Below are 106,080 nucleotides of genomic sequence, written 5' to 3' on the forward strand. Positions count from 1 at the left end.
TCTCATGAATTCTTTTTATTCAGGACACCTGCAAGCAGGTAAGTCTTCCTGATGTAGAACATTACCTCTGGCGACGCTCTCTCTTCCTGGCACAGGCCCCGATCTGGGTTCTGTCAGGCAGTCAAACGAGAGGAGCGAAGGATCTGCGTTCCGTTCGGTCGCACCAGCCGCGTGCTCCTTCGCTGTCCTTCTCGGGGTGTAAGAGGGGCCGCGACAGGCGGCAGAGAGGCTCCGGAGCCGCACTTGGGTCCTCCTATCCCCCCCCCCCCCATTCTGGGTAAAGCCAGCCAGCCCTTCGAGCGCCCAGGGAAGAGAGCGGGCCTCTCTCAGCCCTGTGGGTCCTGACGGGGCGGCGTCCCCGCCCCGGGCCCGATGCCGCCTCTCCCCGATTCGGACAATCCACTGCCCGCGGTCCCTCCTCAGCGTCTGGGAGCCCAGGAGTCCTCGTCTGGATCTAGTTCTGCTGGCGTCTAAGCAGCAGGCTTCCGGCTGGAAATCCGAAGGACTCTGCCCGGGTGGGGCGGTGTGACCGCAGGGCTGGCCCTTCGTGACCCACAGGAGACAGAGAGAGGAGCGGCCGAGGCTGTGTGGGGTTCCAGCCCAGTGTTCGGACCCGGCTCCCGGGGCCACGAGCGTTCGTCGGTCAGGATTCCCTTCGTGAGATTTTTCCAGAACAGGGGAGCAGCATATCCAGAGCCCGCCCTATCGAGCAGAGTGGGGCCTGCGTCCTACTTGGTAATGCGCGTGGGTACTGAGCTAGATGCTCCTTGTCACTGATCCAAAAACTGAGTTTTTCCACGAACACCAGAGACGGCGTTCTGAGCAATGTTCTCTCCTGCTCTCGGAGCTGGAGCGCGGCCCCTGAAGGTCAAAGTGCACCCTTTCACGTCCTTATCAGCTGCCTGGTTCCGCCGTTCAGTGCTCTGCTTGGCTTGGCACACGTGGGAAAGAAGAAATGCGCAATAGAGTTCGGTTAAGTCAAGAAATGCCAAACGGAGAAGGAATCCAGCTGGGTGCCTCTGGGCTCCGGGACCCACCAATGGGGGCCTCACCCCACAGGGTCCCGCATTTCCAAGATGTTTGGCCCTCCCCCCACACACTCCCCATCGCTCAAACCTCCCCTCAGATAGCCTGACAAATGTCAGTTTACACTTTGAATGCTTCCGGCGATGGGGAGCTCATTACTCCATAAGCAGCCTTGCCTCACTTTGGGAAGCTTGTACAGAGAAGGTCACAAATGCCTTGCCTCCTCTGTAAGGCCTGCTCGCCTCTGCCTACCTGCTGAGTAGCCACGGCGGGTCCAGAGGCCACGGGGCCTTCTGGGGCCACGGCGGGTCCAGAGGGCCGTTCCCGGGCCGGCCCCAGGTGAAGACTGAAATCCAGTGAGAGGGACGAAGCCTTGTCATGGCCAAGGGGCAAGCCTGGAAGATCACACATCAGACTTTTTTTCTCCAATTATTGTGTGTGTGTGTAGTAAAATACACATAAAATTTAGCGTTTTAACCATTTCTAAGTCTGCAGCTCAGTAGTGTTAAATACATTCCCCTTGTTGTGGGACCATCACTGCCAACATCTCCAGGACTCTATTTTGTGAAACACTAACTCGGACCCCTCCCCAGCCCCATCTCCCCCCCCCCCCCCCATTCTTTGTCTCTGAATCTGACAGCTCCCGACGGCTCGCATGTGCGGAATCACACGGGATTTGTCCTTCGGTGAGTGCCTCACGTCACCGAGCATGATGTGAACGCTCATCTATGTTGCAGATTTTCTCCCCTTTTTTTAAAGTTTATGTATGTATTTGGGCGGGGAGGGGCAGAGAGGGGGAGGGAGAATCCCAAGCAGCGTGAGCCTGACCCGGGGCTCGATCCCACGAACCGTGAGATCGTGACCTGAGCCGAAATCGAGAGTCGGACGCTCAACCAACGGAGCCGCCCAGGCGTCCCGGATTTTCTTCCCTTTTAGGGCCGAATCGTATTCCATGGCATGTAGGGACCACGTTCTGCTTGTCCGTTTATCTGTCAGCGGACACGCGGGTCCCTTCCCCGTCTTGGCTGCCGCGAACCACGCCCCGTGAACGTGGGTGTGCACGTGGCTCCTCGAGAGCCTGTTTTCCATTCTTCTGGGCACACGCCCGGAAGTGCGATTGCTGGGACACATGGTAATTCTAGTTTTAGTTTTTTGAGGAATGAGAATACTGCTTTCCGGGGCGGCTACCCCCGAGTTTCCATCCCCACCAGCAGGGCACAAGGACGCCAGCCTCTCTCCCCACATCCTCGCCAGAACTCACTTCCTGCTTTTTCCATAGTAGCTGTCTCAGTGGGTGTGAGGCGGTAAACAACGCGGATTTTCGTCCCGGAGGGAGACTTCTCAGTCTCGGCTTTGTCTTCTCATTTCTTCATAAAAGTGTTTCATTTCAATGAAGTCCAAAAAATCGATCCATTTTTCCTTTTGTGACAAATGCTTTCAGTATCCCGCATGGACAATCTCTGTTGATGGAAGTCTCAAAGATTTTCACGTGTGTCCTCTTCGATTAGCTTTAGTTTTAAATTTTAAAAAATGTTTTATTTTTGAGAGACAGGGAGAAAGAAATGAAGAGAGAGAACGCACAGGGGAGGGGCATAGAGAGGGAGACACAGAATCCGAAGCAGGTTCCAGGCTCCGAGCTGTCATCACAGAGCCCGATGCGGGGCTCGAACCCGTGAACCGTGAGATCACGACCTGAGCTGAAGTCGGACGCTCAACTGACTGAGCCACCCAGGCACCCCTAGAAGTTTTAGCTTTAAATTGGTATTTGGGTCTCTGAGGCACTCTGGAACTCTGGGATTCCTTAGTCAGCGGCTACCTACGGAGCACCTGCTGAGAACATCACTGTGGCTGCAAACAGTGTGTGGGTCACTGGCTTAGCAAGGTGAACACAGTGATGAAACAGCTTATGGCATTTTCACCACTTAAATTACTCGATGCTTAGTTCGGTGATGTGACTGTCATGGGGCTGGGCAGCCACTTAGGGATCAAAGGAAAGCCACTGGAACGAATAAGAACCTACAGAGAAGTTTTAGCAGCGTGCCGTTCTTTTGTTTCTAGATACTGGGCTGTGTGGTTTCTTTCTGTATCCATTTTGTAGAAACGCTGACTATATGGAACCCATTTGTGAAGTAATCGCTTACTGTTATGCTTGTTTAATATCGATTCGTGTCTAGGGATGAGCGGGTCTTCTGAGCCAGGAGCAGAACCCCCAGGGAGGCGTCTGCGACCCCGTGCCCCCTGGTCATCAGGTGCAGAGGTGATGTTGCAGGGTCTGAGCGTGGGAGTGGGGTGATGGGTTTGTGGGAAGCTAGTCCTTTGCATGTTTCACATGCAAATTTTCTGCTCATTTAATGATGAGAGAAGTGTGACTTACCCTGCGAAGAATGTCATGAGTCAGAAGCTGCACGCACAGATCAGTCAAAGCCCGGCTTGACCCACTTCCAAGGTCAAGTGGATGCAACTTTGTTACCTGCATCAGAAGTACAGAACCACCCACCGCTAACGCTTGGTGAGCGTGGCCACGGGAGTGACAGGTCACAAGGGGGTCACGTGGGGGCTCCTCTCTCCCTGGGCCTGTTTATGCTACACGTGGGTACAGTCTCCCTGCATCCGATTCGAACAGGTGTCTGGACCCAGATGTTCGAATCTGCCTTCACATCTCCACCCGTGTTTACTCTGCTTCCCAGGGACGGCCCTCCAGTCGTCTCCTCCTCCCGTGTCCTCCCCCCTTCCCCGCCTCACAATGCCCCGCACCTTCTTTGAAAAATATTGGGGCGCCTGGGTGGCTCAGTCGGTTGAGCGTCCAACTTCGGCTCAGGTCATGATCTCACAGCTCGTGGGTTCGAGCCCCGTGTCAGGCTCTGTGCCGACAGCTCGGAGCCTGGAGCCTGCTTCTGCTTCTGTGTCTCCCTCTCTCTCTGCCCCTAACCCACTTGCATTCTGTCCTGTCTCTCAAAAAATAAATAAACATTAAAAAAAAATTAAAAAAAAGAAAAATATCAAAGTTGCAGAATAGTAGAATGACTCTTTTATATCCTTCACTTAGATCCATTAATTATTAACGTTTCGCCACATGTTCTCTCCCTGTATATTCATACACGTATTATGTCTGAGGCGTCCTTTAATGTTTTTTTTTTTTTTATATTTTTTTTAACGTTTATTTATTTTTGAGACAGAGAGAGACAGAGCATGAACGGGGGAGGGTCAGAGAGAGAGGGAGACACAGAATCTGAAACAGGCTCCAGGCTCTGAGCTGTCAGCACAGAGCCTGACGCGGGGCTCGAACTCACGGACCGCGAGATCATGACCTGAGCCAAAGTCGGCCGCTTAACCGACTGAGCCACCCAGGCGCCCCCTGAGGCGTCCTTTAAATGACTCAGCAGATGTGTGTGTATTTGCTAGATGCGTGTGGTGTGTGTCATTTATTTTTTTTATTATTTTTTAACGTTTATTTTTGAGGGAGAGAGAGAGAGAGAGAGGGAGAGAGAGAAACAGAAGGTGAGTGGGGGAGGGGCAGAGAGAGAGGGAGACACAGAATCCGAAGCAGGGTCCAGGCTCCGAGCTGTCAGCACAGAGCCCGATGCAGGGTTCGAACTCACGAATTGAGAGCGGAAGTCGGACGCTCACCCGACTGAACCACCCAGGCGCCCCGTAAGCGGCCACTTCCGATATAAATTGTGCACAATGTGTTTTGAAGGCAGGAAATCTAAAACTTAACACTTATATATGTTGGATTCTTTGAGAGTGATGGAGTGTTGTGTACCTTTGGGATTTTTGAGAGACATATTTTCCCTTGAGGCTTCGAAGGCAGTGTTTCCATTAAAGAGACACATTAAATATGTATGTGAAATAGCCCATTGTCTACAATACCTTGTGCTTTCGTTGTACCTTTCATCTGGGGATCTCAAAGAACTAATTCTCTCCAACGCCCATATAAGGTATAGTGGCTGCCGTGATTCCTAGTTTATAGACTGTGGCTCCCGGCATGGTTAAAGTCACGGCATCATGGATGGGCGTTAAGGGGACACAGGCACAAAAGTGAATTCAGCGTCCCAGAGTGGTGGCTACCTAAAAGCGGCTGGTTCTCCCTCTCGGGGCTCTGGGTCAGGACTCTGTCCCTTCCTGCTTGGCTAAAGAACCCCACTGTCCCAGAGACCTGGCAGTGTGAGAGCTTTACGATTTACTGTGTTCCTCTGTAAATTTACTGAGCGCCTTTTTCCTTTGAGAAGGTGAGGGGACTTCTCTGCTGCCTGACTCTCACGCTGCCCCCAGCGTCCCCCACAATCGCCCCAGAGGATCTGCGATCGCCAGGCCGCCTCCTTCGCTGGGGCTGGGCTGTGGGTCAGCGGTCAGCAGTCCCACCCGTCTCCGCTTTTTTTCTCCCTGTTTTGAAGGAACAGATGTAAATCCCTCTTTTTCAAAGTCAATTCTTCCGCATTTGTGCTTCGTCCGGGAGCTCCAGACCTTCGAGAAGGAACTCCATTACCGACCGCTTTTCTCACCAGTGTCTCCAGTCCCTTTTCTGCCCACCGGCTCTGGAAATGTGCCTTTGGGGCACAACCAGAAACAAATCAGAGACACTCAAGCCTTCCCTTCCCTTGTCTCTCCCACCATCTTCCTTCTAGGACAAATCCCCCCGACTTTGCCTCGGTCCCCGGAAGGCAATCCCGTGCGATCCTGGGCCGGGACCAGACTCCTGCCATCAAAAGGCCACTGACACTTTGATCAGGAACCTTCTGACCCTCCTTTGTTTTGAACTTGATGATAGGAACCAAGAGTTTTTTTTGGAAATCCATTCCCTGAGGGCAGTGATGCCCCATTTCCTGGGGTCTCCCACCGCCTCCTGGCCCCTCTTTCCTTCTCCTCCTCTTCCCAGGGGAGGAGGCTCTCAGACCTCAGTTTCAGCTTTGATGGGGCTTTGACGCCCCAGGTAACAAGGTAACAACCGGTGACAAGGTCTTCCAGTTAGACCTTCCCTCCCCCCGCCCCCCACTGCTTCCTCCTCATGGTCAAGGTCTCGACTCTCTCCTTCCATCCAAACAGGCTCTTTCCCCTGCCGACGTGGTAACTCCTCCTGGTTCTGTGACTCCCCTCCTTCGGGGGACCCCCAGGCGGGCCCCTTGCTCATTCCTCAAGACCCTTGCCTCTCGCGCGGGGAACCCTGGTCTGTAGAGGTTATCCTGTTCTGGGACGCGGATGCCACAGAGGGAATGACAGAGTCTGGTAACGACACGTTCCGGCCCGATGCCTTTCCTGCCAGGCCTGTGCCATCAGCCCCGGTCCCGGCTGCCCACGTCGTCACGGAAACTCGTGAACTTCTGCACCGATGTGCTTCTCCTCAAGGAAGCCTCTTACCCGAAACGTAGCCGGGGCGCAGGGGTGCCCGTCGGCCTCCGTCGTTTCCCTCTGGGCCTTGCTGACGGTGAACCACTTACGGGCAGAAAGTTGAACGAAAGGGAAGACGGCTGAGTACTGCTTCAGCAAAGCTCGATTTCAAAGTACGCTCTTCCTCTCCTCCTCATTCCTCCTCTCTTCCCTTCTTAGCTTGTCGTTTCAGGAGCCCAGGACCACCCTGAAAATAACCGAGGAGGCTGGTGGCGCACACACACCTCCTGTGGACACCGGCCCGATCCTGTGTTTCCCTAGGAAACCCCCAGACCCTTCCTCTGCCCGGCAAAGCAGTAAGCTATCATTTCTCTTTATCCCGAACTCTGTCTTCAGGGAACATTGCGGCTTGCAGCACGGAGGTCGGTTTCCAATGACAGTAGCACTGCCTTTTTGTAAGCAAAAAAGATTTTCCTTCCGAAACAAGAATCATGTTGTCATTCTTAGAACATACAACAGTTTGTTTGAAAATCGGTACCTTTTAGAGGAGCCTGGGTGGCTCAGTTGGTTGAGCGTCCGACTTCGGCTCAGGTCATGATCTCGTGGTTTGTGAGTTCGAGCCCTGCGTCGGACTCTGTGCTGACAGCTCGGAGCTTGGAGCTGCTTCGGATTCTGTGTCTCCCTCTCTCTCTGCCCCTCCCCTGCTCATGCTCTGTCTCTCTCTCTCAAGAATGAATGTTAAAAAAATGAAATTGGGGGGCGCCTGGGTGGCGCAGTCGGTTAAGCGTCCGACTTCAGCCAGGTCACGATCTCGCGGTCCGTGAGTTCGAGCCCCGCGTCAGGCTCTGGGCTGATGGCTCGGAGCCTGGAGCCTGTTTCCGATTCTGTGTCTCCCTGTCTCTCTACCCCTCCCCCGTTCATGCTCTGTCTCTCTCTGTCCCAAAAATAAAAAAAAAAAATTAAAAAAAAATGAAATTGGTACCTTTTATTGTTTTCTTAAAGATTTCATTTTTAAGTAAGCTCTACACCCAATGTGGGCTCAAACTCACAACCCTGAGATCAAGACTGAGCCAGCCAGGAGCCTCTGTTTTTGTTTTCAGTCCTGGCCACCCTTGGAATGTTTTCCTGAGTCTGGAATTCTCTCTAACCCCACAGGGACTCAACTTTTAACTCGAACATCCTTCAGGACTCACTCTTCCGGGAAGCTTTCCTTGCCTCCTGGCCCCACCTGATCTGGACACCCCTGCTCTGGGCCTGGAGCTGATGAGGGAGCAGGGGGCAGGCTGAGGGCAGAGCGCAAGCCAGCACCCCTCCCCCCCCATGGGATGTGTGTGACATTCCTCAGGTAAGCCTGGCGCTGAGGACAAAGGAAAGGGAAAGAAAGCAATGGTTAACTGATAGAGGTCACAGTGATGCGAGATGCGGGATGCGAGTTGCATCAGTTTACAAATGTCTTAGTGAATGAACTACCAGAAAAGGCCGTCCCATCCGTAGCCTAATCTCCAGGACCCTCCTGTCTTAATGCTTCCGCTAGAGGGGGAAGCACCTTGCGACCACCGCCCGCCAGGCCTGCAGGAGCCTGTGAGTCCTCAGTAGCATATGCAAATCTCCCTGGAAACTTCCCCCGGACTTTCCCTCCCCGGCTCCAGAGTAATAACCACTCACTCTTCACAACCCCAGGGCAGCTCTTTCTGCCCACGGGTCCCACCCCCGTGCTTTAATGATCAACTTTTTGCACCAAAGACGTCTTCAGGAATCCGCTCTTGGCCATGGCTCTGGACCCCATCACTCCAAAACCCCACCAGAGCCTCGCGGCGCTCCCACAGCACCAGGCTCACGGGGCTGTCGTCTCACTGGACCCTACGCTCTTCGAGGGAGCGAGGCTGTCTCCTCTGACCTGCGTCTCGGGCCCGGCATTATGCTGGTATACAGTAGGTGCTCAATACGTGGGTAAATGCGAATGCACTCCTCATGCCTTTGCACTGCTTTGCTTCAGCCTCTTCCCGCCTCACCCCACACCACAGGGTCCCGCAGGGACTCTGCCACTCCGTGGCTTCTGCTGCGTGAATCGTGTCTTATGGGTAATACAGAAGTTCATACAACGAGAAAGAAGAAAGTAAGAACTAAGTGAAATCTGACTGAGAAGCAGCTCTAACAATTGGCTGAACATTCCTCTGGTTTTCTGAGCGTATACATTGGAGAAGTGAAGTACGCTGCCCCCGAACACATACACCTCTTTGCCTTAAGGGTTATGTCAACGCTTGCCCTCTGGTAAGGGGAAGTTGCTTGTACAAGGGGGTCTCCACGTGGAAGGGCGTCTCCCTCTCAGCAGTGGGAGAGGATTCTAAACAACGAGAAACTTCTATCGCTGGAGACGGCAGGGGACGGAGATCTGCACACCAACCCAACCTTGTTTCCGCTGCTTTGCCTGATAACCTCCCTAGACTGGCCTCCCCCCCACTCCACCACTTTCTTTTGCCTTTAGTTGAAGATGCCAAGGTGGCTTGGGCAGCTCCTGAGTATCTCCCACGTATACCTGAGGCATACACGTTAATACGCCTGTATTTGCTTTCCTCCTTTATCTCTCCTTCATTATTAGCCAACAGCTCAGGTGGGAAGAGGGAAAATAATTTTCCTCCCATATTGTGTGTATTTCATGTACACATGCATACGTGCACACGTGTGTTGGGGAAGAAGAAATTTACTTTGAACTTCAAGGTCCTTCTAGCTGGACTAAGGATCAAATGGACAGGAGACATATTAACAGGAGGAAATCAGACTTAATTTTGCACATACCAGGAATCCGCACCCACTGGAGATTTTAAAGACAGTCTGGAGGCTTACGTGACACCCCATGCTAAGGAGAAGGGTGGGGCCTGGGGAAACAAAGGAAGGAAGGCCTTCAGCAGGAAGGGGACAGGAGATACTTGGACCACAAGGCTGCATTGTCATGCAGGTAGGTTTCTCTAGAAGGGGACCTTTGTTGGTAGCTCTCTTCCGGGGGCAGTCTCTTCTTTCCAATGTAAATGTGGGCAGTTGGGGAGGTAAAGAGCTTTTCCTGAAGCTGCTGGGCTTAGATTGCTTTTCACCCAAAATAAACTTCAGGTCTTAGCACACTACCTCCGAAAGACCTGCCCTTGGCCCCTAGGTAGCCGGGGGGTGCAGGGCTGCAGGGGCGTCCGGCTCCGGGTCCCAAACAGACCAGGCCTGGCCACTCGCCGCGGACAGAATCCAGAGGCAGAGAAATGAGCGATGGGGACCCGAGAAAAGGACTTGTTTCAGCGAGGCCAACACCAGGAAGACAGCACAGTAGTGACTCAGAGACGGTCACCAGAGTGCTGGACCGAGTTCCGGGCTCATAGGAGGAAAATGTGGGCAGAGGGGGATGGGGCCTGGCTGGCGGGCAGTGAAGGTCACATCCATCTTATCCTGGGGCCCATCGCGGGGGTATCTGGTCCTCGGGCTCCAGGGGGTGGTTTCAGTTCCCGGTGGGGCAAGCTTTGCCCCCAAGCCTTGTGCCGGAACCGGGAGACCAGCTGGCAAGTGTGAGTGAGAAAGGAGGCGGCTCAAAGCCCACTTGCATCTACGTGCGCACACACACGCACACATACACGAAGACAATTTTATAAAAGTGGTATCACATTATACCCACTATCATAAGGTACCTTGGGTTTATTTGATGTCAGGAACTAGAACTCCATTGTTATTTTTACGGCTGGCATGAGATTTCCTGGTAAGAAGGAGCTGCCTTCTTCAAAGTTGTCATCAGTCACCTTATAGGTGCCTTTTTCCCCCTCTCTTTCCTTCACTTACTGCCTTTGGGAGATTTGCTACAAATGTTGTTCTTGGATCAAGCATCAATTTTACAGTTTGATAGCGCTGAGCTGTCATTCTGGACTGTCACCTGTCATTCTGGACCTTCACCTGGCACTCTGGACCTTCACGGGTCATTCTGGACCTTCGCCTGTCATTCTGGACCTTCCTGGACTCGTGGACGGGCTTGGAGGGTTTGTGTGTGTGTCAGGGTGTGCAAGGTCTGCAGATGCCCTCCTATCGCTTGCACATTTTTCTGGGATGAAGTTTGTGACCTTTACCAGTTTCTCAAAGAGGCCGTGACACGGGAGAGCTATCACTTACTGAATATCACTGAACGCCAGGCATTGGGACGAACACACGCAACCCTCACAACAAGCCTATTATCCCCACTTTACAGGCGAGGCAACAAAGTCAGAGCCTCCCTACTCTTCCAGCCACGCTGCAGACCACAGGTTTGTCATCGAGTAGCTTTCTTTCCCACCAGATAAGGAGTCAAGTCCTTGCCTCCACACAGGGAATTCCTTCCCATTCTCACGGTGTAAAGCCTTTGTGTCTCCTACACCACCTGCTCACCCTCCGCAGGCGGACTCTGCACTTCTGCTTTGCCTCCTCCTTCCCCTGCAAAGGTGCCTTCCTCCCGTGGGAATCCTTGCTGTTCCTTCTCGAGATAATTGTCCTGTGGACTGGAGTTTCCAGTAGCACCACTATCTGGGCTAACATTAATTTTGGAATAAATCCTGAATCTTATCTTGGAAGATCTCTGTTGTTTACTTAAGAGAGTTACTTTTTTTTTTTAAGTCTATTTATTCATTTATGGGGGGGAGGGGAGAGAATGGAGGGGGAGGGGCAGAGACTGGGACAGAGAGAGAATTCCAAGCAGACTCTGCCCTGGCAGCACAGAGCTGGGGCTGGAACTCACCTGAGCGGAAACCAAGAGCTGAACTCTCAACCTACTGGGCCACCCAGGTGGCCCATCTTCTTCTTTTTTAAAAAGAGTTACTTAGGCATTGCCATTTAGGGCCTTTATTTAATGTTCATCCAGAACACCACGTGGACCCCGTCGGGGCTGGAGACTTGTTTTGTCCTCGTTGGTTTTTCTGGTGATGCGGTTCACTGCATTGACAGATGTTTTAACAAACATTTATTTATTTATTTATTTATTTATTTATTTATTTATTTTTGGAGGGAGAATGAAGAAGTTATTTGTGGTGAGCCTACCACTTACTATTTAAAATTCAAGTCTCTGTGCTGTCTGCATTTCAAGATTAGCTCACACTTGCTGTAGGGACTTGTTTAAATGTGAAATGTCACATGATAGCACTGTCAACACTGGAAGGGAAATAAAACTCCCTCAGCGGGCTGGTATATACGGTTACACGGGACTGTGCCAAATTGTGCGTATATCTGAATGAAGTGTTCGTCTCTGCTGAGCCTATCTTAAGTGTACCATCAAGTGTTGTGTTAAAGGAAACATTGTAGGAAATTGACTCAAAGAAACTTTTTTGTTTCCTTTTGCTGACTGGTTACTTACTAAAATCTACCTTGTGATACAATGAGGGTTTAAGAAACAAAAGAATACACACAATGTAAAAGAATGTTTCCTTCTGAAGCAGCCTCGGGTGGCAAGAGTGTCCTGTCTCCTTACAGGGAAGCCAGAATTCCTGTCTTCCAAGTCCTTCTAACTGGATTAAGGATCAAATCAATGTGAGATAGACGAGCAGGAGAAATATCCAATTTAATAGCTTACACATGGGGAACCCACACAGCCATGGAAATTCTAAAGTCAGGCCAAGTGAGGGATACGTGTCCTCCTGAATTGAGAAGAAGGCAGGGGTCTGGGACTTCAAAGAGAAGGACTGTAACTTCCATGTTATCAAGGGAGGGGTTCTCTTGAGCTCACAGGGGCTCCACCGCCTTCACCTCAAAATCACCTTCATGCCAGAGTGGCCCGTCTTGGGTCTCGGGGCGGCCCGCCCTCAGCCCCTAGAGCAGTTAAAACTAGAGCCACGGCTGCTTAAACCTTCCAGATGCCTACAGTGAAGGTTAGTGATCGGCTGTTACAAATAAAAAGTGTGGACGGTGTGCTCTACCAGAGGATCCGGAGGACTCGGATCGGCCCCATGGGGGCACGGTTCTCCCCTCTTCCCTTGCGGGTTCTTCAGCTGGGCTAGGCAGACTGGCGGCAGAGCAAGCAGAAGGGTAACACCGTGCGTACGTCCCGGGCGCGCGGGAGACACGCAGGAAGACCGAGCAGCTCCCTGAAGCGGCTCGGGCGGCCGCCGGGAACGCCACCTTCGGCGGCAGCCAGAAAGAAGGGCGCTGGGCTTGGGGAGTGGGCTCCGGGAGGGGAGCAGGGAGCGCGCAGCACGCAGCTCCCCGGGCTCGGTCCCCCACCGGGGCCGGCACTGCGGGGCGACAGGCTCACACGCGGACGTCGCGCGTGCACACAGGCGTCCGCTCACAAAGGGGCCGCTTCCGCTCGGAGCTCCCCCTGCGCCTGCCGCGTCTTATTCGTTACCCTGAACGTGGCCTAAACTAGCGGAGGTCACGGAGGCGGGTCCCCGGGCGGCCGAGGCCGGCCGGCCCCGGGGAGACGAAGACCGGCGCGGGCCAGGCGTCCCAGACCCGCCGCCGCCGCCAAGCTCGGTGGGCGCGGGACGGGACGCGCGGGGGGCTCCGGAGCACGGCGCCCGGCTCCGCAGCACGGCGCCCGGCTCCGCAGCACGGCGCCCGGCTCCGCTCCCCGCCACCCCCGCCTCTCGCCAGCGCCCGGCCTCCGCGAACCTTCGGGAAGGCGGGCGGGGCGGGGCGCATGCGCGGCGTCAGGGTCGGGCGGAAGTGCACGTCGCCGCGCCGCCGCCGCCGCGTGACGCACTTCCTGTTTGTTGTCGGAGAAAGGAGAGAAAGGAAAGCGCGAGGAGCCGTCGCCGCCACCGCCGCCAGCGCCGCCGTGCCGGAGCTGAGGGGACCCGGGCCGCCGCCCCGCCGCGCCTCCTGCCCGCTGCCGGCTCCCTGTCCTCGGTGAGGGCCGTCCGCGGGCGGGGGTCGGGCCTCGGGGCCGGCGTGGGGCCGGCGTCGGGGGGTCGGGGACCAGGGGCCTGCCGTGGGGCCGGGGTTTCGGGGGGTGGGCGTCGGGCTGGGGCGGCGGTGGCGGCCAGGGGCCCGCTGTGGAGTCCGGGCGGCCGTGAGGCGGGGGGGTGCGGGCCGCGCGGGTGGGCGTCCGGCCTCGGGCGGGCGGTCCGGCGGGGTGGGGGGGAGGTCAGGCCGGGGGGGGGGGGGGCGGTCGGGGGTGGGCGTCGGGCCGCGGAGCACGGGGACCCGGTGCGAGGCCGCGGGCCCCCGCAGTCGGGGGGTGGCACTCGTCCTGGGCCGGCCCGCGCCGGCGGTTGGGCCGGGGCCCGTGCGGAGGGCGGGCGGCGCGGGGCCGGGGTCACCCCGCGTCCCTCCAGTTCAGCAGCGGCGGGGGGCCGGCGGCGTGAAAGGCAGGTTTGTTCTTTCTTTCAAGCTCCGCGTGGAGGAAGGAGCCCACAGCCGGAGACCAGGCGGGTCTGCAGAGAGAGTGGAAGCCTCGTGGGGGGCGGCGCTGCGGGGCGCGGGGACCAGGAAGCGGCTCCGGGAGACGCGAAGCCGCGTTCCCGGAACTTCCCCCTGGGATTTTCTAAAGTTTGACGACTAGCAGAATGCCCGAATTTCAACCGAAATGACCAGTGTGCGTTGGGGGGGGGGGGGGGCGCTCCGGCTGTACCGGAGCTTGCGGTTTATAGCCGCTTCTGCCCAAGCAGGGATGGAGTTGGCGAGAAGAGCAAATCGCAAACTTCGTGCGGCCCAGACCTGTTTTGTGAGGCAGTAGTGGTTGTTAGGGGCCGGGGACGCGTTCCTTTACCACCTGAGAGCGGACGGGAAAGGGGGCAAGGTCACACCGCCACCTGGCGGGGGGGCGGGGCAGGCGGAGCGGCGCCCAGTTGAGTTGGGACCAGAATTCGCAAGACTTCGAATTGAGTTAGGGAAAACTTGAATGACCGACCAACAAAAGGAGGGAAGAAACTTGTCGCTGGAACGCGTTTCCTGATCGTTTTCTCCGCTGATTGTGTGTATCAGAAATGTTTTAATGACACGTATTTACAGCCTGCCTCTCCCCCCAGACTACCCCATTCTCAGATTTCTCTGGGAAATTTAATCTGGACTTCTCCTGTTCACAGTAAGAGACTACAGTTTCTCTGGGGTTAGTACTTGCATGTATATATTTTAATGTTTACTTATTTTTATTTTATTTATTTATTTATTTTTTTGAGAGCCAGGGCAGGAGCAGGGGCGGGGCAGAGAGAGAGGGGAACGGGATCCCCAGTGGGCTCCACACGTCAGCACAGAGCCCGACGCGGGGCTCGAACCCACACCAGAGAGGTCACGATCGGAGCCAAGGCTTAACCGACTGAGCCACCTATGTGGGGGCCCCAGTGCTTCTGTATTTGTATGCCCGGTAACAAAAGGATCCGTGCTTTTTATGCACATTATCTGGTGGGCGCTGGAATGTTTGTTACTCGCGTCTGAATTCGAGAAGTAAATGGGCTTGGCGGAGTGGTTGGTGGGTGTGGGAGCCGAGAGGCGGAATTTTGAAATGGGCCTAAGCAGCCTTGAGCTGGTGCTCTAGGAGGGGAAGATTGGAAGTTTAAAAACGAGGCTTTAAAGAGTTTCAGGAGTTCAGCACCCTCGTAGGAAAAAAAAAAAAAAAAAAAAATCAGTGTTGTTAAGTTTGTTTTCTTGACATGGTGTATTTGAGAGGTATTTTTGGTTGCCGGTCTGACTTACCTGGAGGGCTGGGTGGGGAGTATCCTTTGACTAATATTCTGAAGAGTAAATTATGGGTAGGGAATTACACTATTCCTGCAATTAAGTGGCTTACAGTAGCTTTTCTTTTTCAGCAAACTCATGATTCTTACAGGTGTAAGAATTAAGAGTAGACCCGTTTTTCCTTGTATTAACTCTGTTTTGGACAGTTTCAAACAAATACAGTTGTACTCCGCACCATCAATAGTTTTCAACCCAGCAAACTCAAAAATCAGGTTTGTGGTGGGATGATGTATGCATGTGTATTTTTTAGTTTTAAAAAGGGACTTTAAAGCTCGGTAAGTTAGTTTTTCCCATTAAAAAATTGTTTTTAATGTTTATTTTCAAGAGAGGGGAGGAGTGGGAGTGGAGGAGGGGCAGAGAGGGGGTTGGGGAGACAAAGAATCTGAAGCAGGTCCCAGGCTCTGAGCTGTCGGCACAGAGCCCGACACGGGGCTCAAACTCCCGAACCTCAAGATCATGCCTGAGCTGAAGTCGGACGCTTGCTTACCCGACTGAGCCCCCAGGCGCTCTGGTAAATTATTTTAAGTTGAGCTTTTCAGGGTTGCAGTGTAATGCTCACTGTGTCACCTTGGTGATGTTTCCTGTTACCTTCCACTGAGGTTACAGCGGTGGGACTGCCATCAGCCGCTGTGATGGTTAAGGGTGATTATGTTCCATTTCTGATGTCTCTTGGTAAGGATTAAGTTAATGGAATCAGGCTTTATATTTGTAAGTTGATGTTTTAGTAGGGTATTTAAAAAGCCTTATTTCGCCTTTTTACTATCTGGGAAATGATTGCAAAATTTAGAGTGGTGGAGGTCTATGTTGGAAATTTGGTTTGCTCTAAATTTGTTCAGGACACCACCTAGTGGGGAAATTGGCATAATTGCAGGCTTATTAGGGAATTCTCAGGACAGGGTCAGTGGCGAGATGTAACAAATGCTGTAGTGTTTTTTTGGAAAAATAAGATCTGTGAGAACTTTAAGTTCAGGAAGTAAATGAGAAGAAAAGCAAAGTTGGTGAAGATAAGAATAGTAGTAGAAGTGATTATTAGGGGCCCCTGGGTGGCTCAGTCACTGAAGTGTCGACTCTTGGTTCTGGCTCAGGTCAGGACTTCATGGTTTGGGAGTTGGAGCCCCACGTCGGGCTGTGCACTAAACAGCAGAGCCTGGTTGGGATTCTCTTCTCTGCCCCTCTCTTGCTTGGGCTCGCGCGCTCTTTCTCTCTTTCTCAAATAAGTAAATAAATAAATAAAATTTAAAAAAAGGATGATAATGTAGGAATGGAAAGACAATTTTAAAGCCTAATTGGAAAAAAGAACTTCTGGAGTTCAGCTTGGAGAATTTTGATGCTTTCGTTATAGGTTGATTATAGGTGTTTTTCAAACTTTGTAATTTTAGGGGTGCGTGCAGAAACCAGTCGAACTTTTTTTTTAAGAAGCTTATTTATTTTGAGGGAGTGTGAGCAGGGAGAGAGAGAGAGAGAGGGAGAGAGGGAGGGAGAGGGGGAGAGAAGAGAGAGAGAGAGAGAGAGAGAGAGAATGAGAATCCCAAGCAGGCTCCGTACTGTCAGCTTAGAGCCTGACTCAGGGGCTCAAACTCACAAGCCTGGAGATCCTGACCTGAGCTGAAGTGAGTTGGATGCTGAACCCACCGAGCCATCCAGGTGCACCCGTTGCTGACCTCTTTTGTTTAAATGTTCTACTTAAGAAAGTTTAAAAAATACCTTGTTATTTTTTAAAATGTCTCATTTTTCAGGTGGGGAAAATTAATTGCCGAAAAAAATTATGAAGGGTGCCTGGCTGGCTCAGTCGGTGGAGCGTGTGACTCTTGACCTCAGGGTTGTAAGTTCGTGGCCATTGTTGGGTGTAGAGATTACTTGAAAATAAAACCTTAGAGGAATTAAAAAGGTAGTTAAATTTCTAAGGGTTGCATTCTACGTCAGTGGGGGGAGGAGTCTGTTTTATTTATATCCGTAATACCTTATTTCGAGAGCTATTCCTTATTTGGACATAGTTTGGTGTTTTTAAAAATGCTTCCCCTAACATTTGTAAGGAGTTTTGGCCATTCTAGATAGACAGTAGCAACCACGGTGAACGGCTGTGAGGCAGTAGAACTTCGTGGGTTTGTTTTTGTGTGTGTGTATACTTACTTATGAAAATACTCCAGGTATTTTAGGATTCTTCACTTCAGTTGCAAGGATCAGTTGTATTTGGAGTGTGACTTCTTCAGGTGGCATGTGATCTGTGCCCTTGGAAATGCTCATCCTACTTTTCACCAGCAAAGGCTATTGCAGTTTGCCTTGTATCTGTGCTGGGGCCTTCCTGTGTGTTCCCTGGGGCAGGCCTGGAACCTTCTCTTGTGTGTTCCCTTTGTGCCCGTCGCATTGCTCCAGACCCAGGGTGCCGAGAGAATACTGGTTGAATTGGATCCTTCTTCCAGGCTTGTCTTTGTCCTGATTACCCTGCTGCGGTAAATGAAATCCAGATTTTAGGAAAGTTGGGGGCAAAAATACCCAATTTGCGTTCACAAGTGCCAGGACTGAGTGCTTGCCGTGTCTTCTCTTGTAATGAAGGGACTTTAGTCGTGCTTCTAAGTGTCTGATAGTTGTCGATGGCCGGTTTTTGCAATCGTTGGTCTGAGATCTTGAGTTACAGTGGAAGTAATTTCCTCGTTTGTGTCGGGAATACTTAAGGACATGTTAGGTCATCACAAGATAAAGACTTAGTAGATGGTCTGTGATAAGGAGTGACAGTTCATTTCTGTGTTTCCCCACCTACGTATGTGTTTGTTCTGGTAATTTGTCAGGTAATGAAATGACACAGAGGAAACTCCCAGACCTCTTTCTTGTTGAACGTCGGGCCTGCTGCTTTTCCACGAAGCAGACAACATTGCACTAAATTAGTTTGATGTCACAATTAAACATTTTAGAAAATGTTTTCTTTACAATTATGACTTTTCTGGGTTAATAGAAGTAATGAGTGTTTTGATTTTCTGGTTTTTAAAGCTGAAGAGAGGGAGTGTCTTCAGTGGGTTTTTGACCTGGAATTATGTTACTTGAAACAGTGTAGAACCGGCAGCATTCTCCCGGTGGGGGGGGGGGGGGGGGGATAGAACAGGCCTTGTGCAAGAAAGGGGGTTTCTGCCTTGAGCTCCATTTTCAATGTTGAGTCTCATGGATTGGGAAGGAACAAAGGAGGTTTTGTTTCTGTTTTGCAAGCAGAGCAAGGTTGCTTAGATGTTAGGTGGAGAGATGTTTGAGAAAGGTCTGGTGGAAAGATGGTCACTTCTGTGGGTGGCTAAGATTTGGGATACAGAGTAACAACATTTCAGAATGTAGAGGTCTTAGGTCCCAGGCTTGAGGACCTTGACTCCAAGAGTCTGTTAGAGGTCTAAAAGGGTGGTGTATTTGTAGCAGTCATGTTGGACACGTAGGTTCTTGAGTATCTTTCTCTCTTTTGTAAAATAGTGACAAAACCAAGGTTTCGTAACTGAGCTGTGTAGAAAATTTGGCTTGTTAGAGCTAACTCATCATGGAGCACCTCATGTAGGTCATCAAATACCTGCTATGTTCGTGGTCAAAGATGAGGGTAGATAAACTTCATGGACAAGAGCACTCCTCGCCTTATTCCATAGAGATCATTTCTGTTTGCACCTTGTTTCTGGGGTGGGGTGGGGGAAATGGTATTTGGAGGGAGGGGTGGTGAAGTTGTGCCGTTTAGTGGTGTCATGGGATATTTTGATACATTTAACTTCGGTCTTTGTTTTGGTGCCCCAGTGTTCTCTTTGTAGCTAGAGCTTTTCTTTCCCTACGGACTGGTTTGCATGCAGTTGATGAAGAGTATTTGACTTCAGGGGCTGGATTTTTAGAGATTATCGTATTGAATGGAAAATGAGGTGGTTCGTTGGTCATAGGAAGTCCAAAGTGAATCAGGTGAGGTTTTGAAGGTACCCAAGAGGTTTGGGAATCTGTAGCGTGCCTTTCTAGTATTTTTTCAATGATGTACAGGAAAAGAAGTTAGTGAAGGTGGTTTGATTGGGAAATCAATGCTCTTTTTTCTCTTGGTCATTGAAGTGAAATCTCACTTAGAAAAATGACCAGACTTATTTTACCCAGAATTCTACCATCAAGAACTCTCTAGGAATATAAAACTTGTTAATAATGATTTAATTTAATTTTACAGCTTTAATTCACCTGTAGAGTGGTTGTTGTAAATGTTAATAACGATGGTTTAATTCACCTGTAGAGTGGTTGTAGAAGTTGCTAGCTGACTTAACTTTGGGAACCAGAGCTTCTGTTTCGGTATTGAGGTCATGGTACAGGGGTTAAAGTGCAAGCAACGTTAGAGAACTCGGTATTTGAAGTACCAGCCTTCACTCCCAGGGACATGTTGGCAATTGTGTGTGTGTACATGCCCCGGCTCAGTTTTCGTGGTTGTGAGGTTTACTTGGAGGAAAGCAGGAGTCTCCATGGGCGGGGTTGGACCCTTCGGAGTTAGACTTGAGAAACGGTTAATCCAGAGAATCTCTGGGAAAGAGGAGGCATTTCACCCTTCGCGGACGATGTGCTGTGAGAACTAATCTCTTTACTCCAGCAGCTGTTTTCTCAGATGAACCGAAGCTTTAGACTACAGGATTTCTCTGTGTGTCGTCGAGACTACTGAAGTGTAACCTAAAAGAAGCGAGAATTTGTTTTTCCAGAGACAGCTAGTCCGTGATCGTTCAGGTACAGCGGAATGGATGGAGACTTCTTGAGAAGATGAGATTAGGGTGTACGATATGTGGCATATTGGGTATACAGGAACATATTTTCTCAAAAGTTTATTTTGAGAGAGAGCATGCCAGCTGGGGAGGGGCAGAGAGGGAGAATCCCAAGTAGGCTCCACACTGTCAGTGCAGAGCCCAACGCAGGGCTTGAACCCGTGAACCTGAACTGTGAGATCATGACCCGAGCAGGAAGCGAGAGTCAGATGCTTAACCCACTAGAGGAGCCTCCCCACACACTAAGTGGCTCGGTAGACCACCATCTCTGTAGGTCTCTGTTTGTGCTTCTTCCTCTGGAGCCTCTGTGCTGACAGGGTGCCTGTCCTGGGCTTGTCTGGACTCGCTTGAGAGTTTGAATTGCACGCCGTCTTATGTTGATAGGAGTACTCTATGGTGACCGCTTCTTCCAGCCCTAGCAAGGGAATATTTTTCAGCTCAGCTGGTGAATGGCCCCCATTGAAGGAATGGATGTTAGAAGACATAGTAAGAACTTGGTTTCCAGTGGCCTTTGTAAAATTTGGTTAAACACTCCCCCCTTCCCCTGCCAAACACAAAGGCCAACAGGTGGAAAAATGGGCCAAGGACATAGGCCAGCAGTTCAGTGGAGGCACTTACAAATAGCTCTTGAACATGAGAAGATGCTTAACTTCATGGGTGCAAAACAGATGAGGCTTCACTTAAGTGGCTGGAAAAGTCAAACAGGTTAGTGTTGTTCTTGAGGGCTAGGAGCATGAGGCTGACGATACTGGTTAGGATGGGAATTCGTGCAGCGTCTGCGGAAGGCAGGTGGGTGAGATGGTGTCTTTTTCTGTCTTATTTTTTTAAAAGACCCATTGTTTTGATGTAGAAATTTCTACAGCATACTTAGTGAGATACTTCTTTTTTTCTCCTGTCTCATGTTTATTTATTTTTGGGGGGGGGGCAGGGACAGAGAATCTAAAGCAGGCTCTCCGCTATCATGGCAGAGCGCCATCTGGGGCTTGATCTCAAGCACCCTGAGATGAAGTCAAGAGTTTGGAAGCTTAACCTACTGCGCCCCTAGGCCCCCCCCGCCCGCAGTGAGATACTTTGGCGTCTCACTTCTGTATCTGAAGAGAGCAGCTTATGCTTGGGAGGCCTGGGTCTGAGCTTGACTCCTGGTTCGCTCGTTCACCACAGTGGTGTGCAACTCTGAACCCTGGGTGGGTACCGTCTCTGGGCCTCAGGTTTTCTGGTGCAGAAACAAGGACAGCGGTCCTGCCCTCAGTGCCTGAACTGGGTGCTCAGGTATCAGCTGGGTCAGGGTGCTCCCGTGTCTGTGGTGTCTGCCACCCCACGGGATGGCTTTCATTGTTAAAGGGGTAATAGTGGCCTGTGTGTGTTTTTTCTGCAACTGCCCTGCCAGTGAGGGCCTCTGCAGCGTGAGCTGGGGTGCAGGCCTGGTGCCTGGTTTCCATCTGACCATTACTTCTGGTGGTGGTGCCGCCGTGCCCACATTGCTTTGTCCTGGTACTGCATAAATTTTTTTCTTTTGGTGATTTAGTCCTGAATTCTTTATTTCTTATATTGACATAAAGTTGGCCTGTGACCGTGTAAGTTTGGGGCGTGTGTGTCTTTATACATTTATATGTTGTAGTATAGTAATAGCTGTGTAGGTAACACCTTTATCAGGTCACATTAACATCTTTGTGTGTGTTTGTGTTTCACGTGTATTTTTTTAATTTGCCAAGTTCACCTTGCACGCCCTACCAAAAGTTTGAAAGATGCTAATTTAAATATCTCCAGTTCTGCTCTTTTCGTTGACTGAGTTTATCCTCGTAAGGCAGGAGGTGTGTTCAAGTCACATGCAGTGTCATTTGCCTGAACACAGACTGGGAAGGAATGGTTTAAGTGTTTCCAGTGTTGCTAGAACAGTTGACCATCAGGCAAGTAGGTAGTGGTGGGCTCCGTGGAGTCGTCAAAGATGGTTGCCCAACAGACGTTAAAAAGATCGCCGTCACGGACCGAGTCCTAGCCAATGAGAAGATTTGCTGATTTGCTCAAGTCTTCCTAGAGGTGAAATCTTTGGGAGATTTAATTAGGAAATGGAAACCCTTTATGCACCAACATTTACAATACTGAGTGCAGCATGCATATTGATGAATCGATGGGGCTTCAGCTGATTCACCAGTGGAATATGAGGGAACTTGAATAGTTCCCTGACATTTTGTTCCCCAGAGTAACTGTACTCAGTCTCCTCATAATTTGCTGGGGACTGGATTACTGAGATCGAAAGCTAACTTTGATGGGTCCTGCCCTCAAGGAGTTTATGATGTAAAAAGGCTGGAAAACAGTGATGGGTACGAGATGATGATGCATGCTATGATGGAGGCGTGTGTAAGATGCAGTTTCAGCGTAGAGGAAGCCAGCTGCACCGAAGTGTCCTCCGGCGAGGAGGCGTGTCCTCCGGCGAGGAGGCGTGTCCTCCTTGCAGTTGGAGGATGCAGAGGGCAGCTGGGAGGGACCAGGGCACTCACACCTCATTGTTCAAAGCCCGATGGTGAAGTCCGGTTTGCACCTGGGATGGCAGCCGGGAGGATACGAAATCAGGGGACGAGCCTTTGATTCTGTGCAGGAGTCTGAGGTCCCCCCCCCCCCCCAAGATGACACAGGTGACATGTGTGATGGGTTTTGGTAGTAAATTAATGAAACATTTCATCTTAACTGTTGCAGGAAAAATAACTAGCATCTCTAACTTGTGTTTTTTGTGACCATTACAGCGTGTCCATTAACACCAATTTTTAAGAATGTTAAAAAAACAGTAAAGGTGACAGGCACGAAAAGTAACAGGCCAGAAACCGGCAGGTGTACTGACTGAGGCCTTGCAGGTGTGCACGGGACGCGGACCTGCCTCCTGTGCATCCTTCCACTTTTCCCCGTGGGTGGTTGACCCATGGGAGAGGCTAAGCTAGGGAAGGGTAGCTGCTGGGTCGAAGGGGCCTGGCCGGCCGGGGTTCAGGGAAGGGGCCTGGGCGTCCAATTTGGTTAGCTGAGGGGGTGGGGGGAGCCCGTGGGAGTGTCCCGTGGAAGAGCGAGCTCTTCGAAGGGCCTGAGAGGAGGCTGATGGAGAAGTGGGTGGGTCAGTGTGCCACGCAGGAGAAATTCTGTTAGGTGGGTTGCAGAATGCTTTATTCAGACTGTGGGTTTTTTTGTTTTTTTTTGTTTTTAATGTTTATTTATTGTGAGAGAGTGAGTGGGGTAGGGGCTGGGAGAGAGAGAATCCCAGGCAGGCTTCACAGTGTGGGCCCGGACTCGGGGCTTAAACCCACAAACCCTGAGATCATGACCTGAGCCGAAACCAACAGTGTGGAGCCTGACTGAGCCACTCAGGTGCTCCCAGGCCATTGATGTTTAAAGTGGCTCTTGAACCATTTATGGGTTTTTACCAGTGTCCTTTGTTGCTGTTTTTGTCTTCCTTGCTTCCAACTTTTTTGCCTTTTGTAGTTTGTTTTTTTTTTAAGTTGACTTATTTATTTTGAGAGAGGGCGGGGAGAGAATTGCAAGCAGGTCCCTCACCTTCAGCACGGAACCCAGAGTGGGGCTTGAACTCACATAGCAGGAGATCACCAACTGAGCTGAAATCAACATGGGACGCTTAACCAACTGAGCCATCCAGGCGCCCCTGCCTTTTGTAGATTTAATTGAACGTTTCATGTGATTCCATTTTCTTTCCTTTTTAGAGCGTTACCCGCCCCCCCCTTTCCTTTTTACCTTTTTTCGTGGTCGCCCTAGAGTTTGCAGTGTTCCTTTATGACTGACTTCACAGCTATCGACCCTGTCATGGTCCCTGGGTAGTGCAAGCACCTTCTGATGCCAATTCTTCCCTCCTGCCTGTGGGGTTCTCGTTCATTTCACCTGCAGGAAGTCTGGGGACGCACAGAAGTGTCTGTCGTGGAATACGCTGTTGCTATTATTTGAAGGAACTGTTACCTGTTAGATTACTGAGGAAAATAAAAGCGTGTTTTATATCTACCTCTCTTTTCTCTGGTGTTCATTATGCAGATCTGAGTTTTTGTCCTACATCATATTCCTTCTCTCTGAAGGACTTCTAACATTTTTTGCAAGGTGGATCTGCTGGCAACAAATTCCCTCAGTTTTTGTTGGCCAGAGAAGGCCTTTCTTCTTCACTTTTGCAGGATAACTTTGCAGGCTACAGAATTGGAGGTGGTGTCCACCCCCCCCCTCCCCCCCCCGTCCCCCCCGCCCAGCACTTTAAAACTGTTTCGCTCCCTTCTTTCTTACATGGATGGAATTCTTTTGCTTCCTCATAGGTAGGCTGTCTTTTCCTCTGGCTTCTTTCAAGGTTTTTTTAATCTTTGATTTTCTGAAGTTTGAATGTGATACGCCCAGGTGTAATTTTTGGGTATTTGTCCCACATAGTGTTCTCCGTTCTTCTTGGAGGTGTTGTTGGGTGCCTGACGTTAATTTGGGGGAAATTCTCATTTAGTCCTTCAGAGCTGATTGATGCTTTGGAGCCCTGTTTCTGATCCTTCCTCTCCTAGCTCTGGCGCTCCGGCCGCGGGCTGCCCCTCTCCTGGCTGCCCCACGGGCACTGGGCGCTCTGCGGTCGGTCTGTTCCTCCCCTGGCTTGTCTGCCCCTTGGCTCAGCCATGCCCCACTTACTACTAAGCTCGTCAGAGACCTTGCTCTTTTCTGCCGGGGTTTCTCTCTCTAGCATTTCTTGCTGACTCTTAGGAATTTCACCTCTGCTTACGTTGTGCCTCTGTTCTAGCGTGTAGTCTGCTTTTCCATTAAAGCTCATAGCATATCAATCACAGTTTCCCCAGATTCCTGATTTGGTGATTCCTGCGCTGGTGACTTGTGCCGAGGCTTGCTTAAGCCTGCCAGACTGTGTTTTGCCCTCTGTATGCCTGGTGATGTTTTGTTGAAAGGTGCGCATGAGGTACCAGACAAAAGGAGCTGCTTGCTGTCAGTAGGCAAGCGGTGTGCAGGCCGGTGGGGGAGGTGGAGGTGTCCCCGTCCCTGAGCAGGTCTCCGCTTTCTGGTCCACTTCACCAGTGCCTCCCACTTCCCCTTGGGTGGGACAGGAGGGCAGGAAGGGACTGGAGTTGGGATTTCCCTGCCCCCAGGTGGGTTGGGCTCCAGCAATGTATTTCCCCTGAGGGCAGACTTCCTCTAGAAGAAAGTGGTGTGTGGTGTTTGGGGGGGCGGGACGGAGAGGGGGAGGGGGAGGGGGGGGAGAGAGAGAGAGAGAGAGAGAGAGAGAGAGAGAATCCCAAGCAGGCTCCTCCCCCAGCATGGAGCCCTACTGGGGGGGAGGGGCTCTGTCTCACAAACCAGCAGATTATGACCAGAGCCCAAATCAAGAGCCAGACATTCAACCCGCTGAGCCAGCCAGGTGCCCCTGTTTTGGTGTTTGTATTTATTTTGTTTTAGAGTTTATTTATTTAAAAAATTCTTAAAAAAATTTTTTTAATGTTTATTTTTGAGAGACAGAGAGATAGCACAGGTGGCAGAGGAACAGAGAGAGGGAGGCACAGAATCTGAAGGCACAGATTCAGGCACAGAGCCTGACGCGGGGCTCAATCCCACGAACCGTAAGATCACGACCTGAGCCAAAATCAAGAGTCTGATGCTCAAACAACTGAGCCACCCAGGTGCCCCAAGAAACAGCTTCTTTTTTTAGACCTGTCCCATAAGTGAGGCGTGCCTCCCGCACTGAAAACACAGGTGGGCACACAGAATGGGAACTCGCCAATGCAGAAGCCTCCAGAGAGAGAACCGATGAGCTGACAGGGAAATCCGAACTGTCACCAGACGGGGTTGCTGGCAGCTCTGTGAGGACAAGTCTGAGGTACACACTTTCGTGAGTTCTACCAGCCCTCACGGGAAACCTGGGACAAAAACGTACTGGGGCTTCGGGCAAGGGAAAAGGAACCATTTAAAAATACCAAAACATGGGGTGCCAAGCATTCAGCTCTTGGTTTTCTCTTGGGATTCTCTCTCCCTCTCTCTGCCCCTCGGCTGCTCATGCTCTCATGGGCTCTCTCTCCCTCAAAAATAAATAGGGGACGGGCGCCTGGGTGGCTCAGTCGGTTAAGCGTCCAACTTTGGGTGATGACCTCACGGTTTGTGGGTTCGAGCCCCGTGCTGGGCTCTGGGCTGACAGCTCAGGTCCTGGAGCCTGCTTGGGATCCTCTCTCTCTGTCCCTTCCCCACGTGCACTCTCTCTCTGGAAATAAACAACAAAAAAATCCCGTTTTTCAGTTCAACTTTGTTTTGCTTGTTGGTGTGGAGTGGTGACTTTACCGCTCTTTATGTGTTGGAAAGCAGAAGTCCTATCTGTAAGGAGAATCTTGGTGGATGTTTCAGGAGGAGGGAGAGTAAATGTGTCTGTTGAGTTTGCCATTTTATTTATTTAAAAAAAAATTTTTTTTAACGTTTATTTATTTTTGAGACAGAGAGAGACAGACAGAGTATGAACGGGAGAGGGTCAGAGAGAGGGAGACACAGAATCTGAAACAGGCTCCAGGCTCTGAGCCGTCAGCACAGAGCCTGACACGGGGCTCGAACTCACGGACCGCGAGATCATGACCTGAGCCGAAGTCGGCTGGTTAACCGACTGAGCCACCCAGGCGCCCCGAGTTTACCATTTTAAATATGAAACCTGTATGTTTATCTCAAAAGAAGTTGACCTTTACAGATTGATCCTGACGTCCTCAGGTACCCACTGGGATGAACTAGGTACCGACTCAGGAGTTGTCAGCCTGGCCGGGGCACAGCAGTGTGTTTCGCCGTATTTGTAGTGTGTGTGCTGGGGTGAGAACACTTTCAGAGGATCTCGCTCCGACTGTTGTGTTGGACTGACACTGGTAAAAGACCCAGGACATCTGCCCTTGACTACCACCCGTATCTGTCCTGAAGAACACTGTTCTAGAATCCTCGTGGCACTATCCTGATCACAGTGTAGCTTGAAATCGTAGCTGATTACTTTATGATTGGCAAGCACATACAAGTATTTTTAATCTTGTTACTTGTAACTTTATTTTTGGTTTTAATGTACATAGTAGTTTAGGTTTAAGTGGTATTTAAGTAAACTCTACACTCGTCTTGAGGCTCAAACTCAAGACCTTGAGATCACGAGTCCCAGGCTCTTCTGACTGAGCCAGGCAGGTACCCCTTGTTCTGTAATTTTTAATCACATCGTGATGTGTACTGGGGAGATGTACACTCAATTTTTCTACTTAGGTGGTATTCACCTGTGTATAGGTAGGTACTACGGGCCTTTAGGACACACTTCCTGAAAGTCCTGATGTTGAGGGTTTATGGGAGTTTATGGGAGGAGGTACTTTTAGTTAATGGGATTTACTTTAGTGGTTTTACTAAAGAGGTGGAGTGTTTTTTAGGAAATTTCATAGATTAACACACCAGTTGTCCTAAGAAGCAGTTGTTCTTAGCTGAAAGAATATGACGTCTTGGTTTTCTGTAGCTTTCTTAAAATACAGGAGTGGGGTCCCATCAGAAGCGAGAGAAATTTCAGAATACCATTGGCAAAGATTATGTAATGAAGTATCTCACCCAGATCGCCTGTAAACCTGAGTTGATATTGTTAGGTTGCAGACCAGCCCTGTGTGTTGTGGAGCTCTCTTTGTCCTCTGCTTGTGTTTTCCAGAATGGAGGTCAGTAGCCACATGTGGCTGTGGGGCCCTTGAAATGTGGCGGGTGTGACCAAGGGACTGGGGTTTTCAAGTTTTGTTTAATTTTAATGACCTGAGAAACAAACATCTGTCTGGCTGGCGGGCTTATACCATCAGGCCGTGGAGTTTCAGATGCTTGTTGGAGGCCGTTTCCAGCTGCCTGAAGCCTTTGTGGGCACCTGTGCTTCCAGTTGACGTGATCTGCCCCTTCGTGTAACGATTGCTTCCTTACTTGGCGCCTGGATGCAGGAGAGAAGCCACTTTTTCCTGGCAGTGTCCACAGATAGTGGGGGGCGGTGAGTAGGGAGCCGCATGCCCCCTGGTCCTGGGTATACCTGAGAAGAGAAGGCAGGAGTCCCACCCTCGAGGGCTCCTCTTTTTCTGGTGTTACCTGTTCCCTGTGACCTCAGGTGCATGTGTGAGGCCACGTGGGGAGTGTGGGACTCACAGCAAGTCCTGGATGAGGGCTGGACAGCAAGTTCTTTCCCTCCCTTAGACTCGCTTGCAGTTGGGGCTGGGGAGCAGGGACACTGGGCTGATCTCAGGAGGGTAAAGACCATTTTAGTTCATTTATTTATTAAAATTTTTTTAATGTTTATTTTTTAGAGACCTACATAGAGACAACAGAGTGCGAGTGAGGGAGGGGCAGAGAGAGAGAGAGGGAGACAGAACGCGAAGCAAGCTCCAGGCTCTGAGCTGTCAGCACAAAGCCCAACTCAGGACCTGAATTCACGAACCGCGAGCTCATGACCTGAGCCACCCGGGTGTCCCCCCCCCCCCTTTTTTTTTAAATGTGTTTTAGTTATTGGGGCACTCGGGTGGCTCAGACCTGACTTCGGCTCAGGTCACCATCTCACAGCTGGGTCTCTGGACCCTGCGTAGGTCTCTGTGCTGACAGCTCAGAGCCTGGAGCCTGCTTCGGATTCTGTGTCTCCTCCACCCCGCTCATGCTCTATCTCTCAAAAATGAATAAACGTTGAAAAGAAAATGTGTTTTAATTATTTGTTTTGAGAGAGCCTTCATGAGCTGGGAGCGGCAGAGACAGGAGAGAGAATCTCAAGCAGGCTCTGTGCAGATGCTCAGAGCCCAACTCGGGGCTCACTCTCATGACCCATGAGATCACCACCTGAGCCGAAACCAGGAGTTGGACACTTAACCGATTGAGACACCCAGGCACCCCTAAAATCTTACTTAAAGAATTATTCTCGAATTGTATCCTTTTTCTTGAGCCACCCCCCCCCCCCCCCCCCCCCCCCCGCAAGTCTTACCATACTAACTTCTTGCCTCTTACATGGGCCATGTGGTTTCATAGTTTTGTCTGTGTGTGCAGTCATTGTAGTTGAAGCTAAGGTTGTCTCTGCACAGGGAGCTTTCCGTTTGCTTTCTGTTTTCCAGTTCATCAATAAATGGCAGTGTTCTTTTAAGCTTTGTTTGTTTCATTGTCTCCATACATATTTGTGTTGTCCTTGACTAACCTGTTTACATATTTGTTTTCTAAACTTGACTTATTCTCTAAGCTAGCGTATGATTGTTATCAATAAATGTGATTACAGTCACTCAGAATTACATCATTGTTTTCACTGGGAGTAAATACGTTGACGGTAGAATTGGTGTCAAAGAGGTTTTGATTGGTTGCGACAGTGGGCCAACATAAGCAAGGTGGACTTTTTGGGGCGAGCTGTGAGGCTCATTGATCTGAAGAGCCGCCGTTGCACAGAGGCAGTAGTGGGAGGCAGCAGGGCGATCACAGACTCAAAAAGGCATAGCCGGGTTTATGTTGATAATTGAAGTCAGGTATGGTTCTTACGAGAGTTGACCTAGCACTGGTGATCCAGGTTCAGAGGAGAAATGTCTTGTTCCCTTCCGTTGGGGACATCTGGATCGTCCCTGCATCACTGATGGTGTTGGAATCCGGGTAGGAAGGGATCGCGGCCTTGGAGCTTGCTCAAGGTGGAGATTCAGGAACCCAGAGATGTAAGGCTGTATGTCTAGAGAGTGAAAAATTCACGATGGTAAACCCCTGAGTGTTTGAAGATACCTGTGTCGAAGAGAAATTCAGCCTGCCGTGGACCAGGGACCAAAGGGTGACAGCTCCCTGGAGGCCCGCTCTTCACCACAGAGAATCCAGTAACTGTCCAAGATTAAGGGCTGCTCCCTGGACTTCGTTCAAGCAAGAATGTTTGGACTAAGTGTTTTATGAGGCAAAGTTAAAAGCCGGTTACTCAAGAGGTCCTTTCACTTAGCAAGAACATGCGGGTGTTGCTCGTCGAAGTCTGTCCTTTGAGAAGCACCCCAGTTATTACTTTCAGAAGGGTAATTTTCTACTTCTAGCATTTCTTGTGCATCTGTTAGCAGGAATTCTTTAAAAAGAACGTTCGCTCATCAGCCGTTTGGTCGCAAGCGTAGCTCGTCCAGCGGCAGGCAGCACAGACCATCCGGGACTCCTGCTCGTGTGTGTGCTCGTGTGCTCGGGACGCATGGCACTCCTCTTGGTGGTCCCGTCACCGTCCCTTCCGGTCCACGAGTGCTCCATCGGTTTTGTTCTCGTGTCCTTTTGAACTGGCTCTACTCCCTTCTGACTTCAGTTTTTTTGTTTTTTAATTTGGAGTGATTTCAGATTTACAGTAGCGTTGTCAAGACGTCGACAGACATTTCTTGTCCACCTTTGACTCAGTTTTCCTCAGTCTAACCACAGCACATACCCCCGAACGGAGCGGCCGACGTTGGTACGGCGCTGTTCGCTAGACGCTTGAGTCCCGTCCGGCCGGTATCCTGCTGAATACCCTTCTCCTGCTCCACACGCCAGTCCCGGGGCCCAGGTGTCCCCATTCAGTTGCTGTTACTCTCAGTCACCTTCAAGGTGTCCCAGTGGCCGGCCTGGGACGTCGGCTGCGTCTTCGGTTTCTTGCTTGACGGCGTGTCCTCGGCTCATCTTGTGCCTCTGCCCCGGACTCCGCGTTGGTCAGCGAAGTAACGTCTCGATCCATCTGATCCTCGGCGGAGCTGACCGTGTCCTTCGTAGCTGGTTCTGTCCGGTGCTGGACACCATCTCGCATCTGTTGTGATAGCACCTGTGTATTTATAGCTCGCCTTGGCTGTGAGAGAAGACGGTGTGGTTAAGTTAAGAGACTCCTGCAGCAGGAGGGGCTGGTGCCATTGAAGACGGAGAAAGCGGAAGGGTTTTGAGACAGTTGGCAGCTAGGCCCGGTGAGACTGGATTGCCGTGTGTGGGTGTTCTGTCACGGGGTGGGTAGTGGTGTCGGTGAGGGCGAAATTTCCAGTCCGCAGCATGAGAGCACGAGGTAGAATTCAGTAGCGGAAGACCAGGAGTGGGGTGGGGACCCAGTGAAATTTGGTCCTGTTCTATTTGCGACGTCTGTCACACGGCCAGGTGGCTGTGTCAAGCACTCATCTGTCTGTTCGTGTCTGAAGTGCCAAGCAGAGACCTAGGATTGGAGCTTACGTTGGGGAATCGCTGCGGGATCCGTGGTATTTGCGGAACGGGGGTGACGATGAAGACGCGGGAGTGCAGCCTGAGAAGGGGTCCGGAACCCTGGCTTCCCCACCCTGTGCCCACGGGGCTCGTGGGGAGAGGAAACCAGAAGACGGACGGACCGGAAAGCCCAGTGTGCCGAGGGCTTGGGGCGCCCAGCTGTGAGAGCTGTTTCTGGGGGTGCCTGTGCTGGTGGGGGGCCGGGGGGGCGGGTGGCGGCTGGGCAGGACCGGGTGAAGGAGCAGAGGAAAGGGGAGGTACGGACAGCCTGCTGCTGCGGGGGCGGTGGAGGGTGAGGGGTCCGGCTCTGCAGACGGCTGGTCTGATGCACACTTCGGTTCATCTGCCTTTTCTTCGAGGGGCCGTTTCCGTCTAGGACGCGGGCCAGGTGGCCGCTGGTCGCCATCGCGCGAGTGTTGCTTGTCTCCCGGGTGCTGCTACTTGATGGTTCTCCTGCGCTCGCTCAGCCCCAGTGACTGTCCTGGGGGCGTCTCTGGTTAAGACACCGCGGCGTTCACATCTGGCAAGGCTAGGCCAGTTCCCACGCGTGCGCCGACTGCCTTGAGGGCCCTGCCACGCTGCTGTCGTCACTTGCACAGAAACAGGCACCTGAGCGCCAAGACTGGCGAAACTGGACTTGAGAATACAAGCTTTGAAGTGAGTTCAAGGATGTCTGAGCGGTGGCATCTGACTCCCCGGGTGACCTCTGGCCACGTGTGGCTCAGCCGTTAGGAAGTGGGAGCCCAGTTCTGAGACTTTTCTAACCCTCGCTCCGTTGGGCGCAGTGGGTTGCCCGGTCCTGCAGTGCTGGGAGCTCCCAGGATGCCCTGCGGGTGCAAGCGGCAGCAGCTGGAGCTCAGCAGGGACCAGAATGTCACGTAATTTTCAGCCCTTTGAGGTCGGGACGCAGGGCTTCGAGTTTTCCGCTGTTTCTGGCAGCTGTTGTGCTGTAGTTTGCCTTCGGGTTTTTTCTTTCTGAAGATGTAAGCTTGCTGTGCTTCTTGGTCTTGAGAATTGATGACCTCTTCTGTGGCTAGTCATTTTAAGACGCTTTGGCTGGTGTCGCTGACTCGGTGGTGTGCTCTGAATGTAGTAACTACCACGGAGGAAACTTTTTCTTCAGTGTTTGAGAGCGAGAAAGGGAGCGCCTGCCCTCGTGAGCGGGGGTGGGCAGAGAGCAAGGGAGAGACAATCCCGAGCAGGCTCCAGGCTCCAGGCTCCAGGCTCCAGGCTCCAGGCTCCGAGCTGTCAGCACAGACCCTGAGATCGTGACGTGCCTTGAAACGAGACTCACGCACTTAACCGACTGAGCCCCCCGGGCGCCCCGAGGAAACCTTTTAAAATTGGGTACTCACTCCCATCTTGTGTAGTGGAGTGCATTTCACACAAATACCTCAGTATTTTAAGTTGAACGTACCGAAACGGTTCAAAAAGCTATATGGTGAACGACCGTGTTCTTGGAGGTACGTCCTCCAGTTACTGTTGTGGGTGCTCGTGGCAGGGTGCCCTGCCCCCCGTCTCTTTGGCATAGAGATTGTTGCAAGTTTAAAGTAATCAAAACCCGGTGGAAGCCTGAAACGCCCTCGGCCTGGCTCCCAACCGCCTACATTTACGTTGGAAAGGAGGAAGCCTGTCCCGGAAGAGAGCTACCTCCTCCGAGACTCCCCTGTACCTAAGGAATCTGCGGGACGTCCAGACGTCTCTCGTCGTCTTGGTAATTAACAGACTCCCTCCCTTTTGTGTGCTCGGACCCTCCGTCCCTTCAGCTCGGAAGCTTCTTGATGCCTCACACTGTGGAATTTCCCGTGAGGGGTGTGGGTGCCCCTTGCACGTGCCTGTTACGGTTGAGTTTCTGCTCTTAAGTTGCTCTCATGTCACTGTGATTCTGAGGCCCTCTTCGAGGACCGGAGGGCAGACCCCAGTAATATTTTTGTTAGGGGTCTGTCACGGCTGTTTGGATTTTCATGTTAGGTTGTAGGAAGAGTAACCATATGGTTTTCTCTAATTTGTAATTTAAACAGATTCTGAAAAAAAGAAAAAATTCTGAAAGGGACGCCTGGGTGCTCAGTCTGTTGGGCATCTGACACTTGATTTTGGCCCAGGTCGTGATCTCACGGTTCAGGTTCATACGACCAGGCCCCGAAAGCTGGAAGCCTGCGTGGGATTCTCTCTCTCCCTCTCCTGTCCCTCCCCCACTTGAACCTTTTCTTTCTCTCTTAAATAAGTATTAAAAAAAAAAGATGCCTTTAAACAAATTGTGGCAGTGTATTTGAGAAAAATACATATTTTGGTATTCAGAATGACAAGTCTTGAGTTCGAAAGTCTGTTCTGAGTTCTTAACCTTTTTAAAACTTTTTTTTTTTTTTTTCTTCAACGTTTTATTTATTTTTGGGACAGAGAGAGACAGAGCATGAACGGGGGAGGGTCACAGAGAGAGGGAGACACAGAATCTGAAACAGGCTCCAGGCTCTGAGCCATCAGCCCAGAGCCCGACGCGGGGCTCGAACCCACGGACCGTGAGATCGTGACCTGGCTGAAGTCGGACGCTTAACTGACTGCACCACCCAGGCGCCCCAACCTTTTTAAAACTTTTTTAAGGTTTATTTTGAGAGAGCGAGTGGGGAGGGGCACAGAGAGAGGGAGAGAGTCCCAAGCAGGGTCTGCACTGGATCTCACAGCCTCGAGATCACAACCAGAGGAGATGGCGGGAGTGGGACACTCACCTGACTGAGCCACCCAGGCACCCCTGAGTTCTTAACCTTTTGACCTCTAGAACTGTTAGTGCTGCATTTGAGGTTTTGTACAGTCTGTTCTAAATATTTCTTTCATCGTGATCAAATTGATAATGACATTTAACCTAAATATTTCTAATTTCCTTTGACGTAAAGGCTTTCTCTCTCTCTCTCTTTTTTAAATGTTTATTTTGAGAGAAAGACATCATCGAGTGCAAGTGGGCGGGGGGTGGGGGGGGCAGAGATAGAGGGAGACACAGAATCCCAGGCAAGCTCCATCCAGGCTCCGAGCTGTGAGCACAGAGCCCGACGCGGGGCTCGAACCCATGAACCGTGAGATCGTGACCTGAGCTGAAGTCGGACACTCAATCGACTGAGCCACCCAGGAGCCCCCCCCAAGGAAATTTCTTAACACAAGAGTTTTGTTCTCACAGTTGTTCTTTTCTGGTTTTGTGATATTTGTTTTCCATTTTTGTTCCATTGTTTCTTCAAGCATTCCAAAACTTAAATGTTTAAGCTTTGTTTCGCCAAATGGGCACGTTTGAGAAGAACCTGGATTTTTTTTTTTAATATATAGATTTTACTTTTAAGCAACATCTACACTCGACGGAGGCCTCAAACTTGTAGAACTCTGAGGTCAAGAATTGGATACTCCAGTGACTGAGCCAACCAGGCGCCCCCAGAACATGGGTCTTCTAACTGTTGGCTGCTGGGCCCTAGTTTATGTTACTACAAGTTTATGCTCTGTTGCCACAGACTACAAGAAGTTTGATAAATGCCCAGATCTCAAAAGCTTAACCTTCTGTTTGGTTAACAGTAGGACCGCGGATGTGTCTTTTTAAAAAATGTTTTTAGGGGCGCCTGGGTGGCTCATTTGGTTAAGCAACCAACTCTTGATCACAGCTCAGGTCTTGATCAGGGTCACGAGATCAAGCCTTGCCTTGGGCTCTGCACTGGGCGTGAAGCCTGCTTCAACAACAAAACGACGACAACAAAAACAAAAAATTATTTTGGGCACCTGGCCGGCTCATTCCGTAGAGCATGCGACTCTTGATCTTAGGGTTGTGAGTTTGAGTCCCATGTTGGGGGTAGTAGTGTTCACTTGAAAAAAATTTATTTATAAAAACGATATGTAAATAACTTTTTAGCAACTATAAAAACTTTTATTTCTTGAAAGGGGAAGGAGGTTTTTTTATTTTTTTATTTTATTATTATTTTTGGAAAAAGAGCATGGGAGAGGGTCAGAGGAGGGAAGAGACAATCTCAAGCAGGATCTGTGCCGACAGAACCCGACGCAGGGCTTAAACTCACGAACCGTGAGATCATGAACTGAGCTGAAGTTGGATTCTTAACTTACTGAGCCACCCAGGTGCCCCCCAATCTATTTCATTTTTGAGAGAGAGAGAGAGTGAGAGAAACAGCATGAGTGGGGAGGGTCAGAGAGAGAGAGAGAGAGAGAGGGAGACACAGAATCCAAAGCAGGCTCCAGGCTCTAAGCTGTCAGCCCCCAGTGTGGTTTCCTATTCGTTATTGTGATTATTTCATGAGCCCTTTTTTTGTTTCTTTTCAAGTTCTTATTTTAGACTCTTTTTTAAAAATTTTATAAATGTTGGTTTATTTTTGAGAGCAAGCATGAGTCGAGGAGGGGCAGAGAGGGGGTGATAGAGGATCCGAAGCTGTTTCTGTACTGAGAGCAGTGAGCCTGAAGTGGGGCCCAAACTCACGACCTGTGAGTTCATGACCTGAATGGACTGAGCCACCGAGGAGCCCCCCGCTTATTTCAGATTCTTGGGGGTGTTCTAACTTACTCCTGATGCTTTCCTCGTATTTAGAATTGGTCAGCTCGTATTCAGCAGCAGGAGTTATGTTTTCAGCTGGAATCTTTGTGACTTCGGTTGTAGAGATACTTTTTTCTGCAGGGCGCCTTTGTTTGCTTCACCATCCTAGGGTAATGTTTAGTAATTTTGAAGAGTGTGGGTCATTGCGGGATAAGGAAGGTAATGAGATTCCATTCTGTACCTCTGACTGAGCCTTCAAGATTCCAGCTGCTGGGGGGACAGGGCTCTTCTCTGAAGTTCGTTGGAGGGTTTCTCTTCCCCACTCTGTTGTAATTATGGCCTTTTGAGAGCCACGGTATGGGTGGGGGGGGTTCTCCCTTGCATCCTCTGGCTTCCTGTGCCTCAAAAGCAAGACCTATCCTGAAAACAGGGCACCCCTCCGCCGTGTCAGGATCACCACTTCTGGGAGCTCAGCTTTTTTCAAATGTCTTTGCTGGACTTTAACATTTCTAGGTATTCCAAGGTGATGGGGGATCTGTTTCAGGTCACCCTGTGGTACTTTTTAAAAAGTTTTTTTAAGCTTACTTCGTGAGAGCGTGCGAGCAGGGGAGGGGGAGAGAATCCCAAGCAGGCTCTGCACTGTCAGCGCAAAGCTTTTGAGGGGCTCCAACTCTCAGATGGTGAGATTGTGACCTGAGTCCGGGTCAAGAGGCGGACGCCCGATCACTGAGCCTCCCAGGTGCCCCATCCTGGGGTATTTTTGAGCTGTTCTTTGTGTCACGCTCCTGGACTAGTAACACGTAGTTCTTACGTGCTCCTTCCTGACCCTTTATATGTAGACTTTCTTTGTAAAGGGCTTGGCATGCACACAGGTGCCGAGTCGTGATGTAACACTGGACCTTTTTACCACGGTCGCTCCCCAAATGTGGGAGACACCTGTGCAGGTGTCTTGTTTTGGGGAAATGGCGTAATTTCTCGCTGGGCATCATTTAACCCGGCCGTCGTCGTGCCCCAGCACTGTGGCCTTAAGACTGTGATGGCATGTGCTTGCTTCCAGTCCGAACGTCTCTCTCTGAAGTCTGATGGTACAGTTTCTGGCGGGGGGGGGGGGGGGGGGCGGGGGGGGGCGGGGGGGGCGGGCACAGAAAGCCCAGCTTCAGTTGTAGGCGGAGTAGCCTGAGTGAGGGCCTTGCTCCACTGGGTGAAGTTCCTGTGTACCATCCAGGGATAGGCCTGCTGTTTGTAAGTTCTTGGTCATTAGTTGAATGAAGTGCTTTTAGCCAATCAAAGTAAAAGAAGTAAATCCGTTAGATCTCGCCTCTTAATTTTTTTTAATGTTTATTTTTGAGAGAGAGGGAGAGCGCAAGCAGGGGAGAGGCAGAGAGAGAGGAGACACAGAATCCAAAGCAGGCTCCAGGCTCTGAGCTGTCCGCACAGAGCCCGACGTGGGGCTCGAACCCACAAACTGTGAGGTCATGACCTGAGCTGAAGCCGGACGGTCTACCGACTGAGCCACCCAAGCGCCCGATCTCACATACGTGTAGTCGGTCTGTGGCACCCGAGGCCAAGCCTTGTTAGCAATGATAGGAATAGGATGGATTTTCATTGTCCTGCCCTGTGAAGTGACAAAAGCCACTGAAGCAAATTGCTGCTGCTAGTTTTCCACTGAAGGTCTAATCTGTAGGGAGAGCCGGTGGGAGGATGAAGCCACAGGGTAAAGTTAACAGTAATAGCTCTGTTGTCAGAGACCTTTCCTTTTCCTTTCCCAGGGACTCTGGGGGCGTGCTTTAGCTCGTCCCCAGTGACAGCCACAAGCCGTAGGAGGTGTCATTGTGTGGTTCCCACGTTGTGTCTGCTCAGGGCGGGGACAGCGTGTTCGTCCTGGTGGCTGTGCAGTCTTGCCCAACGCCTGGCACGGGAACGCACTGGATGAAGGGGTGGCCGAAGTAACCGAAGCTCCCGGAGCAGGGCCCGTGTCAGGAAAACAAGATACTCACAGAAGGCCTGTCAGCTGGTGGTCAAGTGGGCACTGAGTGCCTGCCTCAGAGTCACCTGTTAGTTTTATTTAGTTTAGGCTATTATTAGGCTATTTCAGAGCTTTTATTCTATATTGAGAAGGGTCTCGGGCACAAATCTTGGAATCTGTTCCCGGATGAGGGCCCAGCCTGACAGGCTAGTGGTTAGTGCTCAGGTGAGGTGACCTACCCTCCCTCTCCTGCTCTGCTCCTACCCCCATGATGAACCCAACCTTGGCAGTCATGTCACTGACCGTGGATTTCTAATTGCAGGACTCACTCCAACAGCCTGTTACAACATGGTGGATTACTATGAAGTTCTAGGCGTGCAGAGACATGCCTCAGCTGAGGATATTAAAAAGGCGTAAGTAACTGTATTTATGCAGTAATGCATCTGTGCACTTGGGCAGTGTAACTTTTTGTCTCCTGAAGTGGCGTTTCATGTGGTCTAACCGTCTTAGAATGCTGCTGTTTCACTTGATCTTCAGACAAGGCAGTGAAACTAACCTTCGCCGCCTCAGACTAGGCCCAGCCTGTCACTTGGCATTGACGGATGAGAAGGTCACTTGGTTTCCTCTGTTACTTTGCCTTGGGACAGTGGATTCTGTTGCTGCTTAAAGCAGATCAGACATTTAACTGAGGATGCGAAATAATCCCAGGCAGTTTTGACATTGACTGTGGAACGGAGCTGACCTGGCACTTCGCACTCTTAGAGTGTGGTGCTGTGACCTCCTCAGGGTAGTAGCTGTTCAGGATCCCTGTCGCCGGCCCCGGCCTGTACCGTTAGAGCCAGATTGAGTGCTGCGCCCCTGCTGGCCTTCTAGGCCTCTGTGACCAGGGCTGGGCCACGGCGGGGGCAAGGTGGAGGCCACAGGTGGCACTCAAGGTGAACTGGGTCTTTAATTCGTTTGACCTTAATGTGTAGCAAAAAGTTACATTTTAGCAGAGCTAGAGAGACTAAAAACTAAGCCTGGAACTGTTTCAGTTTGTTAAGGGACTGGCGTTTTTATTCACACACAAGTCTACGCTACTAGGCTTAGTGGGTCTGCAGAAGGAAATTCAGGGTACTTGAATAAATCGTTCACGTAAAAATGTTAAACATAGAAGCTTGACTCCTGTGATGGGCCTGCCCTGTGTCAAACCGCAGCCAAGCAACTTGAGTAGGAGGGCCCAGGAAGTGCCTTTGAGCTGTGTCACCCGTGGGGCCCCTCACGTCTGCCGGCTCACAGCTCACAGACAGCAGTCGCCAGTTAATTGCACTCTTCTTGAATAAACATAATATGTAAATAGTATTTCCACTAACTGATGGAGAAACATGCCCACGTTATGCTAAACACGGTCAGGAAGGGGATTGGTTTAGTTTCTTAGGAGAACGTGGGCCGGCCGTTGTCTTCAGGGTGGCTTTGAAGTGTGAGCTTAGAAAATGCCATCGTTAAATGGAAGAAGATTTTCCCATTAAGTGCGCAGTTGAATGCTGACTTAGACTAGATGCAGCCTTACTTACTTTAAATGAGCGAAACTGCATCCATGGCTGGTGTGTGTTCGTAGTCCGTTTTGTGGACTGTAGGCTTTGATCTTGTGCAGTGACCGGAGAAACTTTTGTTTGAGGGGTGATTGTAGGTGGCTGTCCCCTCCCTGCGCATTTCTCCGGGGAGACCTACAGTCTTACCTGTGTTTGTGTCACAGGCCGTGTGTCCTTGGCGCTCGCTTACTGGTGTGCAGCCGGACGTCAGTCTCAAGGCCAACACTGAAAGACATCGGATGTTCTTTACACTTCATGTATCAGGCCTTGAGTCTAAAAACATGGCGTAGTCTTTCAAAACACACCCATGAAACACTCTGGAGTCTCTTCTCGTGTCTTTGTGTTCCCAGGACTACACCCTGTGCAAAGTGACCGTTCTCCGTCTTTCACACGGTCTGTCATTTTCTACCAAGGTTTGTAGTGCTTCAGGGCCCTTGGTCTGCTACTACATGTTTAGGTCTGCAGTGAGAAGGAGTAGAGCCCAGCATTAACTCGATCTTAGGAAGTTCAAGCCAAGATTTTTGATTAAAATGCTGCGATTAAATTGAACCGCAGCAGCCTTACGTTCACAGCTTGCCAAGCGCTAGGACTCTCTGGTTCTTAGTCTAGTTTTAGATTTTGAGGGGCACCCCCTTCCTCCCATATGTGGTGCTTATGTTTAAGAGGAGAGGAGTTTTTTTCTTTGTATTCCAAAAGCATATAGTTATTACTGTTAAGTGGAACCTTCGGGGAATCTTGAATCCAGAATGGGGTGGCTCTGTGAGCGGTGCCAGCATCTGTCACACCGACATGCGAGGCGGGGGGGCTCTTCCTGCCCTGCGAGCGAGGCTGCCTTCTTCCTCTGTTCTGTGCTTTCTCAGCTGCACGACCACGAGATCACACTGCACGTTTTGGTTCTCAAACATCTTAGCGTTAACGTCTCTCTAGAGGTTGGTTTGTATTCATGCTATCTGGATTGAGAACTTGCTTATTTCATTCTCGGGGAAAGGAAGATTTTACAGTTGAAATCGATAGCAGTTGCCCAGGTTTACACCTCTGAAGCCAGTTTCCGCCTTACTTATGTTTCCCAGCCATTGGGTTTCCGCACGTGGATGTGACCGGTGCCCTTTTTATTCTTTTCAAGGTACCGGAAACTGGCACTGAAGTGGCATCCAGATAAAAACCCTGAGAATAAAGAAGAAGCAGAGAGAAAATTCAAACAAGTGGCTGAGGCGTATGAGGTGTTATCGGACGGTGAGTGAACCTACCCAGGGTTTGGCTTCTCCCCGGGGCTAGCAGAATGTGGATCTGGGCGGCCGAGGTGTGGGCACTGAGAATGGAAGTTGCCTCCTTTTCTTGTGAAGCTTCGACTCCTGCTCCTGGCAGACACTTGATACAGTTACCCGTGAGTGCTGGGGAGCACCCTGGCTTCTAGCACTTTCTCTCAGGGTGGCTATTTTAAACAGTACTGACACCCTGGTCTGAGGACTGACAGGACAGATTGGGGCACAGGAATCCGTCTGGGTCATCGCATGGCGGTGGCCGTGACCACTCTCCGTCGGTGGCGCCGTGACCGCTCATCTCCGTTGTCCTGCTTACACATACCTGGCCAGTGGGCTCGTGTGCTGGGTTTTACTGCTTGGAAGGACTTCTTGGTGTCAGGAAGCCAGGAACTGCGCGCCCAGCTGAGTTAGACTTCAGAGCTCGGCCCGCGCCTTCCCCGCCCCAGGGCTAGAGTGGTGGAGTGTTGAGGAAGTCAGCCTTGTATCTGTCAGTACCTCTTCTATTGTAAAGGAAGTGCCCGGTGTTTTATCCCAAGCCCAGAAGTTACCTTTGCACAGAAAGTTCCCGTTCTCCCCGCCCCCCCCCCCCCCATGTTTATTTTTATTTGTTTATTTTGAGAGAGAATTGGGCGCCTGCATGAGCAGGGCAGGGGCGCAGAGAGAAAATCTCAAACAGGGATAGAGAGACTTGATCCCACGACCCTGGGATTACAACCTGAGCCAAATTCAAGAGTTGGACGCTCAACTAAGCCACCCAGATGCCCCTGGATCCCATTCTTCTTAGAACTTGGTTACCATCAACTGGCTTTAAGTGGTTTGCTTGTACACCCGTTTTCCCCATAACCTGTTTTTTTTCTTTCCAGTTTTATTTATTTGAGAGGGAGAGAGAATGCGCACACAAGTGAGTGAGGGGCAGAGAGAGAGACGGAGAGAGACTGGAACCTGGAGCGGGGCTCCAGCTCACCCGACGGGAGGCTTGAACTCACAAACCAGGAGATTATGACCTGAGCTGAAGTCGGATGCTTAACCGACTGAGCCACCCAGGCGCCCCCATAACTCCTGTTATTTTACCACACGGTTTGGTAGAACGTGATGGTTTGGGCGGAAAACCTGGTGTATCAAAAGGAAGTGACCTGTTTAAACAGGGCTGCAGTGTAGTTGTTTATTCTAGAAGGTAAATGGTGAGAGGACAAGACAGTAGAACACTCTCAGGCTTGGGCTGTTGTCCTTTCAAGGACATGAATTCGGGTCGGCTCTTTCTCTGGCTCCAGTACCTCTATTTGCTGCCCCACCAAGGCCCTGTCCTAGTTTTTCGGGAGAATGTGCACTGGTAGAGTTGGAATAGTTGCAGAACTTGTGGTGTGGTTTTGAAAAATTTATTTTATTTTTTATCTTCTAAAATTTACGTCCAGGTTAGTTAGCATACAGTGCAACAATGATTTCAGGAGTAGATTCCTTAGTGCCTCTGACCCATTTAGCCCCTCCCCCCCACCCCCTCCAGCAACCCTCTGTTTGTTCTCCGTATTTGTGAGTCTCTTCTGTTTTGCCCCCTTTAGTGTGACTTTCATGTACGCATGAACACACACTGTGCACAGTAGCGTGGAAAAAATACCACTTTTTAAACTTAAAAAGTGATTACTACTTACTTTTTACTATTTAATTTTTGGGGGCTTTTAGGGAGATGTACTTAGATTTTCCCTCTTTCCCTTTTTTTTTTTTAACGTTTATTTATTTTTGAGACAGAGAGAGACAAAGCATGAACGGGGGAGGGTCAGGAAGAGGGAGACACAGAATCCGAAGCAGGCTCCAGGCTCTGAGCTGTCAGCACAGAGCCCGACGCGGGGCTCGAACTCACGGACCGCGAGATCATGACCTGAGCCGAAGTTGGCCGCTTAACCGGCTGAGCCACCCAGGCACCCCCCCTCTTTCCCTTTTTATTGAAAGTAATGGAGGCCTAACTCCTTAAAACTAATTGCAAAACCTTGAAAACTCATTGGTTCCTTGATGTTCAACTTTGTAAAGGCTTTATTTGAACTTTGAGGGAAAAGAACTTGGTCTTTCCTGACTCTCCTTTCTAATCTGTAGCTAAAAAACGAGACATCTATGACAAATACGGCAAAGAAGGATTAAATGGCGGAGGTGGAGGTATGTAAATGTTGATTTTTGTCTTGGCTTTTCAGGGAGCGGAGGAGGCCATCTGGCAACGAAGGGTCTAGACAAGGGGTCGGGTTTGTCCGTTTTCTTGGACAGGCTGTGTTTCCGGAAACACAGATGTGGCCTGGAAAGTGGGCTGACTTGTGGAGATGGGCTGCCTGGAAACCCTTGCGTTCGGCTACAAAGTGTATGCCGATCGTGGTACTTTCTGTAGATCCGGAATCCGTATAACCTACTAGAGTATTTTGTGAGTTCTTACTCCCGGATCAGTACCTGATATTTTGTCAGAAGACCTTAAAAACTCTTACCTGACCAAGCTGATTGTACTGGCAGACCTGACTGCCTGTGGTGGGTGGGCCTCACTCGGGGGCGTGTGTGTGATGAGAGGTCCTAGCAGGGACCTGCCTGCCGTCAGCACCACGGTCGGTGGCCTCTTCGAGAATAGCACTGCCCACCAAGCACACGTCCCACTTGAGGAGCGTGAACGAGTGTGCTTCTGTGCGTGGTTTACACGATGGTCCGTCTGCACAGAAGATGAAGCCACGTTTCCTACGTACGGATGGCGGTTGCAGACATGGTGGGAAAGTGCTAGCACCCCTGCTGCCGTGACCATGACCGTGAGGGGTGGGAAGCCTCCCCTGGCTTGTCCCCGCCAGCCCCAGGTGGTCTCTGTTCAGGCACGGCTCTGGCTGCGAAGCAGAGCCCTAGGTGTAGGAGCCTTTGCCGTTTTTTCTTCGGGTCGTGGTGTAGAATCCTCTGTAGACAGAACTGTTGGCCTACTAAACGCAGGAATGTACCAACTAAATGCCGTGCTGTACCATCGTAGGTGGAGTTCACTTTGACCATCCGTTTGATTTTGGCTTCACATTCCGTAACCCAGATGACGTCTTCAGGGAATTTTTCGGTGGAAGGGACCCGTTTTCATTCGACTTCTTCGGTAAGTTCGCTGTTTGGTGGGTGTGTCTGTGACTGAGGCGGACTCACCTTTCCCGTTTCCACACGTGGCTCCCTGTTGCTCGCCTGCGTTGAAGCAGCGGAGGGGGTTCCCGAACCCCTTCCCTCCTCTCCGGAAGGTGATCTTGAATGAGTACCTTGCACACGAAAGTAATAAACGTTTTAACGTGCTCCTTTTCTTCGATACGGATAGTCCTAATTAACTTCCTTTTTCCCTCGTTCAGACGGTGGCCAGGATGTAGGTGCTGGGGTCTTGGCGGGTGGCGCTCTTTGCTGTTGAGCACTTGCTTCTGTGTGAATTTGCCCCGAGTTCTGGATGGAGACGCTGGGCATCGTAGCAGATGTTCAGAAGACCTCGGATCTCTCCACCTGTTTGTTTCTCTGATTGTGTGTGGCGCATCGTGACTGTTCAGTTCACGGTTTGTAAATAAGAAGGACATCTCCAGGGCGATGCCCTGCAGACCTCCCGCCGGGGGGAGTTTTGGCCACGGGAGACCATGCTGTCCCAGCTGCTGTTGCATTGCAGGACGGATTTTCCCTTCACCTGCACCTAGACGCGCTGAGTCCGATGCCGGCTGTTCGCATGTGGCTCAGATGCGGGCGGGGTGGGGAGCGGGCGCCGTCGGAGCTGCCCTGGGTGCTGGGGAACTTGGGTGGCCAGAGCTCCCCCGGTGCGGCCGCACCCATTTCTGTCTCGGCTTACGGTGGGGGACACGTAGCCCGTGTTTCTGCCCTTTGTTGCCTGGAGCCTGTTGGAGAGTCCCAACGCCAGCCGCGACCCTCGGGAGGGACACAGCAAGACCGGTTCTGTCTGCCGATAACGGGGGAGAAGCAGTGGACCCTTGCCCATCATAGGCCCAGAGAAGAGTAATTAATTTCCTGCCGTACCTGGTGGGTATCTGGCCTTTTAAACGGTGCGGCCCTTCAGTTTATTTCCGATGGGGATTCACAGAGAGTTGCCTTGTTTTTTACTGGGGTGTGGCCCGATTTGAAGACTGTAGCTTACGGAGGGAGGTGGGTAGGATGATACACCTCAGCACATATTCCCTTTTTTAATCCACACATGTCGTGACGAAGGCTAAGCAGTGGGTGTCCCAAGTTGGGGGTGAAAAGGTGATTGTGGTCTTTTTGAAGACTTGCTTTGACACTGCTCCCGGAAAGGTAAGCGAATTATCAGGAAGTCTCCTTATTAATGGACGAGATCTAACCTTATCTGTAGTGTCTGTTAATTGGCCTTCATGTATTTAGGAAATGTCACTGTAAGAAAAACACCGAGGGTTCAATGATCTTTCCTGCGATAAGATTACCTTTGTGTCTCGTTACAGCCTTTAGTGAACTTCGCGTGTTGTTTTGGGGGGTGCCGGGTTGTGTTGGGTGAAATCCCGTGTTTGGATGGCGTGACTCTTCTGGTGGCCGAGTGAGGATCTCCTGCCTGCCATCGAGGGTTTCGGCCCCACTGCACATCGGCAGCGGGGGCAGCAGCGCAGGCTGACCTCTCCGAGCCGGAGGCCAGGCATCTGCTACACGCGTGATACCTTCCAGGAGTTGTTTTGGCAGAAGGGTCCCTTAGGGATTGAATTGGAGCCAGATTTTGTTTTCATTAGGAAAATAGTCTGACAGGCCAGGCTTCCTCATTCAAAGTGATTTTCATCGGGCAGTTCTTTCTAGAGCAAAGAAGGTGTAGTGAGGATAATGAGATGTAAATGAGGAAGTAACATATAGCTTTTACCCACTGTAAGTTGGTTTGTGTGTGTGTGTGTTTAATTTTTTTTTATTTATTTTTTTAATTTCCGTCCAAATTAGCACATAGTGCAACAGTGATTTCAGGAGTAGATTCCTTAATGCCCCTTGCCCGTTTAGTCCATCCCCCTCCCACAACCCCTCCAGCAACCCTGTTTGTTCTCCATATTTAAGAGTCTCTTATGTATTGTCCTCTTCCTGGTTTTATATTATTTTTGCTTCCCTTATGTTCATCTGTTCTGTGTCTTAAAGTCCTCATATGAGTGAAGTCATATGATGTTTGTCTTTCTCTGACTAATTTCGCTCAGTATAATATCCTCCAGTTCCATCCATGTTATTGCAGTTGGCAAGGTTTCATTCTTTCTCGTTGCCAAGTAATATTTCATTGTATGTATAAACCACATCTTTACCTATTCATCCGTCGATGGACATTTGGGCTCTTTCCATCCTTTGGCTGTTGTCAATAGTGCTGCTATGAACATGGGGGTGCATGTGTCCCTTCGAAACACCACCTGTATCCCGTGGATAAACGTCTAGTAGTGCCATTGCTGGGTCGTAGGGAAGTTCTATTTTTAGTTTTTTGAGGAACCTCCCTACTGTTTTCCAGAGTGGCTGCACCAGCTTGCCTTCCCACCGGCTGTAAGTTGTTTATACCCGATGTTCACACCTTCTAAATTGTGAGATACGTGTATGTATAGAAAGTTTTATGTGCATGTGTATTTTCACTGAGATTGTGGACACAAAGCACATTTTGGTGGGAATTTCTTCTTTTGGACTCAGTCCTGTTTAAGAGATAACTAGTCTTACTGTGATTCTAGACTCTTGGGCCCTCTGTTTTAGACACCAAGACGTTCAAATTTAATGGTAGGCATTTCCTGTACATTTTCCACGATTCGCGTGTCAGTGATGCTTCTTCAATCTGTTCTCATAGGTGTTCTAGGTGACTTCCATTTTCAGGCGCTAAGGATTTGCACACAGGAACAGAAACTTCTCCACGGCTACTACATGTACGAAGTAACGGTACAGCCTGCTGGCGGTACGTGTAGCCTAGATCCGAATGCAGGGCTGGGGGTTTCTGCCGTAGCAGTGGTTCAGTTGATGTTAAGCGGCGGCCCCATCCCACTTACCCGGGGCTGTCGTGACGTCCGTTGGTCGTAGCACGTGATTTTTTAGTCCTGATTTTTCACCCGGTTCTTTTTCCTCTCCTGTTCTGCCTTCTGAGAAGAGTAGCTCAGAATCAGACGTGTGTGTCTCACGCGGGTATCAGTGCATCAAATTCCATGTCTGACAGGCTCCCTAAATGAAAGGGGACAAGAGCTCAAAGAACCAGAGACCCATGGAAAAGTGTGAGGTGTGAAGGGTATCGGACAGACTGCAAGCAGTCCTGTGCCGACGGACCGGCCAGTGACGGTCGTCACGTTATGGCAGAGGGCTGGGGCCTGGGCCTGGGCCTGGCTGATGAAGTCCCCGTGACAGCAGCCGCCCCCCACAGGAGCGCCCTCACCCCGACCAGCCGTACCTTCGCGGGCAGCTGAATGTGTTCACATCCTTCCCCGAGTGCTGAGCTCTGTCCGAATGTAAATTGGAAGGGATGGCCTGAATTTGAGTGAGGGGGAGCTGGTGGTTGTCTATTATTGCAGAACACCACTACTCGGCATTCTGAGGCGGACAGGTAAACGCTGTTGGTGTCGTTTAGTCCTCAGAGCCCTGGCCCGAGTGGGTTTGGAGGAAACGTCCGGGTATCACTCGACATTTTACGGGCTCGTTTTCTTACGTTGGAAAGCCAAAGCCACCTAAAACCACTTCCAGAGGGCCTTTTCCTTCACGATGGCGCCGATCTCTTAAGCCTCGTGAAAGAAAAAACGGGTGTAGCGGTGGAAGGAGGAGACAGCCCGTCGGCTCGGGGGGTGTGGGCTCGTGGAGGGGAGGGGTGGGCTCGCCCCGGGGAGGGCGAGGGCGTCGCGGAGGGGAGCGGACTCACTTGCCTCGGGGAGGGCGACAGCCGACGGTCCCGGACCGGGTCCGGACTGAGCATCGTGAGCCCTCGTCTTGCTCCCCAGGGCTCGAGGAGGTGGCGAGCGAGGAGCTGGAGCCCGGGTTTGAGGACTCGGCGGAAGACGCCCCGAGTGAAGAGGACAGCGAGGTGTCGGATGTGATCTGTAGCGAGGAGCTTGACGTCTGTAGCGACGACGAGCCCAGTGAGGGCCGTAGCTGGGGCTGGGGCGAGCTCCCGAGCGAGGAGCTCGAGTCCGCCTCCAGTGAGGATGAGGCGAGTCCGTGGGACGTGGAGGAGCTCAGCGAGGAGAGTGAGGAGCTGCTGAGCGAGGACGAAGGGCCAGAGCCGGAGGCACTGCCTGTGCAGCAGTGAGCGGGGGCCGCGCTCGCTCGCGGGGCTGGGCTCACAGGACGTGTGTCTGCAATAAAATGTGTCCGCATTACTGGTGCCTGAGCTGGTCCTCGGTCGGGGAGCGGCGGCCCCCGGGAGTAGTGAGGGAAACCAGACGAGGTGGGGCCCCGGGAGCCGTAGCGTGGCTCTCCCAGGCATCCTGTCTCTCAGAGTCGGAAGCCAGCATTCCGGCCCACTGGGCCCTGGGAGGGCCAGAGTGACTCCATAGGCCTGGGGGGTGAAGACAGGAACTGACGCCCTGGGTCCCGGAGGCCGAAGTTGAGGCCGGTCCTGGGAGGGAGCCCACCTTCCAGGCCTCCTCGCGGCTTCTGGTGGCCTCAGATGGTCCTCGCACGTAGGTGTCTTCCCCTGTGTCTTCACATCCCGCCCCCTCTGTGGGTGTGTTTCCGTCCAGATTTCCCCTCATGGGGACACTAGCGACACTGGATCTGGACCGACCTTGATGAGCTCATCCTAAGTGCCTCATCGGCAGAGACCCTGTTTGTGAATAAGGTCTCGCTCGCTCACGGGGCCTGGGGCTTAGGGATCCCACATCGTTTGGGGGGCCACAGTCCAACCTGTGGCATAATCTTCCCTAAAGAAGAGTTGTCTGTGGGTGCAGAAGCAGGAAATCTTGGAAGGGGAAAGAAGGGGAAGTCTGCAGTGAGACGTGCTAGGAGAGAGCAGAACTCAGGTGCACAGGCCGGAGAGGAGCCGGTGCTTCCGTGTTCACGTGGGATGGGATTTCACACTTGGCGTCCCTGGGCACGCATGACGGGGAAGGAATACAGGGAACGAGACTTAAAAATCCACGTAAGTGCGTCGCGTGTTAGACCGGTTTTCAGCGATACCGAGAGGCCTTTTCCAAACCCCAACCAGCCCATGGTCCTGCGTGAGCGAGGGGATCCAGGAGTGTTGCTGCCCCTTGGCCCCTCCTCGCATCTCTTGGTGGGGAGGGAGAGTGCTTTGGGCAGGTTTTCCTGGAGAATGGAACGCGAGCTGTCGGCTGTCGTTCTGTGCGCAGCGGACAACTCTCGCTCTTGGGCTGTGGAGCTGGCATTCGGAAGTAGTTGACCGATGTAAAACTCTGCCGGCAAGTGAGGGGGTGGGCGCCGGGCTAGCCGTCCTCGGCGTCTCCTTTCTTTGGTGCGCACTTAGTGGTTTCAAGACGGCTGATGCTCTGACTCCCTCCCCTCCCTCACCCATGCCCCCTAGGAGGGAGGAGGAAATGGCTTCTGGAAAAGGTCATTCTGGGACCTGTTTCCTGGGTCAGGAGCACAGCGGCGCCGGCCACCCCACAGCGGGCGTGGAGGCCTGTAATGAGATTCTGCACGCCGGGTTTGAATCGCGTGGTCAGCCAGGTCCTCTGTGTGCGGCGTCATTTTCCAAGGGAAGCCAGCGCCTGCACTCGAGTTGGTTCTTAAGCTTTTGATTTAGTTTCTGGGCCTCGCTCGGGTCAGTTTCCAGAGTCCTTGGAGGTTTTGCGTATCGTGTGTTCCGTGTGGAATGTTGGGTTCTGTGGTCAAGGGAACCACTTCCTCCTGGCAAGCTGGAGAAAGACGCTCTGGGGCCGCAGGTCCGGGCAGAGGGCAGAGGTCCGTCGTCCGCTTCCTCACGCGTGTAGGGAGGTGGGACGGGCATGGCCGTCGGAGGGAGTAAGACAGCAGAAGAGCGTCATTCCTGTAGGAGGGGGACAGAAAGGACACCTGCAGGACCAGACATGCTGCTGTCCTTCTCGTCCCTTCCTTCTAAAGCAAGGAGTCCATATTCTCACGGAGCACCAAGCCTCTGTATTGGGGTCTAAAACGAGAGGATTTCGGTCCAGGATGTGTAGTTTGGATCCCTGACTTGGATAGATCCTCGCAACTCTTAGAAAATACAGTGCTCCAGCCACACCTGGGATGTAACTAGAAATTCTATTCTGTAACAGAATAATTACGTGGAAAGTTGAAAAGTATGGCGTCCATGCGTCCGGTGAATACGTGCCACCTGTTCAGTGCCAGGCCGCCCCTCCGGGTGCTGAGCAAGCAGCGGGGAGGCGCCCCGCACCCGTTCTCCCGAGGGCCCCGTGCAGCGCGGCGTCGTGGCTTGGGTGTCCGTTTGTCCCCATTTCACTTGGTTTCAGATTCCTTAGAAATGTGTTGCTTTGTACTTCAGAATCTGTAAAAAACGACGTTTACAGGTTTTTGAGTTGTAGTAAAGGAGTGTTTTAATTTTAGCTCGTGTTGTTGGGATTGGCTGGGTGACCTCTTACAAGTCCCTTTCTGGCTCACTTGGACTTAGGATGCAACTATAGTTTAGAGTAGATGTTTTTGTTTTCTTTTTTAAATTTTGTTTATTTTTCAGGGGGAGCAAGCAGGGGAGGGGTAGAGAGAGAAGGAGACAGAATCCCAAGCAGGCTCTGTGCTGTGAACCCAGAGCCCGACTTGGGGCTTGAACCCCATGAATTGTGTGATCATGACCTGAGTCAAAATTAAGCGCCAGATGCTTAACTGACTGAGCCACCCAGGCGCCTCTAGAGCAGATAGATTTTCTTTAAAAAAGAAAAAAATTTAAGGTCATCTCTTTATTTTGAGGTGGGGGGGGGGGAGAGCATGCGTGAGCTTGCACATGCAGGGGAGGGGCAGAGAGAAGGAGAGTCGGAATCCCCAGCAGGCTCCACGCCATGAGCGCAGAGCCCGATGAAGGGCTCGAACTCAGACTGAGATCGTGACCTGAGCTGAGATCAAGAGTCGGATGCTTGACCAGCTGTGCCACCCAGGCGCCCCGAGTAGATGGTTTTCCTTGTTTGAAATGCCCATTATCTTTTTTAGGTTTTGTTTTGCTCCCCCCCCCCGTTTTTCTGTGTGCCTGGGGAATCCATAGTGTGAGGCCCCGTGGAAAGGAGCGGCTGGTACCTTAAGTCGTTAGTAGAGCAGGCCTCTTCTTGCTTGGGTTTTGTGCTGCTGGAAGCACTCGCTTCAGGATGGCGGGGCAAGAGCGGCGTGGGGGCGCCCTGGTGGCTCAGTCCGTTAAGCGTCCGGCTTCGGCTCAGGTCACGATCATGCGGTTCGTGGGTTCGGGCCCCACGTCGGGCTCTGTGCTCACAGCTCGGAGCCTGGAGCCTGTTTTGGATTCTGTGGTCTCCCTCTCTCTCTGACCCTCCTCTGTTCATGCTCTGTCTCTCTCTGTCTCAAAAATAAAATTAAAAAAAACAAACAAAAAAAAAACGGTGTTAATCATGGTGTTCTTAGTTGTTTGTTCCTGTGCTGGTGTTCGTGGCGTTAAAGGATTTATTTGATTTGTCTCTCCAGATAGGTTTTGTGGTTATCTATCAGATACTGAATCTTGGTAAAACTTAAGAAAAGTGGATGGCCTTAAATCTCTGTCACACTTGTTTCCTTAAGGCTTTTTCTCCATATCCATGCGTGTGAACATTTCCTCAGTGTTTATGTGTTTGTGCATGCGCACAGGTATTTTTCCTGCGCTTACACGTGGAAGCAGGCGTCATGTGTTTAAGAACGAACACACGTAAGCGTTCCTGTGTGCGTGCGTGTCAGCACTGGCTACGGGTTCCTGTGTGCGTGCTTGCATTTGTCACGTGTTGTATGTGTGCGTGTAAACCTTTTTCTGTACACCAGCACACAGACATTTGTTATGTGTTCACGTGTGCATGTGTGTAAACGTTTGTTATGTGTTCATGCGTGTGAACGTTTGCTTATATGTATGTGGTGCTAAATTTTTCCACAAAGCTTAAGTTCACTTAAGTGTACTTCTTGTCCTAAGTTTGACCTCGTGACTTTGTCGTTGACCGGTATCTTGCTAATACCGCTGACCTCTTCGTGGATTTGGTTTTGTATTTCTGAGGCACTGGTGAGGTCTTGTGAGGTTGAGAAGGGGTGTTTGATGCACATCCGGGGCCCCCGGCGCCTAGAGTCCTGGCGTGGCGGGGGTAGGTCACACCTCGGACCTGCACCCGCCTCACGTGGTATTTAGGTCTCACCTGCCTGAAGGTAGCTGTAGAATGATCAGAAGTACAAGTTGCATTGTCTGAAAACCCGCGTGAGAGCCGGTCGGGTCTCTGTTGATGTATTTGTTTCTGACTGTTGGTCCGTCTCTGAGGGACGGACTTGTAGCGTAAGGAGTTGGCTCACTTGATTACGGAGACTGGCGAGTTCAGGGTTTGCACGGCTGCCGTCTGAGCCAGAATCCAGAGGCCGGCAGGCTGCAAGAGCCAGCGTTCGGTTGAACCCCCCTCCGGCCGGGGGATTCTCCTGCCTGGGGGAGGGGGGCTCTTGGTTCCCTCAAGCCCTTCCACAGACGGATTGAGACCCCTACACACGGGGGAGGCCAGTACCTTTGCTCAGTCTACCGATCTAAACGTTAGTCTTAATCCAGAAGCACCCATAGAGACGCAGCCGGAATACCGCTCGACCGAACTCCTGAGCCCCCTGTGGCCCCTTCACGCCACATGTCAAGTTAACCCCACAAGCCCGCCCCCGCCCTCCGTCCCCTCGATGCCTGTGCTCGTCTTAGTAAGTCACGGCCCCTAATCTCCAAATAGAGATCGCAGCACGGTCGTGACTCTGCCCGACGGCATCCTGGCTCTCCCGAGCGTCCCTGAAGACGAGCCGCCCCCGGCCAGGGCGATGGGATCCTCAAACACGGGAACGGGAGCGGGCGTCTTCCCCAGCCTGGCGAGGGTGCGTAAGAGAGGCCAGGAAGGGGGGGGATGTTGGCTCGTGTAAGAAGATGCGGGCTCGGGCCTCCGGGACACGGTAAGGAGGTCCCGACAGTCGGCGTGCGTTCGGAGCTGGGCTCCGGGAGTCCGCCGGCCCCGGCACGGCTTGGAACTACCAGGTCCACTCGGGTAGAGGTGTTTTGATAAATGGCGGTGGTGAAAATGTATTTCCTCTTTGGGACTCGCCACGTCGGGTGCCTTCTCGCTTGCTCGACGGAGGGAAGGCAGAAGGGAACCCGGACAGCGGAGGCAGCACGTGAGTCCAGCCCACCGTGGGGCCGGTAAGGCTTCCCGTCGGCGGTCGGCTGCCGGCAGCTGGGTGGTGCGGGCCTCCCAAGTTCTGCTCGGACCCCGTGTGCGTGGCCCGGGGGCGGCGTCCCTCCCCCGCGTGTCCTCAGCGTGGGGGCTGCTGGGGCCCGTGTGCCCACGGGCAGAAGTTTCCTTGTGTTAAGTTTCCGAGTCGCGGTATGTTTCCGGAATGTGAATGTAATGTTCGTCCCTTTTAATCTCAAGGGAGGAATGAATTTGGGAAGTATCAGTGCGGCAAAAGGGGGAGGCAATCCACGTTGGTCTCACCACCGAGACGATTGAAAACCCACCGTTGACATTTCACGTGTTTAAGTTGTGACTTGTTACTTGCTGTACCTTTTCCTGAAGCCTGAACTTGATGGTCACTTAAATGTGCGTCTAAAATGCTGTTTGCTTCTTCCACCTGGGGAAAATTTGGTTGTTTTCAACTTTCAGCGTGTCATCGGTGCTTTGAGTTCTCTTCGTGCAGTGGGGTATTTCCATACTCGAGGGGAGTGATTTCCCCGAAGCGGAGTCACTGGTTTGAACAGTTTTAAAACAGCGTGTTGAGTTTGGGGGCCAAAGATTTCAAAAGGTCGCGATACAGACTCCTTCACCACTTTTTGAAAACGTACAGACCGGTCACAGCCAGTGGTGAGGAGTCTTCGTAAAGGTCTGTCCAGCCTCACAGTGGCAGCTTTTAACAACGTAAGCATGATGTTAAGACAACACCCAGAAGCGTGTGTTTTCTGGTGTCACCACGACAGTCGTAACTGAGGCTTTTCGTTTTGAGGGTGAAACTTTCGTTGTTTAATATTTGAAACCGTGTTAATAGTTCAGTGACTAGAACGACGACCCGAATTAAAGAAACGCGTTTAGGCTGAGCACGATAAGAGTTTCTAAAAACGCAAGAAAAAGGAAACTGAAGAGCCGCCGGCCTGGCTCACACTTGTAAGCCAGCTTTTGAAGTAGCTTCTGAGGAATAGGATTTTCTAATTCAGGGCTTCTATTCGCTCAGAGCGCGAGCCCGGAGCCCACGCACGTCCTCGGTGGCGGTGGAGCCTCGCCGCAGCTGGCTGCCCGGAGAACCTCAGGAGGCCGCAGCCGAGCTGGGCTTTAGGCAGCGGGGGGCTCGGGGCAGGTGCGGGCTTGGCGTGTCGGGGAGGCCAACTTGCTCAGAGCGTCGTCCGGGGGCGTCAGAGCCTCACGCGGCTCAGGTGAAAACCGTTCCTAGCGGTTACTTCTTAGGGGAGAGTGAGAATTTCCGCACCGTGAGTTGAAATTGCATTCGTGAGGTTTCTGTTTCTCCGTGTGGGGGTTGACCCCAGGGACCTCTGACAGGAGATCTGGCACCGTGGGTGTGTAGGTCGTGGGGTTAAGGGAAGGAGGGACCCGGAAATCGGTCGCTTGGGTTTTATTTGATAGGATGAACCTCCTGAGAAGTTCACAGTACGTTACTAGTTTTAGACAGAGTTCGTGATTCATTTCCATTTGTGCTTCTGATGGGCTGACTGTATGCCCAGCCCCGTTTGTAGAGTAGGTTTTAAGGGATTTCCTTAAACTTAACTTTGCAGAGGGTAGCGTTGGCCGTGCAGCGTGGGAGCGAAGTTCTGACAGGACAGTTCCGGGGGGCCTGCCAACAACAAGCACTTGGGATCTGTTACCGTGTCTCTGCACGGGGATGCACACGGGCTCTCCTTCTTCCTCTGGCACCTCCTTTCTAGATCTTTCAGGAAGGCACCGGTAACCGGTTTCTCCAGATGTTTCCTTCTGGCCCATCTTAATACATGCAGCATTAGATAAAGCAGGCCAGCCGATTCGCGCCGAGCAACTCCGGTCTCGAGGCCGAGTCTGTGCGTGTGCCGTCTCCTTGCCCCTGTTCCGAGCTGGCTTCAAGCTGCCCCGGCCGTGCCGAGCCCTTCACGATCACTCATGGCCCTGCGTCCCATCTTTTCAGACCGTGGACAGAGTTGACCTTGGCGTGCTGCGTCCCTCGGGTCACGTTTGTTTGTGAACTTGAGTTGGATTGTGGATCCCCATCTGTGCTTGGGGCCAGTGCTCATTGTGTGTCGACTTGTCATATTGACTGTCCTTTCCCTTCCAGTGTATGAATCTCCCTGCTCTGGTCACTCTTGCCCGGTTGTAAAAAAAAAAAAAAAAATATGCCATCCTGATTCTTTTTTGTTTTTGAAAAATTTTTCATGTTTATTTTTGAGAGAGATACAACGTGCAAGTGGGAGGGGCAGAGAGAGGGAGAGGGAGAGAAAGAGAACGAGTGGGGGAGGGGCAGAGAGAGAGGGAGACACAGAATCCCAAGCAGGCTCTAGGCTCTGAGCTGTCAGCCCAGACAGAGCCCGATGTGGGGCTTGAACTCTTGAACCGCGAGATCGTGACCTGAGCCGAAGTTGGACCAACTACGCCACTCAGGCGCCGCCTACACCATATGGATTCTGTAGTTGTGGGGTTGTAATGCGTTACTTTTCTTTTTCTCCGGAATGCATTTTTTTCTTTTTTCTCCTTAACGTTTATTTATTTACTTTTGAGAGAGAGCGCAAAGCAGGGGAGAGACAGAGAGAGAGGAAAGTTTGTATTCCTATGTTTTTGGTAAGTGCTCATTGACTGAACCAAAAATAAATGGACTGTTCTTATTTTCAGGAGCATTTTGGTATCTTTAAGAGCAGTTCGTTTTCTATTGTATTAGTAATTTTCTCGTAAAGTGCATTATTCAAGTTTGACTTTGACTAATCCTTTCTTAAATTTTTTTGAGACGTCAGGCTTACAGAAAAGTAAATGGAATTCTTAAACACTGTGGCCCAGAATCAGGAGCTGTTACGTTTTGCCTCACTTGGTATAACAGTCTCTCTGTGTTATGTAAATGTGAGAATAATCGATTTTTGTTTCTGTCTCTGGATTACGTTGGGGAAGGCAGCCCAGGCTGTGTGGAGTGCAGCTCCCTGCGTGCGGAACCGTCTTTCCCTTGCAGGTGGCGGCAGCGGGGACAGAGCCTCGCGGCTCTCGCTCAGAGGCTGTTAAAACCTCTCCCTGTCGGAGTTTGAAGCACACATCAGTGGTCCCGAATTTTGTATTTATACATACGGGGATTGCGTCAGCAGTCTAGTTAGTTATTTCCTAATGGATTCTAGCTTTAGTTGAATTAAATGAGTCCGTAAAACTGCTGGTTTATTAGATGAACTTTGGTTGCTCTGCAGATGAGCTGTGTTAAAACTTCTCGTGGAGATTTTTCTTCCTGAGGCGAGAATGTGTTCTAAGGCATTAAACCGTTTCCCCTCATTGCAGCTCTCCCATGGAAAAATAAAACGTGACTATGTTTGTTTTTAGAAGACCCATTTGAGGACTTTTTTGGGAGTCGAAGAGGCCCCCGTGGAAGCAGGAACCAAGGCACAGGGTCGTTTTTCTCTGCCTTCAGTGGATTTCCGTCATTTGGAGGAGGGTTTTCTTCCTTGGATACAGGTATTAAGTTTTAGATCTAATTTCTGATATCTGAACAGACATTAATGCTGATAAACCCTTTCAGTCAATGCCGTTGTGTTTTTTTTTGTTTAGTATTTAGGTTCGAGAGAGCAGGTGTGAGTGGGGGAGGGGCAGAGAGAGAGGACAGAGGAGCCAAGGCAGGCTGGCTCAAACTCAACGAGATCATGACTTGAGCTGAAGATGGTCGCTCAACTGACTGAGCCTCCCAGGTGCCCCTGAAAACCCACTTCTGATCTTATTGTTACAGATCAATGTCTATTTATTTAATTTTTTTCATGTTTGTTTATTTTGAGAGAGGAAAGAGCAGAGTGAGAGGGAGAAAGAATCCCAAGCAGGCTCTACACTGTCAGTGCAGAACCCGATGTGGGGCTCGAACCTAAGAACTGTGAGATCATGACCTGAGCCGAGATCAAGAGTCCGACACTTACCCCGCTGAGCCACCCAGGCGCCTCTAAAGGTCAACATTTAAGGAAACTCCTGGTTAAAACGAGTTACTTGATTTGAGTAGATAACTGAAAAAACCCACTAAGACAAACTGCCTGATCCTTTTTTTGTCTAACCTCCTTGGCAGCTGTAAAAACAATAGGGATGATCGTAGAAGAGTCCGGGTTGATGGGATCAGAAGGTGGGGGAGGGGAGGTGTTAACACAGCCCCTCCCCCCCCCCCCCCAAGTCTGCAAGTGACCATGGCTCAGGGGGATCCACTTAGGGGCTGCAGTTGTGGGATTGCTCTGCCACACACAGTGGCCGAGGGGCCATTTTAAGGCAGCGCATCAGGGGCGCCTGGCCGGCTCAGTCAGAGGAGCGTGAGATTCTTGATCTCCGTGGTTGTGAGTTCGAGCCCCGTGTTGGGTGTAGAGATTACTTAGAAAAATGAAATCTTAACAACAAATAAAGGCAGCCCATCAATCTGAGTAATGTGCACATGGCATGATAACAATTACACGTTTACCTGAAAAATTAGGGTCTTTTATTTATTTATGTATTTTGAAGGTCATATAGCCCTCTTACCAGAGGGGCGCTTGTGTGTTTGATTCTCTGATGTTTCTTCCAAATGCTACGTGGTTAGAGTTGGCAGTGCTTGTTATGAAGGCTCCCTGCAAAGCAGCTCAAAACGTTCCTCCCTTCAAGGCCCGTGCTGGTAACAGGGAGGTCGTTGGCTCTCTTGGACACGGATGCAGAGGGCTTCTGTCGACAGCCTCTCTCCAGCAGACCCTGCCGGTACAGGCGTGCAGTATGCTGAAGGTTCATTTGCTCAAGTTTAAGGGAGAGTCAAACAAAGCTGGTGCAAAATATCATCGAATAGGCCTTCATTTAAGGAACTGTGTCTAATGTGTGGTGAGGGGCCCGTGTGGACGGAGACCTTCCCTCAGGAGCCTTGTGCAGAGCTGCGTTTAGGGAGCGTGGGCGTTCGGTCTAATGGGGACATTCCCAAGTGGGACAGGTGGTAAGCCCCAGAGACCAGCAGACCAGTCTCAGTAGGAGACGTGGGTTCGCGTGAGTGTGACTTGTGGAAGGCGGGGGTTTTCAGCTGCGGTGTGACGGCCATGATCGAGGACGTTGTCCTCGAAACGTGTGGGTCCGTGCTTTGTCACGTAACTACGTGCAGTGTTCTTTCTAAAATTACTTGAGCTTTTTGATAACTCAGTCTCCTCTCCCGTGGTCGCATCGCAAGAAGGTGAGGAGGTCGGGGGGGCACCCCCGCTGGGGAAGCCGCACCGTCCCTGCAGCACGACCGTGCACACCGCCGTCCCGGTCCCCCGCGCGCTGCGTGGTGCTCAGCTGGGGGCCTCTGACCGGGGGGGGGGGGGGGGGGGGGATGCCCGTGCGCCCGCAGAGCGCCGTGTAAAGGAGAGGGAGAGGAGGAAGCGTAGGACTCCAGAAGGGGAGCAGGGCTCTGCCCCACGCCCCGGGGTCTGGAGGAGCACCGTGTGCCCCCCGGCTCTGCGGCCGCCCTGCTTAGGTGTGCTCACTTCGTCCGATGGGTTCCTCAGACCTGCATTAAACCCGTACTGAACATGCTGTTTTCCGGCAGGATTTACTTCCTTCGGCTCGGCAGGTCACGGGGGCCTCACTTCCTTCTCGTCCACGGCGTTTGGTGGCAGCGGGATGGGCAGCTTCAAATCTATATCCACTTCTACAAAAATGGTGAACGGCAGAAAAATCACTACAAAGAGGTATGGCGTTCGTCTCTCTTCCAAAGAAGTCGGTGTGACGTTTCACGGGTGCCACATTTCCTGTTGCCCACCTCCCCCGGTAGCTTGACATACAGGGTGTCTGTTAAATTTGGCACCTTTGGGATCTTTTAATGTCCAAATCAGAGCTTTTGCTTTTAAACCTCTGCTGAATAATACGTATCGGAAATGATGCTCACTTAGAGGCACACTTGACCCGTGTGATGACGTCACATTTCACGCGTAGTGAGTTTTGTTGGCGACATTTGCCATTTTGATGGCTAGCGTCTGTGCGTGTGTTCAGCGTTCGGCCATGTGTACCTGAGACAACTTTTACCTCAGCGTAAACGTGTCTTCTGTCTTCGGGAGGGACTGTCGTCAGTAGGTTGCCTTCCGCTGCTGTGTTTTTAACCCTCCGCGCGAGCGGTTTCACGTATGTCAGCGGGCACGATGTGTTTTCAAAATACACAGATACGTTCACATGCGTTTACATTAAAAACAGGTTCTGAGCGCGTTTTCTCTTTCAGAATTGTCGAGAATGGCGAGGAAAGAGTAGAAGTTGAAGAGAACGGCCAGTTAAAGTCCTTAACGATAAATGGTAAGGAGCAGCTGCTGCGCTTGGATAACAAGTAACACCCGACGCTCGCGCCGCGTAACAGAAAGTAACAGACACGTAACTGTAACAACCGTAACGAACCATATCGGGCGCCGGTGAGGAGTAACAGAAACATTGTTTTTGAAGATTTCACACGAACTCGACTCTCAGTATAACTGTACCTAATCTAAAGTATTTATACACAGCTCATCGGAGCCCTATTTGTCATAGACTCTTGAGTTTATTGTTGGGACCACATAATAGGACCATTGGGTTTTTGTTTCGTTTTGTTTTTTGTTTTTGTTTTTGCCTTTCTTTTTTTTTTTGTCTTTAAAATTGTTGTAAATCTCTGTATGCACTTTGCTTTCTTATTAAACGTGATCCAAGGTGGCCGTGACCCTTTTGTACACTAACACCAGCACGGACCTGCTTTTCCATCGTGTTTGAAACGTGAGCCAAGTAGAGTCAGCCTGCTGTGAAGTTAACATTGCCAGGATGAATCTTCCACAAAAAAAATAATTTCAGTCTTTTTCAGTATTTAGTAGTGAGAGATATTAATGCATTAATGGTAATACATTTCTCGTTTAATATAAATTGAGGATGTTTTTCTAGTGCATGAATGCTGGCAACTTAGTAAGTTTTGACAATTGTTTAAATATGTAATGTTAAGCTTAGGTTTAAAAAAGTAAAGCTGGTAACTGGGTCTTTGTCATTTGCTTAAAAAAAATAATAAATGCGAATGTGTTTGGTGCATTCTTTCCTGAGTGGGGCTACAGTCTTCTTGTGTCTGCGTATGATTTTGTGCCTGGGCTCGCGGGGCCGCTTCGTTACCGTTTCCTTCTGTTCGTGAAGGTGGGTGCTGATCTTCGTTCCGTGTGTTCCTTTCCCTCGGCATATTTGGAGAGTGTACGAAGAGTCTCCTGTTTACTTTCTAGAACGATCAGCAGCGTATTGACACTTCCCGTGTGGTAACGGTTTTTACAGAGAAGAAAGAAACAGCTACGCAGCTCTTCATTCCTAGTAGGTTCTAGTTTTCTAGGGTACGTTTGACGCGAGCTCACTTAAAGATGTGATATGTACGGCAGAGTCTTGCAGTGACAGAGATGCGGGCAAAAATAAAGGCCTTTTTTTGTTTCTCAAGGTGTAAAATGTGTCACAGTCACCGTTAAGAACTAGAATTCCAGCCACAGGAATGTCAAACTAGACTCGGGTTGCATCTGAATGACCCCACTCGGCTTTGTTTTGGATGAGCAGCCGGGTCCTGCCTGAAGGAGAGGAGGACCGAAGGTGCTTACTCCCTGACAGACACGTTGGCCTCTGTGCAGGCCCAGTTGGGAGGCGTCGGGAACTTTACAAAATCAAGTGTGTCTTTATTGAGAACAAGGGATATTTTAGAAAATCTCATAGAGACCGTTTAAAAAAGCAAAGCACTGCAGAATTCATTGCGAGTATGAGAAGACCGTCGAACCGAGGGAAAACCGTGAAAGATGCCGACGTGTGTTGTCCTGAGGCCTCCGTGCCTCTGGAGAAGAGCGGCGTGGAGGGAGGTCACCGGAAAGGGCTTTGCCGGATGCGCTTTCACGAGCTGCAGTTCTGACGCTGGGAAGCCTGCTTGCGTTTATGCTGTGGGGATAGACGGTTTCTCTGTCCTGGGGAACGGTGGTGAATACCTGGAACTAAACGGTCGTCAGTGACGGTGGGCGGGGTGAACCTCTTGATAGAGGAGGTCGCGGTCCCCCGAGGACACCGGGTGCTGACGGCGGTCCTGGGTCGACCAGCACGAGGTGGCGCTCGGGGAGGCGCTGCGCTAGAATAGAACTGTGGTCCTAACGCTCTTGAAGCCGGTAGGGCGGCGGGTGCTGCCGAATGCGCTTCCCGCCGTGAACCGTTTCTCCTCCTCGAATGGCACACGTGGAAGGGGTCTGACTGCCAGAGTCTTTCTGCTGAGGTTTCTTGGTGGAGGGCATCCCGGTCAAGTGGTCAAGTGTCCACTCTCAAGTTGGCATTTGAGAACATCACCTTTGTTCTGCACTTGTGCTGTTGGTGAGAGTGTGTGTTTTACGAGTCAGTTAACCGGAGGAGCTTCCTTGTTGCCGAGCGGTTTGTATGTACGTACGTGTGTATTTAAAAACAATTTTTCTTATTAGGAGTCCGAGAGCGCGAGTGGTGGGGGAGGGGCAGAGAGAGAGGGAGACCCAGAATCCGAAGCAGCTGCAGGCTACTCGCTGTTTGAACGCTTGCTATTGTGACCCAATGACCTTTTAAAAAATTACACGGATACGAGATTCTGTGACCATCTAAGGTGTCTCTGAGGGGCTTGGTACTCGTGCATCAGGTAGTTTAACGATGCAAGTCCTCCGAGAAGCATTGGCTTAACTTCTTCCTCTGTCGCCATCTCCTGTGTTCTTAACGTCGGCACAATGTTTCCACTTTGGTTTTGGGTACTTTTCCCGATCTGGTCACTTGGGCCACTTTCCGATCTTTTTCAGCTGTGAAAATGCTGCTCCTTGCACTTCTGTGAGCTCCATTAAGTAGGCGTAGACCGTGGTTCAGGCCAGATGCTTTTCTCTTGTCTAAATTAGCTGTTTGATCTTGACATCTCAGAAGGTCAAGGTAGGGAAAGTGGTGACGGCTCTCACTCCTGTCAGTGAGAAATGGGGAAATCCCAGTGACCGCCGATTTCCAGAGACCAGAACTAGCTGGGACTTGGGCAGTGTCGCTGGTTAGGGAGACGCAGGGGGAGGTGCCACGGGCCTGTCACTGGCGGTTCACTCCAGGGCAGCAGACGCTTTCTTCTTGCGTTTGTGGCCGTTGCCCTCCGACCACCCGGCTGCGTGAGCCGATTATTGGGGAGCCAATCGTTGGTCCTTTTCCTGCTGTCTGAGCATTCAGGAAACAGAGGATCTATTCTGGAGTCCACGTGCCCTGAGAACGGGGGCCCACTTGGTGGGGGCACTACTCCCCGAGCTGGTGCTCGAGGAGTGAGCCCCGCGGCTGCCAGCCCACCCTGTTCATTTCTCCTTGTTCCCTGGGAGGTCACTGTGCCCTGCTCCTCCGTGCCAAGTCCTGACCAGGCCTGGTATGGGAGGGCTTAAGGGTGCATCTTGGTTGAGGACATTTCTTTCCTGTTTGGATCACTGACCAGTAAATGGTCAGTCTCGTGGTCTAATAAACCAGTTTATCTCACACGGGATTGATGTGTCCCAGGAAGGAGCGTCTCGCTGTCATGTCCCTCTCTCCAGCCCTCCCTCCCCTTGTGCTGGCAGCTCGGGAGACTGCGTCCTCGTACTGAAAGTCCTTCCTTGCATGGCCCCCGACACTCACAGAGAACAGGCCCTTAGTAAGCGGGCCTGCCCCAGGGCCTGGGGCTGCAGACGGTATTGCGGAAGCACGGCAGTGGCTCCTTTCTCCTGCCTTGGGGAGACCCCTGTACTTGCTGACCACCTGCCGTGGGCCTCTGGCCCACGCCTCGCCCTTCCCCTCCCCTCCAGGACTGCTCGCCCTAGCTGGTACCGCAGCGGGGCGGGGGCTCACGTTCCAGTCTCTTCCGGAGGCAGCCGGACCTGCCTGTGGGAGTGGGAGCCTGAGCACAAGGGCAGCTCGTGGCACCGTCCCTCCATCCCCAGACGGGCACGCTGTCAACAGCGGTGTCGTGGAGCCCGGAGCCCGTGCGAGGCTTGTTTCTCAGGCATTTTCTCCAGTTTTGTCACTTCCACAGCAGAGTTCACGATTGAGTATCAGTACATGTACATCTCTTAACGTGCGCACCATGTCACGTAGCTGTGTTTCTTCCCTAAGCAGTTCTTCCGATGCTGTCCAGCCTACCACCTGGACACAAATTTCCCTTGCAGAGGGTATTAAGCGCCAGTATTTCCCAGTGTTGATGGATGGATCCGTCAGAAATACCGCGAATACACAATGTCCTGTCACATGCACTCTGCTTCCGCTAATAAAGAGGTAGGAAAGTCGGACTCCCAGACCAGAGACGTTCAATTGTTTTCTCCTTCTCCGGCCGCCCACTTGCCGAGCTGACCCTGGCCGGCCTCGAGGTGGCCGGGGGGCTGCCTGGCCACTCCGCCCACCCCTGAAGTTGGGGACGTTGTTGCTGATCAAGCCTGGGCCTGAGCAGACAGCCTCTTACCTGAGACTGGGGGCTCGCCAAGGCTCTGCTGTGAGGCCAAGGCTCTGATGACATCCGGTCTGGAGCCGGAACAGAATGAGCCGTGGCCTCCGTGTGCCCAGAGTCTCCCTGACCGTCCCTCGTCCGGCCTGTGCAGAGTCCGGTGAGCTGTGGTGTGAAGTGTTCAAGGGCCGTTCAGAAGGCCCGAGGAAAGTTGTGGACTGTGCCTGTCGGGCGGAGATGGGGCTCCCAGCGGGTTCTGGCGTGGCTGGTGTGTGGACCCGGCCGCCCCGCGTGGCGTGGGCCCGCCTCCGGCACCCATGGCAGCCTCGGCCTCCTTGTCCCGTGCAGCCTGGCGGGGAGGCGGGGGGCGTTGCTGTATTTTCTTCCCACACGGTGTGGAGTTCTTGCAAACTGCAGTCTGTTCTTGTGGGAGGAGGTCTGTCAAATTTGGTTCCTGGAAGTCGAATGGTTGGAAATGTACGTATGAAAGTTGACGGTCATCGCTTCCCACAGAGAACGCTTTCCCATCAACAACGGATTCCTCGCATAACTGTGAAAATCCTGGCTGGGTGGTTTGTTTTTTTTTTTTTTTTTTTTTTTTAAAGCAGGCCCCATGCCCAGCACGGAGCCCGTCATGGATTCTGAGATGAAGACCTGAGCCGAGGTCGACAGTGGACCCTTGATCTGAGCCACCCAGGCACCCCTGGTGTTTAAATTTTACATTTCCTTGGTCAGTTAGGTGGGCCATCTTTGTGTTACCTTGGCCACACATCCCTGGAGTGCCGGGACTCCCTGGGTTCCTGTCATGTTGTGGTTTCTTGGGCCTTTGCCTGCTCTGTTGAAGGTGGTCTTTGCAGTTGTCTGTTACGCTTGCCGTGGGCGGTCTTGATTTCTTCTCCAGAAAGGTGTCTCTCTTTTGGCTTTTGGTTCAATCCCCCCCATCTTGTACGACGGAATATTTTCTCATTTTCTTCACTTCCACGTGTATATTTCTCTTTAATTCACATGGTGCGTTTGTGAAATGGTCTGACTTTCTCCCATATCCCCCCTCCCGCTGGTCCCTGTCTTCTATGCTGCTGTCACTGTGTTACTGGACTGCTTTCTTTCTTGTTCTCTTGTCTCAGGCCAGGATCACACTGTGCCAGTGGGAGTGGCTGCCTCAAAGGGCAGCTCGCTTTCAAGCCTATCTTGGGTGTTCTGACACTTGGAAATGAAGGGCACGGCGACTCCAGGTACCCGCCTCTGTCTGATGCCCTTTCCTGACTGGCTGTTGTGTATAAGCAAGTGAGAAAGTAAGTTTTTATGTTGCCTTTAATCCAGTCACCTCACTGTGCTCTTGGCTTAGAAAGGTATCTACTTGTATAGCTAGAAAGCCCGGCTAGATTTCTCCTCTCTGCTTCCCGCCTCCATTTTTTCTTAACCTAATTGTTGATATCGACCGTGGGCACTTCCCTCCTTGTCCCCAGTAGGCCTGGTTTAAATATTTTATTTGTAGGATTATGTGCTTGGCTGCTGCCTTTTCTTTCTGTCGAAGAAGAAAGCTCGGTGGCGATGCTGGGCCCTCTGACGGAAGTTTCCAGGGCTCCCGAGGGTAGAGGGGGCCCCGGCCCGGCTCCCGTCTCACCCGGAAGCCGTGCGTGCGCTCTGTCCGCGAGAGGAGAGGGGACTTGCCTGGAGAGCCTTCTGGCCTGGGCGCGTTTCCAGTCACTGAATCTTTGAACTTTTCTGCTGTTCGTGCTGGTTTGTATTTTCTCCTTGTGAGTTAAGTTGTCTTTTCAGGGACCGTGTCCGTGCTGTTGAGGCTCTTGAGGTTTCGGTCAGCGTGTGGGGAGCGTTCTTTCTCCCTCCTTGGGTCTGTTCGTTACACCTGCGGCTTTCGGGTGCTGGCCTGTTCGTGTTAGTCCTTCTGGAAGCCATAGCTTCTAGTATTTTCCTATTAAATACCTAGTTTTAATCTTTTTTCTTCACCACGGTTCAGTTTTTGTTTTGTTTTAATTTTAGAGAGCGAGCCTGGGGGAGGGACAGAGGGAGAGAGGAGAGTCCTGAGCAAGCTCCACGCTTAGCACAGAGCCTGACATGGGGCTCGATCCCACGACCCTGGGATCATGACTTGAGCTGAAATCAAGACTCAGACACTCAGCCAATGGACTGATCCACCCATGTGCCCCCAGAATATTTATTTATAGCCTTTTTGTTCACAAATGGGAGTTTTTGAAATTACTGCTGAGTTTAGCCTATATAACATTCTTCATTTTTGCTCATTTCTAAGTCTGTTGTGTTTTTTATTTCCAGTCAAAAGACGGTCTATAAAATATGAGACATCTGTTTGGGATGAGTTGTTCAGTAACAAGTTTTTACCTAGTTGATTCTGTCAACTTTTTGCTGCTGGGTTGTTTCCATCTCTTAGTTTAGATATTTCTGTCCATATATATTTACCTTCTAAAAATGTTTAAAATACTTATTTAGAACTTTTGAGTGAGGTATGGAGTCTGATTTTTATTTTGCCATTTTTGTTTTTATTTAGCCATATGAATGGCTATTCTGTCCTTTTCCCCAGTGAAATGTGATTTAATTCTTTTCTTAACAGTTTATTTACTTTGAGAAAGAGGTTGTGTGAGCAGGGGAGGGGCAGAGGGAGAGAATCCCAAGCAGGCTCCACACTGTCAGCACAGAACCCGACTCGGGGCTCAAACTCAACGAACCGTGAGATCATGACCTGAGCCAAGATCAAGTCTTGGATGCTTAACTGACTGAGCCACCCAGGCGACCTGAAATGGGGTTTCTTTAATTCTTAGTAATTTGCCTTCGGAGGTTTTGTTTGTTTGTTTGTTTGTTTGTTTGTTTGTTTTTGGAGATAGCTCATTAGGATTCTCCTATAGTGAATAAATTTGTTAAGGCCTGATTTTTTTTTCACGTTATTTTTTTTTTTATCATGTCTATTTTTAATTTTATTTTTTATTTTTTAAAATTTATATCCAAGTTAGTTAGCATATACTGCAACAATGATTTCAGGAGTAGGTTCTTTAGTTCCCCTTACCCACTTAGCCCATCCCCCGTCCCACAACCCCTCCAATAACCCTCAGGTTGTTTTCCATATTTAAGTCTCTTGTGTTTTGTCCTCCTCCCTGTTTTTATATTTGTTTCCCTTCCCTTACGTTCATCTGTTCTGTGTCTTAAAGTCCTCATTGAATGAGTGAAGTCTTACGATGTTTGTCTTTCTCTGACTGATTTCACTTAGCATAACACCCTCCAGTTCCATCCACGTAGTTGCAAATGGCAAGATTTCATTCTTTTTGATTGCCGAGTAATACTCCATTGTATGTATGTACCATATCTTCTTTACCTGTTTATCCACCAATGAATATTTGGGCTCTTTCCATACTTTGGCTACTGTCGATAGTGCTGGTATAAACATTGGGGTGCATGTCCCCTTTGAAACAGCACACCTGTATCCCTTGGATAAATACCTACTAGTGCAGTTGCTGGGTCGTAGGGAAGTTCTGTTTTTAGTTTTTTGAGGAACCTCCCTCCTGTTTTCCAGAGTGGCTGCAGCAGCTTACATTCCCATAATTATGTTTATTTTTGAGAGAGACACACACACAGAGCACGGACAGGGGTGGGGCAGAGAGGGAGGGAGACACGGTCTGAAGCAGGCTCCAGGCTCCAAGCTGTCAGCACAGAGTCCGACTTGGGGCTCGAACTCATGAACCGTGAAATCGTGACCTGAGCCGAAGTCAGACACATAACTGACTGAGCCCCACAGGCGCCCCAAGGACTGACTTTTAAAGATACCCTTGACTCAGCAGCACACTGTCTACCGTTCACCCGGACGGTGTGGAGGTACTGTCACCCAGCAGGTGTGGGTCAGCCATGTGCCTTCCCTCTGCTCACTCCAGGGCCGGGGATGGAATCTGAGCACCCGAGCTTTGTAAGTGGCACCTCCTGGGGCACCTTTTACCTGAGAGAAGGGCGTGGTGGGAGGTGTACAGCAGCCCTAGGTGCAAAGGCTCCAACCTACGGTCGTGATGTTGTGTCACCAACTTTTAGAATTACTGTGCCCTCCACTTTTGCTCTACACTTCTTATTTTTCATTCTCGAGAGATCCAGCCTGTGAGTGAGGGGAGGGGCAGCGGGGGAGAGAGGGAGAATCCCCAGCTGGCTCTGGCACAGAGCGTGATGCGGGGCTCGATCCCACGACCCCGGGATCATGACCTGAGCCGAAGTCAATCAAGACTCTGGTGCTTGACTGACTGAGCCACCAGGCGCCCTTCTGGTTTTGCTTTAAATTTTCCTTTGAAGAGAATTTCATAGCGTTACTAGTGCGTGGTTCTGACCGCTGGGCTCAGTGGACTGGGGTGCTGCGCTTCGGGCCCCCAGGCCCCATGGGGACGGTTGGAGCAGGGGGCTGGCCACTCTGGCATCTGGGGCGCTGCCTGCCTTTTCCTTGCGGGGAGGGCTCGGCTGCCCAGGGGCTTGCTCTTGGGGTGTTATTGTGATGAAAACAACTCCTGGAGTTCCTTGGCATATACCCTCATCTAATAGGTTTTGGAGAGACTTAACAGGTGTATTTCACAGAAGACTGAGTAACTTTGAGCAGAAACGACAACTTTTTATGTGGATTGAAGTGTGTGTCTTCAGAAAAATCAGTTTTATGAACATACAGAAATGGATGCTTATTCCGTTCTATGACGTGTCTGTTCAAGATTTGTTTTAATAATTATGCCAGTGGTTCTTCATCTCGACAACCAAGTCATGCTTCAGACATAAGTTTCCAAAGACCGGACCCCCACGCAGGGCAGGCAGTCCTGCTCCAGAAAGAAGGGTCCTTTGGATTTTAGGGCGCACGGGACTCCATTCACGGCTCCTTTGACACACATCACAGGTCAGGTGTTTGGGAAGGAGGGTGTGGAATTTTCCTCTCCACACACCCTCTCACCCCACACAGATCTCTTCCTCTTGAGGCCCTGTGGCTGCTAGAGTTAGGGTTGTGTGGCCCCGAGACCTCCCTCAGGGTGGCTGTAGGAACCCCCGGGGCTGTGAGGCCGTGCGTGGGTGGGCTTCTGCTTCCCCCCAGCATTTTCTTCCCGCGCACCCCTCTCCGTCCTCTGCGGCATTTGGTTTGTATGCTGGCTGTCGGCAGTCTCCAGCAGGGCGTTCGAACATGACCCCCAGTCACGTAACGGGGCCGGCTCCCGGAAGGGGGGCCGAGCGACCGCAGGCAGGTGGATCCGGATAGACGATCCACAGATGAGATCATGAAGCCTCCACATCCCTTGCTTTCCAGCTTCATTGTCCTCAAACCGAGCAGACGCCACAGGAGACGATGATACGATAAAAGCAGCTGATAGACCCGAGTTGCAGGCACCAGCAGCTTCACTCCCACGACGGCCCCGTGGCCTGGATCTGTGGCCTTGCCCGCTTTGCAGACGAGGCTTGGGACACTGAGCCGGTCAGTGGGGTCCGGCCCATCCGCCCTGGCCCGCACGTGCTGTTCGTCCAGGGATACCGTGCGGTGTCAACTTGCCCTGCGAGGCCTGTGCCTGAGCCCGGCCTGGCCGGTGAGCAGAGAATCTGGAGCAGTAACCGTAGCCCCGTGTTTATCAGGCGGCTGCTAAGGTGCCTCTGGTAACTGACACCCGGCTGGCCTGTGCCACTGAGGACCTCCGGCGACGCGCGGCCCGTGGTCCCGGCCGAGGGAGGTGTGGTCGGGGACGGCAGCCACCGTGGAGGCCTGCGTGCGGTGCCTCCGGACGGTTAAGAGGCTGTGTCCTCGGTTTTTAACAAGATAATACTTGTTTTAAGCTGCGGTCCTGGTGGGGAAGGCGGCAGCACTGGGGCTTCCGGGATCTTTGGTCCTTTGTCAGTGGCTCTGTTGTGGCCCTTAGCGTGGGTTCACGCGTGCTCTGTCTTTCGTGGAGAGGGGCTGGGCAGGAGTTCCTTCCGTGTTCTCCCTCCTGTGTTCCACGGCCCTCCCTGCTGGAGCCCGGGCGCCATGGTGACTCGGTTTCCCCTCACGTGACGTGACGGGCACTGTGCTTAGACTCTGGCCAGCTGTTTCGGGAACTAGTCCTTCAGTCCCTCAGCGAGTAGCCTCATCTGTCTGCCTTCTCTGTCTTGCACACGTCACTGTGCCCACCGCCTGCCGGCTGGAACTCAGGTGTCCCCTTGTCGAAAAGCGCTCAGGGGCTCCGTTGGCTCAGGAGACGTTTTAGGATTTGTCTCGTGCCTGCGCTTCCGGTTCCTGTCCCACGCTTCTCCGCGCCCGCTCCGTTCTACGTCCAAGTCCCATCACGGCGTGTGCCGCCTCCTGTGGTTTTCCCATGTCCCTCTGTGTCCCCGTTGCAGGGACTGCGCCCTTGGCTCTTCTCGGCTCTGCTCACTTTTGTCCTCCGGATGCTGGCCGTCTGTGCTGTGTATAGGCAGAGCACGGGGTGGGTGGCCCTGACCTCATCGTGGGGCCGGAGTGTTTACGCGCGTCCTGTCCTGAGCTTTGTAAGAACGGGGGCCTTGTCCCACGCTGGTCTCCGGGGCCTGGCACGCTCCGGGCCCTGGTGCCTGAGAGAATCTTCTGATGGGCCGGTGGCGCATTTCTGGATGTGTGTGTCATCTCACGTTGCATGTGTGGTATTCATGATTTGAGTGAGTATGGGATTAACGCTCTCCCATCCCCCCAAAAAGCAGCTGCAGCCAAGGCCTCTTGGATTGTACATATTTGGGAAAAGTGGTTCTGTTTTTATCTATGGAAGTTTGTTTTCATTTGCATCTTATCAACCCAGAGCACACTCACTGTATCTGGACTCCATTTGGGGAGAGTGCCGGGCGTTAGCCGGGCCGGCTGTGTGCTCGGGGCAGCTGCCCAGCGTGCCTTCCATAGCTTCCTGCTGAGTTCATGTGCTTTGGCCCCGGAGACCGGCAGACCGTGTTTTTGTTTTTAAATTTGTTAACTTGGTGCTACGGGGGCAGGATGTGTTCTGATATATTTAGTTGTCCACAAGAAAAGGGTGCTTGGAGTGTTGTCACTAACACTCCCAAGTTTAGCTGATTCATGTGCGAGAAGACAGGCTTGCAGCAGAAATTATACCAAAATAGTAAATTTGGTATGGGTCGTAGAATTGGATGGGACTTGTTTTTTCCAGCTAATTTGTAGCGCCTTCGTAAGGTACAGAGTCAAGTCAGATTGTTTAAAGGATTCACGGTAAATTCCACAGAAGAGGTAGTACAGAACAGGAAGAAGTGAAAAATGTGGCCGGCCGTTAGAAGTGACGTGGGGTGTGGGGGAGGAGACGGGAGGCCCAGTGCTCACTGTTTGGTTTGCATTCCTAGTTTTAAGTTACGCCGGACAACCGTGTGGCTTTGTGAGATGTTTGTCGGTGCTGGGTTCCTTCTTCTAGGGCGATCGTGCCCAACGGTGTCCCTGAGTTTGGAGCAGGGAATCGGGGGCCGTGGGAGACCCCTGCCCGCCCCGCCCCCGCCCCCCTCCCCCCCCAGCCCCGGCCCAGCACTTGGGCCTCGCTGGGCTGTGGTTGGACGCGATGTCAGAACAGAGGCTTTGGGGGTGGCGGGGAGGCAGGGACGCTGGCCCAGGCTCCGGCTTCAGTGGGAGGGGTTGTGTTCGGTTTTGAAGAAGGTAAACGAGGCCGCTTTAAAACCGAGGGGAGGTGAGGCGGGTTCCGATCCTGTGGGACTAGCCCTCCCTCAGAAGCTCCCTGTCATGTCCCCATGCGGTGGGGGCAGGTGACATCCCGATGACGGGTTGAGTTCCTTGCACAGCACGTTAAGTGTGTGGTCGGGACCTGCCACTCTGTCATGGCGGCTCGTCCCGACACCGGGCGCGGGCATCCCTCATTCCAGATGCTCTCGGACTCCCTCTCCACGTCCCCCTGTCTCTGAAGCAGCAGGCCGGGGGGCGGGGCGGGGGGGGGGGGACAGGTCGCGGCCGGTGTGGAGTCTGCCGCACAGCTCCCAGCCCAGGAGGAGGAGCGGGCTTCCCGCCCCGGCGTGAGGGTGGCGGTGCCCTGGGTCTCGGGTCGATTGTGCCCTTCGTTCTGATCAAAACCAGCCCTCGAATCCCCTTTCACCAGCAGGTGGGGGACAGTGGCCTCCTGTCAGTGCCGCCAGCCCACTGTGCACATAGTGGGTTCAGTGAGTCCCTGCAGAAAGGATCCAGTGAGACCTTTGGGGTGAGACCGTGATTTAATCTCTGCTTCTCGTTCCCTTTCTTTATCTCCTTTCCCCAAATCATCTTTCCTGGTGCCCGAGACACCGTAAAGTTTGTGGGAACTTTGTGAGGTCAGTGACTTGATTGTCCCTGCTGCAGACCCGAGGACCTTGGGAGCTCACGGTGGCGTGACAAGCCCAGTCACCGTGTCCCCTTTAAGGGTCGACCGTGTGGACCAGAAGGACAGGTGCCAGCTGCGTGTCCTACCACTGTTTCTGGAACGGTCCCTGTGGACCTGACAGCCTGACTCTCCACCCTGGCCACCCGCCCTTATGGCGCCGCCGTAAGTCCCGATGCCCGGACCGTGCCGCGGGACTCTAGGGAAGAAGCTTCATGAAGGCGAGGCCTGAGCAGGAGTGGCGCTAGGATTTGCCCGGGAGGATGGGCTCGGGAAGTCCGGAGCTGGTGGGCAGGCCAGGGTGCTTGGGCAGAGGCCCCCTCCGAGGGACGTCCTGCAGGGAGCGCGCCTGATTGCCCCGGCTTCCCGGCAGCGCTGGATGCGGTGCCCTCTTGCGTCCGTGATTTGCTTGCCTTCTGAGCCCTGAGCGTGTCAGGATCCGAGAGGCCTGGGAGACGCGGGCCAGTCTGCAGGGGACAGACGCCTTCACGATCTCTGTTTCCCGTATCTGTACATGGGCACTCAGAACGTCCTCAAGTTGAGCACCTTAGGGACTTCTGTCTTCCGGCCACACGACAAACGCAGGGCACAAAGCGTCCCTGGAAGCCAGTGTGTGTGCACGTCCTGGGCCTGGGGAAGTAAAGACAACGGGGAACAGCACAGCGTCGTAGGCCCGGCGCTTCTTCCCCCGGCCTGTGCGGCCCTCGACCGGCCAGCAGGACCGCACCCTGCCCGTGGTGGCCTTCCAGCTCCCGAGGACCCGTCTCCCAAGAGCCGGTGTGCACTTTGTCTGCAGTGTGAGTGCCGGAAATGAGGCCAGCCGTCCGCGCCCGGATGCGTTCCCTGCACTTCCCGGGGGAGGTCGCGTCTGAAGGCACAGAGCTGTGGACGCCAAACGGTTGTGGAGATCGTGGGGGAAACGCCACCTCTTGTCGCCGGTGTGGAAGACTCGGTTCCCAGGGTTCCCGGGGTGCGGTTAGCAGGGTGGGAGCGCTGCAGCTCCCCCCGCCACGAGCCTGGCCCCTGCCCTGCCGGGCCCAGATGGAGGGATGCCGATGTTTTGCATAAGAGCTGACGTTGACATGTTCTCAGATGTTACGCTGTTGTTCGCAAGGTGTGATATTTACGGATCGTAGGGAGCGTGGGAGGTGGGACTGTGTGGGGCAGGGAAGGGATAACTGGTCCCCCACAGCGGTGTCTCCCTGCTGCCCCAGGGGCTCCAGCAGCTTCTTCCTTCCAGGTGGACAGAGCTGAGCACGTGCTTGGGCGACATTCTGTGCGCACGGAGCTGTTCCTGGGGTCGGGCGTCCCCCCATTTGCCAGTATTCAGGTGTTGGGGTCACAGGCCCCTCCCCGAGTGCTCCGCGAGGCCTACGCACCTGAAGAAACCGAGGCCCTGGCTCCCCTTTCTCCACTTCCCACTTCAAACGCGGGTTTTGCAGTAGAGTCTCCACGTAACTGGTTCCTTCAAACAGCCGCATGGCTCCTCCTCCCGTATCGGAGAGTTTTTACTTCTGTTTGTTTGCCGAAGAGCATGATGTCAGCCGAGACTCTCAGACTCCGCAGAGGTGGGCTCCCCCCAAGGGTTCCCCTGGCCTTGACCTTGGCCCTGTTCACCGACGCCCCGCTGGCCACCTTCCTGCTGAGGCACGGGGTGGCCCTCGGGTGAGGCGCCCGTCCGGGGGGATGTGGCCGCCCGGCCCAGGGCATCCGTGCGCTGTCAGCCTAGTCATCGGATTGGACTCAGGAACCTGCAGTGGGTCAGAGGGCCTCACCGGAAACGTGTCTCCCGGCTGTGTACCCGGGACCAGCGGGCATCCCCTCCCAGCCTGGAGGTCTGCTTGGTTACCCGGCTCCACGAGCAGCGTTTCCGTTGGGGCCTGCAGGTGGGACCCCGGGGCGGCAGACTCCGAGCTGTAGGCCGGCACGGAGCCAGGCTGGGCTGCGGTGCCGGGGCGTCCGGCCGCCGGAAAATGTTGAGCACGTGTGGTGGGCACCCACAGCGTCCAGAGCCGTGGGGGATTCGGAGGCCCCGCGAGGAACCAGGGACTGGCTTTGGCAAACCTCTAAAGCTCAAGCCCCACGATGCAGGCCGCCCGAAGACTTGGGATTTCTCAGCAGTGATTCCTGTGCTCGGCGGGGGCGGGGAGACCGTTGGATGTGGCCCCTCACACCAGCGTGGCCCTGCTTCCAGTGGCCAGGGCTCCTGCGTGAGGGCAAAGTTCGCGCCAGGATTTGGGGGCCGGTCCCCGCGGCTCAGGAGTTCGGTCCACGAGATGTGCTTTAGCGAGCTGCGGAGCCATTTAGGCAGGTTGCCCAGGACAGGCGCGTGTCTGTTCCCAGCGCTGAGCCGGGCATCGGGTCCGGAGGAGCCCGTGTGAACGGCTGTGATCGGCACAACTCCGTCCGCGACCGTCCTCTTGCCGCATGCTGCGTCTCGGGTGTTGCCCCAGCTGGTGCTCCTCCGCTGGGGGGCTGTGGGCACGGAAGGGGAAAGCTGGCGGGTTTGAGTGCGCGTGCAGGGCTCACGCTCGCACGGGGCTCCTTGTGGCTCGGGATTGTACGTACCGGACAGAGGGTGTTCGGTGAGAGTTGCTCGCTGGCTGGTGGACGCCCCCACCTCCCTGGACGGGAGGGTTGGTAAGAGGCTCCAGGAATGCCCCCACGTGGTCCACCCTCCCCATCAGGCGGACAGTTTCACAGCTTCGTTCCCCATGTCAAGCATATCTCTCGCATGCGTGCCCGGTGGTCCAAAGCCTTCGGTGAATGAAGCCCGAGATCATCCCTTGAACCTGACCGCTTGTCCTGACGGTATCCCTGGTGTTCACCTGTTGTGCAGAATTACTTCTTGCTGTTTAAAAGACCGGTAGAAACACACCTTTGAGAGCAGTGAGGGCTGTTCCATCTTGGCTGAGTCTCTGGGGCGACAGATGGCCAGCGCACGGGGCCTCGGCTCTGAGCTGGCAGGAAACGTGTTGCCGCGGCCTCCTCAGTGTCGTGTGTGCACAGGCTCCACAAGTAAGGCCGCCCGGGAAGGAGGTTCCCCGGGCAGGAGGTGCCCGGGAAGGAGGTGCCCGGGAAGGAGGCGGGAGGCTGCCACCGCCGGGTTGGTTCTGATGGAATGAATTGTCCTGGGGGGCCCGGCCCCCGGGCAGGGAATGCCGTGGGACACACTCCCTCCTGGGAAGGTCGGGCGTGCATCCGGGAGTCGCTGGTGTGCGTGAAGGGGCGGGCGCGGAGCCTGAGGTCAGGCCCCCACCGTGCAGAGGCTGTGGTAAGACCCTTTCTCCCCCTCCCTGCCCCGGAAGCCAGATGCCCTGGGACAGGAGGAGGGGAGCGGTCCGTGTGAGCTCACGCCTGCCCGTCCTGTGCTTTCAGGTGTGGCGGACGAGGCCGCCCTCCAGGAAGAGCGCCTTCGCAGAGGCCAGAGCGCGCTGCCCTCCCAGCCGGCCAGCACCAGCGGCCCCTCACCGAGGTCACACGGGCCGGCCGCTCTGCCCAAACACCAGTCTCCGCCCGTCTGCGAAGAGGAGGACGAGTCGGGCAGACAGCGGGCCGCCGGCAGCCCCTGGAACCCCTTCGTGCTCTCTGCAGGTGTGCAAAGGGGCACCGGTGTGGCGCGTCCCCACGGGGACGCCCCCCTTCCCTCCCAGGACCAGAGAGGACAGAGATCGTTGCTGTGCTGTTGTGTCCTGACCTGAGCGGGCGGGGGCCGGGCGGGGGTGGGCACCCGGTGGCGGCAGTGGGGAGGCACCCGACTCTCGACTCCCCTCCTGGGAGCTCCCCCCCGATTAAAACGGGACGCCGGTGTTCCACGACGGTATGACGCGTGTTGTCTTGGGCAGAGGATGACACATTTTGCTTTTACCTTAAATGCTCCTTTCTGTGAGTTTCCACTACGTGCTTGAGCCTTCATAACTTAGGGACACACGCCGGGCCCCTCGCCACACCTGCGGGCACCCTGCGGCCTCGGGGAGGACACGTTTTGCGTTTGCTGCCTGCCCCTCGTGCCTTCGTCGGTTTCTGGTTGAGAGCAGAGCACCCCGTGTGAGGGTCCTGACGCAGCCGTCCCCCCGGGCAGAGTGACCCCGTTTCTCCGGAGCCCTGGCTCTGCCCTCCTCCAGCTTCTTGACTTGCCGTGGGTCCTTGGGGCGAAGTCCCGTGGAATTCTGGATTGCTTCTGCGGGTCCTGCTGTGCGTGTAGCTTTGATCCTGTGTTCCCAAGTCCAGCGTCCTTTTGGTTCGAAGCGTCTGTGGCCATCTTGGTTGTCACCACTGGAGGCGGCCGCGGTGACTGTAACAGACTGTGGTGGAGAAGACCTCCGTCCTTCCCCGGTGTCGCAGTGACACGAAGGCATGTGGCCAGGCTAATTCTGTGGGCCTCAGCAGGACGTGCCGTCACGGCCGGGAAGTAGAAGGACGAGCCTCGTCCCTTTTCTCCCCCAGAACTTTCTATCTGGGAATCGCACCCCTCCAGCCTCTCCGGGCCTCCTCAGATAAGGTGGAGGGGTGCGTCAGGGTTTCGAGGAGGACAGAAAGAACGTGCCACCCCCTCGGAGGCGCACGGGGTGTTGGACCGCGGCACAGTGCCACGTGGGGCGGTGCAGACCCGGCCGCCGGCCAGGCCGTGGCGTGGTGCTACCACAGGCAGATGGACCGTTCGCAGACCTCCGCCTTTCCCTGTGTGATTGGAAGAAAGGGCTGTATGACTTCAGAACTCATTCTGCCTTGAGTGGGCCTGTGGACATTTTCCCGGGGTTGATGGTCAGCTCCTGATCTCTAGTGGTCTTAGGGCAGGCCGCGCGGGGGGCAGCGTGGGGGTCTTTGGGCGTCTGGGCAAGGGGCTGAGCCAGCCGTTCGCTTTGCTTGAACACCTCACCCTTGGAACGGTGATTTAATGGGCTCTGTCGGGTCGCAAGGACACCATGAGCCTACGTACCGGGTCGGAACATCCCAGTCCCCAAGAACGAGGTGTGCAGAGATGGGCCCCCCGGAGCCTTATTCAAGCAGACGGCCGGCTCCTGCGACAGGACGTCCGCCAGTAGACCAGGCCCGAAGGGAACATCCCGAGTTCAGAACGAGGCCCGTCCTTGCCAGGTGAAGCCGCCCGCCGCTCTGGGTCCCCAAAGGCCACGCCTGCTGAGAGCACAATGAAATGAGTTAGTGCTGCCGGAGAGTCGGGAGTTCGTTTCTTCCTGTAGAAGAAACGGCTGATTCTTGTCCCTGAAAACGTGAGGAAACGTTTTTGCCCGTTTGTACCATCGGGTCCCCACCAGGCGTTGTTGTGTGCCGAAAACTAGTTGCCTGATGATCCTTGGCACGAGTCTTTACGCAAAAGAGGCAGGTGACAGGACTTCCTGGTCACCAGACCCTTTTCCTTGGCCACGGACGGGCTGGGAGGCTGTGTTCCTGGAGCTCAGCCCGTCGCCCCCACCCCGAGCACTTTCTGATGCTCTTGGGCCACAGGGCGTGAGGTCTGGAAGCGTGTCAGAGTTAAACGCCCCGGAGGTGAAGACACGGTTCCTTGCAGACGTCTGGGGAGCTCACGCCGGGCGCTTTGGGTGACCTCCTTACTGGAGACGGTGTAGCCGCCCCAGAGGAAGGGTCCACAGACGGAGAAGAACGTGCGACAGAATCACACAGTTGGACGGGAAGCCGGCTCAGGGCCGCCCGCCACCTTCGGGTGCTTCCTGCCAGCAGGCTGCTTTGCTTCTCTGCACAGTCCGCTTGCGGCTCTTTGGCCGACGCTGCCGACTCGGACGCCAGCCAGTAACGAAGGCGGGCCCCTCCGGGAGCTCCCCACGCCGCCCCGGGCAGGACCGCCGGTGCGCTCCAGGGGGGCCCGGGGGGCCGCAGGACAGCTTCCTGCCGCATTTCTGAGCCTCGGGGAAATTCTTGTTAAGAACGGCGCAAAGTAAGGAGCACGGTTCCCCAGGTGCCCCTGCTCGCACCTCGGGGCTGGAACCGCCGCTCCACGGAGGGGTCCCTCGGAGCCCGCTGGGAGGCAGCGCGGGGAAGTGATCCTTTGAGGCTGAAGGCGAGCTCTCGCTGGACCCGCGCTCCTCAAGACGCCGCGTGCGTGCGTCGTTTCTGTGAGGCTCTCCCACGTGGAGGACGCGGCCGATCCGATTCCGGGTGCGTGCGGACGCGGCGCTGGGACAGCAGTGTGTGCGCAGGGACAGGCGTGGCGGCTCCCGTGGGCGGCGCAGGTGCAGGGCGGTGCGGACCGGCCTGCCGCGTCGCCGTGTCGTTCGTGGTTCCGCGGCACGACGAGCCCCCGTCACACTCGCGCCTGCTTCATTTTGGAGGACACGGGAGCCTCGTGTTGCCCCCTGTCGCCTGGAGCCGGTCAGTCCTCAGGTGTGGCTGAGCGTCTGCCCCGTGCGGATCCCCCGCGCCGCGGGTGCCCCAAGAGCACGGAACCGTGCGGAAGGAAAATTATCGTTCAACAAGAAGAAGACTTCACGAACGAAAGAATAAACTTGACCCTTTTCCCCTTTTTCCCTTTTCCATTGTTTGGCCTGCAGAAGGCGCCTTAGCCAGGATGCTGTGGGACGCTTGGCTTTGCAGAGGGCAGCGTGGCACCGTGGGACGTGTGCCCCGCGTCTCACGCCCGCGTCCACTTGGGCAGCTGGGCGCGATACTAACCCAGGCGGCTAACCTGCTTCTCTGCCCGCAGCTCCCACCGGGGCTTTCAGACGTTTCTCTCTGGGGGGTGGGGGGGGGGTCTTACCACGTCCTCGCTGCCTTGAGCTTCAGGTGGCCGAGGGGCCGTCTCCCGCAGGCTTTTCCCCAAACGCAGGACCCGGTAAGAAACCGCCAGTGACTCTTACGACGGCCCATGTGTACCGGATGCCCCGCAGACCCCGGCTGCGCTCACGTTGTCTGTGCAATGTGGTGGCTGTCGGCCTGCAACTCACACCCCTGCACGGGCGTCCCTCTGTTCTGCAGTTTCGATCCCTGAGCATCCGAGGGGGGTTTCTTTCCTCATAATCCCGCTCTGCTTTGTCTTGGGGGGGGGGGCCTCAGGGAAAGCTCGCTTTGCGGAGGTTAGGAGCTGACCCCCCACCGCCCTGCTGGGTGGTTGCTGACTCCCCTCAAGGTTTGCGCCACGGGTGTGGCTTGGAAGGGGGGTCACGTGGGGGACCTGGGAGGGGGCCTGCCCGTCACTGTGGAGCCTCCCCACCGCCCCGAGCACTTGGCTCCCTTGGTTGGAGCCTTGGGCATGCGTGCAGCTCCTGTATCGACGTGTCTGAGTCGGGGCAGGGGGTTCCCATCCAGCATCTGTTCCCTTGCGTGATTCCAGAGAGGATCCCCAAGCAGACAGTGGCTGTTGGGGCAGATAAAACTTTCTTGGCTCAGCTCTGGGAACTTGCTTCCAGACTGACCAGAGAGCCCCCCGGGGCCCCTTGAGGCTCTGCGACCGGTTTGCAGCTGTCTTCAAAAGGGGTGCTTGTGTGCAGTACGTGTGAGGGTCCTGGGGCCGCGAGGCCTCCGGCTGGTCGGTGTCCCCCATGTGCCCCAGGTGCACGGGCCAGGCACCTGCCGGCCGGGATGTGTGCAGCAGGGGCCGGTCACAGGTGCACATGCTCCACACCCCCGAATCTTGTCATTTGAGCCGAAATCCCTTTAGTTTGTCCCAAGTTACTTTTCTGTCATCATCTTAAACTTTAAAATGCCTGGTAGCAAGAGTGACATTGTAATAGGGAACGGGAACGAGGAGTTGCCTCCCCGCCCCGTGCCACAACCACAAGTGCCCTCTGGGAGAGGAGCTGGGGCTGCGGGGGCTTCGGGGTCCCTTCTGGGTCAGGTGTTAGGGTTTCGTGACCGGACCAGGGGCACAGGCTCTCCGTGGTGGAGGCAGGAGAGTCTCACAGGCCCTGGCAGCCTGCCCCACGGCCCGCAGTGTTCTTCTGGGTCCTTCTCTCCGCCACCCTCGGTCGTCTCGGCGAAGGCGGCCCGGGCGGCGGCATTTGTCTCCCTTGGCACTGGTGGGCTTCCCCGAGCCTCGGACAGGAGCACCTGTGTCTCGGTGGCAGGTCAGCACGTTCTTGTCTTTCTCCTTCTCGGGTTATTTTGCGAGTAACTGAGTCTGGCGGGCGGAGGGGAGGCCACCGTCCCCCTCTGCGCAAGGAGCCTCTGAGACGTTATGCCCACCATGAGGCTGCGGCTCCTGCGCAAGGAGCCCTGCGGTCGGCCGGGCCTCCAGCCACGCACACGTGCGGCCCCTGGCCCCTCCTCCCTGTGTGTTCGTGGGGGCCCATCGTGGGAACCGTTCCCTGTGGAGGTTCCTCCAGGAAGACCGGGTACCTCCGACCGGTAGTCGCATCCGATACAGGACACGCCGACACGTCCCCAGACCGGCTCTGGTTCCCTGCTCGACTCTTGGGGCTGTTCTCCCTCCGTCGTGCCCTGGATCGTGGCGTTTGGGCCCCGTTCCCTGGACTCGCCTCAGGCGAGGTTGTGCGTGAGCCCCGCCCTCGCCCCACTGGGGGGTCAGTCCTTCGCCTTCTTCCCGCTCAGAACTCCGCGGCGGCTTTCCCAAATGCTTGGCCCGGGCCCGTGTGGTAGCCCCGGTGAGACACGGTGATGCCCGGGCTGCGGGGGAACGTGGCGGGCCACGTGGGTCGGTGAAGGACTGGCCGCGTAAATACAGCTTTCGTTACCAGGATCCGGCATCCAGCCCGCTTGCGGGCTCAGCCGAGGGCTCTTCTAGCTCATTGCCGGACCGACGAAGAGCCAGGTGCTTGGCCGCTTCCTTTCCGGCCCTTTGGACGAAACCTCGAGGGGGCGCCTCCCACACGCTAAGCAGTCGACATGGGAGAAACGGAAGGTCCGCGTCCTCAGGCGAGACCTGGGGACGAACACCCCAGAGCCCACGGACACAAGCCCGGCCCACAGCAGGGCTTGTCCCGGCAGACGGGACTCGGGTCTGGCCAGTGCCGGAGGGAGCCTGTCCCCAGGGCGGAGTCAGCCCTGCCGGGTGGGGTGCGAGGGTGCACAGGGGTGCGAGGGCCGTGTGGAGGCACAGGGGTGTGGGGGCACGGGCGTGAGGGCCGTGCAGGGGCGAGGGCACAGGGGTGAGGGCTGTGCAGGGGCGAGGGCCGTGTGGAGGCACAAGGGTGGGGGGGGCATGGGTGTGAGGGCCATGCAGGGGTGAGGGCTGCGCAGGGGCGAGGGCCTTGTAAAGGGTGCAGGGGTGTAGGGGCACAGGTGTGAGGGCTGTGTAGGGGTGCAGGCTGCCTAGGGGTCCAGAGGCGCAGGGGCGAGTGCCACGTAGGGATGTGGGGGTGCAGCTGTGAGGGCTGTGCAGGGCGCAGGGTGGGGTCGTCAGGGGCAGGGTGAGCAGAGGAGAGCGTGGGCTCAGTGCCGCCCCCTCTGGGCGCGTGGCTCCAATGCTCTTTGAACAACGTCAGAGATGTCACTCTGCGGTTTGAAGAGTCGGTCACGCTGTGGATGTGGCCTGGGGAGAAGCGGGGACAGCCCGACTGTCCCGTGTTAACGTGGGCGAGAGTTTGGAAGCGTTTGCCTCTTGGTGGGGACGCCGCTGCCCTTCGGAGCAGTGTTTCACAAGCCGTGTTTCCTTAGGACTCAAAGAAGGTGGCAAGAGGAAGAAGCCGAAGCAGAGGGACGAGTCCAAGAAGAAGAAATCGACCAAAGGCAAGCACTAGGCGGACTCGCGGCCGCGCGCCTACTGCCGGAGCTGGCGCCCGGCCCGCCCCGTGCCGTAGTGTGTGGCGCGCACGAGTTAGGTAGAGGCACCGCTTGGCCACCGTCCCCACACCGCAGTTTCTCGGCTCGGGGACGGCAGGAGACGGGAGTGACGGTCGTGGGCGGAGCCCGTCCGCACTGTCCTCGCGTCTCCCGGCCCCAAATCCGACAGCGGCTCCCCTGAGGGGGTCGGGGACCCGGCTCCTTCCTTCCGACTGGCGAACACGATGCCGACTGCTGAGCTGTTTTGCGTCAGAGGTGTGACTGGTGCAGGCGGGTGATGGAGTGTGTGTCCACGGAATGCCTTTCTCTCTTCCCGGCGGGAGAGTCCTTGGAGCTGGCGCGTAGTTAGGGGCGGGGTGACGTCGTCGCACGTCCTGCATGGAGTCCGCACCCCCAGGGGTCTTCCCTCCGGGTTACGGGGTGTCCCAGCCGCCTCCCTGGGGGCCCGTGGGTGAGTCTCTAGATATAAAGTCATTCCTTAAATTTACCGGAGTTTTAAGCTCCGAGGAGCCCAAACCTGACTTCGGATATTGTTTAGTTTTTGCAAATTCCATCTTTTTCTCTTGGACCCATGATTCTCCTTAGCACATGCACAGGACCCTGCAGGATTTTGTTCAGTAATCCCCTCTCTGCTCTTCGTTTGGGTCATTCTGGGGAGACGCACGGGCGGTATTCACACACAGACACACACACATACACACTCAGATTGGAACGAGGGCGCTGAGGAAAATATTTCAGTCGTAAACATTGGCTCCTCTAAAAACATCGTTTATTTTCCTAGCAGTTTTTTTCTGTCCACTTTCCTGCACTTACTTCTTTGCCTGATCAGCTGCTTCTTAACCCTTTGGTTCTACTGACTCGATCCGTGCCGCGCCTAACCTTTTCTGCGCGCTTCCTGCCCAGGCCTTTCCTCCGTAACACAAGGGCCAGCTCACACCGCTTGGGAATGGGGGCTCGGGGCAGAGCTTTGACGTGGTGTGAGAATGCCGCTGTCGTGAATGTGGCAGCCAGCGGCCCCCGTGGCCCCTGTAGCCGCGTCACGGGCGTCGTGGGTGTGGAAGCCAGAAACGAGTGTAACTTTGCGACTCTGAGATGACTGTTAGGGGAGGGGTGCTTTGTTTTGTTTGGCTTTGGCAGGGAGGTGGTGTGGACTGGTATTACGGCTTACCGTGGAAAATGTACCCATGAAAACATACTGTATTTTAAGTGCTATCAGCAGAAATAAAACGTAAGCGCCGTCTTGGACTGCTGGCTTGCCGTCATCATTAATGTCTGCTAGTACACCGTTATTAGCGATCGGAAAGAAAACCAGCCGTGATTGTCATTTCAATTATGAAAAATAAAGTGATAATTGGGGCAAGAGCCTGGGTTGGGAGCTGCATTACTGTGAGATGAAATGTTACTTTATTTATTTGTTTTAAAATTTTTATTTATTTTTGAGAGAGAGAGAGAGAGAATGTCGGGGGGAGGAACAGACAGAGAGGGAGACACAGAATCGGAAACAGGCTCCAGGCTCTAAGCTGTCAGTACAGAGCCCGACGCGGGGCTCAAACCCACGAACCACCTGATCATGACCCGAGCTGAAGTTGGACGCTCAACCGACCAAACCCCCCAGGCGCCCCTGAAATGTTAAAGACCACACTGCCGCTGACTGACCCTGTGGGAGCCCAGTGGCCTGGCTGGCAGCATGGGGGACGCTGGGGAGGTGGGAGGCATGGGCTGTTGAGACCTCCTGGCTGGGGTTATGTCCTGACCCGGGCCCCGCTGCAGACCACGGGCTTCTGCCGTGGGCCCCTGGCGGACCTGGAGCCTCTCCCAAGGGCACGTTTGGCTCATGGGTGCATCTCAGGCACTTCCACACCAGCATTCGCTGTCGGTCCCTGGGGAGGGAGGTGGCTCAGCGGGCGCGAAGCAAGTTTCGCAGCCCTTGACCTCACTGCTTCAGCGCCGGTCGCGTGGGGGACAGCGTCTGTGTGGTGGCGTCTTCCAGCCACACCTGGAACAAGTGTGCCACCCCTGCGGGCGGGCAGCCCACGTCCACAGGCCGTCCCCACTAACGCTGCCTTCAGCGAGCAGAGGCCCACTGGCTGGGGGAGCTCGGTGAGTACCTGCTTCCCCGGCGGGGGGGGGGGGGGGACCACACAGCTGCCTGGGACGCACGGCGCCCCGAGGGCCGGGGTGGGCTGGCGAGCGTGTGAGCTCACGCCGTCACCCCTGCTCCACCGCCACCCAAGCGGGCTGCCATCCCGGGGGCCTGGGTGCCGGTGCCTGCGCTGGGCCCTGTGCTCAGAGCGGCCCTGCTGTCTGTTGACCTCCCGGAGGGGGCTCCTGGGCGCTGGGCCAACATCAAGGGTGATGGAGGGAGGAGGGGCCCGGCCTCTACCAGCATCCTCATCGAGAGGAGGCCCATTTGGGGACAGGGTGTGTGGGACCAGGTGGGGAGGTGGCCCTGGCCGCGAGGAACCCCCCACATACTCCAGGGCCGTCCGCCCCCCCTGCCCCCACGTTAGCAGGATTAAGGGCTTTGAAGAAACACTTTAGGTTGGTGCATGTTTATTTTGAAACCCTTGCGTATTCACAGGAAGTTGCACAGGCGGCACACAGGGGTCCCGTGTGGCCTCAGCCGGTCCCCAGAGCCATGGGGCAGCATTAGAACCGGGAAAATGACACGGTCCCCTCCGAGAAAGGTGAGACCGTGACGCTAACAATCACGGTCCCAGGGCTTCTGACTTGGCCCATCCCACCAGGCACAGAACCTTCTGTCTGCTCACTCCTCCGAGGGCGCCTGCCCCCACGTTGCTGGGGCAAGAGTGAGGCCAGGCTCACGTGGTGGTCCTCCAAGTAGGCTGTGGAGGCTGGGCGTCCCGTGTCTCCGGGCCTGGAGCTGTGGGGACAGGGCGGCAGGAGACGGCGACCCGGGCATAGGGCCCCTTCCCAGGCCTCCCTGGTTTGGGTCTGCTTCGTGCCTGTCCCTCCGGCTCCTACAGACCCTGCTGGCCGGGACCGGCACAGAGGGTCACCGCAAGTGTCCTATTCACTCTCGCCTGCTCCCGGACGGAGAGCTACCTCGTGCTCCCCGCTCCCTAGTGCTCCCCTTGGTGCTCCCCACTTTACTGTCCCCACCTGCCCCCCCCCCCACCCCTTTGAAGTGTCATCCACATGGTTCTCAGCTGAATGGGGGATGGCCAAGAGCCCCCTCCCAGGGCTGTGCCCCCTGCAGCTGCCAGGGGGAAGGTTCTAGAACTTGACGTGGCATGGGTGCTAAAGCAGGTGCCTCCATCTCCTTGTCACCAGCCGAAGCGTCACCGTGGCCCAGCTCGAGACGTGCTCTTGGAGGGGCAGGCTGGCTCCTCGCTGCGCCTGACTCGCCGCTTCTCAGGTGGACCCGGACACCATCGATGCTCGTCCCCAAACCAGTCCGGCGTCTGGTCACAAGTTAGGACTGTTCTCACAGGGGCACCGAGGCGGCCACCTCCGGAGGGTCGAGGGTGTTACCGAAGATGCCCGCTCTGCCCTCCATGCCGCAGCTCTGGCCCCCGTGTGGCTCCTGCGCCCCCGGCCCGGGCGACGGACAGGCTAATCACGGCTGGCAGCAGCCGGTGCGTCAGCCTTAATTCTTTGCCTTTGTCTCTGAGGTTTTTATAGGTTTCGCTTGATCGACAGCATTCATTCTTAGTGAACAAACGGAAGTCAGCTTTTATGGCATGAAAACTGTTGTTTCCCTGACCGGCGAGCCATTACACGGTGACACAGGACCATGAATCTTCCCGTTCCTGAGAGTGAGTTTGATGTACGGGTGGCAGACAGCCGTCTGGTCTGGAAGGGTGGGGCTGCGCTCACAGGAACCCTGGTTTTTCGCTGACTGAGGGCCCGGTTTGGGGACATCCCCTCCCAGCTTGATGGAGCCCGGATGGGAGAGGGCCGGGGTGCGGGGGAGGGATGGGACCCTCCAGTCCACTGCCTGCTCCCCGTTTCCCTGTCCCGCTCTGCCTCCCCCCCTGCGCCCCCCCCCCCCCCCCCGCCCTGCTCCCGTGACCACAGGGCAGCAGGCCCCAGCCCAGCGGCCCTCAGGAGAGGGCAGGGCCCGCCTTCTGTGAGGTCACAGTTCTCAGGGAGGCTTACAGTATAGGGACACCGAGGGCGCTTGGCTTTCTCCTTGTCCTTTTACAAAGGAAGGCCCAGACCTCAGGATGTCCCATACGATTCCCAGAGGCCACAGAGCTGGGCACGGTGGGATCTGGCTGTTTGATGCAAGGCTTCTGCTCCTCCCGAGCAAACCCTAGGCACTGTATCCTTCCCCCCATACGCATTGAGCATGCTCTCTCTCCGCTTTCTTGGTTGGGGTGCTATGAAGACCAATTTTTCCAGGTCCGCTGTGGGTCTGTGAGGTGCATCTTGTATGGAAAATCCTGATAAACGCCTTCCCTTCCCAGGGCTCTGGCTTTTTCCAAGGACAGACCCCACAGTGGCCGACTACTTTCTCTTTCTGGTCTACCAGTGAACTTGGAGATTTTCAGTCTTTTCTTGCAGTCCATCCACCGAAGCCACATCTCAGGACACCCTGGATCTCATACCACCTGTCCAGAGGGATGCCAGCGTTGATGATTGTGACGAATGTGTGTGTTTAACCAGGGCTGTTCCAGGACTTGGAGTAATTCCAGGGTGCCGGCCTGGGCCTGGTGCGCATGCGTGAGAGACGGCTCAGCAGAAAGCTCTGGCCTATGCACGCCCCATCCCATAGGAGAGCACTGAGGGTCCCCATGTGACGCCAGAAGCGTAGGATATGCCATGCGAGGGAGGTCAGCTTACTCTTAGGGACCAGAGACATTAAAATCCTTTGGGAGAAACTGAGGGGCCATACAGATAGGATGAGAAGGCAACACAACTACTCCACATTCTTGTTTCCCAGGGTAACTGCAGGCCTAATTTCCGGATGACCAACAAAGGCAGGAAACCAGGCCACCCTTCTCTCTTCCTGGGCCAGCTTCTGCCACCAACTCTTTCCAGGTCCCCACTGCCATTGGTCTAGTGGAGGAGAGGCCACCAACAATGGATCAGTCCACCTATCCACCAATGCACCCATCTATCCATCCACCCATCATCATCTGTCCATCCATCCATCCAACCATCCACCCACCCATCATTCATCTGTCCATCTATCCATTTATTCACCCATTATCTATCCATGCACCCATGCATCCATCCATTCATCCACTCATGCATGCATGCATGCATCCATCCATCCATCATTCCACCATCTATCCATGCACCTATCCATTTACTCATCTGTCCATCTATCCATCCACTCATCCATCCACTCACCCACCATCCATCCCATTGTCTATTCATCCACTTATCCATCCACCCACCCACCATCCATCCATCCATCCCATTGTCCATTCATCCATCCATCCGCCTATCCACCCACCTGTCCACCCATCCACTCATGCATGCATACATCCATTCATCCGTCGATCCACCCATCCATCCATGCACCCATCCATCTACTCATCCATCCATCTGTCCATCCACTCATCCATCCATCTACCCATCCACCATCCATTCATCCGTCCCATTGTCCATCCATCCATCCATCCAATCCATCCATCCATCCAACCATCCATCCATCCATCCATCCATCCATCCATCCATCCATCCCATTGTCTATCCATTCACTCATCTATCCATGCCATTGTCCATCCATCCATCCATCCATCCATCCATCCATCCATCCCATTGTCTATCCATTCACTCGTCTATCCATGCCATTGTCCATCTATCCATCCATCCATCCATCCATCCATCCATCCATCCACCTATCCACCCACCTATCCATCCACTGATGCATGCATGCATCCGTTCATCCATCCATGCATCCATCCATCTACTCATCCACCCATTTGTCCATCCATCCATCCATCCATCCATCCATCCATTTACCCACCCACCATCCGTCCATCCCATTGTCCGTCCGTCCATCCATCCATCCATCCATCCATCCACTGTCCGTCCATCCACTATCCATCCATCCACTATCCATTCATCCATTCATCCAATTCATCCATCCATCCATCCATCCATCCCGTTGTCTGTCCATCCATCCATCCATCCATCCATCCAACCCATCCATCTATCCACTCACCCATCCACCCATGCATCCATCCATCATCCATCCACCAGCCCATCTACCCACCATACACCCACCCATTGTCCACCCATCTAATGCACACTGTGTCCCACACGTGTGAAGCATGTTGGAGACATAGCTGTATGAGTTGCACCCCCACCCTGCAGAGGGGACAAGAAGTGATGCCCCCTGTCCCCACGCAGGATAAGTCACCCCTAGCCCTACCCTTGGTACGCCCCCAGTTATGGCCTCAGTGCAGGAGGAATTCAGAGGGGCACATGCTGGTGGGGGATTGGGGAGCTTTGCAGGTGGGCTTTGGAGGGCGGAGGCAGCCAGGCACATGTTGAGGAAGGGAGAACGGCCCAAACCAAGGTGTGGGATGCAGGCTGAACCGGAAGGAGGGGAGGATTTGGGGCGGAGCAGGAGGAGGTGAGGCTGCCGGAGGGGTGGGGCGGGAAGGGCGGGTTGAGGCAGCCTCTGGCAACAGCTGGTTTGGACTTGGTGCTGAGGGCAGAGCACGTGGCATCGCAGGAGCCCGGCAGGGCCAGCCTGGCCTGGATGCGGACAATTCCCAGGAGAGGACGGTTGGCCGCCACTTTCCTGCCATGCTCGAGGGCTGGGCTGCCATCAGCAGTGGGGGGTTGGGCCAGTGATGGGCCTGGCCTGAGGACCGCGTCCATGGTGAGCAGTGGTCACGTGTCACTTGGCGGATCTTCTCCCACCTGATGGTGGCTGTCACTTGATGGGATCACCCTTGGGTCTGGGAGTCCTGAGTCCTTGCTTCCTGTCATTCACCGGCCTGGATCAGGGCTTAGGGAGCAGCCAGTGAGGAACCAGCCCAGAGTCTCAGCCTGTGAGAGTGTGCATAGGTCCTCACTGACCACCTGGCAGGACAGACGAGGCCCCACGCGGCCTGCTGTCCCTGCTCTAGGCGGGTCCCACACCGTCCACCTCAGGTGCACGCTGAGCAAGGCTGGAGTCGTGACGGAGGCAGCAGCAGGGATGGACTGACTGCTCTGAAGAGAAGGCGCCGAAAGCAGAGCAGTCTGAGGGACAAATTCATAGCTCCCGGGCACAGGACCAGTTGGGCCACGAGGCCGTCCTCGCTGCCCCCAGTTGGCCACAGCTGACTGTCTGCCCAGCCCTTCCTCAAGATCCCATGGCATCTGCAGGGGTTGATGGTGGCCCCGGAAATGTATGTCCACATCCTAACCCGGGACCTGTCATTGTCACCTTGTGTGGAAACCGGGTCTTTGGGGCCACAATTCCAGCTGAGGCTCTCAAGATTGTCAGGATCGTTAGGATGGCCCTAAATCCAGTGACAGGTGTACTAGGAAGGAGAGGGGGATATGAGACACAGACCCGGACAGGAGGCGGCCACGTGGAGACTGAGGCTGAGACCCGGTGACCCAGCCACGAGCCCGGAGATGCCTGGGGCCGCCAGGAGCAGGAAGAGGCAGGAAGGGGGAGCTTCAGACGCCTGGATCTCAGACCTCCCAGACTCCAGACCTGCTCAGGGATAGCAGGGGGGTGAGCCTCAGCCCCGTGAGCGCGCAGCCCGAGGCGTTTGTTAGGGCCACCCCAGAGGCTGACGCCATCTGACCGCAAACCGGTAGGAGGAAGGACCCTGCTCTCAGAGATTCGTCTCCGGATGTGGATTCCGTGGCCAAATACTTGAGCGTCCCAACTTTAAAACCCCAGATCAAACGTTTCCTGGAAGATTCCGTGTATCTATGTAGCTTAGTGGGAATTTTTCTTTACGAAGGACCTCACAAAGGAAAATGGCCACATAAACACAGCGAGTCAATGTGGAGCATTTTGAGATGGTGTCTTATGCTGCGGTATTTTCTGTGGCCACAGGAGGGCGCCTCCATAAAGGAAAACAGGACTGGACAGAAGATCCACCCCTGCCCCGCACACGTGTCCGACGCACGCACACGCTCACACGCACGCACACGTGTCACACGCACGCACGCACGCACATGTGCACACACAGAGTAAATTAGCCTTAAACCCTAATGTTCAAATTAATCAAGACTCAAATGGGTTGGAGGGGGAGGGGACCAGAGTCCATACCTTATCCCCCGCCCCATCGAGCAAAATAGTTTTGCTGGAGAGTGGGGCGTTTCTCTTGTTGAGCATTTACCATCTAGTCTCATAACCTTAGAAATAACACGTCAAAGGATTCACAAGAACACAGTTTGAAAAGATAAAATTAGGCCGTACCAGAAGTTTGGGGTTTTTTCCCTACACCCACATGCCAAGAACATCCCCACATTTTTTACCCCGGTGACATCTGACAAATGGTAATTTGTGGTTTCCTGGACTAACAGGGAAAAATAAAATCTATCGTCAGTGTTTCTAGCTCCTTCTCTGTCTCGTAAGCCGCGGGACTCTGCACCCGGCCCTCCGTCGGTGGAGACGGGCGAAGAGCAGGTCTGTGCCGGAGCCCTGACGCCCGAGAGCAGACCGAGTCGTTTCAAGTTCGCGCGGCAGGACTGGTCCCGGAACTGCTTGGGAGCCCTCGGCGTGAGGTGTAGCTGTCTCGTTGTCTAGACTTTCACAACTAGTAATAATACCCTGGTAAATAGTGCAAGTGTTCATTTCCCCTCTGCTTTTGTTTCTTACCTGAGTACATGGTGTCTGTCACTCCCAACACTTTGTAACATCAAAGATGTGACTGCTGGTGTCACCCACTGCCCTTCCCTTTCTGCCAAATCCTTATGGAAACCGAGGCAAAAAAAAAAAAAAAAAAAAAAAAAATTCAAGCTGCAGGAAAAGGTAAAATAAAGGGAAAGAAAGCAAAGGCGAAGTCCCAGGCTATCCCGATACCAGTAATGCTCCAGGGAAAGCCATCAGTCTGTCCTCAGCCCCAATTCCTGCTTAAAACCCACGAGGAGGACTTCGAAACATGTTATGTGCTCTGATGTGCCTGCCGTGGCCTCTTCCTCGCAAAACAAAATCTCCCGTCAACACCCAGGAAAACCCACCGTTGTCACCAGCCCGTCTGGGTAAACACATTCTTCTCGTTTTGCTTGGTTTCCGTTGGGTTAAGCATTACGCTTCAGATGGTTTGAACTGAAAGGAGCAACGTATTATCCTAATGGGGGGTGGGGGGGTGCTTCACACGAGCTTCTCTGTAGCTGTAAAAATCATGCTTCATCTGGGAGTGGGCAGGCCTCCCGGGCAACACTCTCCCAGCTCCCCAGTCTGGTGTTTGTGTTCTGAACGGGTTAGGTATCGAGAGGCCGTAATGTGGTCACAGTGCAAAATATACATATCCATAGATATCTGGCACTAGAAATCAGAAAATAAGAGTTTTGTCTAGAGACAAATTAATCTTTCCACCCCTTTTATGGACTCTTCAATCTGCTTTAATCTTTAGGTGCACTGACAAATACTTAGCTGTAACTACAAAGCATCCGGGGAGAATATAAGCATGAGTCGGACTGCCAGCTAAATACATTTCATTAGAGGTGATGGACAACCAGCTGCCTTTCCGATCGGGAGGCCGCCTGTTCACGCATGGACTTTTATTTCTTATGTATAATGTCTGTAGTTTACATGGCTTTTGAATGGAGTGTCCGTAGTCAGATCAGAATAACGGGACCCGCCCCACGCTGCTCACTGGCTAATGTGAACTTCCTTCCGCATACACCTCACCTTTGTGCTATAGATTTGCCAGAAGGGACATTGGACTCTTGGCACAGGTTACGTTGATCACAGCCAGCTTAGAAAGAGTTGGGATTAATTAGGGAATGCCTCCCACGTCAGACCTCAGATGAAACTGCGAAACAGAAGTTGTTAGTCTTTAGCAAGTAAGCATCTCGTAGAGTAAGATCCCTCGAATGAAATGGTAATTGCTCTGATATATATACTTTTATTACCACTTGTGAGGACGCAGATTAACACTCCAGACGTTTAAAATTTGATGCAGATAGCGGCGTATTACAGCTGCCGCAAAAAATCATAGAATTTGACGTCTGGAGCATTACCGCAGGATGACAGAACGATCAGTTAAAATACAGTGTTGCTAAAGGTGTGCGTGGGGATTTAACCCCGTCAGTTGATTGCATTTTAAAAGCCGTTACTGAGCGTTCAGTATGATGATGTGGAGAATATTGAAGGCTGACTTAAAAATCTGGGAATCTCTGACGCGAGTGGTCACGCTGGTGTGACGGGCCCCGGGCGGCCAGCTCGGGGTCACGGCCCTACGGGCGGCTGGTCCTCGTCGGTCACCCACCGTCTGCGGTGATTTGTAGGAATACGGTTACCAGGATTTCAGGGATTTCCCTGAACTGGGAGTCTCGTCTCCTTCCTACATTTGCTTCTGATGACACAGTGTGTGTTTCGATGCACTCATGTTCACGGTGTCGACCCGTGGGATGGCAAGCCCCGGACGGCACCTGGGGGCGCACCTGCCGTCCCCCTCTCTTTTCCAGTTTTTGGTTGAAAACGCTTCTTTTTCGGTGTGGAAGGGGTGTGTGTCTAGAAAAGGACCTGCGGATTCTGAAGCGCCAATGGGGCAGGGCGCCCGCTGTCCACACCGTCGGGGGAGGCGGTCTGTGGGCCGCGGGAGCCCCGGCCACGGTGCTGGCGGCTCCTGGGCACCTGGCCCCTCACTCTGCCCGCAGAGGGCCCACCGCGTCTGCTCGCACTCAGGGCCGCTGGGGCCCCCGGAGAACCTGAGGATGAAAGAACTGGGGTCTTCGGAGCTACGCCTGGTTTGGTCTGCGGGACGGTCTTCCAAAACCCCCCCGAGGCCCGGGGGCCTCTGCTGCCCTTCCGGGAGGGGGCCGGGTGGCGACGTCCCCATTAGAGCCTGTCACGTCCTCCAAAAAAAAGACTGGGTGAAGTCCTGACCCCCAGAGTCTGTGAAAGTGGCCTCACGGCAAGATCAGGGTGATGGAGCCAGAGCGGCCCAGGTCCCATGCCCGCTGCTCTGATGCAAAGGCCACGTGACGAGGGAGGCCGAGGTGGAGTGACAGGGCCAGAGCTGAGCGTCGCCGGCAGAAGGGGGAGGCGGGAAGGGCCCACTGGAGCCTCTGGGGGTCTCAGACTTCTGGCCTCCAGACTGAGTGGGACATTTCTGTCCCTGTTTCAGTGGCCCAGTCTGTGGTGCTGGGCGGTGGTGGCTCCCATGGATCAGGACACAGGGCTCAGGGTGCAGGAAGCAGGGCTCAGGGTGCAGGCTCAGGGCTCAGGGTGCTGGGTGCAGGGCAGGGGGCTCAGGAAGCAGGGCTCAGGGTGCAGGGCTCAGGGCTCAGGGTGCAGGCTCAGGGCTCAGGGTGCAGGCTCAGGGCTCAGGGTGCAGGGTTCAGGGCTCAGGGTGCTGGGTGCAGGGCGCAGGGCTCAGGGAGCAGGGCTCAGGGTGCAGGCTCAGGGCTCAGGGTGCAGGGCAGGGGGCTCAGGAAGCAGGGCTCAGGGTGTGGGCTCCGGGTGCTGGGCGCAGGGCTCAAGGCTCAGGGTGCTGGGTCCTGGGCTCACAGCTGAGGGCTCAGCACGTAGGGGGCAGGGCACAGGGTGCAGGGCTCAGGGCTCAGCGCGCAGGGGGCAGAGCTCAGTGCACAGGGGGAAGGGCTCAAGGTGCAGGGCTCAGCGCGCAGGGGGCAGGGCTCGGCGCACAGGGGGAAGGGCTCAGGGCCTAGGGCGCAGGGCGCAGAGTTGGTCTCTGGAGGCTCTGGTTTTGTTGGAGCATAATTGCATCGGGGACGAGGGTCGTTTCCTTTGGCGACTCTGCTCATTGTGCCCCATGGTGGTTTTATCACCGCTTTTCCCTGGATGCTCACACTCTCTTGAGAGGTGTTTTCTGTTCTGCTCAGCCCACACCCTAGAGAAAGTGCCAGATGGAGGCGGAAGGCGAGCGGGAGCAGGCTTATGCACTCCAGTTTTGAGGCCACGTCCGTGGGCTTGGGGCTGGTTTGGGGCCTGGCCTCGTGTCTGCCTGGCGGGCATCTCCCTGGCGCCCCTTCGTCAGTGCTGGGACAACAAAGGGCATCTCCTTGAGGCCCCGGTGCCCTCTCAACGTGTGCACAGGTGGGCGTGGGAGGGGACACTGGCCTTTAGGGCCGCTTAGATTGCCGGAACACGACCCGCTGAGGAACGGGGAACACGCGTTTGTCAGTGATCATTGAAATAGACTGTCGTAGGTCTTTTAAGAAAAGTTGAACTGGATGATTTTCTTCAGTTTTAACTTATGTTTTTAAAAAAAATACTTTTTTTTTTTTTTAAGTTCACGTATTTATTTTTGAGAGACAGAGAGACAGAGCATGAGCGGTGGGGGGGGGGGGGGCAGGGAGAGAGGGAGACACAGAATCTGAAACAGGCTTCAGGCTCTGAGCTATTAGCACAGAGCCCAACACGGGGCTGGAACCCACAAACTGTGAGATCATGACCTGAGCCAAAGTCGGACGCTTAACTGAGCCACCCAGGCGCCCCTAACTTATGTTCTTAAATGAAAAATCATGAGATGTATCTTTATCAGGTCACTAGGCAGCTGAGCTGGGAAGCCGAGGAAGGAGAGGTTTGAGGGACGTTGTGGTCCGGGTGGGGAGGCGGCAGGAGCGGGGGCAGACCCTGGGCGTCCCTCCCCAGTGGCGCTGGGGGGGCCTGTCCTTCTCACTATCACTGATTCAGCGCAGGTGGCCTTGGGGAGGGCTTGGGTCAGGCACCCGCTGCCCGCCTGTCGTTAGGGCGCCGTTTTGCCATTTGGGAGTAATTTGGACTTGAGAGATTACATTCAGTAGGGAAATTCACTCATCAGTTTGCTGGCTCCTTACCTTTGCTCTAGGCTTCTGTCTTGTGGGGCAGTGGGGACCCTGCGTGTCCCTGGTGTCTCCCTAGTCACGGAAAAGGGGGAGAAGTGGGCGGGGTCTCCTGGAGAGGCCCACCCGGTGGCCACCCGTGTGGGCAGAACCAGGCAAGGGGAGGTGTGCCCGAGGGGGGTGGCCAGGGGCAGCAGGACTTAGGGCGCGTCCCGACCGGGTTTCTAAAACGCTTTTATTGAAGAATAACCCACATACCAGAAAATACACACAGCAAAGCGTGCAGCCCACGCAATTTTCATGCGGAGCAACCAGCACCCAGGACCAGAGGCCGAGAGCGCCCGGGCCTCGGCCAGCAGCAGGGACGCGCTCAGTTTGTTCTCTACTTCAGTGGGATCGCCCGCCGGTGTAGGACACCTGCTGTGGGCCCACGACCACCGGGCACTGTGCCCACTTCCCGTGGCTACTGTAGTTGGTGGCCCACACACAGCCTCACGGCCGCCTCTCAGTTCTGCAGGGGGAGTGCGGGGCTGTTGGTGGGTCTGATCCTTGTAGGAACTGAGGCCCTTTTCCTCGCTGGCCGTGGGTGGGTACCGGACAGACCGGGAACAGGGGTGGGGGAGGGGCGGGGGGAGGGCCTGGGTGTGTGGGGGGGTAAGGGTGGGCAGGGTCGCGGCAGCGACTGGACCCGGAAGAGGGTGGGGGTGGGAGGTGGCGGTGGGGGCGGGGGCAGGGGCTGGGGGGGACGGGCCGGTGAACAGGGGTAGGGGTGGGGGTGGGGGGCCGGGTCGGAAACAGGGGTGCGGTGGAGTGGGGTGGGGGCGGGGCCAGGATACGGGGGTGGGCTCGGGTGGGAGCGGGGCCGGGAACAGGTGTGCGCGTGGGAGCTGGTCCCCGCCCGAGGCCTCCTGGTCCCCCGGCATTCCCGGCGGCCCCTCCAGCGGCGGGGGCCTGGACTCCCCTGACTTCTCCTGCCTGGTCGGTGTCTGCGAGCCCAGCCGGGGACCGCTCTAGACTTTCCAGGGCTCCGGGATGTGATCTGGTGTAATCGGCCCCGCCCTCTCCCCCCAGACGGCCCAGCAGAGCCCCCCGTCTTATAGTCTGGAGCCCCGCTCGCTCACACGTGCCCAGGTTCCAGGGGACAGGCCACGGGCACCTCGGGGGCGCTGTCTGGTGGGGACGCGAACTCCTCGCCCAAGTCGGGGGGGCACCTGGGGACGGGGTGGGGGGACGCGACGGAGGCGCCGCCTTTCGCAGATGCCTGTTGTCCGAAGCAGCGGCGACGAGCCGGGCTCCTGCCCCGGGTCCGCTGGCCCGTCCCCAGCACGGTGTGCGGTGGGGTCAGCGTGAACGGACCTCGGGGGAAAGCCGGGGACACGTCGGTGGCAGGGGGCTTTCAGGTACCGCCTCCCCACCCGCCCACGCGTGCTGGTGGGCATTTCGCGGTGGCCCCTCCTCGTGGGAATCTGAACCCTGCGTTTCCCTGCGTGGCTCTTGCGCTGGTGCGTCTGGCCGCTCGAGGGCGTGCGTGCGCGTCCGCCAAGAGGCCGGCTGCCCCTTTATTGCCCTTGACCCCAGCCGGCTCCGGGAAAGACAGGGGATCTGCAGGGAGACCCGTGGGCACTGCCACCGGCCGTCCCCACTCCGCCCCGACGTCCTCACTGCCTGGGTCGTGACCCCTTCTTCGCGGCCAGGCCGGGGCGGAGCAGACACGGAAGGGCGTCGGGCCCCCCCAGGCTCTGTGGCCGCAGCCAGGCCCCTTCGAGGGTGAAATGGAAACTCACCGGGGTCGAACTGAAGAGCCAGCTGCAGTCTCGTGGACGACGACAGACAAGTTCTTGCTCAGTCTCCACCAGCCCGTTCCCTTCGGGGGCGACGGGGTCACGACCTCAGGCCCCGGGGGATCGGGGTCACAACCTCCAGGCTGTGTGGCTTGTGCATCGGTGGGTTAGTTTGGGGAGGATGAACAGCCTGTGGGTCGTGTGTGGGTGGGACGAGAACCTGCGCCCTGCCCTCTGCGACCCCCTGGGCAGGCTGGGGGAAGCCGGGTCGGGATCCCAAGGACCCCTCCTCCTTCGATGCTGTGCTCCCGCCTTGGTAAACGGTACAACGCCCACCCTGTAGTGCTTGCTGAGGTCCCAGGGCACATAGAGTGTGCCAGCCCCTGTCCCCTCCCCTGGGAGCAGGGCTCTCACTGGACATGCCCCGGGCGAGGCGGGCTGCGAGGGTGGGTGGGATTTGGGGCGGGGAGGGCAGGGAGGACACGGCCGCTCTGACGGTGTGCCTGTCTGATGTGCCTGTCCGATTCCCCCGGGACGCAAGCAGGTGGAGGAGGCCCCCCGCGGGAGCAGCTCCTGAAAGGGTGTAGGACCGGCGGGGCCCGGGCATAGCGGGCTTGGAAAGACCCAGAAACCGGAGCTTTGTCTGGCAAGGGACGGAAGGCCGAGGGTGGTTCTGGGGCCGGGGTGCAGCTCACCCCATCCCCTAGCCTGGATTTAGTGGCTCAGAATATCCTGGAAGCTTGTACACACCTCTTTGCTCATGAACGTGGCCGCTCCAAGGAGGCGGCCTGTGGTGGGGACGTCCTCTCTGCTCAGCAGAAAGTGGGCGGCCCAGTAAAACCGCAGAGGAGTTGTGGGCACACAGCAGCTCCCGGGGGAATCTGGGGAGTCCGTGTTCCTCGGGAGGAGGGATGTGAACTCAGAGTCAGCCGGTGTTCGCCCCTCCCGTTAGGTGCACCTGCCAGCACCCCCCTCCCAGGGGACGTCCTGGGGGCCATTCAGAATTTCAGTTGAAGGTGAGGGGGGCGGGTGGTTAGTGGAGCCGTCAGAGCCCCAGGGTAGGTGTGTGGGGAAGAGCCGGGGCCTAGAAACCCGCTTGGAGAAACCGGGCGGAGGGAGCCGGGCCGTGTCCACGGGGCTGGGAGCTCAGCCAGCTGTGTCCCCGGAGTCCTGTGTCTCCTGGGTTGAGGCCCTGACCCCCAGGCGACCGGATGGGAGATGGGCCTGGCGGGAGGTGATCAAGGTTAATGGGATCACGGGCCGGAGGGGGGCCCACTCCACAGGGTCAGCGTCCTCCTGAGAAGACAGACGCCAAGGTGTGCCCAGAGGGAAGGCCACCAGCCAGGAGAGCGGCTCCGGGTGTAGGTGGGGCGGGGGTGCCCTGCTGGTACCAATCTTGAGCCCCCCGCCCAGAGGCCCCGGTGGGTCGCGGGGCCACGTGAGCCCCGGGCTGCTGCAGCTGTGCTGACACGGCCGGCCGCCTGAGGAGGCGCCCTGGGAGGGTGCCGTCGGGGCAGAGCTACGTGAAGCTTTGTCTCCACCTGGGCCCCCCCCGCCCCCCCGCCTTGTAAGCCCCGACCCCCAGGGATGGATGGAAGGAGAGATTTGAGCATTTTTCATTATTTAAAATTTTCTTTTTAGAAGTGGAAGCTGTTCAATAATTAACAGATCCCGCTGTTCAATAATTTCTCCAGATCCCGCTGTTTCTTCAATGGAACATTAGAGGCAAATGCCAGTGTGGAAAAGCAGGCAGCGTCTCCACCTGTCTGGCGCCAGGCCGGCGTCGTGCGGGTCTCCCGTCCCGTCCGCGCACAAAGGCCCCGGCTCGCGGGAGCTCCCGCCAGGTGGGGGCGGCGGGGGAAGCACAGGCTGTGCCTCCCAGCGGAGCGGACGGAGCGGGACGCCCTGGCGGGGCCTTCCCCACCCCGGGCCTCGTTTCCGGTTTCTCCTGAGACGTGCAGGAACCACCGGGGCAGGATGGAGGGTCCCCCGCCCCCACCCCGGATGACGGGGCAGGACGGAGGGTCCCCCGCCCCCACCCCGTCATCCGGGGAGCACGAGCTGCCGTGCCTGCCCGGGCCACGTGCGTGGGGTCCGAGCCGTGTCCCCACAGGGAGGGTGTTCTCGATCTGGGCGAGTGGGTGACTGTCCTCACCTGTGGAGAGGGACCCGCTAGGGGCCCACCAAGTCCCCGTCATGCCGGGTCTTGGGCCCGAGCCATCTCTCTGGTGCCAGGCCTCCTGATCATGGTCCACGGGGTCAAATGCAGCCTCCCATCCCCCAGCTGGGATAATAGGTGAACCCATGGCTCTCGGCAGATCCCCCTGTGTATGTGCCCCCCACCCCCAAGGTGTGCTCCCCTTACAGAGGACTCCCCCTATGGGTGTGCTCCCCCAAGGATGTACTCCCCCTACAGATGTCCTCCCTCTACGCAGTGCTCCTCCAGATGTGCTCCCCCCATGGTGTGCTTCCCTTACAGACATGCTCCCCATACAGATGTACTCCCCCATGGACGTGCTCCCCTCCAGATGTGCTCTCTCTATGGAGTGCTCCCCCTTCATATGTGCTCCCCATTGAATGTGCTCCCCTACATATGTGCTCCCCTTATGGAGTGCTCCCCCTGCATATGTGCTCCCCCATGGATGTGCTCCCTCTATAGACGTGCTCCCCCCATGCATGTACTCCCCCCCAGATATGCTCCCTCTATTTAGTGCTCTTCTTATGAACGTGCTCCCCACAAATGTGCTCTCCTGCAGATGTGCTCCCCCTGTGGACATGCTCCCTGCTGTGGACGTGCTCCCCCCACAAATGCGCTCCCCCTGCGGACGTGCACCCCCTACAAATGTGTTCCCCCTGTGGATGTGCTCCCTCACAGGCCCCACGCTCTCTGGTCCGTGCACCTGCGGACCTCGTGCTGTGGGTGTTGTTCCTCATGTGCGTGGGAACCCTCCCTCCTTCCACCGCTGGGCTGGTGCTGCCCTTGCTCAGGGAGCACTACTGCGGCGGGTTCTCTTTGAGGGCAGGCACCCGCTTTCTACCACGTTTTGGTGTGTGGCTCGAGCTGGCACAGAGGAGTCCAGTGAGCACGCGGAGAGGACAGGCCCGGTGGCCCGCAGGCTGCGGGCTGTTCTGCTGTGTTTTCGTGCTGTCGCACATGTGGGAGGCGTCTCTGGGTGCAGCCTCCGCGTGTCGCCTCTGCCTCCCCCAGCCTGGCCTCTGTCCTGAGGCTGCTGGTCCGGGGCCCAGGTCACGTCTTTCCTGTCCTGGGCCCTCGTTTGTCTAAGTCCGAATGTGACATGTCAGTTTGTTCCTTTACATGCATCCCCGACTGTCAAGGTGACCAGGACGTTGACTCCATGGTGAATTGTCCCCGTCTGTGAAGATGCTCACGGCACGTCCTGCCGGAAAGCGGGATGGCGGTGGGGGTTTGCGAGGCTGTGATGCGGCCCCCCGGGTGGCTGCCCTCCTGGAACCCGTGGGGGCTCTGGGCTCATGGGGGAGGGGTGGGGCAGCTGTGTTTGTGCTTCAGGGTGGGGGGATGGCGGAGGGAGCTGCTCCCCGGGCTCTGCTCATCACCTGTCACCCTCCACCTGCCCTTGTCTGTTCGGGGCCGTGACTGCCAGGAGGAAAATATACTCGAGAGAGGAAGTCTCACGGAAGCTGCTTAAACTCTGGCAATTTGTTCTTTAATCAGAACCTTCCCAATCTGTGGCTCGGAGACTTGATTACTCCTCTCTGGCGGGTGCCCCTGATTCTGTGCCTTGTCCTGATTTGTTTAATTTCTCCACTTTTCTGTCTGATTCGTGGGTCAGAGACTTGAGACGCATTCTTGCTACACATGGGCTTGGCCATGTCGCCTGATGTGAGCTTTCCCGGGGGGAGCGGCGAGGGATGGGATGCCCCGCCTTTCAGAAGCGACCGAAACCCCCCTCGATGGCACTCCCAGCCCCACGGCTGGGCACAGGGCCATTTTTCTTGACCTCTCCTGACCCTCAGCCCCCTACAGAGTCAAAGGCTAGGGGTTTTCCTCAAGGTCCCCTGTCCCCTGCTGGAGAGAACTGAGACTCATGCATCCTCACGTGACAGAGCTGGAGTGCGGGAGGCAGGCCCCACCGTCTGAGGCCATTTCCAGAGTCCCAGCCTCTGTCTGTCTTTGGGGGAGAGGCTTCCCGGGGCCTCCTGTGCGGCCACAGGGTGGGCAGTACCCCCCCGCCACCTCCCATGTCAGCCGTCTGGGGAGGACGGGAAGAGGAGCCCGAGGCAGACGGAAGATCATTCTGGGTCGACACGTCCCCCCTTGGGCCTGGGGAGGAAGCGAAATCAGTGTCTGGCTCAGTGGCCACGTGGCCGCCGCCGTGAACAGCGTCAGCAAGGCCACCTCCTTTAGCGCGACCGTGTGCGAGGGCCTGTGGCGGGGGCCTCCCTCCCGACACCCCTCTCCCCTCTGTTCTGCGAGGCCGGTACCCGACCTCCTTCTCCAGCGGCTGATACCCGGCAGCTGCTTTTCCTTAGAAAATAAAATCTGAGGCTCAGCGAAGCCCGTGGGTTTCCACGGCCCTGGGAGGCCCTGTGCTCAGCGGGGTCACGACGCCCACTGCGGGGGGCCGTGGACCCTCCCACCTCCAGGCCTTGCGGACCGTGTGCTAGGTTCTCGGTTCCTCTGAAAATCCCACCAACACCCGTCTGGAAACTTCTGCTGTCTCTAGACGTTTTTCTGACGGAAGGCGAGTTCCCTAAACGCCGCCCCTTGTCGATGGCACTTTCCCTGATAATGCGGATGCTCGTTCGAGGAAAGCTGGGCAACACAGGGAAGCCGAAAGACGCTCTAAGACCCATAGGCCAGACACCATTGTTCCGAATGCCTTGGAACGCTGGCTTTGGGCCCTGTGACCCGTCATTGTATTTCACGTGTGTACAAGTTCATTGCAAACAAATGCGGCATCCCGCATACAGATTCGAGTCCGGCCTTCCCACGTGTGAGTGCGCTCAATGGACATCCTCCTTCCCAAGTCGCTGTAGAAGACCCGTGATTTGGAGGTGAGTGGTGGGTGTGAATGGGGCGCACGCACCTGCTTGTCCCCTCCCCGGCCCACAAGGCTGGGGGAATGATACTCTGTGTGCGGGACAAAGCCAAGGGTAGAAAGATAAGCCCTCTTGTGCGTGTGCGCGTGGGGACAGACACAGGCGTGGGCTGGAGACACGGGAACCCTGGGTGGGCTCCTCTGGGGGGCTGGAGGTTGGAGCCGCCCTGGCTGGGGGGGGGTCTGTGCTTGGCGGGGCTTCCGGAAATGCTGACGTGGCCCCAAGTCACGGTCACGAGCAGCCCACTGAAGTGACCCAGGTGGGGCCCAGAGATTCCTTGGGGATCGAGTCCCCGTGCGGGCCGTGGCTGCCTTCTGCGCCTGCCGGCCGTGGCCGGGCAGCAGCTTGTTGCCATAAAATCTCCTGTGGTTTTCCGCTGCCCCCCCCCCCCACCTCCCCCAGCTGGACAGAGGCAGTGGGACTTCGGCCGAGAGCAGTCCCAGGTGACGTGGCCCACCTGTCCCGGGGGCTGTCAGGGTTCACATTTACTGCACTTCGTCACCCACTACCTGTGTCCACACTGATTCTGCACCATGACTGGGATGATGATGGGTGGCTGGTGAGGAATTACGTTCCTGCCTGTGTCTCAGGATCATCTTTTTTTTTTTTTTTTTCTTTTTTAAGGGAACACATATCTCGCTAACAAGAAGCGTGCAGTTACTTAGAAAGCAGGTCTCCGGATTCCCGCTATAACTTTTTATCAATGTGAGCGGTAAAAGAAATGTGTTACCTTAAACTTCATGATCCTGGTGGCGCTTTCTCAGCCACCGCCTGCATGGGTACGTCCCACGAAGGGGGCAGGTGCGGCCCCCGACCGGCCTGGCAAGGGCACGCGCTGCTTTGGCCCCGCCGACCAGAGGGGCGATTTTAATAAAAAGTCGGATCGGTTGTGCAAAATCTTCTTTCCTTCGTGACTGATTGCAAGGCAGAAAAGCTCGGTCACCTCTCGGTTTACCTCTCGCGAGCTGTCTTCAGGACCGTCCTTGGGTTGTGCTCGTCTGAGCCTTTTCTTAACAGCTTGGTGAGCTTCGTGGGGTCCACTTGAACTCCGCAGAAATGTGAGGGTGGCTTTAAATCTAAATCGTTGCTGCAGGTGACGTTCCCGTGTGACTTGAAGGGAAAGCACCCATTTCAAAGAAAGAAACAAAGCACCGGGTTTTCAGAGCTGAGATGATTTTTTCCAGCAGGATTAGAAGAACCATCGGCTTGGGTTCGAGCGAGGGAAGAATCTCTCGCAAAAGCTACTTTCGAGAAGGTTTGCAGGCAAGGCCCACCGCCTGCCTCCGGGAGGGTGTCTGGGGCGGAGGCGGACCCACCTTCTCGTTCTTGGCAGCTTGCCCAGGCTGTTGCTAATTTACATTCAGTACAGTTCAAAATAGGGCAGCGGGTCCCCCAATACAGTGCGAAGTGTCCATAAGGCATGTTGTTACCTGCTCTCGCTGCCTGTGCCACATGCACACGTGAAGGGGCACGGAGGGCTTGGGGTCGGGGGCCACCGCCTGTCACTCCTGCGCCCCGCCCCACCCCCAGCCCAGCGAGCCCTTCCTTTACCCAGAAGCGGAAGGCAGACTCCCGGGGAGCCCCGTCCGCGGCCGCGTGCGGCTCTGGGAAGCGTCCGGGCTCCCCTCGCGCGGCCTGGCCTGCCGGCTGGTGAGCTGGCCTTCTCGGGAAGCCTCCTCAGGCGCAGACACACCGGACGCCGCGGCCACGGTACAGGAGGCCGTGTCAACACTTCTGAGTGAAAGCAAGGAAGGGCGTTACACGCACGCGGCCGGCAGGAATTCAGAGCCCAGGCCTGGACAGGCAGACCCAGCCGGTGCCTGGAAACCCACTTCAGAGCAGGAGTTGGGCGGTGCTCACTGGGCCGTGGGGGGTGGGGGGGTGGCGGTGGGGGGGGGGGGGTGGCGGCCCAGACAGAGTCCTGCTTTCTAGAGGGCCATGTGGCCTCCAGGGTGTGAGTTTAGCTATTATTCTCCCAAGAGGAAGAACTGGGACATTGGAAGGAGTCTTTCTAGAAGGCGAAGTCAACCCAGTATTGCGAAAGCAGGACTCCCCCCCAACCCTCGCTATGTGTTAAATGTCAGCGGCCTTGGGGGGCTGCAGATCTGGAGGGAAAGCCCAGGACGGTGGTGGCAGAACTGGGGGGCTCTGGGTCTGGGAGGGGCTGCTGCCCTGCGGTTGAGGCACGTGGAGAAGTCAGACGAGCGGAGGCAGAGCAGGGGCGGGGCGGGGGCTGGAAGGCGCTATTTTCGCCAGCCCCTCCCCCCTGCTCCAGGCCATCGAGAGCCCCGGCTGCGGGGAGGGGGCATTACAGGCGATGTTGTTTTACACGAGTGACCCGGTGCTGCCCGGCCCGGCCTGGCTCTCCGCTGATGTTCCACAGGCCCACGTCCATCGTCGGGCCTGAGCCCGTGCTTGTGGCCCCCCGGCCCCGCGCCCACCCAAGGAACGGTAGCTAGAAAGCCCCGGTGCAGATGTGCGCAAGCCGGGAGCGCGTTCCGGTCGCCCCCTCCCCGCGGGCGGAGCGCAGGAGGCGGCCCTGATTGGCCGCTCCCGTTGCCAGGACTCTGTTGCTAGGATCATGGCCGTCTGCAGCCCCTGCAGGAACACGTCATGAATTATGGATGCTTGATTTTCTCCGAGAGGCCTGATCTGTAATGCAGATGAGTCAAGTTCCCCCTTTTCTTCTGGCTTCTTAAGGAAAAAAAAAAAAAAATCATAGTTTTAAATCAGAAGCTGGCATTTACGAAGCCCCGGTCGCCTCCAGCGCGCCTGGGCCTGCCGATGCTAATTCTCATGCAAAGAGGGGCCAGAGGTCAGTGTCTGTTATTTGTTCTGGAAAAGCTTGTAGGATTTTCACTGAACTCTGTGACCCCGTGGGGGCATTCTTCTTTGTGGGTGATCAGAGACAAAATAGGATATAAACACTAGAAATGACATTTTCTGAATATTAGGCACTTTCTTCTGGCGTTTCCTCTGGGCCTGCGGGGCCGGGGACGTGGAGGGCCCAGGAGAACCCTCTCTCTGCCTCCCCGGCACCCGCCCCGCCCCACCTGCACCCCCAGAGGCAAAGGCCTGCTTGCCTGACCCAGGCCTTTGGTCTGCTCACCCCGAGGCCCTGCAGAGGCTTGAGTCGGAGACGGGCCACCTCGTCCCCGAGGGCCTCTGCTGCCTGGATGCCACCCACACGGTGGCCTCAGTGCCGCCCGGCCACCTGGACCTGAGGGGATACGGGAGACCAGGGGCCGTGGTCCCCCGCCCGCCCCTTCCCCAGCACCCACTGTCACGTGCCCACCACGCGGGGCCCGGAGGGGATCCGCGCTGCCGCCTCTCAGATGGGAGACAGGCCCCTGTCCGTCCCTGGCCCCCTCCACCTGTCAGAGGGCGGGGGAGGGGAAGGAGAGGGCAACGCATCCTGATGGCCTCACTGGAGTAACGGACCCACAGGGATGGGGCGGAGAGAGGACGCCACGCACAGCCGCACGGGTACCTGCCCACGTCCCGCTGTTCCCGGCCGTGGTGCTGCCCTGGCGAGGACACCCGGAGGGGCCACGCGCGGCCGCTTCGCCCACACGAAGGGCCGGAGCAAAGCGCGCGGGCTGCGGGACTCACATCTTCTGGAGAGGCACTGAGCTTGGCATCGCGATGGCGAGTGCCTGTCATTACCTGCCCGGACCAGCGGGGAGCCTCACCGCCGCGAGAGGCCCACAGTTATTAAAAGACGGAAAGGGGAGAGAAAGAACTTTATTTCAAAGAGCAAAGTGTTTATTCCAGGATGATGAAAAAGCAGTTGAGGTGAAAATTACATTTGTCGCCTCGGTATTAATGTTTATTGAGCAGTGGCTAGGTCGGCCCGGAGAATTTCAAAGGGACACGGGACGCCAAAGTAATGGATTAATGGAATAATCTACTGAAACTCCTTCCAGACCATTGTGCGTTTGTCTGAAGTCTGATCCTTCCTTTCTTTCCATGGAGGGAATGGTGTGGATGTTTTGTTTCCAGAGTCTCGGGGACTGTTTCGGTGAAGAGCCACGGGTCACCTATTCTGTTCGGGGTCATGCGGAGAGGACGATAATTGGTAACAGCAGCTGTCTTGGAATTTCAAAGGCAGCGGGACAGAAAAGCCCAGAGGACGCAGCTTCCCGTGTCTGTCGGCCGAGGGCGGCGAGCGGTGCCGCCAAATAACCGGGGGAAGGAGGCCGCTCCCGGTAACCGAGGCAGAGGGGTGCCGGGCCACTGCCGAGTCGCCCTCCCCCAGCTGCCGCACACCCGGTCCGGCCCCGCCGCCGAGGCGCACGCAGGCCGCGAGCTCGGCGACAGGGTGACCGCGCCAGGCTCACGACGCCTCGTGTCGGCCGAGCACGAGCGCGTCCAGTTGCGAGGGTCCGGTTGGGCGCACACGCGACGCGGAGGAAAATGATGTTTTAAGACCTATGCCTTGTGCCCTGTAGTTTCTTTTTGGGAAAACCACGAGACGAACAGACAAGAGCCAAGAAAAATGGACCCGGGACACCGACTCGACCTCTCTGCAAATGGAAAGGTGACACTTCCAGCTAAAGGGATGACAGACGGCGTGAGGCTGCTTCCCTATACTTGGTGAAACAAGCAGGCATGACTTCAAGCAACCGGGATCCTGTTTCTGAAACACAGCCCGGTGGGTTACCATCAGAGTGGTTATTAATGCATTATTAATTCTACGGAAGCTCCCGCTCGTCAGACCCATTAAGCAGTGGAACGACTGCTGGAAGAAACAGGGCCGCAACGCGCCCCTGTGCCCGCGTCCCAATCCAGACGGAGGGAAACACGTCGGGAGCCACGTGGAATGAGCAAAGCCAGGCCGGGCACGGCGGGGATTATCATGTGGCCAAAACGGCCGAGGTCATTTTTAGCAGAGTCGATGAGACCAAGATTGGACAAGGAGAATTTGTGGTGGAGGGTGCCGAGCAGGCTGTGGCCACATCTATGGCCATTTTTGGTTGAACTTATGAAACTAAACATCCAAACAAAGATATTTTCCCAACTGCCCAGATGTTGTTCCCGGGGTCGTCTGAATACCTGAGCCAGAGGCTTCCGGAGGGTGTGGGCGTGGGTGGGGAGGGAGCCAGAGCCCTGGGCTGCACTCTGGTCACCAGAGTACCCTGCAAGCTTTCGGGGGGGACGGGACAATTTACTTGGTCTGATCTCCCAGACTGCGTGCGTTTCCTGCCGTCTTTTTGTCAGTCCCGTTTGCTACGATTTAACAAGGGAAACCAGGCCGACGGGGGAGACCCAGCCCTGCCCTCCCAGACGACCCCGGCTCACCCCACACAACGGACGAGGGCCCGGGCCGGCGTGGACCTCAGGTGGCACCGAGGGGGACACGCAGTCTGGCACTCCCGCTGCCCACGGTGTTTGGGCGCGGGCCCGGTGCTCGGA

At 54.7% G+C, this 106,080-nt stretch overlaps 1 protein-coding gene across 3 annotated transcripts; it reads left to right on the top strand.

Annotated features, from left to right (window-relative positions):
- The first annotated feature begins 13,038 nt into the window (after window positions 1-13,038).
- On the top strand, window positions 13,039-82,156 carry DNAJB6 (DnaJ heat shock protein family (Hsp40) member B6). Of its 3 annotated transcripts, none has more exons than XM_078436974.2 (10): window positions 13,039-13,188; window positions 37,725-37,815; window positions 40,097-40,206; window positions 42,321-42,380; window positions 43,216-43,326; window positions 55,820-55,948; window positions 58,005-58,146; window positions 58,671-58,741; window positions 74,576-74,791; window positions 80,786-82,156. In XM_078436974.2, exons 2-10 carry the CDS (start codon window positions 37,751-37,753, stop codon window positions 80,866-80,868), a joined length of 987 nt encoding a protein of 328 aa, XP_078293100.1. In that variant the 5' UTR covers window positions 13,039-13,188; window positions 37,725-37,750; the 3' UTR covers window positions 80,869-82,156. The 3 variants fall into 3 exon arrangements, with proteins under 3 accessions (XP_078293100.1, XP_078293092.1, XP_060489490.1); XM_078436966.2 differs by having other exon boundaries at window positions 13,041-13,188; window positions 55,817-55,948; XM_060633507.3 differs by lacking the exon at window positions 13,039-13,188 and adding an exon at window positions 37,508-37,627 and having other exon boundaries at window positions 55,817-55,948.
- The last annotated feature ends 23,924 nt before the right edge of the window (window positions 82,157-106,080 follow it).

This window comes from Panthera onca, chromosome A2 (assembly GCF_046562875.1).
Source record: "Panthera onca isolate mPanOnc1 chromosome A2, mPanOnc1 haplotype 2, whole genome shotgun sequence".
In the NCBI taxonomy this organism is placed as follows: domain Eukaryota; kingdom Metazoa; phylum Chordata; class Mammalia; order Carnivora; family Felidae; genus Panthera; species Panthera onca.

What these genes read in the sequence shown, in the direction of transcription:
- DNAJB6 (XM_078436966.2), top strand. Translation starts at nt 37,751, where the DNA reads ATGGTGGATTACTATGAAGTTCTAGGCGTGCAGAGACATGCCTCAGCT. An exon ending in GCTGAGGATATTAAAAAGGC is followed by an intron (nt 37,816 to 40,096) that starts GTAAGTAACTGT and finishes ATTCTTTTCAAG; the next exon opens with GTACCGGAAACTGGCACTGA. An exon ending in GTATGAGGTGTTATCGGACG is followed by an intron (nt 40,207 to 42,320) that starts GTGAGTGAACCT and finishes TCTAATCTGTAG; the next exon opens with CTAAAAAACGAGACATCTAT.